We start from the raw sequence: 144179 nt of genomic DNA on the forward strand, positions 1-144179 counted from the left end.
CAGAGATGCTAAAGCATCCATCCATGACTGGCGGCACTGGCTGCCTTGATTAGAATTTACCCATATTGTAATTTAAATACTAAATATTTTAAGTTTCATTTCACGTACTTATTAAAATATCTTCTCATCTTGTTGGGAAGTACTGATGGTCTTGTTGGGGCAGTACTGATGGTGTAATGGTTAGCATTACTGCTTCACAGCACTGAGATCATGGGTTCAATTCCCTCCATGGCCTCAAGTGTGTGGAGTTTGTCAGTGGCGTAACTAGAAATTTTTCTCCCCCAAGCCAAAAAATTCTTCAGCGCCCCCCCCCCCCCCCATTCCCCATAATTGGGAGCAAGAAAGGGATAAATATGCGCGCGCCAAAGGCGCGCGTCGCAAAAAAAAAATGGGCGTGGTTTCGTTGGAATGGGCGTGGTTTCTCATAAAGGGGCGTGGCATTGCAGGAAAAGACTACCTTATACCCCAGTTTTGCAACCTGCACGCCCAGACGTTAGCCACCACAGGAAAGAAAAATAATCCTGATTCATGCCCCTTACATTATTTGTCATTTTTCCTCCTTATAGTAATGCCCAGTATACATTATTCCACATACTGCAATGGCCCTTAGACATTATGCCACACACAATAATGCACATGACACAATATGCACACACCGTAATGCCCCAGACATATTATGCCACACACTGTAATGCCTGTGACACATTATGACAGGAATCGCAATGCCCGTTATACATTATGCTACACACTGCAATGCCCCTGATACATTATAGCACATACAATGCCTGTGACACATTATGACACACACCGCAATGTCCGTGATACATTATGCCACACACTGCAATGCCCGATACATTATAGCACATACAATGCCTGTGACACATTATGCCACACACTGCAATGACCTTGAGACATTATACCACAATGCCCGTGATATAGTATACCATACACCGTAATGCCTGTGACACATACCGCAATGCCCTGCCCGTTATACCCTATGCCACACACCGCAATGCCCGTTATGTATTATGCCACACTGCAATGACCCTGAGACATTATACCACATATCACAATGCCCGCGATATAGTATACCATACACCGTAATGCCTGTGACACATTATGACACACACCGCAATGTCCGTGATACATTATGCCACACACCGTAATGCCCATTACACATTAAGTCCTACAGTAAGGCTTCTAATTACTTTTCAATTACCTGCTCGTTGTCAGGGGTTTCATGCACTGGGTGTCATGCTCGTTGCCAGGGGTTTCATGCTCTTGGTTCCATGCACGGTGCCAGGGGTTTTCATGCTCAGGGTGTCATGCTCGTTGCCAGGGGTTTCATGCACTGGGTGTCATGCTCGTTGCCAGGTGTTTCATGCACTGGGTGTCATGCTCGTTGTCAGGTGTTTCATGCACTGGGTGTCATGCTCGTTGCTAGGAGGTAGTCCTTGTTGCTAGGGCTGTGCTCCCAGTGCCACATATGTCCCCAGTGCCAGATATTCCCCCCCAGTGCCACATATGCCCCCAGTGCCAGATATGCTCCCAGTGCCATATATTCCCCCCCAGTGCCACATATGCCCCCAGTGCCGGATATTCTCCCCCAGTGCCACATATGCCCCCAGTGCCAGATATTCCCCCCCAGTGCCAGATATTCCCCCCCGTGCCATATATGCCCCCAGTGCCATATATTCCCCCCCAGTGCCAGATATGCCCCCAGTGCCAGATATCCCCCCCCAGTGCCATATATGCCCCCAGTGCCAGATATTCCCCCAGTGCCAGATATTCCCCCCCAGTGCCATATATGCCCCCAGTGCCAGATATCCCCCCCCAGTGCCAGATATTCCCCCAGTGCCAGATATTCCCCCCCAGTGCCAGATATCCCCCCCCCCAGTGCCAGATATTTCCCCCCCTGCCATATATGCCCCAGTGCCAGATATCCCCCCCCCCAGTGCCGGATATTCCCCCAGTGCCAGATATTCCCCCCCAGTGCCATATATGCCCCCAGTGCCAGATATCCCCCCCCCAGTGCCAGATATTCCCCCAGTGCCAGATATTCCCCCCCAGTGCTATATATGCCCCCAGTGCCAGATATCCCCCCCCCCCTGTGCCAGATATTCCCCCCCAGTGCTAGATATACCCCAGTGCCAGATAATCCCCCCCCCCCAGTGCCATAAATGCCCCCAGTGCCAGATATCCCCCCCCCAGTGCCAGATATTCCCCCAGTGCCAGATATCCTCCCCCCCAGTGCCATATATGCCCCCAGTGCCAGATTCCCCCCCCCCAGTGCCAGATATTCCCCCCCAGTGCCAGATAATGCCCGCCGCCGCTGCTGCCGCTTGTTGGAGGGACACGGAGGGCACAGCGTCTCCTGTGTCCCTCCTGCATCATCTCCGGCGGCCGCGGGTCTAATAGGGGGAAGTGCCGGTTCGTGAGCCAATTAGAGCTCACGGACGGCACTTCCCCCTATTAGACCCGCGGCCGCCGGAGATGATGCAGGAGGGACACAGGAGACGCACACGCTGTGCCCTCCGTGTCCTCCAACAAGTGGCGGAGGGAAGGAGAAAGCAGACTGACATGCGGACGCTCGTCCGCATGTCAGTCTGCTGTAAATCAGTGGCGCCCCCGCAGCCCCTCGCCCCCAAGCCACCGCGAGGACTGCGGGGTCAGTAGTTACGCCACTGGAGTTTGCATATTCTCCCCGTACTTGCATAGGTTTCCTCCCACAATCCAAAAATATACTGGTAGGTTCATAGGCATTTCTATAATGGGATCAGTGTGTGTAGTACACATGGGCCCCTGGGTCTGGGGGGTATCACACCACACACACTGCACCCATAGAGTATACTTACCCCTCCAGAGACCCGTGGTGGTGACCCTGCAGTCTGGGCACAAATCACTTGGAAAATGGCTATGCGCCCATTTCCGAGTGATTTGACCATGCGCACTGGAGGTATCCCCGGGAACAAGGCGCAGGCGCCATGTTCCCTGAGACCTGCACATGTGTAGTAGGCTCTGGCTAAGCCATAGTATACTAGCTTCTGGAGAGGAGAGGGCCCACAAAGGAGGCTGCGCTCTTAAAACGCCCCTAGGTAGGTGCGTGTAATTGGGACTATAGACTGTAAGCCAGAGGTTTCCAAACTTTTTTGAATCACAGCACTTTAGAGTACCAGATTTCTTTCACAGCACCCCTAGGCCAAAAGGTTCTTATTTAGAAATATTAAGTAAATTGTGTTTAATTAGATTCAATTGTGTGGTGAGGGACAAGATTTCCTTCTGTTTGGCCACATATTTTATGACTGGCAGCCACCAGCGCTGGTTTTGCCTATTATATTGACCATAAATAATTTGGATTGGTCCTGGACCACTAACCCAGGTCACCACTGCAAGTGTTCTGAGGCACCCCTGGGTGCCGCGGCACACAGTTTAAGAACCACTGCTGTTAGCTCTACTGCTGCAGGGACTGATGTGAATGGCCAAAATATTCTCTGTAAAACTCTGCGGATTATGTGTGCTCTGTATAAATAACTGATATATAATTGTGATACTGGAGGCAACACAATTTTGTCAGTGTGTAGCAATAATGTTATGCCAAGGGGCGGGCTGGCCTCTAAATCCGTCTCTGATTTATTAGTTGATTGACAGCCTGGAAAGGTAAACATTGTAACTTACTGTATTTATTTTCACATAATTAGAACTACGGGCCCTCATTCCGAGTTGATCGGTCGCAAGGCGAATTTAGCAGAGTTACACACGCTAAGCCGCCGCCTACTGGGAGTGAATCTTAGCTTCTTAAAATTGCGACCGATGTATTCGCAATATTGCGATTACTAACTACTTAGCAGTTTCAGAGTAGCTCCAGACTTACTCTGCCTGTGCGATCAGTTCAGTGCTTGTCGTTCCTGGTTGACGTCACAAACACACCCAGCGTTCGCCCAGGCACTCCCACCGTTTCTCCGGCCACTCCTGCGTTTTTTCCGGAAACGGTAGCGTTTTCAGCCACACGCCCCTGAAACGCCGTGTTTCCGCCCAGTAACACCCATTTCCTGTCAATCACATTACGATCGCCGGAGCGAAGAAAAAGCCGTGAGTAAAATTACTTTCTTCATAGTAAAGTTACTTGGCGCAGTCGCAGTGCGAACTTTGCGCATGCGTACTAAGCGGATTTTCACTGCGATGCGATGAAAAAGAACGAGCGAACAACTCGGAATGAGGGCCACTATCCGAACCTTCATGAGCACTTATATTACTTACTGTGAAATCGAAGTTAAATCTATGGAGCTCTCCATAGTGCTGGAAAGTGCGATCAATGCAGAGAATAGAAACTGCATTCTACCTATACATGTACAGGGGTAATATAGACGTATATATAATAGTGTTGAAGTTATTTACACTTGATAACTTTCTGTAAATGAATGCTGCTGAATGTAAGTCCTAACGTGACAAGAAGTAAGATGTGGCAGGTGACAAGATAAAATGTTCCTTTATTACCGGTAACAACCAAGATCGACATGTGTGCATCAGAGGCATTAACAAGCACAAGTCAGAGGACCTTGTGTACCAGCCAGGGGAGGAGGAGGAGGGAGGGGGGAGCAGAGCTGCTGATCGGGCACAGTGCAAACGCAGCTCTAGCTGGCAGCTCTTCCCATACATAGCGCTGACTACACGGCGGTCACTGCCACCGGGGCAGCTACCCCTAATGCCACCGCTGAGGGCGCTACCTGTCTGCTAGCTGCGTGCTGTAGGGATGGCTGCTGGAGGTCTCTGAGCACAGACATGGGGAGATCGGGCTGAGAGAGCAGAGTGTGTGACCTGGGCTATGAGGCAGGACTAGGATGATACAACACCAGCTCATCATCACACTACTGTATGCGGGCACTGAGTCTCAGAGGGATGTCACCATGCCAAAGAGATGACACCACTGTGTAAGAAGATATGAAACTTCGGATTATGCTGATAACCTGGATATAAGGTAAGGTGTCAGCAAAGTGACTGTCACCTATGGGACACACGTATTTTCAAAACTTCGCTTACTTTGCGGATAAGGGCAGCTTAAGTGAAGGGTCAGTTGCTATGGTGATCCTAATTAACAAAGCACTTACTGTAACAAGATTGTCCCAGCTCTCCTCTGTGTGCAGGGAATTATGCTTTCGCTTTAATTGTGCCTGGGTCATCAGTCAGTGACCACCAGAGTATTCTGTAGTGAGATCATTGTAGTAGTGATAGGCATAGTATGATGTGCCACCCGGTCTTGTGCAATGGAATAGCATACAGTACATCCTTGATCCTGATGTCCGGCTGTAACTATGTAATAGAATAAAGCTATGCAATAGCCAAATCACCAAACAGCTCCGAAACATTCTGAGAGATCCAAACTGCAAAGCTTCCTCCAGACCAGTGTATACAGTACGTGTGTGCTCAGAATAGATAGGTGGGTTCTTATTTGCATGCAGGCTGCACACACCAGTCTACATTGGGGAGCACTGAGTAGTTCTAGGTGGATGTAAACACAAGAGACTGAAGAGAACAGTCACTCTGCTCCAGGAGGCATAGAATAAAATACACTGTCATTATTCTAGGCTTCCTCTGCTGAGGTTGTGCTTTTCATGTACTGGCCCTCTTTTCTATTCTTATCATCTTGAGCCATAGGTGGATTAGACTAAATTGCTCTCTCCGTTTCTGCAATTGAAATTACTTTTTTCAGCCATGTCAACAAAAGACACTGGCACAGGAGACAATGGTTACACTACTATTAAGCAACATAGTCAGGATGGCATTTCCTTTATAGAGAATCATTCATTGGGATAAAATGGTACATTGCAGTTTTTTTTCCATTGGTTTTGTCAGTATTTATCGCATCAGAGAACAGAGGCAACTAGCTGGTTGCCTGTTTGTCTTGTTAGAAGGAAATGAAGAAAGGGATGGATCAAGGTCCTTAACCCTCAGCTGTTATAGGAAGATATACATAATTCTGTAATAGAGTTTTCAGGATTATTATGGTAAGTGATTTGTCAGTCACACCTGATGAGTCTTCAGTCACTATAATCAATGGTTGGATTGTGTCTACAATACTGATTATTGTCTGGATGATGGATCCTGTGATTTCTTTAAAAAAAGGAAGAAGCATTTGTCCTGTGCTGAGCCATACAGTCATATACTGTAAGCAGTGCATTTACACATTTGTAGATAGAGCTGTAAAAGGCAGAACATGTGAACAGACATTTGTACATGTAACGTGATACTGTAAAAGGCCTGTAGACTCCTCCGTGTGTACATGATTATAAATAAGAGCTGTCATACGCCCAGGGGCGGATTGGGATCGAACACCAGCCTGGGAAATTTATGGAGGTACCCCTAATGGGGGTGGAGTCTGTTGAGGAGGAGGGGCTTGTCAAGAGAGCGGGGTCACTCCTCAGAGGTCCTGATTTTGAGATAGACACAGTTGGGGCATCCTTTGCTTTACGTTATGCTAATGTTTACCTGTGACTTTATGCATATGCTGCTACAATGCCCTTCCCTGATGTACATCTGCATATACAAGGACTGATATGCCCACTTTTAGTATCTACTGACACTGCTGTCATACCATTAATCAACTTCTGATTTTATTGATTTGTCATTTTACAAACCCCTTTTTTTTAACCTTATATGTTTCAAAGTACAGGGAGGGGGAGCACACACTACATACAGCACAGTACAGGGAGGGGGAGCACACACTACCTACAGCACAGTATAGGGAGGGAGCACACACTACATACAGCACAGTACAGGGAGGGGGAGCACACACTACATACAGCACAGTACAGGGAGGGGGAGCACACACTACATACAGCACAGTACAGGGAGGGGGAGCACACACTACATACAGCACAGTACAGGGAGGGGGAGCACACACTACATACAGCACAGTTCAGGGAGGGGGAGCACACACTACATACAGCACAGTTCAGGGAGGGGGAGCACACACTACATACAGCACAGTACAGGGAGGGGGAGCACACACTACATACAGCACAGTTCAGGGAGGGGGAGCACACACTACATACAGCACAGTACAGGGAGGGGGAGCACACACTACCTACAGCACAGTACAGGGAGGGAGCACACACTATATACAGCAGTACTGGGAGGGGGAGCACACACTACATACAGCACAGTACAGGGAGGGAGCACACACTACATACAGCACAGTACAGGGAGGGAGCACACACTACATACAGCACAGTACAGGGAGGGAGCACACACTACATACAGCACAGTACAGGAAGGGGGAGCACACACTACATACAGCACAGTACAGGGAGGAAGCACACACTACATACAGCACAGTACAGGGAGGGGGAGCACACACTACATACAGCACAGTACTGGGAGGGGGAGCACACACTACATACAGCACAGTACAGGGAGGGGGAGCACACACTACATACAGCACAGTACAGGGAGAGGGAGCACACACTACATACAGCACAGTACAGGGAGGGAGCACACACTACATACAGCACAGTACAGGGAGGGAGCACACACTACATACAGCACAGTACAGGGAGGGAGCACACACTACATACAGCACAGTACAGGGAGGGAGCACACACTACATACAGCACAGTACAGGGAGGGAGCACACACTACATACAGCACAGTACAGGGAGGGAGCACACACTACATACAGCACAGTACAGGGAGGGAGCACACACTACATACAGCACAGTACAGGAAGGGGGAGCACACACTACCTACAGTACAGGGAGGGAGCACACACTACATACAGCACAGTACTGGGAGGGGGAGCACACACTACATACAGCACAGTACAGGGAGGGGGAGCACACACTACATACAGCACAGTACAGGGAGGGGGAACACACTACATACAGCACAGTACAGGGAGGGAGGGAGCACACACACTACATACAGCACAGTACAGGAAGGGGGAGCACACACTACATACAGCACAGTACAGGGAGGGGGAGCACACACTACATACAGCACAGTACAGGGAGGGAGCACACACTACATACAGCACAGTACAGGGAGGGGGAACACACTACATAGAGCACAGTACAGGGAGGGAGCACACACTACATACAGCACAGTACAGGGAGGGAGCACACACTACATACAGTACAGGGAGGGAGCACACACTACATACAGCACAGTACAGGAAGGGGGAGCACACACTACATACAGCACAGTACAGGGAGGGGGAGCACACTACCTACAGCACAGTACAGGGAGGGGGAGCACACACTACATACAGCACAGTACAGGGAGGGAGCACACACTACATACAGCACAGTACAGGGAGGGAGCACACACTACATACAGTACAGGGAGGGAGCACACACTACATACAGCACAGTACAGGGAGGGGGAACACACTACATACAGTACAGGGAGGGAGCACACACTACATACAGCACAGTACAGGGAGGGAGCACACACTACATACAGTACAGTACAGGGAGGTGGAACACACTACACACAGCACAGTACAGGGAGGGGGAACACACTACATACAGCACAGTACAGGGAGGGAGCACACACTACATACAGCACAGTACAGTGAGGGAGCACACACTACATACAGCACAGTACAGGGAGGGAGCACACACTACATACAGCACAGTACAGGGAGGGGGAACACACTACACACAGCACAGTACAGGGAGGGGGAACACACTACATACAGCACAGTACAGGGAGGGAGCACACACTACATACAGCACAGTACAGTGAGGGAGCACACACTACATACAGCACAGTACAGGGAGGGAGCACACACTACATACAGTACAGGGAGGGAGCACACACTACATACAGCAGAGTACAGGGAGGGGAGCACACACTACATACAGTACAGGGAGGGAGCACACACTACATACAGCACAGTACAGGGAGGGGGAGCACACACTGCCTACTTCACAGTCCAGGAAGGGGGAGCACACACTGCATACAGCACAGTACAGGGAGGGAGCACACACTACATACAGCACAGTACAGGGAGGGGGAGCACACACTACATACAGCACAGTACAGGGAGGGAGCACACACTACATACAGCAAAGTACAGGGAGGGAGCGCACACTACATACAGCACAGTACAGGGAGGGGGAGCACACACTACATACAGCACAGTACAGGGAGGGGGAGCACACACTACATACAGCACAGTACAGGGAGGGGGAGCACACACTACATACAGCACAGTTCAGGGAGGGGGAGCACACACTACATACAGCACAGTTCAGGGAGGGGGAGCACACACTACATACAGCACAGTACAGGGAGGGGGAGCACACACTACATACAGCACAGTTCAGGGAGGGGGAGCACACACTACATACAGCACAGTACAGGGAGGGGGAGCACACACTACCTACAGCACAGTACAGGGAGGGAGCACACACTACATACAGCACAGTACTGGGAGGGGGAGCACACACTACATACAGCACAGTACAGGGAGGGAGCACACACTACATACAGCACAGTACAGGGAGGGAGCACACACTACATACAGCACAGTACAGGGAGGGAGCACACACTACATACAGCACAGTACAGGAAGGGGGAGCACACACTACATACAGCACAGTACAGGGAGGAAGCACACACTACATACAGCACAGTACAGGGAGGGGGAGCACACACTACATACAGCACAGTACTGGGAGGGGGAGCACACACTACATACAGCACAGTACAGGGAGGGGGAGCACACACTACATACAGCACAGTACAGGGAGGGGGAGCACACACTACATACAGCACAGTACAGGGAGGGGGAGCACACACTACATACAGCACAGTTCAGGGAGGGGGAGCACACTACATACAGCACAGTTCAGGGAGGGGGAGCACACACTACATACAGCACAGTACAGGGAGGGGGAGCACACACTACATACAGCACAGTTCAGGGAGGGGGAGCACACACTACATACAGCACAGTACAGGGAGGGGGAGCACACACTACCTACAGCACAGTACAGGGAGGGAGCACACACTACATACAGCACAGTACTGGGAGGGGGAGCACACACTACATACAGCACAGTACAGGGAGGGAGCACACACTACATACAGCACAGTACAGGGAGGGAGCACACACTACATACAGCACAGTACAGGGAGGGAGCACACACTACATACAGCACAGTACAGGAAGGGGGAGCACACACTACATACAGCACAGTACAGGGAGGAAGCACACACTACATACAGCACAGTACAGGGAGGGGGAGCACACACTACATACAGCACAGTACTGGGAGGGGGAGCACACACTACATACAGCACAGTACAGGGAGGGGGAGCACACACTACATACAGCACAGTACAGGGAGAGGGAGCACACACTACATACAGCACAGTACAGGGAGGGAGCACACACTACATACAGCACAGTACAGGGAGGGAGCACACACTACATACAGCACAGTACAGGGAGGGAGCACACACTACATACAGCACAGTACAGGGAGGGAGCACACACTACATACAGCACAGTACAGGAAGGGGGAGCACACACTACATACAGCACAGTACAGGGAGGGAGCACACACTGCATACAGCACAGTACAGGGAGGGAGCACACACTACATACAGCACAGTACAGGGAGGGAGCACACACTACATACAGCACAGTACAGGGAGGGAGCACACACTACATACAGCACAGTACAGGAAGGGGGAGCACACACTACCTACAGCACAGTACAGGGAGGGAGCACACACTACATACAGCACAGTACTGGGAGGGGGAGCACACACTACATACAGCACAGTACAGGGAGGGGGAGCACACACTACATACAGCACAGTACAGGGAGGGGGAACACACTACATACAGCACAGTACAGGGAGGGAGGGAGCACACACACTACATACAGCACAGTACAGGAAGGGGGAGCACACACTACATACAGCACAGTACAGGGAGGGGGAGCACACACTACATACAGCACAGTACAGGGAGGGAGCACACACTACATACAGCACAGTACAGGGAGGGGGAACACACTACATAGAGCACAGTACAGGGAGGGAGCACACACTACATACAGCACAGTACAGGGAGGGAGCACACACTACATACAGTACAGGGAGGGAGCACACACTACATACAGCACAGTACAGGAAGGGGGAGCACACACTACATACAGCACAGTACAGGGAGGGGGAGCACACACTACCTACAGCACAGTACAGGGAGGGGGAGCACACACTACATACAGCACAGTACAGGGAGGGAGCACACACTACATACAGCACAGTACAGGGAGGGAGCACACACTACATACAGTACAGGGAGGGAGCACACACTACATACAGCACAGTACAGGGAGGGGGAACACACTACATACAGTACAGGGAGGGAGCACACACTACATACAGCACAGTACAGGGAGGGAGCACACACTACATACAGTACAGTACAGGGAGGTGGAACACACTACACACAGCACAGTACAGGGAGGGGGAACACACTACATACAGCACAGTACAGGGATGGAGCACACACTACATACAGCACAGTACAGTGAGGGAGCACACACTACATACAGCACAGTACAGGGAGGGAGCACACACTACATACAGCACAGTACAGGGAGGGGGAACACACTACACACAGCACAGTACAGGGAGGGGGAACACACTACATACAGCACAGTACAGGGAGGGAGCACACACTACATACAGCACAGTACAGTGAGGGAGCACACACTACATACAGCACAGTACAGGGAGGGAGCACACACTACATACAGTACAGGGAGGGAGCACACACTACATACAGCAGAGTACAGGGAGGGGAGCACACACTACATACAGTACAGGGAGGGAGCACACACTACATACAGCACAGTACAGGGAGGGGGAGCACACACTACCTACTTCACAGTCCAGGAAGGGGGAGCACACACTGCATACAGCACAGTACAGGGAGGGAGCACACACTACATACAGCACAGTACAGGGAGGGGGAGCACACACTACATACAGCACAGTACAGGGAGGGAGCACACACTACATACAGCAAAGTACAGGGAGGGAGCGCACACTACATACTGCACAGTACAGGAAGGGGGTGCACACACTACAGTGGCAGATCCGGGGGGGGGGCACTCGGGCCCATGCCCCCCCTGTCATTTGTGCCCCCCCCCCCTGGCGCCGTCTCTCTCATAGTGCTGAGGAGGGGACGCCAAGAGTGGAGTACTGCAGCGGTCTGGAAGCGGGAACGGGGCTCAGTAAGTATGATGGGTTTTTTTCTTCCTTAGTGCAGCGGGGGCATCTACTGGGGGCAAACTATGGGGGTACATTACTACTGGGGGGGCATCAACAAGGGGCATTACTACTGGGGGGGCATTACTACTGGGGGCAAACTACTGGGGGCATTATTACTGGGGGCATCTACTGGGGGCATTAATACTGGGGGTCATCTATTGGGGGCATTATTACTGGGGGCAGCTACTGGGGGACATTTTTGCTGGGGGGCATCTATTGGGGGCAAACTACTGGGGGACATTATTACTGGGTGTATTACAACTGGGGGCATTATTACTGGGAGGCATCTACTGGGGGCATTACTACTGGGGGGTCTTCTATTGGGGGCAAACTCCTATGGGTCATTACTACTGGGGGCAAACTACTGGAGGACATTATTACAGGGAGGCATTATTACTGGGGGGAATCTACTGAGGGCAAACTACTGGGGACATTATTACTGTGGGCCAACTACAAAGGGGCTAACTACTGGGGGCAAACTACAGGAGGGCATTACTACTGGCGGCGTAACTACAGGAGGGCATTACTACTGGGGCGTAACTACAGGGGCATTACTACTTGGGGGCTAAACTACAGGGGGGCCAAACTACTGGGGGATAACTACAGGGGCCAAACTACTGGGGGCATTACTACTGGGGGCTAAACTACATGGGGGGCATAACTACAGGGGCTAAACTACAATGGGGCAAACTACAGGGGGGCATTACTACTGGTGGCTAAACTACAAGCAGGCAAACTACTGGAGGCATTACCACTGGGAGGCTAAACTAAGGGGGGGGGGGTAAACTACTGGGGTCATAACTGCAGGGGCATTACCACTGGGGGCATAACTACTAGGGCGCTAAATGACTGGGGGCATTACTACAGGCAACATTACTACTGCGGGCAATACGGGCATTGCATAAGGGGCACCACCACTATGGGGTCTATATAAGGGGCACTACCAGTACAGTGGACATTGCATAATGAGCGCTACAACTGTGGGCATTGTATAAGAAGCGCCACCTCACATGCACCGAAGTCGCACGCAAATGTACTTGCCCCTTCCATGGTGCCCCCCCCCCCCTATAATTTTCTTCTGGATCCGCCCCTGCTGCACAGTACAGGGAGGAGGAGCACACACTACATACAGCACAGTACAAGGAGGAGCACACACTACATTCAGCACAGTATAGGGAGGGATCACACACCACATACACAGCCCCCCCCAAAAAATAAATAAATAAATAAATATATATATATATATATATATATATAAATTAATTCATTATTTAAAAAAAGAAAAAAAAAATACATAAATACAATTTTTGTGAACACATAAATAAAATAAAAAATACAAAAATACAATAAAATATAATATAAAATGACATTTAAAAAACTCTAAACTACACCACACAGTAGTAAAACATTATTCTCACTACACTGCACAGTAGTACCCCTCATTAACATTACGCTGCCCCATGAGGGAGAGAGTGAGAGTGTTGTTTAATATGTTAAAGTGAAAATATTATAGGTAATATGAGAGGTAATATAGCATAGTTACCTCTTATATCTTTGTTGGGTTCCCAAGCAAATGAGAATAGGGGTCTATGGGCCTAATTCAAGGTTGATTGCAAAACAACATTTTCCTCTAATGGGCAAAACCATGTGCAAAACCATGTGCACTGCAGGTGGGACAGATATACTATGTACAGAGAGCGTTAGATTTGGGTGGGTTATAATGTTTCTGCGCAGGGTAAGTACTGGCTGCTTTATTTTTACACTGTAATTTAGATTTCAGTTTGAACACACCCCACCCAAATCTAACTCTCTCTGCACATGGTTTTGCCCATTAGAGGAAAATGTTGTTTTGCAATCAACCTTGAATTAGGCCTTGTATTTAATAAATTAAATTAAGGCTGCTCTAGCATTTTTCGCTGGTGAAAGCCTTTAACTTCTCACTATTGGAATAAATAAAAGTGCGAAGAAATCAAATTTCTCTGTTGTTTCTTTTCTCTACTAACAGTGCTGTAGCCCCAAAAGGTTTTAATGGGATTGGCTCACCAGCTCTATTTAAAACACATGAGAGAAGCTCTCTAAAACATAACACTACATCAGGCAGGACAGCTGAGCTTAATATTTTTGGTAAGCGAATATAGATTTTAGCTCCCCTTAATGGGATAAATTTTATAAAGGGAAAACGCATTCCGAGGTCGCAAAAAAGGGTTGTAGTCTCAAAAGCAGGGGGCGTGGCCACACAGTACCCCCTGAGGATACAGGGAGATAGTGGGTGACTGGGGATGCAGGGGTGACAGGAAAAAGGAGGAAGATAGGGGGTGACAGGGAGATAATGGAAAGTACACTAGGGCATTACATTGAAACTTTCAGCCATCTACATAAGAGGCAAACTGAGGTTGTGCAAACACATCCCAGCATTCACTGCCGGCTTATGGGCATACTTGCCTACCTTGCTGCCCCCTCCTCCAGGAGGAGGCAGCATTGTAGATGCATTGGGGCATGACCGGCTGCATGATGGGCCGTCCGAGGGAGCATGATGATGGGAAAGTGGGCAGTCCGGGGGGGTGCGTAACATCATGATTGCGTCATTGTGGCTCTGCCCCCCGCTGTACAGCGCCGGGAAACTAGGCACTGTATAGCTGGGGCAGAGCTACGATGACGCGATTCAGTGCGAAACGCGTAATCGGATCCCCTCGGCCGCCCACTTGTTCTCTGCTGTGGTTGGCCGAGGGCCTGACAGGGAAAACGGGAGGCTTGCCCATCCTTCTGGGGGGCCGGGAGGGTAGGCAAGTATGCTTATGGTTGATATGGCAGGCTGGGAGTTATAGATCCATAAGAGCTGGATAGTTGCAGAATTGCTAACTGTGATCTACCTCAAGAGAGCATTGTGACTCCTCTATATATTACAATTATTATAAAATAATAAAATGTCAAACATAAACAGTCTCATCCCTATTATTATTTGCACATATAACTTTCACACACACATTTTTTATATACAGTCCCATATTCTCTAGCTCTCTCTCCAATCCCCTTCCTTCTCTTTCTCTGTCTTACCCCACACTGCACCATCCTGCCACACATTGGGCCTAATTCTGAGTTGATCGCAGCAGGAATTTTGTTAGCAGTTGGGCAAAACCACGTGCACTGCAGGGGAGGCAGATTTAACATGTGCAGAGATAGTTAGATTTGGGTGTGGTGTGTTCAATCTGCAATCTAATTTGCAGTGTAAAAATAAAGCAGCCAGTATTTACCCTGCACAGAAATAAAATAACCCACCCAAATCTAACTCTTTCTGCACATGTTATATCTGCCTCCCCTGCAGTGCACATGGTTTTGCCCAACTGCTAACAAAATTCCTGCTGCGATCAACTTGGAATTACCCCCCTTATCCTGTGGCTGCATCCTGCCACTTGCTGGAGCCTGGTGCTAGCGGTGGAATGGTATCCGGACTCTAGGTCGACAGTGTCTAGGTCAACACACATTAGGTCGACACCTATTGGCCGATACACATTAGGTCGTCACAGGAAATAGGTCGGCAAGACCATTAGGTCGACATGGACAAGGTCGACATGGAAAAAGATCGACATGATTTAAAAAAATTTTTTTTTTTTTTTTCATACTTTACGATCCATGTGGACTACAATTGGGTACGGTAACCTTTGCCGAAACGCTGCGGTAGTGGGGCGAGGCACCTTGCCTGAAGCCGCACGCCATGCGAGGGGGCACAATGCACTAATTGGGGTTCCTGGTCACTTTACGACACCAAAACAAAAAAACAGAAAAAAACGACACCAAAAAAATATAAACTAATGTCGATCTTTCTCCATGTCGACCTAATGGCCATGTTGACACTTTTCATGTGTCGACCTACTCACTGTCGACCAATAGGTGTCGACATAATGTGTGTAGACCTAGACACTGTCGACCGAGTCCCATATCCGGTGGAATATGGCTGCACAGGAAAAGAGCCTGGAGGGGAGAAAACCTGCTGCTACAATCTGTTTCACTGCTCAATGCCACTGCCCGCCGTGGGACAAAAGGTGCCGGGACCAGGAGGCGGCACCAGAGGCCGCCCCCGTATACTCTTCCTGCTTTCTGCTGTACTGCATTGCACTCCTCCTCACCCCCGACTCCTTCGGACAAGAAGCACATGCTCACAGGGCGCATGCCATTTTTCGCAAAGGCGATACCCAGCAGTAGCCTCATTTATCTACTCACCGGGACAGACCTTTACCACTAGTTCTGTCCTGGCACCCAACAAATATAAATATGGAGATAAAAGGAAAGCAAAAAGTAGTGAAGTTTTGATGCCGATATTCGGTTTCCTTTTTAATTCGAGCCTATAATGTAAATATGAAAAAGGAAGAATTACATGGTGTATCGGATGGCACATATACAGTAGGGTGGTCTTCAGGTTGCCGACCGTCGGGATCCCGGCGCACAGTATACCGGCGCCGGAATCCCGACAGCCGGCATACCGACAGTTTTTCTCTCTTGTGGGGGTCTACGAACCCCCTGGAGTGAGAATAAATAGCGTGGCGAGCGCAGCGAGGCCGCAAGAGGCTCATTACGCTCGCTACGCTGTCGGTATGCCGGCGGTCGGGCTTCCGGCGCCGGTATGCTGGTCGCCAGGAGCCCGGCCGCCGGCATACCATACCACACCCATACAGTATACAAGGCTCAAACCATTCTGTGTTCTAGCCTGGAATAAGAATTTTAGTGGCTGTCAGCTATCCTTTGTAATTGTAGTGCTGTCATACATTCAAGCACAAAGGTGTTTTCTGGTATACGTTTTGTTTTTGTATGCCATTGTAGTCACATCCTTAAGAAATCAGAACGGGAGAAAGGGTCATATTTATTAAATATCAGGTTGTAATGCCCAAATAATATAACAACACACACACAGGGACGGGGTCTCAGATAGGGGCATGTCTCTGCAGTGTGTTACAAGTAAAATGATTGCTAATACGATGACTTCTCCTCTCGGAGCCGAAAGTGTTACTGCGCTTGCACAGCCTGGTGACTGCACGTGTACAAGAGAAAGTGCTGGGGAAGTGTCATAAGGATATAGAAAAGGCTTTAATCCATGGAACAAAACTATCTGCGTTGCCTAAAGTATGTGACCACACCCAGTGTCGGACTGGGGCATGTAGGGCCCACCAGGGGAAAGCAGTGGTAGGGGCCCATGATTAGGGGTGTGGCCAGTCTGCAGAGGGGGTGTGGCGTGCCACCTCATTGGTTTGACTAACCATTAGAGAGTGCAACTTCTGGGCAACTTCATAAATATATACAGTAAATTCAGCTGCTGCATGTATGATAATGTACCAGATTAATAATAGATTAATAACAGCAATGCACCATAGTCCAGTATAAGGTAAGATAGGTATAATGTATAATTCAAGTGCACAGTCGGAAATCTGATCCTTAGAGCAGGAGGTGGGGCCCCAGGCAGTAGGGCCCACCGGTGGTTTCCCCTGTACCCCTGTGTGCCAGTCCAAGCCTGACCACACCATTTAAACAGGATCATACAGGCGCTGCATGCACCTAATTACACTCTAAACTGGATTTCATTTAAATTCAGGGAATGTTGCTTCCAAAATATTGTAATTATTTCTCTATCTGGCCAACCATGTCGAAGTTTCCCCTTCTTCTTAATCTGCATCATTTGCCTCCAGGTATCACATACAATGCTTTTTTCATAGGTGTCAGCCTTCTAGCTCATTGGCTTAAAGAGATAGAACCTCACCCAAGTACATATACATATATATATATATATATATATATATATATACACACATACACACTGTATGTAAATGTATAATGTTTTTATGGGTGCGATACTGGATACCGAAACCTGGGATGCTGGTGGTCATAAATAATACCGACACCAGGAGTCCTGGTGCTCAATATCCCAACAGGGGTCGGGTAACTATCCTTACCCTACCCCCCTAAACCTAACCCCCCCATACCTGCAACCTATCCCTAACCATCCCTTCCCAGCAGCCTAACCTTAACACTCTAAGTGATGTTGGGAACCAACGCCGGCATTTTGAGTACCAGCAACCCAACCGTGGGCATCCTGACAGCATCCTATTTATTTAGAAAATAAGATACTCAAAAGGGACTTAAAGTTATGGAAAAAAGAATTTGGCCTAGGACAGGTCCAGGATCAGTGTTCCTGCTGAAAATAACATTGCCTTAAACTCATATGTGTTGTGAAATCTCTCAGTTTGTATAACCTAATGTAAATCATAGGATAATTTGCTAGATTAGGTATTATAAAATGTCTTACTTTTGTACTTGGTATTTACTTTTTAATAAACCTCTTTTCCTTGTAAGTGCTAATATAATGAACACACACCTCTTATGTTGTTTATTAGGCCTCTGGGGTGGGATTACTGGAGAGAAGGTCAGCCTTTGCCATATGCTGTGACCGTTTCTAAGCACCAATTATAGTATCCTGTTAATTCAATCTTAGGTGCACCTTGATTTTCTGTGCAGATGTCTCACACCATTATCTTAATGTATTCTGTATGTTAATTAGGCTAAACAACAAATCAGCTTTTATCTCCTTTTCATTTAAAAATATTTACAATATTATAATTTTACATTTATGAGAGAGGTATTTTCCTAAATAAATTTAATATAGAATATTCATCTACACTTTCATAAAGGGGCCCTCGATGTGCAGGTGGGTCTTTGAAATTATGCCCAGCTAACCATCTGGGTATATGGTGGTGCAGCAGTAATAATGTGGCCACAACCTTGTGATGTGTAGCTGGGGCAAATGAATAGAGCTTAAGGGTGGGCAGCTGGATAATAACCTGTCCCCATAGAATCAATGAAAAAAGCAGGGCAATCAAATGACCTCCAACAAAGAAAAAGTTTTTGGCCCAGCATTAGGTGTTGGTCCTTATCCATTCTCCTTTGGTGCTGGCTAGGGTTAAAATTGGAGTATAGAGAGGCATAAATCACATGTGGCTTGGCAACCAATACTTATCCTAAATAATAAAAGGCGAACGCTGCTCCTCACTTTATGTACGCCGTGGGCCACTAGAGGCCGCCATATGGACAAAATGACTCACAGCTGAAAGTGAAAGTAATACTGCAGTTAGATGTTACAGCCTCCTACCCTGCTGCTGCTAATATTCAGTGGCGCACGCAGGGGGGTTTCCAACCATCTGGAAACCCCCCCTGATGAGCTGAATCTTCTGTTCTTGAGATGGAGACACAGCTGTCTCCAACTCAGTTAAAAACCACGATCGTGACCGCGGAGCCGCTGCACTGCTGCAGCAACAGAGAGCTACCACAGCTCTCTACTATAGACTGTCCGGAGGGCTGAAGGGGGAGCCGCTGGCTGCACATGCTCAACCACAGCAGCTCCCTCCGTCCTCACACTGCCGCCTGTCTGCTGCCAGCACCTGGTGGAACGGTATGCACATACTGTAACTGTGTGTATGTTTGTATTTGTAGTAATTTATGTATGTGAGTATGTGCTTGTGTGTATGTGCTTGTGTGTGTGTGTGTGTGTGTGTGTGTGTGTGTGTGTGTGTGTGTGTGTGTGTGTGGTGCAATGGTTTCCTGGGTGGAGACTGGCATGCCCCCCCTCCGTGCAGTAGAAACCAGGTGGCACTTAGAAGTCTTTGTGCGTAAATGAATGTATTAAAGTACAAAAGGCATAGTGTACCGACGTTTCAATGCCGCGCAGGGCGTTTTTTTTCAAGGTGCTTTACTGTAGGCTTGAAAAAAAAACGCCTTGTGTGGCGATGAAACGTCGGTACACTATGCCTTTTGTACTTAAATACATTAATTTACTCACAGAGATCGCTGAGTGCCACCTGTTTTCTACTGCACGGAGGGGGATCATGCCAGTCTCCAGCCAGGGAACCATTGCACCTATTACATATAAGGAGGGCACCTCGGTATTGAGCAACATCAACAGTGAGTGCCTACTTTTTGTTTATATACATCACATTTTGTATTTTGTGATGTTTAATACACATCTTTTACTACTTGGAAGTCCTGGAGTGCCGCCGATTTCTTTCTACCTATATATATATATATATATATACTGGAACAAAAATGAGCTGGCACTCTTAAGAGACTTCACAAATACGCAGACACAGTTAAGCAGTCACTTAACTGTGTCTGCGTATTTGTGAAGTCTCTTAGAGTGCCAGCTCATTTTTGTTCCAGTACATGAGTTTACATGAGCAGGGCACCAGAGCATTTAGCAGATTAACCCTTGGAGTGCTGGACTTGACATTGACTTTTATATATATATATATATATATATATATATATATACACACACACTATATATATATATACACTATATATATATATATATATGCACGTACATGCACACATACATACACACATACACACACACACATAGAAACCACCCTCACTAAATCCTGCGTTTGCCCCTGATATTAATATTACTGATCTGACAGTTTCACGCTTGCTACATATGGAAAGAGGGGATTGGGGAGAGAGAGTGGGGGTAGAAGCAGATAGGGACTGGGGAAGAAAGAGAGAGGGCAGGAGTATTGGGGCAGTTCGAAACTGGGGAGAGAGAGGGGTTAGGGCCAGATAAAAAGTAGGGGGGAGGGGTTGGGGTAGATGTGGACTGAGGAGAGAGTGGAGTGGTAGGGGCAAATAGGGACAGTGGAGAGACATGCAGATTTTTTTCAATATAGTCACTTCAGTGGTGCCGCTGCCTGCCACTGGAGGGCACCCAATGGTGCTGCGTTCGGGACACGGACACACACACAGACACCCTATGTACACTACACCCTCCATCATGTACTGCCTCTCTATACACTGCACCCCCATCCTCTTCCATATTCTGTATTCTCCACCATATACTGCCCCTATATTTGTTGGGTGCCACTGGGCCCCTCCATCAGATTTTGGGCCCAGGTAATTAGTATCTTCCCCCTCCCCCTTCTTGGACACATGTGGCCACTTACCGGCGGGGAGAGAAGGTGAATCAGTGTGGAAGGAAAAGGTGAGACCCTATGTGGGTTGGACAGTGTGATGACTGGGTGGAGGAGATGTCGGTGCTGGGGCTGCAGATGATGCGGGTAAAGAGGAGACAGATAATTAGCTCAGCTTCTCTATATATACTGCATGCTGGCGGAGAGCCTGGGTCCTGTGCTCGCCCCTCCCATATCCCGCACAGGACATGCACAGACCCTCTGGCCAGCTGCTGGAGGCTGCTATTGTCCTCTACCCCCAGACTGACCAGGAGCTGTGCGGAGACAGGTGAGCTTACATGTGCCAGTACTGGTGTATATAGCGCAGCATCATTATACCCTGTTCATTACAGATATACAACATCTGCAGTATATCATACTTGTCCTCCCCAAAGAAGCCCGTGGAGGACAAGCAGGTGCGCTGTGATGGGGCACGGCTGGAGCTTTCTCGTTATTAGGCCCCACCCATACACAGTAAACTAATGCAATTTGCACTAATTTGAATAGAGGTGGGGCCTAAATGATGCGATTAACATAGAATAACGTCAATAGGTCTCGCCCCTTCTCCCTGACATGGATTCCTGCTATTGTTCTGGCACTAGGAAGAGGGCAGAATGTGGGATGCCCACTCTTCCGGGGGTGCAGGAGACTACCCCAACCATCGGGAATCGCCCACATGATCCGGGAGAGTATATATATATATATATATACTGGATGTAGATATGTGACCGGTGGTCACAATACCGATGCCGGGATCCTGCCCCCTCACAATCCCAAAAGTCGGCATGCCGACTAACAGGGATTATTCACACTCGTGGGTGTCCATAGAGTGGGAATAGAACCTGTGGAGAGTGCAACTCGCCACCAAGCGCGCAAGGGGCTTTGTTGCGCTTGACCACCCAACCTGGCATCTGAAAAGCCAGGATCCCGGCGTCAGTATGGTGACCGTCATGCAATCCCAACCCATATATATATATATATATATATATACATATACATATACAGTGCATCCGGAAAGTATTTACATCGCTTCACTTTTTCCATATTTTGGTATGTTCTACCAATCAGGCCTGTATAGTAGAGTGGCCATTCGGAAGCCACTCTTTAGTAAAAAGCACATGGCAGCCCTCCTGGAGTTTGCCAAAAGGCACCTGAAGGGCTCTCAGATCATGAGAAACAAAATTCTCTGGTCTGATGAGACAAAGATTGAACTCTTTGGCGTGAATGCCAGGTGTCATGTTTGGAGGAAACCAGGCACCGCTCATTACCAGGCTAGTACCATCCCTACAGTGAAGCATGGTGGTGGCAGCATCATGCTGTGGGGATGTTTTTCAGGGGCAGGAACTGGGAGGCTAGTCAGGATAGAGGGAAAGATGAATGCAGCAATGTGCAGAGATATCCTGGATGAAAACCTGCTCCAGACCGCTCTTGAACTCAGACTGGGGCGACGGTTCATATTTCAGCAGACCCTAAGCACACGGCCAAGATATCAAAGGAGTGGCTTCAGGACAACTCTTTGAATATCCTTGAGTGGCCCAGCCAGAGCCCAGACTTGAATCCGATTGAACATCTCTGGAGAGATCTGAAAATGGCTGTGCACCGACGCCTCCTATCCAACCTGATGGAGCTTGAGAGGTGCTGCAAAGAAGAATGGGCAAAACTGTCCAAAGATAGGTGTGCCAAGCTTGTGGCATCCTATTCAAAAAGACTTGAGGCTGTAATTGCTGCCAAAGGTGCATCAACAAAGTATTGAGCAAAGGCTATGAATACCTATGTACATGTGATTTCTTAGCTTATATTTTTAATAAATTAGCAAAAATCTAGAAAAAAAGTTTTTTCACATTGTCATTATGGGGTATAGGGGGTCATTCCGAGTTGATCGCTAGCTGTTTTCGGTTGCTGCGCAGCGATCAGGCACAAAAACAGCACTTCTGCGCATGCGTATGTGGCGCAATGCGCATGCGCGTCGTACTATTACAACGAACGATGTAGTTTCACACAAGGTCTAGCGAAGCTTTTCAGTCGCACTGCTGGCCACAGAGTGATTGACAGGAAGAGGGCGTTTCTGGATGTCAACTGACTGTTTTCAGGGAGTGTTCGAAAAAACGCAGACGTGCCAGGAAAAATGCAGGCGTGGCTGGGCGAACGCAGGGCGTGTTTGTGACGTCAAAACAGGAACTGAATAGGAGAACGAATTGACAGAATAGGAGAGGAGTGGGTTAAACCTCAGCTAGTCTGGGGGCAGGACGGTAAGGCATTATGGGAGTTTTATTGTTAGCCAATAGGAATGAATGTTGGGGGTAGGTGGAATGGGTTCTTAAGCCTGAGAAAGGGGCTGGGTCAGCCTCTTCTGCTTTTGTCGTGGTAAGGGTGAGTGCTCTTCCCCCCTTTTTTGTCTCTTGCTGTGCTGCTTGTAGTAGTAGTTCTCCATCTATATATTGGAGTGCTGCTGCTGTGACTGTGTGCTGCGTACTGCCCCCTCTGTCCCCATTACCTGGGTTTATATTGTGGCCTGCCATGCCCCGTCCCCGCCGCTCCTCTGCCCCCCCTGCCCGCTACCTTGATTCGGCTCCTGCTCGGGAGCCGGCGTCCGATGCCACGGGCCGGAGCGCTCTGCTCTCGGCCGGGACTGAGCCTGCTGGCGCTGCTGCGGGCGCCCGCTCTCGGGCGCGCGCGGCGGCGCGTCCATCCGCTCCTTCGTTGACTAGGCCGCGGCTGCCGGGGGATCCCTCCGATGCGGCGGCGGCTGGCGAGGGACAGGGCGGCGGCCGGCGGCGGTCTGGAGCGGGCAACTGGCGGCGGTCTGGAGCGGGCAACCGGCGGGAGGAGCCCGCTGGAGGGCCCGCTTGTGTGGATTCCCCGCCGGCTGCTGCGGCGCGGGGACGCGCGTCCGCGCGTTCCCGGCGCCCTCCACCGCTGAGAGTCACCGGAGGCTCCCCAGAATATGAGGGGATGGACTCTGTGGATATGGGGCCCTCGGACGGTGGCTCATACGCGGGCCGTCCTGAAGGGCAGGCGCTTCCCTTATCGCGGGCGCGCGCGCGCCCGTGGGGCTGCTGGAATCCCCAGGCGCTCTCCCCGCTCTGGCGGGGGAGGCTCCCGGGGGCCTGTGGTGGTGTCGACACGGGGCCAGAGGGGGGGGGGGTGATGTTTGGAGGCAGAGGTCAGCGGGTTCTCCCAGTGGGCGGGGCCAGTGGTGGCCAGGGCGGCACTTTGGCTCGCGGTGCACCGCAAGAGGGAACGGGGGTTCTTAGGGCGGCTAGTGCCGGTCCCCGGCGGGGCCGGCCAGGGCGGCGCGGTTGGACCCATCCCTGCTTCGGACCCGGGGGCCGGGGGGACCTCTGGAGCTACGGCTGCGGCTCCAGGTCCCTCTGCCGTTTCGACGGCACTGTCGGCCATGACGGCGGCATTCGCGCAGCTTTTGTCGACTTTGTCCCCGGGTGGCGTTTCCTTGGTTCCCGCTTCGGTCTCCCGGGTGTTTCTGACCCCGCCATCGCGCAATTCCTACAGGCGTGTCGCAGTCTGGGCTCCGCCGCTGCGTTGCTGGGTAGCGCTACCCCTTCGCCTGCTTTCATTCCCGCCAGGGGGGCTTCGGCTCCAGGGGCGGTTGTCCCTTCTTTTTCAGGTGCGGATCCGGATAGCGATCAGGACGAGGAGCCGGTCGTAGCCGACGTTTCGCCTTCCGGAAGCGGGCCCGCCGGTGAGTGGGACGCCGATACTGTTGCTATGTCGCTGGGGTCCTCTTCTTCCTCGTGCGGCAGTACGTCGAGTAGATCTTCTTCCTCTTCTTCGTCGTGCCAGTCTGCGGTTAGTAGCACCGCTTAGGCTAGGAAAAGGGCTATCAAGTACGCGCGGCGGGATAAGCGGTCCCGGAAGAGTAGTAGCAGTTCTCGCCGGGAAAGGAGGAGGCGTAATTTGCCGGGCGTGGTTCGCTGCGAGTACACGGCAGTCTTGCGGGGATTGCGGGAGAGTTCCAGGAGGAAGATTAGACGGGGGGAATACGTCGACCTTTTTACGTTGACAGAGGACACCAAGAGGGAAGGTAAGGTAGCGCTCGCGAAGGGCGGTATTGGGGCGGAGGCCTTCCGCTCGTATGACAACTGGTTGGCGGGTTTCTGTGTCTTCACGGCGTGCTACTTGGAGGATCTCCCTGATGAACACATGAACGTCATCAGGTATATGTTACGATTCCTGTACTCCAGACTGGAGAAGATCTTATGGCAGAGATCTGAGTACAGGAATGAAATACAGGTTGTGGGAGCTGGAGAGCCTAGTAACCCCTGGCGCCCTAACTCCGTTGTCTCGCCCGTGTTATCAGAAATCCCCTGCGAGACTATGGTTGCTTGAGCCCATGGCAGCCGCGTTCGAAGGGCGGATTATGTCTGCCCAACCCCGATGCCCCCGCAGGTCTTAATGGGAGACAAGGGGAAGTCCGAGACAGGGTGATAACAAGGGGCCCTCTGACTAAGCAACCAAGCCAGGGGTTACAAGCTAACTAAACTAAATCAAAAGGTATGTGCGGACTAGCCGCCAGGGAAAAGGACAACCAAAGATCCACGGATCCGACACTCCTATCCGGCACCGCTGGACACCAGAGTGGATCTTGTGGAAGCGGAATCCTCCGCAAAGCTCCAGAACTCAAAATAAACACAATAATAAATAGTAGCGGACAAGCCGCAACACACGGCTGCGCCGCGACTCACGAACGCCACCAGATGTTAAAGGTGCTCGATCAGACTCCAGGAACAGATGGTAACTTCCGAGTACAGGATCACTGAGAACAGGAACAAACGAACAGACCGGGACTGGGAACTCTCTCTGCAGCAGAATCAGGCAAACAGGAAGCTATCACCGGCGTCTGTGAGGAGTCCTGGGAGTGCTTTTAACAGAGAGTCTTCCAATCAGCTGTTTGGAGGCTGATTGGATTAAATGCCATGCAGCTGACAAGCTGCATGGCAAGGGAAACAGATGAGTGATAATTACAACATGCCGTGCAGCTGCATGCTACACAGCCAGGAAACCAGTGATGATATAAACTTAGACCCAGCAACGGGGAACACGATCCGACAGTGGCGTCCCCGTTGCTAGGCGCCGGCCGCACTGACGAGCGGACCCTCGGCGCCTAACAGTACCCCCCCCTTGAGGAGGGGTCAAGGAACCCCTAAATCCGGGTTTCTGAGGAAATTCTTGAAAAAATGCCCTTTTGAGCCTTGGGGCATGAAGGTCCTCATCTAGGACCCACGACCTTTCCTCAGGACCATAACCTCTCCAATGCACCAAAAAATAAAGCCGACCCCGGGACAACTTGGAATCGAGAACCTTCTCAACCACGAACTCCTGCTGACCCTGTACATTAACTGGTGATCTCCCCTGAGGTTTTTTACGAGGAAATCTGCTAGATGAAACATATGGTTTGAGCAAAGAGCAATGGAAGGTATTTCCGATCCGTAACGTTTTTGGTAGCTGTAACCGGAAAGCAACTGGATTGACTTTTTTGATAATGAGAAATGGTCCAATAAATCTAGGACCCAATCTGGCTGAGGTTTGTCGAAGTTTGATATTGCGAGTCGACAGCCACACCCTGTCTCCTACTTTAAAAGTGCACGGCCGCCGGAACCTGTCCGAAAAATCTTTTTCCCTGAAAGCTGCTTTTCTGAGAGCTATGTGCACTTTTTTCCAAATAAGTTTAAGATGAGAGGTCAGGGCCAGAGAGGAGACAGAGGAATGTTGGAAAAATGAATTAGCTCTGGGGTGGAAACCAAAAACTGCAAAAAATGGAGACACATTGGTGGAGGAATGACAGGCATTATTATAAGCAAACTCTGCCAATGGAAGAAACTCAGACCAGTCATTTTGGAGTTTGGCCGAGTACAAACGCAAATATTGTTTTAAGGATTGGTTCACTCGCTCAGTCTGTCCATTTGATTGTGGATGATAACCGGAGGTTAATGATAATTTCATTTTTAACGAAGCACAAAAAGACTTCCAAGACTGTGCAATGAATTGTGGACCCCTGTCAGAAACAATATCAGTGGGTAACCCATGGAGTCTGAAAACATGACGGAGGAACAAGACTGCCAATCCCTGGGCAGATGGCAATCGGGGAAGACCAATAAAATGAGCCATCTTACTAAAACGGTCCACTACCACCCATATGACTGTGCATCCAGCTGACAGAGGGAGATCCACCACAAAATCCATGGAGATATGCGACCATGGTCTAAGGGGAACATTCAATGGCATAAGTTGACCAATAGGCAAAGAACGGGGAACTTTATGCTGTGCACAGACCTGACACGAAACAACAAACTCTTTAATGTCTTTAGAAAGACCAGGCCACCACACTGAGCGGGATACCAATTCAAAAGTTTTAGCGACTCCCAGATGCCCTGCAACTTTGCTATCATGAAATTCCTCCAAAACAGTTGCTCTCAAAAACTCAGGAACAAAAAGACGGCCAGCAGGAGTATTTCCCGGAGCTTGATGTTGAAGCAGCTTCAATTGAGAAAAAACATCCTGTGTGAGACCTGCCTGAATGACTGAAGGCGGAAGTATGAGAGTAACCGGACTGTTGTCTTGAACGGGAAGAAAACTGCGTGAGAGGGCATCTGCCTTGGTATTCTTGGAACCAGGTCTGAAAGTGATAATGAATTTGAAACGAGTGAAAAATAAAGCCCAACGAGCCTGTCGGGCATTCAGTCGCTTAGCTGATTCAATGTATTGAAGATTTTTGTGATCCGTCAAAACAGAAATGGTATGGGTCGCTCCTTCAAGCCAATGTCTCCACTCCTCAAAAGCCCATTTAATAGCCAGCAACTCCCGATTACCAACATCGTAGTTGGATTCAGCAGATGAGAATTTCCTGGACATAAAGGCACAAGGATGTAACTCAAGGGAATCTGGATCCTTCTGAGAAAGGATAGCCCCTACACCAACCTCCGAGGCATCTACCTCAACGATGAAAGGCAATTCTGGGTTGGGATGTCTAAGGACAGGGGCTGAGACAAAGGCTTGTTTCAAGGCCTGAAAAGATACTTTAGCTTCACATGACCAATTGGTAGGATCTGCTCCCTTCTTAGTGAGTGCCACAATGGGAGCAACTATGTCAGAGAAAGAGTGAATAAACCTTCTATAGTAGTTGGCAAACCCTAAAAAGCGCTGAATTGCTTTTAAGTTGGTGGGTTGCGCCCAACTCAGGATGGCTTGGAGCTTCTTAGGTTCCATTCGGAATCCCCGAGGGGAAATAATGTACCCTAAAAAGGATACCTCCGTGACGTGAAATTCACACTTCTCCGGTTTGGCATACAAGTGATTTTCACGTAATTTCTTAAGTACCTGACGCACCTGGGTAACATGTTGTTCTATAGAGTCAGAATAAATCAAAATGTCGTCTAAATAGACCACAACGAATCTTCCCAGAAACTCACGGAGCACATCATTAATGAGATCCTGAAAGACTGCCGGAGCGTTAGATAGGCCGAATGGCATGACCAGATACTCATAGTGACCTGATTGAGTACTGAATGCCGTTTTCCACTCATCCCCTGATCTGATTCTAATGAGATTATATGCTCCTCTCAGGTCAATCTTAGAAAAAATAACAGCCGAACGTAGCTGATCAAAGAGGACAGAGATCAGAGGCAGAGGATAAGTATTCTTTACTGAGATTTTATTCAGGGCTCGAAAGTCAATGCAGGGTCTGAGGGAACCATCCTTCTTCTCTACGAAGAAAAAACCTGCACTTAAAGGGGATTTAGATGGCCTGATAAACCCTTTCTCAAGACTTTCTTTCACATACTCATTCATGGCCACAGTTTCAGGACCAGACAATGCATATAACCTTCCTTTAGGCAACGTGGCACCAGGAATTAACTCAATGGTACAATCATAAGGCCTATGGGGAGGCAAAATATCCGCATTGCCCTTGGAAAACACATCCAAAAAATCTTGGTATTCTCCAGGAATATGTGCGGACCTGGCAGCAGCTACTCGGATAGGAAGTGTAATACATTCTTTATCACAGATGGTACTCCATTGTAGGATCTCCCCAGACTGCCAATCTATGATGGGATTATGAAAGGCCAGCCAAGGGTGACCCAGAACCACAGGAACTGCTGGACAATGGGTAAGAAAAAACTCAATCTTTTCAGAATGTAGAGCTCCCACCGAGAGCAAAACAGGAGGTGTACATAGAGAAATAACCCCATTGGATAAGGGACTCCCATCTAAACCATGCATGGTGATACACCTACTTAAGGTTAACTGAGGAATACCTAAGGCCTTGGCCCATGTTAAGTCCATAAAGTTTCCTGCAGCTCCACTGTCCACAAAAGCAGAGACCGAGGAACAGAGGCTGTCATAAGAAACTTTAGCAGGAACCAATAGTGAATTATTTGAGGAGATGAGCTGTAGACCAAAGTGAACCCCCTCACTATTCACTTGGTCAGGAAGTTTCCCGACTTGTTTGGGCAACTACGGGCAAAATGTCCCTTACCTCCGCAGTACAAACACAGACCAGAATTTTGCCTCCTGGTTCTTTCTTCCGGAGACAATTTGGAGAGACCAATCTGCATAGGCTCCTCCATGTCTACCGGAACGGAAGAAACACAGGGAAAAGAAACTACAGATGCCCCTTTCTCAGTCCTCCGCTCTCTGAGCCTACGATCTATTTTAATAGAGAGCTCCATGAGTTTATCAAGGTTCTCAGGAGCGGGATACTGAAGGAGGCTGTCTTTTATAGATTCAGATAAGCCGAGGCGAAACTGACTGCGCAGGGCAGGATCATTCCAGCCACAGTCGTTCGACCAACGGCGAAACTCTGTACAATAATTCTCTGCAGGATTCCTACCCTGTCTTAGAGCACGCAACTGACTTTCTGCGGATGCCTCTCTATCAGGGTCGTCATACAATAGCCCTAAAGATTTCAAAAAGGCGTCTACAGACGATAAGGCCGGATCGTCTGTCTTTAAACCAAAAGCCCAGGTCTGAGGATCCCCCTGAAGCAGAGAAATTATAATTCCAACCCGCTGAGCCTCCGTACCTGAGGAAACTGGTCTTAAACGAAAATACAGTTTACAAGACTCTTTAAAATTAAAAAACTGTTTTCTATCCCCAGAAAAACGGTCAGGCAGATGCATTTTTGGTTCAGGGATGACCCTCGGGGAAGTCCGTAACAGATCTTCCTGTGAGCTTACCCGGAGGGACAGATCCTGAACCATCTGGGTAAGTTCCTGAATCTGACTAACCAAAAACTGGCCAGGATTTGGCCCAACACCGGTGGGATTCATGAGGCCGACAAAATTCTCCCAACTGGATAAGTGAAAAAATTAACTCCTGTTGAAAATTTTTTCTTTTGTCTAGCCGGTGATAATGTTACGATTCCTGTACTCCAGACTGGAGAAGATCTTATGGCAGAGATCTGAGTACAGGAATGAAATACAGGTTGTGGGAGCTGGAGAGCCTAGTAACCCCTGGCGCCCTAACTCCGTTGTCTCGCCCGTGTTATCAGAAATCCCCTGCGAGACTATGGTTGCTTGAGCCCATGGCAGCCGCGTTCGAAGGGCGGATTATGTCTGCCCAACCCCGATGCCCCCGCAGGTCTTAATGGGAGACAAGGGGAAGTCCGAGACAGGGTGATAACAAGGGGCCCTCTGACTAAGCAACCAAGCCAGGGGTTACAAGCTAACTAAACTAAATCAAAAGGTATGTGCGGACTAGCCGCCAGGGAAAAGGACAACCAAAGATCCACGGATCCGACACTCCTATCCGGCACCGCTGGACACCAGAGTGGATCTTGTGGAAGCGGAATCCTCCGCAAAGCTCCAGAACTCAAAATAAACACAATAATAAATAGTAGCGGACAAGCCGCAACACACGGCTGCGCCGCGACTCACGAACGCCACCAGATGTTAAAGGTGCTCGATCAGACTCCAGGAACAGATGGTAACTTCCGAGTACAGGATCACTGAGAACAGGAACAAACGAACAGACCGGGACTGGGAACTCTCTCTGCAGCAGAATCAGGCAAACAGGAAGCTATCACCGGCGTCTGTGAGGAGTCCTGGGAGTGCTTTTAACAGAGAGTCTTCCAATCAGCTGTTTGGAGGCTGATTGGATTAAATGCCATGCAGCTGACAAGCTGCATGGCAAGGGAAACAGATGAGTGATAATTACAACATGCCGTGCAGCTGCATGCTACACAGCCAGGAAACCAGTGATGATATAAACTTAGACCCAGCAACGGGGAACACGATCCGACAGTGGCGTCCCCGTTGCTAGGCGCCGGCCGCACTGACGAGCGGACCCTCGGCGCCTAACAGTATATTCACCTTGTGCATGACATGCAGCGTCAGTCTAAGGACGATTCGTGGCTGCAGTACGACAAGCAGTTCCGTCAGAAGCACGATTGCCTACACGTCATTGACTTCGGATGCAAAGACGTGGAGGTATGGCTTAGGGTCACGCGAGCGCAGGATGGGGCAACGGTGTCGTTTTCGACACCTTTGCTTGCGATGTAACGGATCCACCCTGCTTTCAATTGCTTCCGCGGGGGGAGACCTGGTGCCAGGGCGGCCGCTGGCCCAACCGGAAAAGCAACGGGTGGGCTTGCCGCTAGTTAGGGCGCCGACCCCTGTTCGTTTGGGGGCCATGCTAAAATGGTTAGGATGGTACCCATACACAGACGACGCAAGATTTCTGCGGGAGGGTTTTGCGTCGGGTTTTCGTTTGCCTGTGGTGGGGGATGTTTTAGTTCGGGCCGTCAGGAACCTGTAGTCTGCCCGGGATTTCCCTGACGTGCTTCGAGGTAAAGTGGAACAGGAGGTTCGCCTAGGGAGAATGGCGGGCCCCTTTGCGCTGCCGCCTATCGAGGATTTGATTATCTCGGTTGGTGCCCAAAAAGGCTCCGGGTAAGTTTCGGCTCATTCAGCATTTGTCTTATCCATCCGGGTCCTCGGTGAATGATGCCATTTCGCCGGAATATTGTTCGTGGTGTATCAGTCCTTTGAGGATGCTCTGGGCTTGGTCCGGGAGTGTGGCCCTGGGGCCCTCATAGCTAAGCTGGATGTTGAATCGGCTTTTCGCTTGCACTCTTTGCACCCAGAGTCGTTTCGATTCATGGGTTTCCGCGTCGGGGGGGAATACTTCATTGACAAGTGTCTGCCGATGGGGTGTTCCGTTTCGTGTGCCTTTTTCGAAAAGTTCAGCACCTTTTTGCATTGGTGTGTGGAGTTTTCTTGCGGAGGTAGCGGGATTGCACATTACCTGGATGATTTTTTGTGCATGGGGCCCGCGCATTCTCCTCGCTGTGGTTTCCTGCTGTTCTCGCTGCGTGCATTGCTTAGGCATTTTGGCGTACCGGTGGCCGAGGATAAGACGGAGGGGCCCCTCTCCTGCTTGTCCTTTTTAGGTATCGAGATCGATACGGTCGCGGGGGCGTGCCGGCTGCCTCAGGATAAGGTCGTGCAGCTACGGGAGTCCATTGCGCAGTGCTCGGAACGAAGTAAGGTTACGTTGCGGGAGGGGCAATCCCTCTTAGGTCGGTTGAACTTTGCCTATCGGGTGATCCCCATGGGCAGGGTTTTTTGCCGGAAGTTGGAACGGTCCACGGCCGGGGTGTCCAGGCCGCACCATTTTGTCCGTTTCTCTGCAGAGATTAGGCGGGACCTCGCTATGTGGGTTTCGTTCCTGGCAGATTTCAATGGTGTGCAGATATGGATGGCCCCGCTCGTTGACAGTTTCGAATTGCAGTTGTTTACAGATGCGGCGGGCTCATCGGGGTTCGGTTGTTATCTTGACGGGGCTTGGTGCGCGGCCTCTTGGCCGGAGTCTTGGTCGAGGGAGGGGCTGACCGGTGACCTGTTGTTGCTGGAGCTCTTTCCCATCATGGTGGCCTTGGAGGTTTGGGGGGAGCGACTGCGCGTTCGCAGTATTCTCTTCCGCTGCGATAACTTGGGGGTCGTGCACGCGGTTAACAACCAAAGGGCTAAGGCCCTGCGGGTCCTCCGAGTGTTGTCACGGCTCGTGCTAACCTGTTTGCGCTGCAATATTCTGTTTCGGGCGCAATACGTCCCCGGGGTAGATAATGGGATCGCCGACACATTGTCCAGGGGGCAGTGGGATAGGTTCCGTTTGTTGGCCCCGGAGGCGGATTCGGTAGGTTTGCCCTGCCCTTCTTATGTATGGCAGGTCATCATGGCGGATTGGAAGGGCTAGCAGACCTGTCTTTGGCTCCGTCCACTCTCGCTGGATACCGTCGGGCCTGGAAGGAGTGGGAAGACTTTTCCCGTGACCAAGGGCCTAGAGGTAAGAGGGGTCAGAGCTTGTTTCTAGACTTCGTTTGGCAACTCTTCGTAACGGGGAGATCGAGGGCCGTGGTGTCTTGGTACCTTGCCGGGATATCCTTTTATTCTAAATTGAAGGGTATGCCGGATTTTACGAAGGGTTTCCTACTGGCAAGGGCGATTAGAGGTTGGGCGCGTTCGGCTCCGGTGCCTCCCGATGGCCAACGCCCTATTGATGCGTCCCTGCTTTCTTCCCTCTTAGGGGCGGTGGTGGGGGTGGCGGACTCCCGTTTTGAAACGCTCCTGTTTCAGCTGGCCTTTTCCATGGCGTTCCATGGTGCATTCAGGGTTTCTGAGCTGGTTGCGGCTTCTAAGAAAACCGAGGCCTTTATGCGGCGCGCGGATGTTATTGTGGGTGGGGGGTCCGTGCTGTGCAGGCTGCGCCGCTCCAAAACTGATCAGATGGGTAGAGGTCATTGGCTCACTTTGACACCATCGGGTGGTGGGGACTGTTGTCCGGTGGCATTGGCTGGTCGGTATGCGGAGGTCAGGCCCTCGTCTGAGGGGTCTTGGCTCCTGCATTATGACGGGTCGCCATTGACGAAGTACCAATTTACATGGATGATGCGGCGCTGCCTGTCCAGTTTGGGCCTCTCGCCTAGGGACTTTGGTTCCCATTCCTTTAGAATCGGGGCCGCCACTTCCGCAGCATCTGCAGGGCGCGCTGTGGACGAAATTAAGGCTTTGGGCCACTGGAAGTCGGCGGCTTATAAGCATTACAATCGGCCCGTTGTTGCGTAAGCGAGTTTGTTCTACTAACATGTTGTTTGTGTTACTGCGTTGTGTGTTTCAGTTCAGTGTGTTCGTACTGTATTGTTTGTCTCCCCTGTCCTCCCTACTCGGATGGCTAGTCGCCACTGCTGGCAGTGGGGGTCTGGAGTGCTTCGCGATTTTTTGCCTGAACTGACGAACTGATTTGGCTTAATTTATTCAATTCGGCTAATTGGCATCTAATTACAAGTTCCTCAGCAGGTTTTTACGTTTCACCTCCAGCCGAGTTATTCTGTGTTCCCCCCAAACCCCCCCCCCCCCTCCCAGCTCTAACCTTCCCACCCCCTTTTTGTTATTTTGTTTTTTCCTTTTGTGTCTTTCTGTTGCTTCGATTGGCCTGAAGCTTGTTCAAGAGGAAAGTTATAGTCCTCTATTCAATTTTTTCTTTTTGGCAAATCCTTGTTCTGATAGTTGGTTCCTGTTCTGGGCTGGGTTTGGTTTTATCTCCCATATTCACATTTGTTTATCGTTTTTTTCCCCTTTTAGGTTGGCGGGTGGATGTGTGTGATGTGTGGGTGATTAGCCATTCCTATGTTTATTGGACAGCCAATTTTTTGGCTACGGAAGGGGCTCCTTGCTTTGTGGGTTCGGATGATGTGCGGTGGATAGGTGTGCGTGGTATGCTTTGGCATGACCTGAAAGCGAAGCTTATGGAGCAGGTTCGGCGGTTTGGCATCCCCAAACTGTTGGTGATTCACTTAGGAGGGAACGACCTAGGTAGGAGGAAGGCAGTGAATCTTCGATTGGCCATTATTCAGGATCTGCAAGTGATTTCGGGCGCTTGGCCAGGCTGTAGGCTTATCTGGTCTTGTATGGTGCCGCGGTTGTGTTGGCGTGGAGTGGTGGATTGTCGGGCGATCGATGTAGCTCGCCGGAAGGTGAATGCCGCGGTGGCTAAGTTTGTGGTGGCCCATGGCGGTGCTGTGGTTTGGCATCAGCGGATCAAGTTTCGGTACTTCTCCTTGTTTAGACCGGATGGTGTGCACTTGACAGGACAGGGACTATCTATGTTTTTGGAGGATCTGTTTTCGGTGGTTGGTTCGGTAGGTTAGGGGTATGGTGGCGGTGCGTAGTTTCTGTGGAACAGAACTTCGCTGTTGGCGGGAAAGAACGGCAAGTTAACATTTGTTGTATTAAAGAGTGGATTGGAGGTCGTTTGGTTGTTGATTTTTAGGTGCGCTCTCCTTCGCTGACTGGTTTTACATCTGCTGGACCGCCTTCACGGGTGGCAGCCTCATCACCTTCACGGGTGGGTAGTCAGGATGGAGGTTGAGCGGATATCTATTTGTTTGTTGGAAGGTTTATGTCAGTTCTTTTTTATAAGATAGTTATCTATGGGATAGGGTTGTTTAGCCGTTCTTTCTGGCCACCATACTTAAGTTTAATTATTCACAGTTAATGGTTCACTTAAATAAATAGCTAACAATTTCTGCCAAATTCAAGTCTCCGTGTCTTTATTTATTATAATTAAGTGTTAAGATGTTATAGTTTATGTTACGGACAATCCTCAGACTATATGAGGTTTATTCTGAAGTGATCACAAGTGCTGAGTAGGTCTGAAGCTACTCTGAAACTGCACGAAATTATTTTGTAGCCGCTCTGCGATCCTTTCGTTCACACTTCTGCTGAGCTAAAATAAACTCCCAGTGGGCGGCGGCTTAGCGTTTGCACGGCTGCTAAAAACTGCTAGCGAGCGATCAACTCGGAATTACCACCATTGTGTGTAGAATTTTGAGGGGAAAAAATAAATTTATTCCAGTTTGAAATAAGGCTGTAACATAACAAAATGTGGAAAAAGCACTGTATATATATATATATATATATATGCATATATATATATATATATATATATATATATATAACGCTACACACACATACACTTACACTCACACGTATTCAGCATGACAAAGCCCAAGCTCCCAGCAGCAAGACTTAGAGAAAACTGGCATCTCGTGTGAGTAGCAACCACCTCCCTATAATCCGGCCCTGGTGTCTGTCATTTTGACAGGCTTTTAACTAATAAAAGCATAAAGTATTTACTTACTTACTTGATATGTAAGTTGTAGCTTCTTTTGGCTGCAGATTGCTCTTTTTGATTGATCATGCGCATCTATTTGTGATGTGCATCTTTTTGCCAGGCGAGCTGTACTTATGACTCCCTGTGACAGGGTTCCCAGGACAGGTTGATGCCGCCAACGTACAAAAAGGGGCACCAAAAAAAGAGCAGATCTGTCTTGTTGGAAAGATATGGCATGCAGGGACTCAAATTCTGGCGTCATATAGTGCTGATGACAGTCGTAGACTGCATCTGATCTGAATTAATCAAAGACATACTGAAGAACGCAAGTAAAGTAAAACTGCTGTGAGTATTTATTATTATTACCAGTTATTTATATAGCGCAAACATATTCCGCAGCGCTTTACAGAGAATATTTGCTCATTCATATCAGTCCCTGCCCCAGTGGAGCTTACAATCTAGATTCCCTATCACATGTACACGCACACACATTCACTAGGGTTAATTTTATTGGGATCCAATTAACCTACCAGTATATTTTTGGATTGTGGGAGGAAACCGGAGAACCCGGAGGAAACTGACGCAAGTACTCGGAGAATATGCAAACTCTGCATAGTTAGGGCCATGGTAGGATTTGAACCCATCACCTCAGTGAGGCAGTAATGCTACCCATTACACCATCCGTACTGACCATTACACCATGATCTAAAAGGAAGTTTGCTCCATACATGGTGAGGGAGGCACATTTGCTACCTTTGCAGAGATGGTCTCATGCATACTTGCCTACTCTCCTGGTTACCGTAAATCGAGTGGTGCTCCTGGTCCCCAAAAAGGAAGGGAAGCCTCCTGGGGCTGGCCGCAGTCCCCCGCACATCACTGCAGTGCCCGTGAAAGTGGGCGGTATGGGGAGGCCAATGTCACGATTTGCGGTGAATGACGTCACAGTAGCTCCGCCCCCCATTTTGCATTGCATAGCTGGGAATGTGGCTACATTCGCGTCTCCACCCTCCGGACCTCCCCCTTTCCAGAGCCCCTTTCCTTGTTCAGTCAACCTAGCTGTTCCCTCCTGGAGCGAGCAGCTGAAAAGTCATTAAGCCTGGTCTCGTTGCATTTGTGGGCGACTCAGTACAAGTCGCAAAATGCATTTTGTTTTGTACAGCCGCATTTGACATTTGCATCCAGCTCTGTATAAGGCCCTGATCTCTGACCCCTTCACCCATAAGACAGTGGATCAAGAAAAAAAAATAACAACGAGGGAGTAGTCTCTCTTTTAATTTATTTGTTATGCATTTATTTATTTCCTAGGCTTAAGCCACTTAGAAGAGTGGACAGAATGCTCAAAGTTTTAGTTCCACTGCAACTGGTAAGCCACATGTGACTTAAGCCTGTTCATTTTCAACAACTATGGGAGATAGTGTGAACCCTAGATAGCTCAGTGCCACCACTGGAATTCTTAATTCCATCTCCTATTCAGCACCAGTGGAGAACATAGATACAGGGCCCACAGCAGGGGCCTAAGTTCATACTAGGATCCCATCTGTGTGACAGTTGTTGGTGCCCCTCCCCCTTCCGCTTGCATTTACTGCCAACACACCATCCCAGCAGCATCCAGTCACACACTCTCTCCAGGGGCACAGAGAAGTAAGGAGTACTAATTATCTGGCCCGGGTCATCTACTAACGGGGTTATGGTGCCTCTGTGCTGCTGCCTGTGCTTCCTGTACAGCTGTTATGAGGAGGGAACGTTAGGATGGGGGCAGTGTGCACTCACAGGAAGTCTTTCCTCATAGGTACCAGCTGCTGTAGGTTAGGCCCTCCCACCTGCAGATCATAGTCACGCTCCATATTCACTCCCACCACCCCAGCAGCAGCCAGACATGGAGAGGGAGGACTACAGCACGTGACCCCTGGGCTACCTGCTTATTCCTGCTCTGTGCCGCGTAAAGCAGAAACTGGAGCAATGGAGAAGGTCAGTCACCATTCAGGACTCGCCCAGTGGCGACTGCCTTCCATTGTCTCCTGTATTAGGTGCCACTGTTAAATAAAATAAAATGTGTGTCATTGTTCAGGCACTGTACTCAAAAAATAATGTTAGGTAGATGGCACCATTACATATAGCCCTGTGAGTAATGGTTGCACCTACTGAACGTTATAATATAAATCAGTTGATAGAAGAGCAGGAGCAGCAACCTAGTACTAATGCTGTGGTTGCTGCCCATCATGATAGCACTTCAACATCCACTAAAGGTAGTCCAGGTGACACAAAGTTTAAGAAAGGGCACCTAAAATCTAAAAATTTCAAAATGTTTAAAAGTAAGAGGTACAGATGTGTCCTCTTATGTATGGATCGCAGCAAGGACAGGGTGGCAATCAAAAGCTCCCACTATGCCATACACTTGAATGGAAGCTGGCATGCACACACACCCGCCTCCCATTCACTTCTACAGGACCCGGCAGCAATGCGAATGAGCGCAGCATGCCGCGCTACATTCACATCGCTTCCCACTACAGCGCGCTGCTAAAGCAGCAAGGCTGTAGCAGCACACATCTGTACATGAAATGGTGAGCTTCTGCAGCAGACACATGTTTGTGAAGGTATAAAACGGGTAGAGGGGCACTGATTAGATAATTTGCTAAGAAAATAGCTTGCCTCAAAGAGCTAACAGAGTTTAAAAAGGGGATCATCGTAAACTGGTCAGAGGTATGAGTGTGAAAAACATTGCAGATGTTAGAAAGGTTCCTAAATCCACTGTGTCTTTTGTTATTAATGCATGGTAGAAGGTCCTTGCAGGAATGCACCTCGTCCTGAAAGACCCCCAAAACTGCAATCCAGGGACCGGAGAGTGCTAACCATGGAGCTGCGAAAGAACAGGGTTCGTCCCATGCATACCATTGCACAAGAGTTTCAACAAGAACACTTCGTAGGGAGGCCCATGCACTTGGATACTATAGGCAAGCAGATGCTCATAAACCTCTAATCACAAAGAAGTAAGCAGCTCAGTGCTTACGATGGTGTAAAGAGAGCAAAAACTAGATAATGGAACCATGGTGGTGAGTGTTATGGAGTGACGAATCACGATTTACACTTTTCAGATCAGATGGATGTGTTTGGGCTTGGCGATTGCCCAGAGAATGTCTGATGCCAGAGTGTACAGTACCTACAATAAAGCATAGAGCTGGTGGTGTTATGCTGTGTAGCTGTTTCAACTGGTTTGGCATAGGTCCACTAGTTGTAATGTGTGTTCTCAATAACTCTGTGCTCTTTACATTGTGGCAGTTCTAGGGAAACAACGGGATGTTTTATCAGGACGACAATGCCACCTGTCATATTCCAGGGTGACCCTGGACTGGTGTACAGTAAATTCAGTAACCTGGATGGACTGGTCAGCTCAGAGCCCAGATCTTAACCACATTGAGAACCTCTGGGACGAATTGGAGTGATGGGTGCATTCTAGGCCGACTCAACGTTTTTCAGTTTCACAGTTGGTCACTGTACTGAAGACGGAATGGCAAAACATAATGCCTGTTGTTGTCCAAGGACTTTTGGACAATTTGCCAAGAAGGGTGTCTGCAGTAATCCCTACACGAAGTGGGCCTACAAAGTACTGACGTCAATTATATCTCGTAGATTTGTTTGCTGTCAGTGTCCAATCACTTTTTTCTACACAGTGTAGATGTGTCAGCTTTGAAACAGACAAATCAGTCCTCCCCAAAAAAATGCAAGGCTGAAGAACAAACTGTGTGTTCACAAATCCCTGAGGAAAGTCTAGGGGCGTCCATATTAGCTATGTGTGATTCTGACATTTTGTACACTGTACTTTTAGAGACGCCTCCTTTGTCCATTGGTGCATTCTCTGCAAATGTGGGTAAGAGCAGTACAAGTAACGACAGTGACATAATAGAAATTGAGGATGCTAGTGTGGAAGTGCAACAGGATGAGGGGGATATTTGTGTAATATCAGATGTTAATGTAGAGTATGTTGATGATGAGGATATTGATTAAGTCAGCCACCAGTGGCAGCAGTTCTTGCTTGTGATAAAAAGAAAGACATTGTCATGCCATAAAAAAATCCACCTATTGGGTGTGGAATTATTTATACCCAAATCCTGACAACATTTATGAAGGCATCTGTACCATTTATGAGGGCAAAGTTAGTAGAGGTAGAGACGTTAACTATATAGGCACCTACTCCCTGTTATGTAATTTGCAGCGAGTTCATGCAACTTATTTAACAAAAAATTATAATACTTTGCAAAATAATAAGAAGCCGTTCAGTATCGGCAAATGCTGTCTTCACTTCCTGCACCTTCATCATCAACATCCTCATTATTGCGTGGAGAAAGTTCTTCCCAAAACAATTTTGTGGGGGGCCAAATAAACCAAACACTTCAGCGACAAGGACTGACAATTTTGTGGCTGAAGTGCTTGGTATGTTAAACTGTGCATGTCCTTTTTAATATATAACATAAGGCTGGGTGGGACGGCCCAAGGACAATTCCATCTTGCACCACTTTTCTTTTTATAATGGGCTGTATTTTTGGGGTGCATTGGGGACAGTCTTTTTTACATAGACATTTTTATTAGTTATTGCTCTAATACATTACTAATTTGCGACACATTTTTAACAAGAAAAGAATGCAATAATAATAAGATAGCCAAGGATTCCTAACAAGGGTTGAAATGAAAGAGAAGCCAAGAAAATGAATAGTTGCAATCAATCATCTTGAATTTTCTTACTCATTTAAATTAATTAATACAACGTTAATAGCCAAGGACTCCTGAAAAGGTTTGCAATGAAAGAGAAGCCACAGATGCAAACTCCAAATCAGCCTATCCTTATCTTAAGTTTTCGGACTCAAAAATCATCTTAATTAATTAACTAATCAATCAATCCTCATAAATTTTCTTAATCAATCAATCAATCAATCAATCCTTTACCTGTCTCCTACTACATACATACTCCATCTCAATTTCCCTCTGATATCTATATATAAATAGTGTAAGGACAATTGTTATGAGAGATTTATTTCAGTTGCCTGAGCAGGACATATCATATACCAAATTAAAGCTCTTGGTCCGTAGATGTGCAGAATTATATTGGCATTGTAATTGGTTGCTTTGTTTTGGAGTTATGTGGCTAAATGTCCGCCAGCCAATTACAATGCATTACCATTAAGCTCTTTAAAAATGTGACAGTTATCCAAATTCTGCCTGTGCACCTGCTGGGTGACCTGGAACATGTGACCCACTGGGTGGTCTGGAAACTATGACAGTCATATGCAGCCACCCAATAAGCAGGGATACTACAGTTTATTTGCCTGTAACTGGGCACATCATCCAGTAGTTCTTGATTAACGAAAACATTCTTGGTTTCTATGGGGTCACATTAAATTGCCATCCTGTCTGCCACTGCTGTGTGGCAATGTTTCATTGATGTGCTATAGTCTTTTAAACGGGATGTAGTTAAAATGCCACCGGACAGGATCCCAGTGTCAAAATACAGATGCCTGGAATCCCAAACATTTGTTTAGCGGTATGCGCTCACGTCCTGCTGCGGGGGGTGGGAGTTAGGTTTAGGCATTAAAAGGTTATGGTTTGGGTGCAGGAATGAATGGGAATGGTTTGTTACCGTGGAGGGGGTTAGGTACTTAAAAGAGAGGAGGTTAGGGTTAGGCACCAAGCGGGGAGGATTAGGTTTAGGCAGCGGGAACGGGAAGGGAGGGTTAGGGTTAGGCACCACCGGGGAGGGTTAAGGCCCGTACACACTGGTCGATGTATCGGCCGTTCTCTTGAACGGCCGATACATCGCGGGACCGTCGGCCAGTGTGTACGGGCGATACGTCTGTGAACTCCGTCGTTCACAGACGTATCGCGTCGGCCGCGCAGCACAGCCGACAGCCAATATATCTAACGATATATTGGCCCGTCGCTGTGTGTGTATGGGGGCGGTCGTCCGACCGCCCGTACACATGCTGCGTCGGCCGGCGGTGATTGACAGGTGAACTGGGCGGGCGCGAGCGCCCGCCCGCCCAGTCCATGACGTCAGTCTCCCGACGGATCGGCCAGTGTGTATGCACAGCACACTGCCCGATCCGTACATTGATATATCTGCAGATCAATTGATCTGCAGATATATCTAATAGTGTGTACCCACCTTTAGAGTTAGGCACCCACAAGGGAGGGTAGAGTAGGGGGCAGGGGAGAGTAGGGTAGTTGCTGGGGGGGGGGGCGTCGGGATTCTGCTGAATGGGATGCCGCTGTCGGTATTCTGACCGCCAACATTCCTTCCATCGGTATATTACACTGGATCCTTTTAAACTGCTGTGTGTTTGTTTCACTGCTCTGTTGCTTAGTTTAGCCAGCCAGCCTTTGGCCGATATTGGTGAAACATTGTGAACTATGAGGTCGTTAAAATTAACTGGAAATGACTGGAAATTACTATTATTGGGGTTAATAGTACTGTATGAACAAAGTACATAATTTTAGCTGTTTCTATCGATTAAACATAAAACACAAAAATTATGCTACTACCCATCTCCTCAACTACTTGCCACTGATGCCTGAATGAGTTGTACTTGGAGTCACACCCGTAGTCTAGGTAGCAAGAAACACCAACTTATTATCTCTGCTGCTGCACAAAAAGCCATCCCCCAGAACTGAATTCATCCCACACTGGTTGGTTTGGAACCAGAATTTTGTTGGAGGATGAACTTGTGGTTTGATAATGTCGATATTATCTTAAACCATAAAGCTATACCTCTAAATGCACTTTTACCTTGGAGCCGCTGCGGCCGCTAGACTTAATACACACGCTACGCACTTTGTACGCTATTTGCGCACAGAGTCCCGTACGTTGTACGGACTTAGCGTACACACGCCGCGCTGGGGGTACAAAGTACGCACAGCGCGCGCACACACTCTTGATAAACTTTAAACCTTGTTAGAAATGCAATGCAATGATGTTATACTTTAAACCTTACGCAGCGCTGACGGTATAAAGTACCCGCAGTGCGTACACCTTATCAATACACTCTTAAACCTTATACAGTTAAATACGCTTTAAACCCTAGCCGGGAAATGAGGACACAACACCGATATGTAGTTAACCGCTGGGTTCTAACACCACAGTGGATTATTTGAAAGGGGATAACAATACAAATTATACACTACAAGGCTAACAAGATAAATCTACAACAGAATAATGGCTACAGTCAATGTACATACGTGAGAATATTCGCTTGCGCAACCTGGACCAGTCCTCCGCTCATCAGGTAGATAGTGTTCAGAATCTTCTGACCGGCCAGGCAGCATTAGGCTTTTTATACACAACTTCCATAAACAATACAATGGTTACTGTAATCCCTTTGTTCATTGGACATAGAGATGCATCTTTACATTACAGGAGAGGTCATAGGTTGATTTGAAAAGGTGGGCGATGTCTTTCCCAACTGCTCTTGTGGGTGGTCTCCTCTGGATTCCCGCCGCATACATAATATACAGTAAATACAGTTTATATCTATATTCTACTTCTGCACATAACTATACGCAGGAACATGCAATCTTTCTCTAACCAACACCGGAATGTTACCCTTAAAATACCCTACAGCTGGATACTAGACATCACCCTATAACCTTAGTCTGTCCCTTCCTATCATGCAAAGGTGAATCCCTTAGTCCTGGAATCATTTAAACTGTTGATACTTGCTGATGTGGTGCAGGGGAGCTATGTGTACAATGTGCACTATTTGGGTTAAATATGTAATGTTCTGATAACCCTCTATGCGCCCACAAACTCCGCCGTAAATACCCATACCACGCGCAGGATCTCGGGAGCGATCATACGCAAATTGCGGATATGTGCACGCACGGCGGAACAAGTGCACGCGCAGCGGGCATGCGTGTGTGGTTAGTACATGATGTATGCATTACAATATTTTTCGACTTTGACAGTCCACCCTTTGGCAGTCAACAATAACTGCCACTATCTAAACATTTAACAGAAAAATATACAATACAATATCTACAGATGATTGGATGGTAGGAGGAGAGGTGTAGGTGGGAAATGTATGACCTAGTGGGATAGTAAAAGCATGTATGTATGAATTCATGTCTGAGGGGCATGTATCATCGTGCCGTATGTGTTCTAGATAAGCTTCGAGGTATTGCGAAGTATACATTAAATCCTTCTTATCCCGTATTAAGGGTCTGTAAGTGGGCCAACAAACACTACCAAGCTCTTTTCGGCTTCTTGTTCCAACAAATGGGGTGCACATTTAGTTGATGATACATGGAGGGGGAACATATGTGAGTGCTAATATATGTGGATATCACCTGTCGACTATGTGTGTCACTAACTGAAGGTTGTAGAGTTGAAGATAAGACACATATCTAAAATACATTCACATAACATTTGCGTAATCATTCTTGGGTGTTGATCGAAGTCTTTTCCGGATGGGTGTATTTTTGCTGAGGGGGAAACAAAGGAAAAACGGGTGAAAGAAACGGGTCGTGGAATTCATTTGCAATCCTTATCACAACATTGTCTCTATGGATGGGTCGTAAATTAAATCTGCTGCTGTAACAATGCCCCCGCACCTTAGACTCATCAATTTTGTGCCGTGCTTGCGCCGCGTTAGAATTCGAACACACCTAAATATCAAGCCAATATTAATGACGACTCCCAGGATACAAAGGAGAAACTTTCCTACACTCATAATAACATTTTGTGCCCATTCTCCTAAACCTGAGAACCAATTGCGTGGGTTCAACCATGAGACCCAGCCGGTCAGTTCATTACTCACAGCAGTCAGGGTAAGGTTGTGTCTCCTTCGGAACTCCCACTTCAACTGCAAGATATCGTCCATCTTTTGATCGATGATCTCGGTTGGGTCATCAGTGCTGTTTGTAATATACGTGCAGCACTTCACACCATATTGAGTTGCCAAAGTGACACAGTACCCACCCGTCACGGCTGTGATATAATTGAGGACCATCCTGTGCTGGATCAGTTCCGTTTTGTAAGCTTGCATCTCCCTACCCGTATACCTGACGGTGTCGTCATACATCTCAGTGATATTATCTATCAAGTTCGCTAGCACATGGATGTACCTATAATTTATAATTCCTCTGGCAGTACGGGTGATGTCTAATGCGAGAAGGAATTGAATCCCGGTGGATTCGTGGATCAAATCAGAGGCTACGTGCTCTGTCCTATCTATGAGGTGTCTCTTAACGATGTGTTCATAATGAGTATGAGTATAAGGAGCCTGAGCACTGCGGTGAACGTCTTTCATCTTATCATGGGTTATGGTCATGACCTCTGGCAACACTCTTCCAATGTAACACAATCCCTCTGAGTTTGGGGCAAGCCACTTATACGCCTTCCTCCCACATATGAAATAGGCATCATCGGGGAGAACATATGGGACAGAATATGACATTACCATATTACAAACTTTCCAAGTGAAAAACCCTATCCCTAGTTCTCTCATCTGTTCAGTACAAGTCTCAGGCTGTATGATATGCGCACAGTACCCTGGTGATACTTCTCCAACCCGCATGGTCTTGCTTCCTAGAGTATACCTATACCGAAAATACCTTCCACTGTTGGCTATTTGGCGTATAAGTTCAGAGTCTACGGGTATCCTATCAGCTCTGTGCAAAAATGCCATGGTCTGGTTATTCCATGTCACCTCCCAATTTCCCGGCTTTCGGAAATTGGAAATGTTGAAACACACTAATGATCTATCTACATGATACTGGTGGAGCTTCAAACTAGCGGGCCTAGAAATATTAAATTTCTTGTCCACCGGTCTCCCACCCCGTAATTCGAGTACCTCATCTATTGCTAAAGGGTATGGTACTAATCTTGACTTGCTCTGACCTTGAGGTACTTGTGAGCACACCCAGCATTCTGTCTGGTTTAAGACCTTACCCACTAGTGAGTGGTAATCACTCAATGGATGACGGTCCATGTTGATATTAAGGCTGGACTGACATCTCTTGATGCACCCATCCTCAACTATGTTCTCACAATTCCTACAAATGCAATTTTCCTCAGCCAATAACCCTTCACATTACCTCCTAGTTTCCTGACTACCAGATCGTTTTCTGATACTCGCCTTTGCTCGATTGATGTGTTGCTCTTGGAATTCTACAAATCCGTCCTTGCCATCAGAACCCATTCCAGATCCTTTCATGACCTCTCTGGTACTCTCACTGAAACAGACTGTTCTGGTCAACAACAAGGTTAACAGGAAAACCCGGAACGCAGTCTCTTGGGGTAAGTCCATCTTGTTAAGGGGAGAGAAAGGGAACAAGAAGGGGGAGGAAAGGAGGGTAATGGGAGATGGAGAAAATAAAAAAAAAGGAAAAAGAAAACTGGTGCGACAACCGCCTCTGGTCTTGTTGTTCTCCGCGCTCAGGTGCCGTGACAACAGTCCTGCCTCTCAGCCTTCCCGGAACAGACACTCCAGTGATACGATGTTCTCTACACTCTGCTCTTTCTCACGGGTTCTCTCTGGGTCAGTGACCTTCTTACAGTGGGACGAGTGGACCCAAGTCTCTCTTTCGGCAACCTTTAATGCTGTCGTGCTGGTTAGTAAGACTTGGTACGGTCCTTCCCACCTGTCAATGAGGCAACCTGAGCGTAGAAAATTTCGAATCATTACATAATCCCCAGGTTCAATGTCATGACAATTACTGTTCGGTAGGTCAGGAATCACCAGCTTTAGATTTCTGTTTTGATTCCTCGGCTGCTGGCTCATCTTAACCAAATATTTTACAGTCACTTCGTTATTGCATTTCAAATCATCCTGGGGGTCAATCATTACATGGGGTTGTCGACCAAAAAGAATCTCAAAGGGTGATAGGTTAAGTGGGGACCTGGGAGTGGTTCTGATGCTGTACAATACAAGCGGCAAAGCTTCTGGCCACAACAATCCAGTTTCAGCCATCACTTTGCTCAGCTTGTTCTTAATAGTGCTGTTTACTCTCTCCACCTTCGCACTCGTCTGTGGGCGGTACGGAGTATGCAGCTTGCTATTGATTCCCATCAGTTTGCACATAACCTGAAAGACTTCACCTGTAAAATGGGTACCCGTATCGCTTTTAATTATTCTAGGGATACCATATCTACACACAAATTCCTGCACAATTTTCTTTGCAGTGAACGTAGCAGTATTTGTGGCAGCAGGGATCGCTTCTACCCAATTGGAAAACATCAATACAGACTAACACATATTTTAAATTTCTGCAGGGTGGTAACTGTATGAAATCAATCTGTATTACCTGGAAAGGGCCGTCTGTCGGTGGGATATGGGATGGTTCTGTTGGTATTGACTTTCCAATATTCTTCCTCAAGCAAATAAGACATGTCATTGCTCTCTTACCCGCATGAGAAGAGAATCCTGGCGCACACCAGTAGGCTCTCACCAACTTACACATACCCTCTTTACCCAGATGAGTCAGACCGTGTGCCACCTCAGCTAAGCTTGGAAGATATGCTCTGGGGGCTACTGGCTTACCCTGTCCATCTGTCCAGAGTCCTGAGGACTCCTGGCCATACCCCTTTTACCTCCAGACTGCCTTTTCCTGTGGAGAACACAAATTTTGCATTTCACTTAATTTTTGTGTGTTGACGGCGTTGAATATCATCAGTGATGTGATATCTGTTTGTATGGGGGTGCTGGCTGCTGATTTAGCAGCTTCGTCTGCCCGGCTGTTACCAAGTGACACTGGGTCTTGACTGTAAGTGTGGGCTTTGCACTTGATAACAGCCACTCTGTCTGGTTCTTGTATCGCTGTTAGAAGCCTTTTTATGTGGGATGCATGCGCTACAGGTATGCCAGCTGCCGTCATGAAATTTCTGAGGCGCCATAGGGCCCCGAAATCATGCACTACTCCAAAGGCATACCTAGAATCTGTATATATATTGGCTGACTTACCCTTGGCCAATTCACATGCTCTGGTTAGAGCGACCAGCTCAGCAACTTGTGCTGAGTGCGGTAGGCCCAGGGGCTCAGCTTCTATGATACCTCTGTCATCTACGACTGCGTATCCAGTACACAGGTCTCCCGAGTCCGTCTGTCTGTGGCAACTACCGTCAGTGTAAAACGTAAAATCTACGCCTTCCAGTGGGTTGTCACTAATGTCGGGTCTTGCAGTGAAAGTTTGGTTCAGATATTCCATACAATCATGTGTGTCAGTGTCTATACTAAATCCTCCTTCACCATCATTCTCATCCTCCACCCTTTGTGCATGTCCAAGCACACCTGGCAGATAAGTTGCAGGATTTAGTGCGCTGCATCTCTTTATGGTGATGTTTACAGGGGCCATTAGTGCTAATTCCCACCTTGTAAACCGTGCAGATGAGACATGTCTGGTTTGGGCAGAGTTCAGTAAGGCTGACACTGCATGAGGTGTATGGATGGTCAGGTTGTGTCCTAACACTACGTCTTCGCTTTTACTCACTAGCAAAGCTATCGCTGCAACACTTCGCAAGCATGTGGGGAGAGACCGCGCTACGGTGTCCAACTGTGCACTGTAGTAAGCTACCGGCCTGCTGGCATCACCATGTCTCTGGGTTAGGACACCTGCCGCGCACCCAGCACTTTCCGTACCGTACAACTCAAAGGGTTTCCCATAATCTGGCATGCCTAATGCAGGTGCCTGTGATAGGCACTGTTTAAGTCTCTCAAATGCCAGTTTGGACTCATCTGTGTGAGAGATCCGATCTGGTTTGTTCGAGGAGACCATTTCTTGCAAAGGTAGAGCCAGTATGGAGAACCCTGGGATCCAGTTTCGGCAGTACCCACATATTCCAAGAAAAGTGCGGATTTGTTGCTGGGTTTGTGGCAGAGTCATGTCGCGAATCGCCTGTATTCTATCAGCGGTGAGGTGTCGAAGTCCTTTTGTCAAGCAATGTCCCAAATATTTTACCTTGGTCTGGCACAACTGCAACTTGTCCTTTGAAACCTTGTGTCCCATATTAGAAAGGTGAAACAGAAGCTGTTTCGTGTCTTTCAAGGACGATTCGAGTGAATCAGAACACAGCAGTAAGTCATCTACATACTGTATTAATACTGATCCACTCTCAGGTTGAAAGGATTGTAAACAGTCATGCAAAGCCTGGGAGAAAATACTTGGGCTGTCAATGAAACCTTGGGGTAGACGAGTCCAGGTGTACTATACTCCCCTGTATGTGAATGCAAACAAGTATTGGCTGTCAGGGTGCAGAGGGATGGAAAAGAAAGCAGAACAGAGGTCAATGACAGTGAAAAATTTTGCAGTCGGGGGAATTTGCATGAGAATGACAGCTGGATTTGGCACTACGGGGAATTGGCTCTCAACTATCTTGTTTATCCCCCTTAGATCCTGCACTAGCCTGTAACCCCTCCCTCCACTCTTTTTCACAGGGAAGATGGGACTATTGGCAGTGCTGGACGTCCTAACTAGGATGCCCTGTTGTAGCAAGCGCTCTATGACTGGGTACACTCCTAATTCCACCTCTGGCTTCAGAGGATACTGTGGGATTTTTTGAGCTATCCTACCATCTTTTATTTGCACCACTACGGGAGCTACATTCGCCATCAATCCAGTGTCTTGTCCATCTTTGGTCCAGAGGGATTCCGGTATCTGGGAGATCATTTCCTCTACCTTGGATGGACACTTGTCTATAACAGCAGAGTGTGACATTAACCTTTGTGGGGTTTCTAACATATCCTGCACTTCCTGAACGTGATTCTCGGGTATATCCAAGAAGACACCCTCAGGAGTACAATATATGACACGCCTCATTTTACACAATTAATCTCTCCCAAGTAGATTAGTCGGAGCCGATGCAGCCAGCAAAAAGGAATGCTTGGTCTGCAAAGGCCCTATCGTAATCTCTGCTGGTCTACTTAAAGGGTAGTGTTGCACTATTCCTGTTACTCCCATTGCTGAAATTGTTTTACCCGTGGTTTTCATACCTACCGTTGAATTTAACACTGACCTGGCCGCCCCTGTATCTACAAGAAAAGGTAGTGATCTACCAGCTACATCAACTGTGACCTCAGGTTCACTACCTAGGCTAGCAATCAACTTCACTGGCTGCAGACTACAGGTGTGGCCTAACCCCTAGTGTATATTGTGACCCTCCCGCAGCGCGCTGGCAGCTACAATATGTGAGGGGGGTAGCTGAGAATTTTCAGAGGTCTGCCAGTCCCTCCTAGGTGGGTACCTCCTTTTTTCCCCTGCATGCGGCTCATAACTCCTCCTATGCGATCCCTGATCCCTATTATGTGTGTTATAATGTGATTCATATCCTGGTCTAGGGGGTCGATATACCTTATGTGTGCCTTTATAATTACAGTTCCGTGCAAAATGTCCTTCCCTCTGGCAGTTATAACATACTACTACATGCGACTTACCATCAGGGGTCTGGGGTTTTGGCTGATGTGGTTTGGTTGTAAGGGCACTTATACTTACTGTCATCAGCTTATCCCCCTGTGACTCCCTGTGCTTAATGATGTTCCGATCGTGCTCGATAGCGGACTCTCTTAATGCAGCCACCGAGATACCTCTCCAGTTAGGTAGAGAGGTTTGTACCCTGGTTCTTAGTGTGTCTTTTAACCCGTCCATTAATACTGACACAGCTACCTCCCTGTGATGTACATTTTCCTTAATGTCCTCGACCCCAGTGTATCTAGCCATTTTCTGCAGTGCTCGATGGAAATATTCAGATGCCGTTTCACCTTCTTTTTGTCTTATGGAAAAGATTTTATTCCATTTGACAACAGTAGGGAAATATACTCCTAATTGCAGATTGATCTGTCGTACATTCTCCTGAGTGTATTCATCAGTGAGAGGTACTTCTACGTCTAATTTACAATCAGTAATGAATTTCGCGGGGTCAATATTGGAGGGTAAACATGCCCGTAGCACTGTTCGCCAATCTTTGTTTGTGGGTTCGGTGGCATTACCTAATTCTTTAATAAACCTCTGACATGCGGCTAGATCCTTTCTGGGATCGGGAAATTCAGACATAATTGTCCTCAATTCTGTCCGGGACCAAGGACAATGCATAGCAATGTTCCTGATGGGAGTGATTCCCTGAGCGTCAGTCTTCCCATTGGGGACTGCGATCACCCTGACAGGATTTAGTTAAATTACATCGTTTTGAGTTGACTCTACAATCTGAGGTGCTATTGTCTCTGCATAATGTACGGTACCGTACTTACCTGTGGACACGACCTCACCTGTCCCTCCGCTAGGGGCCTTTACTACTGCTCTTACTGGTTGGGCCATGCCCACCTGGGTGTCTTGTATGGTGGCTGCTAGAGAGAGTGCCGATATTGTGCTGGGCTCATCTTCTTGCTCGCAGTCCTGAGGGAAGTTTAAAATGGGATACAACTTGCACGGGTTAGCATTAGTACATTTATCAACTTTACTCTTATCATATACCAGTATGCCATTGTCTGTAGCCACTTTCTCCCCTATAATATAAGGTGGTGGTGGTGCGGTTGCCATCAGTTTCCTGCTAGGTTTGGAACCGGCTGCGTGAGCTAGTTCCCTCTGCATATCGCCCCCTTGCTGCCATAAATTTAAACAGTTTGTGTGTCTGACCCTTTGTTTTCGGGATTTTATCAGACATATCCTAATCCTTAAATTCTGCAATACCTCTGGTTCAAAACTGCCTACCTTAGGGAATGGTTCCCTATCTTCCGCAGTCATACGTTCCCATTCATTGCATAAAACCTCTGTGTGTGATCCATACGTCTCACACATTATGTACCTCTCCGACCCCCTGGGCCGCGGAATGTCAACCTGAACCCTGGTTGACCGTGCCTTACTTGAGCAACTGGCCCCCATATTTTGCAGGTATTGCCTTCTCAGCTAATTCCCACAAAAAAACAAAATACTCAATATAAGGCAACGGTGAAAGTTCAACGAGTGCTTTCACCCACTCACCGCCCACGTTGGCCAATACTACCAAACACTGTCGTCAGCGAAGTTAGTACCCAACCTAGGGCCCCTATGTAACCTCTATTCACTGGAAGTATATGGGAGTGACTTACCCTTTCCAGTAAATATTGGTTGTTGGAGATTTCCTGAGTGACCAGCGAAACTCCCTTAAAATAATTTTTTTTTTACACAAATCACGCTTGCGTATGCTACACCCAGCGCTAATGATCCCGCGATTTTACGCAAAGCTCGTAAAAAGGGTATCACCTTGCGCTAAGTATTGCACTCACGAACGCGCGGTCCTATCGCACAGCGTATAGGTAACTGTTACTTATCCACCGTACGACCAATGGAATCGATTTTTCAGGCTGCGAAACCTCCGCCGGAGCGTATCAAAACGGGCCTATATGGGTTCTTCGCTAACCCCCTGGGCTGCAGTATCTAAACAAAAACCTCACTGACCTTTGGTCTGCGGTACTCTAAACCTTCGCTGACCTTTGGTCTGCGATATCTACTACCTTGCTCCTTTGTACTTTAATCTATATTAACGTGAGCAAGCTACTCTCACGCCACCAAGTCTCCACTCACCTGGTGTGGTCTTCTACGGGATCCCGAATTCCCTGCGTCCACAAAACCTTTATTATGTTTGCACACTCACGTTCGTTCACTCAAATACACTTTGGTTTTTTCTGTACAGAAAATTTACTTTCATTCAGATAAACAGCCTTAGTACCAGAGGTGATACAGTAAAAAAGGTTTTATTTAAACTAAATCTTGGACACTGAGCAATTTGTGCTATTCTCGCGTGGCTACCGTCCTGCGCCTAAACTAAACAATGCTATTGTGTAATTTGTACTTAGCGGCCGTACCTTTACGCACATTGCGTAAACACGCGACCGTGCGTATGTCTTCACTTTGCGTACGCAGTCCCGTACTTTGTCCGAGACACATGTACAAAGACGTCCGCAATAGTACAAATCCCACACTTCTATAAATGTAAGCGATATTACCTATAATCGTTTACTTAACACAACACAGTATCTTTCTGTATAAACCTGTTTAACTAGTCCAGACTGTATCTGTGTTTTACGTTTATTTCCTTAATATCTAGTCTATGTTTTGACTAAATAGCAACAAATTTCTCAGCACAGGTCAAAATGAATCTAATAATCACTACTTATGGCAACAATGCAAGCAGGTATACAAAGTACAAAGTACAGGTGTATGCGTGTGTTGTGTGCGCATTTGGCGCCAAACAGAAATTCACAGACTTTTTAAATAGCTTTGCGTATTTACCTTACGGATCCCACCAGCATCCCTACAAACCATGCAGAGCAGACGCTTATCTTATCAGCAATTGAGATAGGGTTTACCAGTGTATTCTACGGCCAGGAAAAGGCTTACGTGGGATACCTGTCCGTCCTTTGCTGATAGATAAAGTCTGCTATCACCTGCAAGGTTGTGGGTATGAGGAAAAACCGGACGATGCCCCCAATTGATAATGTCGATATTATCTTAAACCATAAAGCTATACCTCTAAATGCACTTTTACCTTGGAGCCGCTGCGGCCGCTAGACTTAATACACGCGCTACGCACTTTGTACGCTATTTGCACACAGAGTCCCGTACGTTGTACGGACTTAGCGTACACACGCCGCGCTGAGGGTACAAAGTACGCACAGCGCGCGCACACACTCTTGATAAACTTTAAACCTTGTAAGAAATGCAATGCAATGATGTTATACTTTAAACCTTACGCAGCGCTGACGGTATAAAGTACCCGCAGTGCGTACACCTTATCAATACACTCTTAAACCTTATACAGTTAAATACGCTTTAAACCCTAGCCGGGAAATGAGGACACAACACCGATATGTAGTTAACCGCTGGGTTCTAACACCACAGTGGATTATTTGAAAGGGGATAACAATACAAATTATACACTACAAGGCTAACAAGATAAATCTACAACAGAATAATGGCTACAGTCAATGTACATATGTGAGAATATTCGCTTGCGCAACCTGGACCAGTCCTCCGCTCATCAGGTAGATAGTGTTCAGAATCTTCTGACCGGCCAGGCAGCATTAGGCTTTTTATACACAACTTCCATAAACAATACAATGGTTACTGTAATCCCTTTGTTCATTGGACACAGAGATGCATCTTTACATTACAGGAGAGGTCATAGGTTGATTTGAAAAGGTGGGCGATGTCTTTCCCAACTGCTCTTGTGGGTGGTCTCCTCTGGATTCCCGCCGCATACATAATATACAGTAAATACAGTTTATATCTATATTCTACTTCTGCACATAACTATACGCAGGAACATGCAATCTTTCTCTAACCAACACCGGAATGTTACCCTTAAAATACCCTACAGCTGGATACTAGACATCACCCTATAACCTTAGTCTGTCCCTTCCTATCATGCAAAGGCGAATCCCTTAGTCCTGGAATCATTTAAACTGTTGATACTTGCTGATGTAATGCAGGGGAGCTTATGTGTACAATGTGCACTATTTGGGTTAAATATGTAATGTTCTGATAACCCTCTATGCGCCCACAAACTCCGCCGTAAATACCCATACCACGCGCAGGATCTCGGGAGCGATCATACGCAAATTGCGGATATGTGCACGCACGGCGGAACAAGTGCACGCGCAGCGGGCATGCGTGTGTGGTTAGTACATGATGTTTGCATTACAATATTTTTCGACTTTGACAGGTCGTTTTGGTATGTTTGGGTTTGAGGCTGCCCCCTTGGAGGACTAAGTTACTCCCCCTCCCCTCTCTCCATTTTGTTTTCTGTTTTGATAATACTATTTGCTGATGATTGTTATTAGCTTTTTCATATGTACTAAGGAAACTTTTTTCTTTTTCTGATACTAAAATAATTTCTTGTAAGCCTATACTGTTGAAGAGTAGAGTTTTTACACTATCCCAAGTGCTGGCTGTGAATATATGTGTTTATTCTTTATATTTATCGTACTTGTGCGGACATTCTGTTCCATCCTGATTGTCTATTTCTTTTGCAATTGATTTACTCTGTAAATCTGGATATGTTAAATTAAAACATGTTTAAAAAAGAAAAAAAATACAGATCCAAAACCAAAAGACGTTAGGGTGGTTTTGCAAAACCAAAACACAAGGATGAGTTTTGCAAAATCAAAACACAGGAGTTGGCGCACACCTCTAGATTATATACTCCTAACAGGGTCAGCATGTGAGTACAAATGTGAAAACACATTTTTACAAAGGGATGCGGCCAGTAGGATCCCGACGGACAATCCTGACAGATCCCGGTTGGGGATGGCACCAGGGACGTGCGGTGAGCTAAAAGGCTAAGGAGGCCCTAGCTAGCACCAGAGCCAGATTTACACACAAAATATGAGCCAAAGTGTACAACTGGGTATTATACACAGGTGCAGCAGTATAAACTTCTGGAAATTTGGTGAGTTTTGATGAGAGATGTGCGGAAAAGATAAGCAGGTGACATAGACTTTTTACTCTAGAGTTTTGGCTATAAAAATTATTAGAAAAATGCAAAGAAGACATTTCAAACATATTCTTTGTATTTTTCATATACTTTATACCAAAGGTTCTCAAACTCTGTCCTCGGGAGCCCACACAGTGCATGTTTTGCAGGTAACCCAGCAGGTGCACAGGTGTATTAATTACTCACTGACACATTTTAAAAGGTCTAATTATTTAGAAGCTAATTATTTCACTTGCGATTCTGTGAGGAGACCTGCAAAACATGCACTGTGTGGGCCCCCGAGGACCGAGTTTGAGAACCTCTGCTTTATACAGTCAAAACTCTGGTACAAACAAACGTAAGTATGACAGGAAAGGCTCTGCCTCATCTGCCTCACCCCACCGCCCGTCACTGGATGGCACTAGGGGGAGAGTTAAGGTTAGGCTGCTGGGACGGGGTGATTAGGGCTAGGCTGCAGGAATGGACGGTTAGGGTAAGGCTGTGGAAGGGGATGGTAAGATTTAGGCTGCAGCAACGGACGGTTAGGATTAGGAGTAGGAATAGGTACTTACCGGGATCTGTCTGGATTTTGACATCCTGACCATCGGGATTCTAAATTCCGGGATTTTGTATCCAACCCATTACAAATGCCTGCCTCCTGCACTTATAGCAACATTGTGATTCAATTAAGCAAAAACGTGGAGATTAAGTGTTTTCTGCTTCTTTTAGTCTGTCTTTAATATACAAAGGTGAATACCCTGGTCATTTACTATTTCTATTTCTAAGTAACAAAAAACAATATGGCAGTGTTCCGTGCGCAACAGCCGCTAGTAATGCTTAAACTCCTGTGAGGTTTCTTCCAACCCCTCACCACAAGTGCACAGAATATACGAAAAAATGGAGAATATAACTTAACCAGCGCTTGTGTTTAGGCGTCCAAAATCTGGCGTATTTCTTATCTATTCGTCCTCATAGTAAATCATATGGAAGAAAAAAGATGTATATAGCATAACACCTTTTATTATCACACAACAATAAAACAAATAAATGGCAGCACAAATCCTGGAGTATTAACAGGTGCAGTGGGTAATTACCAGATGTTCCAGAACTGTGGTTAAACAGTTCTAAATAGGCATAGAGATATAACTGCAGGGATTCCGGATTTCCCCCAGTAGTCGGTCAGATGATATTGTAACCGTGTCTCCACTCCACTGCAAACCCGTGGTCACCTCCCTGGATCTCACCAACGCGTTTCCACCCCGGGCTGGGGTCTTTTTCAAGGTGCAAAATGTGCAATGTAGCTCTCTTTACAACTCCTGATATTTAACTAAACAGGGCACCAATCATAGTCCAACAGGTCCAGCTGGACCCTATACATTAATCACCTAAAGTTCCGTGGTGCTCTGCTGGACCTGTGCGTCACTTCCCCCGTTGCCCTGGTTACCCGTCCCTCGATACAATCCCTGCGTCCGGCCGCGTCTCTGTTACCATAGCAACCCGTTGCTCCTAATCCGGAAATACGTCTTGTAGCGGTGTACATCATCCCGCTCTCATACAACGGCCAAACAGCGTCCCGGTTGTCATGGTGATGAAAGTCTCTATACCCGTCAGTATAGTTTCATGCCGGACATTGATTGGTCTATAAAATTAAGACATCCTCTTATAATATACACAAGTTCAATGTATATTCAAGTCATACAGTACAGTTAATACATTAAATACTATAATAATCCAGACCACCAGTATATAAAGGTATATATGTAAAAAATAAAAGATAAAAATATATAAAAATATATAGACAAACCCCGAATCTAAAACCTGAAAAATCTGTCTATAAAAACCACTTAACCTCAAAGTCCTGGTTTAGACCCCCCGGTTTTAAAGTGCCTAGATCGTAGATGGCTTTCATTTCGGCCTTGGCCAACTGGGACGCAACATCTTTTCGTCTCCAGTGCCCTTTAACATGTTTAAAACCACAAAATTGTTTGATGCCGGAGGTATTACTCTGATGTTGTAATCTGAAATGCTCAGATAAAGCATGGGTCGTGAGTCCATTTCTAATGTTTCTCAAATGTTCACTAACACGGACTTTAAGGGGTCTAGAGGTCCGACCAATGTACCATAGACCACACTTACACTCAATGGCATAAATAACATTGGAAGTGTTACAGGTAACAAAATCTCCTATTTTGCACTCATGGCCATTGATGAATATTTCAGTCATCTTACTGTTTGTATTTGGTATCCCACGACATCCCAAACACAAACCGCACCGAAAAAATCCCTTTGATTTTATCGTGCACATTGCCTTCTTCAGAGGCTGAGCACTTTTTACAAGACTGTTTTTTAAATTAGGCGCCTTTTTAAAAATACACTTTGGTTTAGGCGGGATCTCTCCTCCAATAATGGGGTCCTTTTTTAGTATCCCCCAATGTTTCCTTAGTGATTTCTCTATATTCCTATACTGACTAGTAAAGGATGTGACAAATGCCCAGTCGTACTTCGTTCCCCCCTTCTCCTTTTCTCTTGGTACAAGTAATTGATCCCTATCAATGAGGGCTACCTTACTTTTCACATTATCAATCTTCTCTTTCGGGTAACCAGATGCTGCAAATCTGGCTGCCATATCCTCTGCTTGTGTTTCATATGTCTGTAACTCTGTGCAGTTGCGCTTTAAACGTCGGAACTGGCCTTCTGGAATTGAGCCCAGCCAGTCCGGATGATGGCAACTCGTTGCTCCTATGTACATACCGGAATCCGTAGGTTTCTTAAAATTCATGGTTTGTATTTTCCCGTTCTCTATAAACACAGTGATATCTAGGAAATTAATCCTAGTCCCACTTTTCTCAAATGTGAAAAAGATATTTAAAATGTTAGTATTAAGATATGCAAAAAAATTGATCTAAAAGCTCCTCTCCCCCTCTCCAAATAAAAAAGACATCGTCTATATATCTTTTCCAGGTCACCAGGTTCGCCCCAAAGGGACAGTGGTTCCAGATGTTATCCTCCTCCCACTGCCCCATAAACAGGTTGGCATAACTTGGGGCGAACCTGGTGCCCATAGCTGGTGCCCATAGCTGGTGCCCATAGCTGGGTCTTTATGGACCTTGGGTAAAATATATTTTACCCAAGGTCCATAAAGACCCAGTGAGACCTCCGGGCCGCCCTATTGTATCAGGAATAGGTTCAATTACCTCTAACCTCTCAGAGTTTATGGATTTTTATCTACAACCCTTGGTTTTTAAAAATAGATCACATTTGAAGGATACGAAAGATTTTTTAAATGTGATTGCAGGAACACAATGGGAAGAGGGACTTCTGTTAGTTACGGCTGACATGAGGTCCCTCTACACAATTATAGAACACCAAGCAGGTATTAAATCCCTGATAACAGCTCTAGGAAAAAGTGAACTGGATAAAGGATTACAGGATTTTATTCGGAAGGGTGGTTTATTCATTTTAGAGAATAATTATTTCTTTTTTAATAACTTGTTTTATCTGCAAGACATCGGGACAGCTATGGGCACCAGGTTCGCCCCAAGTTATGCCAACCTGTTTATGGGGCAGTGGGAGGAGGAGAACATCTGGAACCACTGTCCCTTTGGGGCGAACCTGGTGACCTGGAAAAGATATATAGACGATGTCTTTTTTATTTGGAGAGGGGGAGAGGAGCTTTTAGATCAATTTTTTGCATATCTTAATACTAACATTTTAAATATCTTTTTCACATTTGAGAAAAGTGGGACTAGGATTAATTTCCTAGATATCACTGTGTTTATAGAGAACGGGAAAATACAAACCATGAATTTTAAGAAACCTACGGATTCCGGTATGTACATAGGAGCAACGAGTTGCCATCATCCGGACTGGCTGGGCTCAATTCCAGAAGGCCAGTTCCGATGTTTAAAGCGCAACTGCACAGAGTTACAGACATATGAAACACAAGCAGAGGATATGGCAGCCAGATTTGCAGCATCTGGTTACCCGAAAGAGAAGATTGATAATGTGAAAAGTAAGGTAGCCCTCATTGATAGGGATCAATTACTTGTACCAAGAGAAAAGGAGAAGGGGGGAACGAAGTACGACTGGGCATTTGTCACATCCTTTACTAGTCAGTATAGGAATATAGAGAAATCACTAAGGAAACATTGGGGGATACTAAAAAAGGACCCCATTATTGGAGGAGAGATCCCGCCTAAACCAAAGTGTATTTTTAAAAAGGCGCCTAATTTAAAAACCAGTCTTGTAAAAAGTGCTCAGCCTCTGAAGAAGGCAATGTGCACGATAAAATCAAAGGGATTTTTTCGGTGCGGTTTGTGTTTGGGATGTCGTGGGATACCAAATACAAACAGTAAGATGACTGAAATATTCATCAATGGCCATGAGTGCAAAATAGGAGATTTTGTTACCTGTAACACTTCCAATGTTATTTATGCCATTGAGTGTAAGTGTGGTCTATGGTACATTGGTCGGACCTCTAGACCCCTTAAAGTCCGTGTTAGTGAACATTTGAGAAACATTAGAAATGGACTCACGACCCATGCTTTATCTGAGCATTTCAGATTACAACATCAGAGTAATACCTCCGGCATCAAACAATTTTGTGGTTTTAAACATGTTAAAGGGCACTGGAGACGAAAAGATGTTGCGTCCCAGTTGGCCAAGGCCGAAATGAAAGCCATCTACGATCTAGGCACTTTAAAACCGGGGGGTCTAAACCAGGACTTTGAGGTTAAGTGGTTTTTATAGACAGATTTTTCAGGTTTTAGATTCGGGGTTTGTCTATATATTTTTATATATTTTTATCTTTTATTTTTTACATATATACCTTTATATACTGGTGGTCTGGATTATTATAGTATTTAATGTATTAACTGTACTGTATGACTTGAATATACATTGAACTTGTGTATATTATAAGAGGATGTCTTAATTTTATAGACCAATCAATGTCCGGCATGAAACTATACTGACGGGTATAGAGACTTTCATCACCATGACAACCGGGACGCTGTTTGGCCGTTGTATGAGAGCGGGATGACGTACACCGCTACAAGACGTATTTCCGGATTAGGAGCAACGGGTTGCTATGGTAACAGAGACGCGGCCGGACGCAGGGATTGTATCGAGGGACGGGTAACCAGGGCAACGGGGGAAGTGACGCACAGGTCCAGCAGAGGACCACGGAACTTTAGGTGATTAATGTATAGGGTCCAGCTGGACCTGTTGGACTATGATTGGTGCCCTGTTTAGTTAAATATCAGGAGTTGTAAAGAGAGCTACATTGCACATTTTGCACCTTGAAAAAGACCCCAGCCCGGGGTGGAAACGCGTTGGTGAGATCCAGGGAGGTGACCACGGGTTTGCAGTGGAGTGGAGACACGGTTACAATATCATCTGACCGACTACTGGGGGAAATCCGGAATCCCTGCAGTTATATCTCTATGCCTATTTAGAACTGTTTAACCACAGTTCTGGAACATCTGGTAATTACCCACTGCACCTGTTAATACTCCAGGATTTGTGCTGCCATTTATTTGTTTTATTGTTGTGTGATAATAAAAGGTGTTATGCTATATACATCTTTTTTCTTCCATATGATTTACTATGAGGACGAATAGATAAGGAATACGCCAGATTTTGGACGCCTAAACACAAGCGCTGGTTAAGTTATATTCTCCATTTTTTCGTATATTCTATTTCTAAGTAGGTCATTAATGTACAGCACTGTATTGTTTAACACCTACATATGCAGTTCTAATGATAAATATACAATATTTGTTTATGTATGTTTGTATAGCCATTTCCTGCACTGTGGAGACTATTTGCCTGTGATTCAAGATGGCTACTGTAGTGAACACACAGACTTCGTACCCAGTGTTGCACAGACTGTCAGTCAGAACTATTGATGAAGATATAGAAAGAATTGAAAGAACTGAAAATGGAGCCAGCAGGTATGGTCATGTCATATTTTATGTAACATACACAATGTAGATTTGGGGTGTCTGGAATACATCATCTAAACCAGTAATATACTTTATAATATGAGTAAAAGCTATTGCCATTTCCACTTTATGCACATACACTTACTCCTATTTTTGGGTAGGGTAATATACTTATGTACTTTTCCAGGTCTTCTCATACCATACATACTTGCCTACTCTCCCCAAATTCTGGGAGACTCCCAAATCTCTGGTAGCTCTCCTGAAAGCCTGGAAAAGTGGGCAAGTCTCCTGAAGGCTCGTTATTGCTGCCCGCTGCTTCCCACTTCCCATGTAAATGGGCAGTCTGGGCAGCTTGATGACTTGATTCATGCAAAATTGCATCATCGTAGCACCGCTTCACAAAGCCAGGAGTTGCAAATGTATATAGCAGGGTGCAGAGGCACGATGATGTGATCTTTTGTGCTCTATGGGGAATCTCTATTGTACATACATATGTACAATACATAGACTGTAAATTTGTATGTGAAAGACCGAATTGGAATCCCCTGACTCCTTCTTAGTGAGCGGTAATAATGTTGTGTTTGCCTCTGTATATTTTTTATTATTATTATTATTATTATTATTATTATACATTGTGACATAGTGTTTAGCTTCATTTGTTGTAGCATTGCTTGTTATATGTATAAAAAAATCTACAACTGTACTTAACATTTAGAGGGGAAGTATCTTGCCTGGCCGAATTCGCACGATACCCGACGCACTTTATAGCGAACAGGGGTGTAAAACAGCCTGGTAAAGAGTACAAATAGGCCTGACATTGCCAGCATTTAAAAACCGTGGCAACGTCAATTTGCCGCCCTTAGCCGGCAACTGAATTTCCCTCATAATTTATGGTAACATTATGGGGGAGATGTACTAAGCCTGAAAAGTAATACATTTCACAGTGATAAACTGCCAGCCAATCAGCTCCTAACTACCATGTCACTGGCTGTGTTTGAAAAATGACAGTTAGGAGCCGATTGGCTGGTACTTTATCACCGTGATATTTATCACTTTTCAAGGCTTAGTACATCTGGCCCCATGTATTCCATAAATGGGCTATTGAATCAAGGGTACCCTTGTCTATATATTGCTCAGGGCCCAATATAATTATAATATACCATTATGAATAGAAAAGGCAGCACTCACTAGATAAGTGGTACTCAACTCCACGCAACATGTCATGTTTTCAGAATTTCTTTCTGTGGAAGCAGGTGGGATAATTACTGACCCAGCAAATACATGAACTTAAGTACGCCTAATTAAAAATATCTACAAAATATGAGCTGTAAGGGGGTACTGAGGACTGCTGTTGAGAACCCCTGGTCTATATAAATATTTTCCTTTAGAGAGCAACTTCAATGAACCCCTGGAAACTAGTTCACTGGAGTCAGACACTTTCCCAACATTTCAGCCCTAACCATGGATTTTTCTCATTATTCACAAATTCTCCCAGCATAGTGGAAAAAAGTTATAAAATTAGCTAACTTACATTGATATATATGCGTTGATACATGCCACTATATACATCTGCCCCATGGTCCTATAAAAGGTTTGTACGCTTTAGTACAACACTGCACCAACAGACATACTTTTCTTTTGGTGCTTCCCCCAGCTAAATGTGCCTCAGTTATATGAAGTGGCACTTGCTCCATGATCTATGCTTGCTCTCACCTTCCCTCTTTTACGGCTCTCTAAACATAAGAGGGGTATTCAATTAGCTGCAGGGTTTTGCCATGAAGGCTCAATCCAATCAGCAGGGATTGGCCTGCACGTGAATCCTTGAAATCAGAAAATCAGACTAAACCTCGCAGTTAAAGTCTGCACACAAAAAAACCCGGCAAAATCGGGTTCACGTCCTGGAAAAAAAACACATTAATTTTGCAGTTGAAGCAGAATCAGTGGGTTTTCGCACCTGAATACCGATTTTTAGGTGTAGGAAAATCCTATTTAATTGAATTGCATTTCCCAGCACCAAAGCTATATTTACTGCCAATTCTCCTGCAAGTGGAATTTGCATCTGAAACTGCATTTGGATGTATGCATTTTTTTTTGTGAATGTGAATGCCCCCTTGTTGTCCAGGAGTGATTGCTTAATTTATGCAGTCCAAGACATTTGAGCACTACACCTCCTGTATCTTGCACTGCAGTAACTGACAGTGACTGATATCACTCTGTGCTTCCTGATCAAAATCAGGTTGCAGGCCAGACTGTGAGGTGAGGATAGGGGTGTAGTACGGCTGACCGACGGGGAGGGGCGAGTGTGCTCCCACGAGTGGAAATAGTCCCTGTTGGTCGGCGTGCCGACCATCGGGATAGTGAGGGGTCGGGATGCTGGAGGAGGTCATGTTACTGTCGATCTCCTGACCACCGGTCACATGAATACCACTTGAGGATAGTCCTGCCTGAGAAGACATTACTACTTATCGTTATGGGAGAAGTGGCCCTGATCTCACCTCATTGCTTGGTGATGTCAGTGGTTCCTGCTGAACTGAAACATTAAAATATTGTCAAATTTAACAAAAGGTTAGGTAATTAGCACAATAATATTGATTAACTGTATAAAACTTTTCTGTTTAATTCAGAGGATAGAATGTAGCTTCAGCGTGTCGTATGTGAAAGGGGATATGTTCGGCATGCCAGCGGTTGTGATGCTGGCAGTTGAATTCCCGGCGCCAGAATCCCAACATGCGGCCAAAATGCCGGCGGCAGAACTCCGACATGAGTCGAAATGCCGACGCCGGAATCCCGACCACTGGCATTCTGAATGTAAGTATATAGGTAATTTTAGGTGTCGGCTGCGGGGTGGGGTTTAGGTTTAGGTGCCACAGAGGAGGTTTAGAGTTAGGCTGTGGGGAAAGGGAGGGTTAGACTTTGGGGAGGGGGTGTTTAGGTTTTGGCACCCCGGGGAGTGTTAGGGTTATCCTGCTTGGGAGGGAGGGTTAGATTTAGGCTGCGAGGATGGGGAGTTAGGTTAGGCACCACCGGGGAGGGTTAGGGTTAGGCTGCAGGAGGGGAGTCTTAGGGTTATGCTGCTAGGGGGGAGGGTTAGGGGGGTTGGTGGGGAAGGTAAGTATACTTACCTCATCTCTATCGGGATGCCGCTGTCAGTCATATGACCGCCAGTAAAGTACTACATGAAAGTGACAAAAGTATATTTTCTTACCCCAAATATTCTATTCTATTTTCAAACTCCAAATACTGTATAGTGACGCAGAAGATATCACAATGTGGTATATAGGGCAAATACAGCTGTATAACACTGTGCTATATGTTGTCACTATAAATATCATAAGAATTTCAATTCTGGCCACAACCTAGTTCCAACCCCACACAAGCGATATGTACTGAGCAATATTTATTGATTATATTAATATTATAATAATATAATATTAATATTATTAATATAATTAATATGAATAATAATATTGTTATAATAGCATCTAGGCTAGAATGGCAGTTTGGGGACTGCCAGGCACTGTGCATCAGGTGACAAAATATCTGCAGTTATTAACATAACACTGATAAGGTGTGATTGCAAATCATTTTATACAGACTCCCACATACCAGCATATGACCCATAATCAAACTGAGGTACCCCTACCATGTTCAGCAGAAGCTGTGAGAGAAGAAACTTCTGCTGGCTTATATAGCGGTGTTATAGTTAGCATTACTGCCTCACAACAGAGTCCTTGGGGTCAATTCTAACAGCCCTAACTGTGTGGAGTTTGTATATTCTCCCCGTACATGCGTGTATTTCCTCCGGGTACTCCAGGTTCCTCCCACACTCCAAAAATATACTGGTAGGTAAATTGGCTCCCAAAAGAAAAATTAACTCTAGTGTGTATTAGAGATGAGCGGGTTCGGTTTCTCTGAATCCGAACCCGCACGAACTTCATGTTTTTTTTCACGGGTCCGAGCGACTCGGATCTTCCCGCCTTGCTCGGTTAACCCGAGCGCGCCCGAACGTCATCATGACGCTGTCGGATTCTCGCGAGGCTCGGATTCTATCGCGAGACTCGGATTCTATATAAGGAGCCGCGCGTCGCCGCCATTTTCACACGTGCATTGAGATTGATAGGGAGAGGACGTGGCTGGCGTCCTCTCCATTTAGATTAGAAGAGAGAGAGATTGACCTGATTTACTGGAGATTAGGAGTACTGTAGAACTGTGTAGAGACTGAGTGCAGAGTTTACTAGTGACTGACCACAGTGACCACCAGACAGTGCAGTTTTATTTAATATATCCGTTCTCTGCCTGAAAAAAACGATACACAGTGACTCAGTCACACACATACCATATCTGTGTGCACTGCTCAGCCCAGTGTGCTGCATCATCTATGTATATATCTGACTGTGCTCAGCTCACACATCTTATAATTGTGGGGGAGACTGGGGAGCACTGCAGTGCCAGTTATAGGTTATAGCAGGAGCCAGGAGTACATATTATTATTAAAATTAAACAGTGCACACTTTTGCTGCAGGAGTGCCACTGCCAGTGTGACTGACCAGTGACCTGACCACACTGACCACCAGTATAGTTAGTAGTATAGTATACTATATTGTGATTGCCTGAAAAAGTTAAACACTCGTCGTGTGACTTCACTTGTGTGGTGTTTTTTTTTTTATTCTATAAAAAACTCATTCTGCTGACAGACAGTGTCCAGCAGGTCCGTCATTATATAATATATACCTGTCCGGCTGCAGTAGTGATATATATATATTTTTTATATCATTATTTATCATCCAGTCGCAGCAGACACAGTACGGTAGTTCACGGCTGTAGCTACCTCTGTGTCGGCACTCGGCAGTCCGTCCATAATTGTATACCACCTACCCGTGGTTTTTTTTTCTTTCTTCTTTATACATACATACTACTACTACATCTCTTTATCAACCAGTCTATATTAGCAGCAGACACAGTACAGTACGGTAGTCCACGGCTGTAGCTACCTCTGTGTCGGCACTGGGCAGTCCGTCCATAATTGTATACCACCTACCCGTGGTTTTTTTTTTCTTTCTTCTTTATACATACATACTACTACTACTACATCTCTTTATCAACCAGTCTATATTAGCAGCAGACACAGTACAGTACGGTAGTCCACGGCTGTAGCTACCTCTGTGTCGGCACTGGGCAGTCCGTCCATAATTGTATACCACCTACCCGTGGTTTTTTTTTCTTTCTTCTTTATACATACATACTACTACTACATCTCTTTATCAACCAGTCTATATTAGCAGCAGACACAGTACAGTACGGTAGTCCACGGCTGTAGCTACCTCTGTGTCGGCACTCGGCAGTCCGTCCATAATTGTATACCACCTACCCGTGGTTTTTTTTTTCTTTCTTCTTTATACATACATACTACTACTACTACATCTCTTTATCAACCAGTCTATATTAGCAGCAGACACAGTACAGTACGGTAGTCCACGGCTGTAGCTACCTCTGTGTCGGCACTGGGCAGTCCGTCCATAATTGTATACCACCTACCCGTGGTTTTTTTTTCTTTCTTCTTTATACATACATACTACTACTACATCTCTTTATCAACCAGTCTATATTAGCAGCAGACACAGTACAGTATGGTAGTCCACGGCTGTAGCTACCTCTGTGTCGGCACTGGGCAGTCCGTCCATAATTGTATACCACCTACCCGTGTTTTTTTTTTCTTTCTTCTTTATACATACATACTACTACTACTACATCTCTTTATCAACCAGTCTATATTAGCAGCAGACACAGTACAGTACGGTAGTCCACGGCTGTAGCTACCTCTGTGTCGGCACTGGGCAGTCCGTCCATAATTGTATACCACCTACCCGTGGTTTTTTCTTCTTTCTTCTTTATACATACATACTACTACTACTACATCTCTTTATCAACCAGTCTATATTAGCAGCAGACACAGTACAGTACGGTAGTCCACGGCTGTAGCTACCTCTGTGTCGGCACTGGGCAGTCCGTCCATAATTGTATACCACCTACCCGTGGTTTTTTTTCCTTTCTTCTTTATACATACATACTACTACTACTACATCTCTTTATCAACCAGTCTATATTAGCAGCAGACACAGTACAGTACGGTAGTCCACGGCTGTAGCTACCTCTGTGTCGGCACTGGGCAGTCCGTCCATAATTGTATACCACCTACCCGTGGTTTTTTTTTCTTTCTTCTTTATACATACATACTACTACTACTACATCTCTTTATCAACCAGTCTATATTAGCAGCAGACACAGTACAGTACGGTAGTCCACGGCTGTACCTACCTCTGTGTCGGCACTGGGCAGTCCGTCCATAATTGTATACCACCTCCCCGTGGTTTTTTTTTCTTTCTTCTTTATACATACATACTACTACTACATCTCTTTATCAACCAGTCTATATTAGCAGCAGACACAGTACAGTACGGTAGTCCACGGCTGTAGCTACCTCTGTGTCGGCACTCAGCAGTCCATCCATAATTGTATACTAGTATCCATCCATCTCCATTGTTTACCTGAGGTGCCTTTTAGTTGTGCCTATTAAAATATGGAGAACAAAAATGTTGAGGTTCCAAAATTAGGGAAAGATCAAGATCCACTTCCACCTCGTGCTGAAGCTGCTGCCACTAGTCATGGCCGAGACGATGAAATGCCAGCAACGTTGTCTGCCAAGGCCGATGCCCAATGTCATAGTACAGAGCATGTCAAATCCAAAACACCAAATATCAGTAAAAAAAGGACTCCAAAACCTAAAATAAAATTGTCGGAGGAGAAGCGTAAACTTGCCAATATGCCATTTACCACACGGAGTGGCAAGGAACGGCTGAGGCCCTGGCCTATGTTCATGGCTAGTGGTTCAGCTTCACATGAGGATGGAGGCACTCAGCCTCTCGCTAGAAAAATGAAAAGACTCAAGCTGGCAAAAGCAGTAGCACCGCAAAGAACTGTGCGTTCTTCGAAATCCCAAATCCACAAGGAGAGTCCAATTGTGTCGGTTGCGATGCCTGACCTTCCCAACACTGGACGTGAAGAGCATGCGCCTTCCACCATTTGCACGCCCCCTGCAAGTGCTGGAAGGAGCACCCGCAGTCCAGTTCCTGATAGTCAGATTGAAGATGTCAGTGTTGAAGTACACCAGGATGAGGAGGATATGGGTGTTGCTGGCGCTGGGGAGGAAATTGACCAGGAGGATTCTGATGGTGAGGTGGTTTGTTTAAGTCAGGCACCCGGGGAGACACCTGTTGTCCGTGGGAGGAATAGGGCCGTTGACATGCCTGGTGAAAATACCAAAAAAATCAGCTCTTCGGTGTGGAAGTATTTCACCAGAAATGCGGACAACAGGTGTCAAGCCGTGTGTTCCCTTTGTCAAGCTGTAATAAGTAGGGGTAAGGACGTTAACCACCTCGGAACATCCTCCCTTATACGTCACCTGCAGCGCATTCATAATAAGTCAGTGACAAGTTCAAAAACTTGGGCCGACAGCGGAAGCAGTCCACTGACCAGTAAATCCCTTCCTCTTGTAACCAAGCTCACGCAAACCACCCCACCAACTCCCTCAGTGTCAATTTCCTCCTTCCCCAGGAATGCCAATAGTCCTGCAGGCCATGTCACTGGCAATTCTGACGAGTCCTCTCCTGCCTGGGATTCCTCCGATGCATCCTTGCGTGTAACGCCTACTGCTGCTGGCGCTGCTGTTGTTGCTGCTGGGAGTCGATGGTCATCCCAGAGGGGAAGTCGTAAGCCCACTTGTACTACTTCCAGTAAGCAATTGACTGTCCAACAGTCCTTTGCGAGGAAGATGAAATATCACAGCAGTCATCCTGTTGCAAAGCGGATAACTGAGTCCTTGACAACTATGTTGGTGTTAGACGTGCGTCCGGTATCCGCCGTTAGTTCACAGGGAACTAGACAATTTATTGAGGCAGTGTGCCCCCGTTACCAAATACCATCTAGGTTCCACTTCTGTAGGCAGGCGATACCGAGAATGTACACGGACGTCAGAAAAAGACTCACCAGTGTCCTAAAAAATGCAGTTGTACCCAATGTCCACTTAACCACGGACATGTGGACAAGTGGAGCAGGGCAGGGTCAGGACTATATGACTGTGACAGCCCACTGGGTAGATGTATGGACTCCCGCTGCAAGAACAGCAGCGGCGGCACCAGTAGCAGCATCTCGCAAACGCCAACTCTTTCCTAGGCAGGCTACGCTTTGTATCACCGCTTTCCAGAATACGCACACAGCTGAAAACCTCTTACGGCAACTGAGGAAGATCATCGCAGAATGGCTTACCCCAATTGGACTCTCCTGTGGATTTGTGGCATCGGACAACGCCAGCAATATTGTGTGTGCATTAAATATGGGCAAATTCCAGCACGTCCCATGTTTTGCACATACCTTGAATTTGGTGGTGCAGAATTTTTAAAAAAACGACAGGGGCGTGCAAGAGATGCTGTCGGTGGCCAGAAGAATTGCGGGACACTTTCGGCGTACAGGCACCACGTACAGAAGACTGGAGCACCACCAAAAACTACTGAACCTGCCCTGCCATCATCTGAAGCAAGAAGTGGTAACGAGGTGGAATTCAACCCTCTATATGCTTCAGAGGTTGGAGGAGCAGCAAAAGGCCATTCAAGCCTATACAATTGAGCACGATATAGGAGGTGGAATGCACCTGTCTCAAGTGCAGTGGAGAATGATTTCAACGTTGTGCAAGGTTCTGATGCCCTTTGAACTTGCCACACGTGAAGTCAGTTCAGACACTGCCAGCCTGAGTCAGGTCATTCCCCTCATCAGGCTTTTGCAGAAGAAGCTGGAGACATTGAAGGAGGAGCTAACACGGAGCGATTCCGCTAGGCATGTGGGACTTGTGGATGGAGCCCTTAATTCGCTTAACAAGGATTCACGGGTGGTCAATCTGTTGAAATCAGAGCACTACATTTTGGCCACCGTGCTCGATCCTAGATTTAAAACCTACCTTGGATCTCTCTTTCCGGCAGACACAAGTCTGCTGGGGTTGAAAGACCTGCTGGTGAGAAAATTGTCAAGTCAAGCGGAACGCGACCTGTCAACATCTCCTCCTTCACATTCTCCCGCAACTGGGGGTGCGAGGAAAAGGCTCAGAATTCCGAGCCCACCCGCTGGCGGTGATGCAGGGCAGTCTGGAGCGACTGCTGATGCTGACATCTGGTCCGGACTGAAGGACCTGACAACGATTACGGACATGTCGTCTACTGTCACTGCATATGATTCTCTCAACATTGAAAGAATGGTGGAGGATTATATGAGTGACCGCATCCAAGTAGGCACGTCACACAGTCCGTACTTATACTGGCAGGAAAAAGAGGCAATTTGGAGGCCCTTGCACAAACTGGCTTTATTCTACCTAAGTTGCCCTCCCACAAGTGTGTACTCCGAAAGAGTGTTTAGTGCCGCCGCTCACCTTGTCAGCAATCGGCGTACGAGGTTACATCCAGAAAATGTGGAGAAGATGATGTTCATTAAAATGAATTATAATCAATTCCTCCGCGGAGACATTGACCAGCAGCAATTGCCTCCACAAAGTACACAGGGAGCTGAGATGGTGGATTCCAGTGGGGACGAATTGATAATCTGTGAGGAGGGGGATGTACACGGTGATATATCGGAGGATGATGATGAGGTGGACATCTTGCCTCTGTAGAGCCAGTTTGTGCAAGGAGAGATTAATTGCTTCTTTTTTGGGGGGGGTCCAAACCAACCCGTCATATCAGTCACAGTCGTGTGGCAGACCCTGTCACTGAAATGATGGGTTGGTTAAAGTGTGCATGTCCTGTTTTGTTTATACAACATAAGGGTGGGTGGGAGGGCCCAAGGACAATTCCATCTTGCACCTCTTTTTTCTTTTATTTTTCTTTGCGTCATGTGCTGTTTGGGGAGGGTTTTTTGGAAGGGACATCCTGCGTGACACTGCAGTGCCACTCCTAAATGGGCCCGGTGTTTGTGTCGGCCACTAGGGTCGCTTATCTTACTCACACAGTCAGCTACCTCATTGCGCCTCTTTTTTTCTTTGCGTCATGTGCTGTTTGGGGAGGGTTTTTTGGAAGGGACATCCTGCGTGACACTGCAGTGCCACTCCTAAATGGGCCCGGTGTTTGTGTCGGCCACTAGGGTCGCTAATCTTACTCACACAGCTACCTCATTGCGCCTCTTTTTTTCTTTGCGTCATGTGCTGTTTGGGGAGGGTTTTTTGGAAGGGACATCCTGCGTGACACTGCAGTGCCACTCCTAAATGGGCCCGGTGTTTGTGTCGGCCACTAGGGTCGCTTATCTTACTCACACAGTCAGCTACCTCATTGCGCCTCTTTTTTTCTTTGCGTCATGTGCTGTTTGGGGAGTGTTTTTTGGAAGGGCCATCCTGCGTGACACTAGATGGGCCCGGTGTTTGTGTCGGCCACTAGGGTCGCTAATCTTACTCACACAGCTACCTCATTGCGCCTCTTTTTTTCTTTGCGTCATGTGCTGTTTGGGGAGGGTTTTTTGGAAGGGACATCCTGCGTGACACTGCAGTGCCACTCCTAAATGGGCCCGGTGTTTGTGTCGGCCACTAGGGTCGCTAATCTTACTCACACAGCTACCTCATTGCGCCTCTTTTTTTCTTTGCGTCATGTGCTGTTTGGGGAGGGTTTTTTGGAAGGGACATCCTGCGTGACACTGCAGTGCCACTCCTAGATGGGCCAGGTGTTTGTGTCGGCCACTAGGGTCGCTTAGCTTAGTCATCCAGCGACCTCGGTGCAAATTTTAGGACTAAAAATAATATTGTGAGGTTTGAGGTATTCAGAATAGACTGAAAATGAGTGGAAATTATGGTTTTTGAGGTTAATAATAATATGGGATCAAAATGACCCCCAAATTCTATGATTTAAGCTGTTTTTTAGGGTTTTTTGAAAAAAACACCCGAATCCAAAACACACCCGAATCCGACAAAAAAAATTCGGTGAGGTTTTGCCAAAACGCGGTCGAACCCAAAACACGGCCGCGGAACCGAACCCAAAACCAAAACACAAAACCCGAAAAATTTCAGGCGCTCATCTCTAGTGTGTATGTTTATGTACATGTGGTAAGTAATATAGACTGTAAGCTCCACTGGGGCAGGGACTGATGTGAATGGCTGATTAATCTCTGTAAAGCGCTGTAGAATATGTGTGTGCTATATAAATAACTGGTACTACATAACTAAATATACATACACACATACATACATACATACATACATACATACATACATACATACATATAGCATAAGCACAGTCAGTACGTTACATGCCTGGATAAAGGTAAAACGCTTTCTCCACAGCATATTAGATAAGGTCTACACCATAAGCTTGCTGAATGCTGGAGACAAAGTGTTTCTGATTTCATTAAAGCTGGCAATGTGTGAAAACTCATTTATTTTCTAATCAGACAAAGAGAGGATGCTAGTAATCACTGCACTGTAAGCTAATAGGGTCTAACCGTATTCCCTGCTTATTCCTATAAACTGTCACCTGGCACCCAGCCCCTGGCTGTTTCCTTCTACATAACACTGCCACCTACAGCCCCTTCCATATTACACTGTTTAGTCACAGAAACAAGCACTTTTATGTATATTTCCAGTAATGAAATAGTGACAAGGTTGTTGTAAAAGTCAGATTGTACAAATATCAAGTAACTGAAGGATGTCAGATAAACATGGGCCCTCATTCCGAGTTGATCGGTCGCAAGGCGAATTTAGCAGAGTTACACACGCTAAGCCGCCGCCTACTGGGAGTGAATCTTAGCTTCTTAAAATTGCGAACGATGTATTCGCAATATTGCGATTACAAACTACTTAGCAGTTTCAGAGTAGCTTCAGACTTACTCTGCCTGTGCGATCAGTTCAGTGCTTGTCGTTCCTGGTTGACGTCACAAACACACCCAGCGTTCGCCCAGGCACTCCCACCGTTTCTCCGGCCACTCCTGCGTTTTTTCCGGAAACGGTAGCGTTTTCATCCACACGCCCCTAAAACGCCGTGTTTCCGCCCAGTAACACCCATTTCCTGTCAATCACATTACGATCGCCGGAGCGATGAAAAAGCCGTGAGTAAAATTACTTTCTACATAGCAAAGTTACTTGGCGCAGTCGCAGTGCGAACATTGCGCATGCGTACTAAGCGGATTTTCATTGCGATGCGATGAAAAATACCGAGCGAACAACTCGGAATGAGGGCCATGGTTCTGAGTTTAGACAATGGAAATAATCAGGGCTTCAGTTCTGCCCCTTCAGAGCACAGAGACTAAAATACATTAAAGGCTATTTAGTAGCATCTCATTGAGGTGCAAATCTGCAGTAAGTCAGACATTAGATACAGTATGTCACCTGCCTAGGATGTGGCGGTTAGTGGCAGCAATAATGCAGCATTGTAGTCTGTGCACTTAGTTGCAGTGCTGCACAAACCATATACGGCAAACACCAGACATTTTACAGCTCTACTAATCATACATATGACACATTTTGATCACCTGTATAATTTGGTGCAGTCTGGCATAAAGTCTCACATATGGAAGAACATGCCCTTGACAGTTAAACTGGTTTGTTTGGTCATGGTGACATTATAAACCAAAATACAGTAATATTGTGTATAAGATGAAAAAAGGTGCACCCCTCAGCTGAAAGCGATAGTTAGCCATTTGTCTTTATTATTGTAGTTGAAAATGCTTATTTTGATGAAGATGTTTTCTAAGAACTTATGATTAGCTCACATCCTTCTGTGGGACAGGCCCTCTGGCTAGGCATGCCCTGCTACTGCCAGATGCCCAAATGTCATTATAATAAATGTTGCAATGAGACTGGAACTTTCCTGCCCCTTCTAAGTGATCTCTTAACCCCCTCACAACAAAAGCAGACATTTTAGGAACCTGTATACAAGGCAGGCATTGTAGGGACCTGTACAGAAGGCGCCATTTTAGGGACCCATACAAATACAAAGAGCATTCCAAAGATCATTATACTATAAAAAGGACATTATTTTTACTGCCATACAATATAAAGTTTCCTAGTGACCCCCATAAAATACTGAGCTCATCATAGTGTAGTGATCAATAGACAATCCAGAGAACATCCGATCCTAGCGCCCAACATACTAATGTATACAGAGAGTATCAATGACCAATATACAATACAAAGAGAATACCAGTTACCAACAAACAATACAGAGGGCATCCTAGTGATAAATATACAATACAGAAGGCACTATAGTGGCTGCCATACAATACAGAGAGCATCCTAGACACCCCCATAAAATACTGAAGGCATCATATTGACCAGCTAGGTCCTTGGAGCATTATAGTCTTCACCATATAATACTGAGATCATCCAGTAACTAAGATGTTGTTGTATTTGTTCATATAGTGAGCAGAGTCTCACTCATTTAAATGTCTGTGGTTGTCAGCAACTCAGATCTCAGTAAACATACTGATCAGGGTGTTGAGGAAAGATGTGATCCTTCCCTTTAAACATACATGAGTGCCAGGCCATGCAGATTCCAAAATCCTTATTGGCTTGTCTCAACTTCATTTACTTGAGGCCTAATTGCATAGTGGTTACAGCAGAGGCTCATTTAGTGCTTAGTGGTGGCTGTTGCTTTAGTAAGCCTGGTATTGGAGTGAGCCAGCTTACTTCTGTATGATTCCTCATCCTGAGCTGTTTTTGTACTGCTGTAGACTACATTTTCTAGAAACCCATTTCTGTAATTTATCTTGAGATATTACTTATTTTAATAGTTTCATTCAATTTTGCTACACTATATCTCCCTTTTACTCTATTATGCTCCTTATCTGTGTCTTGTATTGAGTAATTAATTTTACCCTTGAAAAATATGATGTGAGAGTTATAGTTTTGTGACGAGTTGCCATTTGCACAAATTTGCTGTGATTTGCTTTAACTTTTGTTATTGCAGAGCCCATTCACTGTGTGAGGACACATCATCAGAGCTTCAGCATGTTATTGCTTTAGATCCAAGAGGCCTTACTGAATCCCGCAGGAGCTCTTTCACAGGAAGGGGAGGACTGGCCAGGTAATACTGTAGCTATGGAAGAGACCACAACTGCTTCCAGTGTCTCACTAGTGTTGATTACATTGTTTAAATACACTTTTTAAATCATAACACAAGAAAATTGGTATCTAGTCTATAGGTCGACATGCATTAGGTCGACGTGATCAAAGTTGAACATGTAAAAAATAGACAGTACAAATAGGTCGACAGGTTCAAAAGGTTGATATGACAATGGTTGACACATACTGTATATGGGGCGGGACTTGGGCGCGGACCTCGTATACTATGGCCGTTACATAGATGATTTATTTTTTATTTTTGATGGAGATATTGATCTTTTGTCTAACTTCACTTCTCTTTTGAACAATAATGATTTTAATTTGTCCTTCACTTGCACCATAGATAGGTGCTCCATCTCCTTCCTCGATATCTCCCTCACTATAGTAGACGGAGCGATTTCAACCAAAACATTCAGAAAAGAAGTAGATAAATATAATTTCCTGCCTTTTGACAGCTCTCATCATAAGCCCTGGATCAGGAACATCCCCTATGGTCAGCTACGACGCATTAGGCGTAACTGTAGTGAATATCATCAGTATACAACTCAAGCTGACGAATTATCTCAATCTCTGTGCAAAAAAGGTTATCCTACAGAGTTGATTCAAGAAGCCCGCACACGTGTGAACCATATTGATAGAGATGAGCTTCTACACTATAAAAAGGATATCCCTAAATTCAAACAGGATCTACCTCATTTTGTTTCTCAATTTAATAACTCATCACTAAAAATTAAAAACATTATTTCTAGCAATTTCTCAATTCTGTTAACTGACCCAATCCTAAAGACAGAAATTGGTGAAAAACCATCAATCATTTTCAAACGGTCTGCTAGTTTGCAACAACAACTTGCCCCCAGCTTTTTTGTAGATAAAAGAGCTGTAGGTCAATCAAATACTGCCCCCAACGCTTCATCCTGGTTAACTAAAGTCAAAGGGTGTTTTAAATGCTGTTCTAGTCACTGTATAACTTGTGACTATATACAGAATAAAACTAAAACCTTTTATTCAACAGATAATATACCATTTAATATCAATTCTTATGTTAATTGTAACAGCATCTATGTTATATACATATTAAAATGCAGTTGCCAATTTATATATGTGGGACGCACAACCCGCAAACTGAAAATTAGGTTCCTGGAGCACAGACGGAATATTCTTAGAGGACATCCCTTCCACAGTGTTTCCAGACATTTTGCTGAATTTCATCAAAGAAATCCGCAAGACATCCACCTCATAGGGATAGAAGCAATTTCCTCCACCCCAAGAGGAGGTGACAGATACAAGAAACTCTGCCAACGTGAAAACTTCTGGATCCATAAACTAAGATCTCTTATCCCAAATGGTCTCAATGAAACCATTGAGTTTGATCCCTAGTTACTAGTTATACCTTAATTACCTGGGGGGTCTATTGTTCCCTATTCTATCGGTTCTCTCTCTTTTTTCTTCTCCCTAGGCCATATTTTTATTTATATTTTTTTAATTCTTTATTTTTTATTTTTCTGTTTAATTTATTAATTTATTAATTAGAAATTCATTATTAATTTGATAATTAATTACAGGGGAATTTGGATTAATAATCCAATTCCACTCCCCCCTCCCTCCCCCCTTTTTTTTCCATAATTCTCCGATTATATATATTTTTTTCTCTATCTGTTTTATCTGTAGATGAACTACTGGTAAAGACTGATATATAGATATAAACCATTAATGAAAAGATCTATTTTCTGTATAATCAGGATATTAATCCCAATCTAACTGTCTCTTTTGTAGTCATCAGTTGCCCCATGATAACTTCTATACAGGTTATAGACCTTCTACCGTATTAACACCAGTAAACTATCCTGGTGATATGCTGATTTGCTAATCAGTATTTGCAGCCGACTCTAGTCTGCAAACTGAATGTATCTATTTTCATGCCATATAATATATGTTTTGTTACATTTATTGTTTAGTTTGTTTATACAAAAAAATGACTATTTGTTTATGGATTGAAATAAACCTTCTTGATATGTACCTGTGAATAATTATAGATTCTACGATCTGGAGAGCTGACTTCTTAATTATCACTCGTTTATCTTATATTAATTGCACCTGGTTTTAATTCATGTCCATCATAAAAGTCTGGACAAACCAAGGAGGGGACATTCCTTTGAAAAAGTCACGTAATCGTGACGAAACGCGTTAGGCTCCTCCCACCATCCCTCTGACTGCTGGCCCATTCAACTCTGGCACCGCAATCATCCACCACGGACGGCTCCGATTAGCGCTTCTCACTGAGCGGCTTCCATCTGCTGCCAGCGGCGGCTGCCGAGTACGGACATCCAAGTTCCAGTGTGCTTATCTACCTCCTTACACCTGGCTATTCCGGAAAATACTCCGCTGCACGGCAAGTACTATTTACTCTGTTAACCAACATATAACGGCAAGGGAACTGTTACTCCTAACTGCACGCAAGTGGGCACTTTAAAGGATTTCTACCAGCTCACGGGAGATCCCTGGAATTATAGCCGTTTAAAGCAGAGCTATTTCCCAGCCTACGGTAATTAGCCCTCATTAGGGCAGTCTATCTGAATTATTCATACACCAAAAGGGCTTCACTGGACCATTCCGGGGACGCCCGGTATAAATAGCCCATAAGAGATATTTTAATCAGTTACTGCTGGGACTGCATCATATCTCGGAGTACATGTTGCCTCTGTACTTCTAGAGAATTTATCACCTTATGAAATTTATGATTCTTTTTCAGTGAGAAGCCATATGCTTGTTCTATTTATAATTTTCGCTACAATAACCTTTTTCAATTATTCACTAATTGTATCAACGCTGCCATTTGTTGTCTGATATTTTGGGCCAACACAGAGAATACTAATGTAATTATTATTTTATAATAATGTGTTAATTTTATTGATATATATTTTTAAATAAATAATCTTTTATATTATTCTTGTGTTTGTCAGCTCTCCATTTAATCCTTTCTTTTACAACATTACGAGCGCAGCTAATCCTTTTCTCCTTGCTCTCAGTTATCAATAAGCATATACACAATGCTTTTTTGGCAGCGCTCGTGATGTTGCTTTAGAAACTATCTTATTAGGCGCTTATAGCAGATTTTTTGTGTAGCTTTACATACTGTATATGGTCAATGTTATTTTGTATTTTTTTCACATTTTTCATACTTTACTAGTCACATGGACTGCGATTGGGAATAGTTACCTGTTCCTAGTGCAGCCGTGATTGATCATGACACCTTGCCCAAAGCTTTGCAATTGAAGCGAGCCATACGTAGGGACGTGGTACACTATTGGAGCTTTTTTTTGTGGCACAAAGTGACAAAACACACAAAAAAACAAAAGAAAATTGTCGACCTTTGTTGTTCCAAACGTTTCCATGTCAACCTTTTCAACTGTCTACCTATTCCATGACAACCTTTTGACCAAGTCGACCATTTTGGGTTGACTATTAACTGTAGACCTTTTTAGTGTAGATCTAATGACCCACACCTAGAAAATCATAGTTCTTTCTGTTTATACCTAAAAATGTGACTAATTTAATGTGAATCTATATATAAAAGATTCAGGGGTCTATTTACTAAGCCTTGAACGGTGATAAAGTGGACAGAGATAAAGTACCACCCAATCAGCTCCTAACTACCATGTCACAGGCTGGGTTTGAAAAATGACAGTTAGGAGCTGGTTGGCTGGTACTTTATCTCCATCTAAGGCTTAGTAAATAGACCCTTAAATTATTGTCAAATATTGCTGTGCATTTAAAAGCAGATTGTTTATGTGTTATACGTAGCCTGTGTATATAATATTGCAGTAAATGTATACTGAATGTGTCCATAGTTTAATAAGAGATGATTGGACCTGGGACTGGATTTAGAGCTAGTTTATGTATATTTACCCGATGGTTTATGTATATTTGTGTACTGCACAAGTGCCAATCTCTGCCCTAAAGCCGCAGCATAATTGACTTGCTGCAGAGACTGCATTGGGGACTATTTTACAAAATGATAGGCGTGCCACCCCTAATTTGTAGGCGTGCCAGGCCTGAAATCTGTGTCTTCTGATGCAGATTTCCTGGCCCTGCAGTTCTGGAGTACACGGCCACCCTGAATAATATGAAGGGTGCTCAAATAGCTGATGTTCATGTAAGTAATCCAATGGCTTTGGACGCAGCAGCGGATCACAGAAGCTGGCAGGTGGCATTTATTAACAAGATGCCTCCTGCAGCATTAGCATATTGTCGCATTGCGAATTGCGTCCATCTCAGAGTCACCCCATGGACTGAATTTCCCACTCACCTCCGATCTACAGATGTGCCTCAATACTCAATGCAGCAGGAAATCTCTGCTAACGTCGGGTGTCTTTTTTGCTGAAAATGTGTCTGATTGTTATGTGACTAGGACGCACAAGCAGTTTATACTGATTAAAATGATATGCTGCATGCCTATAGTCTGTGTGTGCCTGTGGCTGTATCTGCATATGAAATGCTTTGTTACGGTGATTTCCAGGAAAACACTGACATAGCATTTCCTATGCAGCTATAGCTGCAGTCACATACAGAATAGCATGCCGCATATCATCTTTTTTTATCAGCAGTGTCTGCTTGTGTGCCCTAGTCACACAGCAATGCGACTTAGATGCATTTACATGGAAAAAGTTACACATAAGGGGCCTAGGGCCTAATTCAGACCTTATTGCAGCAGCAAAATTTTTCTCTAATGGGCAAATCCATGTGCACTGCAGGTGGAGCCGATGTAACATGTGCAGAGAGAGTTAGATTTGAGTGGGGTGTGTCCAAACTGAAATCTAAATTGCAGTGTAAATATACCACACCACCTACCTGATGCAGGTAGTAATGCAGGGATCTAATAAGCAGGAATTATACAGTGGCAGACTGGAGCATACAGGTTTGCTGGGCATTGTAGTGCATCTGTTGCAGAATGCACCATAGGGCTGTAAGTGCATATGAGGGCACTAGGATGCTTGGACAGCATAGGCAGACAGTCCTGGTGCAGGGCCGTCTTAACAGCAGTGTAGACCCCTGGGAAAAGTAATGCACTGAGGCCCATACCCATCCTCCAGTGGTGGGGTGGGGGGTGCTATCAGCAGCATCTTTGATATCCCTCGGGCAGTAAGGGGTGTTATTTTCCATTCAGCATGTAGGACCTGGAGCAGTAATTTCTGCTACTTACTCCTTTACTGCACAGATGGTTGGAGATGGGTGTGAGAACACAAATTCATTAGAAGGGCCATTGGGCTGAATGAAGGGGCCCCAGTACATGACTTCCAGTGTAGTAGGGGGTGTTTAATACACAGAGTAGGGGTGGATAGTGGAGTACACTTAACACTCATCATTTTCCAGTGGGAGGGCGGCTTGCTTAACTGCAGATATCTCAAGTTCTGGGAAATAGATTTATTAGCTTTCAATGGGATAGCAAACACTAGAGAGTCCCACCTTTCAGGAGGTACTGGGGACTTTGGTATCAGAGTTCAGGAGCCAGATCAATCCACCGCCAAAAATATAAAACTGCATACCAAGCATCTGGAGCTGGAGCAGGGACCAGCTGCTGCTGATATCTCTGGTACTGGGCATAGTAGACAAGCTGCCAGTGTTCACCGAAAGGGGAGAGTCCCAGCTTTTGGAGTGTACCCTCAGAAAAACTCTAAGTCAGACACATCCTGAGATATCTGGCTGGGAAGAGTAATTGACAGGCTCGGATGGGGAAAACTTCTTTGAAGTTGGTTACCTCCGGTTTCCCAGGGTCGATTTTAAAAGTTCTGGTACCCCTGGAAAAAGGGGACCCTCAGCTATAAGCCTTAGCCCTTTATACTCCTGTGGCCCTTGGGCAAGTGCCCATTGAGCCCATCTGAAAAGAGGGCCCCGTCCTGGCTGTAGCAGGACACATAGAGACCTGGGTATATCTGTGGCTAATGGACGCCAGAGAAGAGAAAGCCTGCAGTATGGCTGCGCATGTTTGTGGGCGGACCTGCTGTGATATCTGCGGAGGACCGTACTGCCTGCCAGCTCTGTACTATGCAGTGGAGACAGTGCAGAGTGCTGCTCTCCTAACAGCACTCTTGCACCGCCCATTCGCACACCTATGTTGCCATATCATCTGCAAAGAGACTCATTCTTTCAGCTCATATATCAGTTGACCAATACAATGAGCATTTACTCTGCTACCTCTGACGCACAGTGGTGTGGCTAGAAACGCTCTTGTTGCTACCATTTTACTAAAACACTACTGTGCCTATGTAACCTGAAAGCCATCAGTTCCAAATGTATTTCCAGGATTGTAATTTTATTAACATTTTTAAATTGAATCTACTCTGATTTATAATGTTTGTATGATTTGTTGATAACACAATTCATTGGTGCTATAATAAGATCATTTTTTCATGTTAAACATGAATGATCTGGAAATTAATATAATTTAGTTTATATTTACTGTTTTGCTAATTCCTAGTATTATCTTCAACTTGAGGAAATGAAATAGGATAAGAGAGGAGTAACTGAACTAGAAGGGAAGAGGAAAAAAAATATTTGTTTGTAACACAGTTCATTTAATTTATTTGGTCTATAGAAGTAACTACATAGGCTGTCTGACAATGTTCAATGGCGAATTCCCAACACAGGGCGGTATCCAATTAGAGGCAATCCATTTTCGATGGATCAAAACAGCTGGATATCACTGTTATTGACCGATGGTCATTATCAATTAGAGGCTGTTTTGATCTGCCGATAACTGACCCGTGGTCGTTTGATAACACATGGGATCCAAGATAAGCTCCCGATCAGATGTACTGACATCAGGGGGAGGAGCATGCCGCATCGGGGCTAATAGGATAGCCCCTGGCGGTCATTGACTGCGGGTAATTAGATACCCCCCATACTGTATATTTAGTAACAACAACTGAAAAATGTGCTTTCACTGAATACAAACAAACTGCAGTAAGCGCTAATCAGATGTTCTCAGTCAGGGAATGTAACAATGTATAACATTCACCTCAGAAAGAATTGTTTTACCATCAATCTGGGGTGGATCCGGATGATAACAGGTTGACAGTCAATAGTTCGACCCTATAAGGTCGAAAGGTACAAAAGGTCGACAGGTTCAAATGGTCAACATGACAATAATCGACACACATGTGTTGTTGGGTGTTTTTTTTTTTTTGGGGGGGGGGGGGTTCAATCTTTTTTCAACTTCTTCATCATGTACCATGCATGTGGACTACATTTGGGAATAGTAACCTGTGCCAAGTGCAGCAAGGCGATGTGAGCCATCCAATGGGATGTGGTACGCAAACTGAGGCCACATATGGTGTAACATACAAAATGACAGCCTAAAAAATAAAAAAAATGTGTTGAACTTTTTTTTGTGTCAGCCATTTCCATGTTGAACTTTTGTAGCTGTTGACATTCTGTACAGTCTACCTTTTACATGTTGGCCTATTGACCCTGTCAACCTGTTGCTCGTTGACAATATGGGGTTGACCTGTTGACCTACTTATGATTGACCCAATGATCCACACCCTATCTGGGGAAACAGCAGTGTCCTCAATCCAGGCTAGGAGTTAGGTCCTGCTCCAACAGAATACCATACAGCTCCAGAATTCCTCCTTCAGTTTCCCACAAAAAGGCATATTATCCAGCAATGTCTCAAGTACAGTTCTCCCAAATGCACATTTAATAACTTGTTTATTATGGAGGTTGGTAATACTCCATAATACTCCATTACACAAGCCTGCAGCCACTGTAGTTCTGAGCAGTGTACATTAGTCATTCTTATATGAAAATGTCATACTTTATGTATTTTTCCTGTCAGTGAATGTCTTACTTACTTACTACTAGAAAGAGTTGATCTATTAGTGAAAAGCTATATAAATACCTGTTTTTAGGTTGTCAAGATTTCTCCTAACGCTGCGGAACTGGGCAATGAGACACCTGACCCGGGAAGATCAGCGCCCAGACTCCTTTCTGGAGCGTTTCAGAGGGCCAGAGATGAAAGAGGTGTCTAGTAGGAACAGCAACACACATTCTGTTGTAGAAAACCAAGACAGACTCCAGAGAGCAAATAGGTACGTTCAAAGTAACTAGTATAACATGTACATACCTTCCAACTGTACCTTTTTAGCAGGTACAGTACCTTTTTTTAATGATCTGTATCGATTTTTGGCTCTCCAAAACTTCCATTGCAAGTATAGGAAAAGGGATGTGACCACGCCCCTTTACCCGTGACCACGCCCCCTTTTCAACTTTGTACCGATTTTTATGTGTAAAATGTTGGAGGGTATGTTAGTATGCTTTGAAATAAATATTTAATTTACACTGTTGGCATGTGACCACATAAAATGATTCAGTCACTTGTGTTCACATTTATTATCCCAATATTTTAGCAAAATACTTTGATGTGAGTGAGGGTCTCTGTTGTGCAATTATCACTGAGGCAATAGGGAATGCTAAACATGTTGACATTTAAAACTGTTATGAGACCCATACACAGCTAGTCTGTTCTGCTTCACTCAGTTTATTGTCAGATTCCTGGCTATTTATATTTAGCATACCTCCCAACTGTCCCGATTTTCGCGGGACAGTCCCATTTTTTTGGGACTGTCCCACCCGCGGGCAGCAGTGTCCCACGGTGCGGGGGGGGACAGATGGGATGCTCCTGCACTCGCTACAGAGCAGGGTGAATAGAAGCTGTGGGCATGCGCACATAGCGTCTATTCACGGAGACAGAGGTACTGGGGGCATGCCAGCAGCTCACTAAGCGCTGGCCATGCCCCCATAGTAACGAGAACCGGGGCCGTAGCTCGCGATCGCGACATTGCCACGAGACCACGCCCCCTTTAAACAAAGCCACACCCATTTTATGTCACCACGCCCCTTAGCGCATAGCGTCCCACTTGCTGATCCTTGAAATTTGGGAGTTATGTATTTAGTGACAAGGGCGTAGCTACCATAGGTGCAGGGAGAGCAGCTGCTATGGGGCTCAGAGCTGAGAGGGGCCCACCTTCCATGTCACCGTTGCATGTGTTATATACAAAGGTGTAGTTACCATAGGTGCAGGGAGAGCAGCTGCTATGGGGCCCAGAGCTGAGAGGGGCTCATCTTTCCTGTCACCGTTGCATGTGTTATATACAAAGGTGTAGTTACCATAGGTGCAGGGAGAGCAGCTGCTATGGGGCTCAGAGCTGAGAGGGGCCCACCTTCCATGTCACCGTTGCATGTGTTATATACAAAGGTGTAGTTACCATAGGTGCAGGGAGAGCAGCTGCTATGGGGCCCAGAGCTGAGAGGGGCTCATCTTTCCTGTCACCGTTGCATGTGTTATATACAAAGGTGTAGTTACCATAGGTGCAGGGAGAGCAGCTGCTATGGGGCTCAGAGCTGAGAGGGGCCCACCTTCCATGTCACCGTTGCATGTGTTATATACAAAGGTGTAGTTACCATAGGTGCAGGGAGAGCAGCTGCTATGGGGCCCAGAGCTGAGAGGGGCTCATCTTTCCTGTCACCGTTGCATGTGTTATATACAAAGGTGTAGTTACCATAGGTGTAGGGAGAGCAGCTGCTTTGGGGTCCAGAGCTGAGAGGGGCCACCTTCCCTGTCACAGTTACATGTGTTATATTCATTTTCCACCATTGTGTAGTACATAAAGGCCCTTACAAACTTTTGCCTTGGGGTCTGCAATATACAGTATCTAGTTATGCCCCTGGGCCTGCTTTTTGCAATATGGTATAAAGTGAATGAGAGTGCATTATAATGTTACATAATGTGAACTGGTACACTGTAATGTAGCATAATATGAACCGGGGTACTGTAATGTGGCATTATATGATCTGTGGCACTGTAATACTGTATGGCATAAAATGAACTGGTGCACTGTAATGTGGCATAAGATAAAGTGGAGGCAATATTAGTGGAAGTCTTTTAGGGGGTCATTCTGACCTGAACGCTCGCTGCATTTCTTTGCAGCGCAGCGTTCAAGTCAGAACTGCGCATGCACCATTGCCGCAGTGCACCTGCGCATTGCTGACAGCCGACGGCTGTTGTTGCCTAGCGATCGCCTCTGCCTGATTGACAGGCAGAGGCAGTCGCTGGGCGGGAGGGGGTGGCATGACGGCGTTTGGCCGCCGTTTTGTGGGCGCGGTCCGGCCAACGCAGGTGTGGCCGGATCGTGCAGGTGGCGGGCCGCAGCAGCTGCGTGACGTCACACGCATGCCGCTGTGAGCCAGGCAGCGATGAGTAGCTCCCGGCCAGCACGCAAAAGCTGCACTGGCCGGGAGCTACTCCTGAAGTACAAAATCATTGCCGCTGTGCGATGCTTTTGTACTTCAGCGACAGGGCAGGGACTGATAAGCGGGGCAGACTAGCCCTGTGCTGGGCGTCCCCCCGCATGTCTGTGTTCCTGATCGTAGTGTTTTATGATGTTTGTTGCTACACTAAGTTTACCTTGTTGAAATCTGATGCTAATGGTAAGTCTAATATTCTGTTTATGCAGAACTCGCCTGAAAAAGATAGACCTTTATACATAATGGAGCTTGGGTATATCTATACATATAATAAACCTGTAAGGTTTGTTTCTGTATATAGGAATTTTTATTTTTATTTTTTTAGAAATATACTTCTAGGGACTGTTTATGCATACCTCCCAACTGTCCCGATTTTCGCGGGACAGTCCCGTTTTTTGGGGACTGTCCCGCTGTCCCACCCGCGGGCCGCAGTGTCCCGAGATGGGGGGGGGGCAGTTGGGAGGCTCTGTGTCTCGCTGCCCTGCTTAGCAGAGCAGCAGTGAATAGACGCTGTGCGCATGCGCACAGCGTCTATTCACTTGAGTCAAAGGGAGAGGGGGCATGCCAGCGGCTCACAGGGCGCTGGGCATGCTCCCTCAGTGACGAAAACGGGGGCATGGCTCGCGATCGTGGGTCCTCCCGCGAAACCACGCCCCTTTTCTTAGGCCACGCCCCTTTTCCGGGAGCACGCGCTCGCCGCGCGTGTGTCCCTGTTTAGAAAACCAAGAAGTTGGGAGGTATGGTTTATGTATTATGGAGAAAAAAAAATCAGAATATTTGTCTGTTTGTCCCGGCAGCATTACGCAAAAACTACTGCATGAATGGATCACGTTTTCACTTTTGTATAACTTAGTGACCTAGAAAAAGAGGCAGGGTTGGACTGGCCTAGAGGGGTACAGGGGAAACCCCCGATGGCCCCACTGCCTGTGGGCCCACCTCCTATCAGAAACAGGTTACAGACTGTGCACTTGAATTATACATTATGCATATGTTACCTTATACTGCACAGGAATTTGGTGCATTCTCTACAGTAGATTGCAGTAATTAATCTGGTACATTATCATGCATGTACTAGCAGTATTTACCATATATATTTATCAAGGGTCCCAGACCGTGTACTCTCTAATGGTTAGGCAAACATCTGTGGTGGCTGACCACACCCCTAAACATGGGCCCCTACCACTGCATTTCCCCAGTGGGCCCTTCATGCCCCTGTCCGACACTGAAAAGTATACAGAACACTTGTTTTATCCTTTTTTTTTGTATTCAACCTATGATAACTTGTCCCTTCCCTCTCACCGCTTCACCTCTCCTACTGTAAAGAGACGTTAGTGTCAGCTCTACATAAGTATGAAGACCTATGCCTATACATGTGCAATACAAATTGGCCTATTTATCAGCCCCTTTGAGGATATACAGTATGTCTGCCAATGAACAGGATGCCGCACACATGAATATTGAAAACCTTTGTGGAATGTGGCTTCTAGCACAGAACCTTCATGCATATGTATAAAATATATAAGAAACTAGAACATTGTAACATTGAATATCCAATCTTTATGTATATATTGTTTATTCTGACAACCCCTTAATATGTAGATGGGATATAGTAATGTATTCCATGACAGGATGCGTTTACTATCCCGGCAGTCAGAGACCCGTGCCTGATCACATCCCCAAGGTAAGGTGAGCATCGGGGTACGGGTTAGGGTTAGGGCTGGGGGTGGGGTTAGGCACTAGGGAGGGGGTTAGCCCTAACCGCAACCCCCCAGGATTAGCCCTAGCCACCACCCCACGAGGATTAGTGTTAGGGTTGAGGACGGGATGGGGGGGGGGGGGTCAGAAATACCTACACCCTCCGATTTTGAGATCTTCAATGTTGGACCGCTGGCAGAGCCGGCCCTAACCAATATGATGCCCTAGGCAAGATTTTGGCTGGTGCCCCCTAGCACCACTGCTGGTTCTGCCTCTGACCTTGCACCTCTTTCCCAGCACCATCACCCCTCATCCATAGCAGTCCTTATTTTGGTGTTTGTACCCCCCATATTTTAAATAGGAACAGTTTGGCGCACAGCCCAAAAAGGGGTGTGTTTTTGCTGGCAAGGGGCATGGCCACACAATAGTAACCCTAATTCCAAATACGCCACACAGTACTGCACTTTATTCACATTTGATCATGCAATAGTTTCCATAATTCATATTACATCACACAGTAGTATCACTTTACCTTATAAACGTTACTCCTCACAGTAAAGCCCCTTATTCACATTACATCACACTGAATTGCTCCTTATTCACATTACACTACACCCTATTGCTCTTTATTCACATTAGACGACACAGTAGTGCCCTTTCTATACGCAACACCACATAGAAGAGCACCTTAAACACATAATTCCACACAGTAATGCCCCTAACACATATGAGACACATTATTAATGTCCTTCTAAACATAATGTGCTTACACATTATGACAACCTTTATTAATGCCCTTTTACACATAATGTCCCTTACACATATGCCGCACATTATTAATGCCCTAATACACACAATGACACACATAGTGCCCCCTACACATTTGCTGCACATTGTTAGTGCCCCTATACACATAATGACACATACAGTAGTACCCTGTTACACATACTGTATGCCACACATTATTAATGCCCTTATACACATAATGACACACATAGTGCCCCTTATACATATGTTGCACATTATTAATGCATTTTTACATGACACACATAATGCTCCTTACACATATTCCGAACACTACTGCACAACCAACCCACTCACATGCACACAGCACTCACACTGCCGCTAACACTGTGACCTCTGCCTCTGCTTGGATACAGATGTGTCCTCATAAATCTTGCCTCAGTGCTAACGTCGGGCAAATTTTTTAATGAAAATGCATCTTATTTGCATTGCTACATGGCTAGGATGCACAAGCAGCTTCTGCTGATTAAAATGATATACAGCATGCCTTTATACTGTGTGAGACTGTGGCTGTATCTGCATATGAAATGCTACACACAGAATATAGGCATGCCGCATATCATTTTAATCAGCAGAAGCTGCTGATGCCCCTGGGCATATCAAATGCCCTAGGCAATTGCCTAGTTTGCCTATAGCTATGGCCGGCTCTGACCGCTGGCATTCCGACAACCGGGATCTAGTGTGTATTCCTAGATGACAGTCCATGTGTGATGAAGACATGTTGCTATTGTGTGACACATAAGGGCATCATAGAGGTTAGTGAGCAGAATAAGAAGGAATGAAAAAAAAAAAAAAAAGGGTAAAATAAGTCCAAATTCCAGTATGTGTACGGTAGTGAATATTTGAAGATACATTATAAACAGCATTTGAAATCTATACCAAATGAAATCAGGAGATGGAAAACTGAGATAAACAGGGAAAAGAGCTCATGTATTAAATGTTTTTATGACTCTTAGCAGGACTTTAAATGCAGTGCGCACGGGCGTACTTGTATCTCACCTTCACTGTGGTACAATGTATCATCTACTGCTTCCTTCTTCATGTATATCAATGTCCCCTGTTTTATTTGACTCCTAACTGCCCTTCTTGCTTGTTCCCTACTTGTTATACTTGTAGGCAATGATAAATTAGCAAGTGTATAGACAAACAAATAGGCTGCATTGCACCATTGTAAGAATTTTCAGCTTTCTAGTTTGTGGAAAGAAACAAAAATCTGAAGAGGCGCACTCTACATAAGTGTAACCTCACATTTCCCTCTAAAGCACTGCTCACTATATCATCTAGTCTTGAGAGTGAGGAGACCAGATTTCCATTCGTTCCGAGCTGGTGCTAAAGTCAGTTATTCTTGCTAGTGGATATATACAGTAGGAGTACCATTCTGCACAGTACGGAGTGCCCCTAACAATGAGCTCTCTCCAGTTTGTTTCATGCCAATGAACTCACTCTGTATAATTAAATGTAGTGTTTACACTACTCCACAGAACTAGGCACAGTGGTGTGTACTTAGAAATTAGCTTCACCACTATGCCCAATTTCTCAATCTACAACTGCACTTAAGCAAACATGTTTTCCGGTACTTATCCTACATTAGTCTATGACTCTACCCTTTCTTTTCCCTGTCCTGCCTCCCTAGGCCCAAGCAAGTGTCTGATTCATGCAGTCTGCACAGGTTCTCCTTTCTGCCTGTACCTATCAGTTTAGAATATAATGGGCTATTGTAGAGATGAATGCTTGTCAGTTTGCTCATACCGCCCAACATTTGTGACAGGGGAGTCAGGATGCACCTCTAGTGAGTGTACGGAAAGAGAATGGGCCTTGCTTCAGGCCCCCATTACGCATCACATTGAGGGTGTGACCACCTGTTTCTCATCAGGATGAGGGTGCAGTGACTGAATTCTAATGCACTGCACATCATGGATTACAAACCAATTCTGTCTCAGGAGTATTGCAAGAAGAGCTTAGGGTCTGATACAGAGGTAGTTGCAATGCGAATGGGCCTAATTCAGACCTGATCGCTGGGCAGCGATTTTTTTGCAGCCCTGCGATTGGATAGTCGCCGCCTACTGGGTGAGTGTATTTTAGCAGTGCAAGTGTGCAAACGCATGTGTAGCAGAGCTGTACAAACAGATTTTGTGCAGTCTCTGCGCAGCCCAGAAATTACTTAGCCGCTGCGATCACTTTAGCCTGTCCGGGACCAGAATTGACGTCAGAGACCCTTCCTTCCAACGCTTTGACACGCCTGCGTTTTTCCAGACACTACCTGAAAAACGGTCAGTTGCCACCCACAAACGCCCTCTTCCTGTCAGTCACCTTGCAATCAGCCGTGCAATCGCTTTTTTAGCACCATCCCGTCGCTATGCACCGATCCCCGTTGCTGCGGTCCATCGCGCCTGCACATTGTGGTGCATGCGCAGTTCAGACCTGATCGCAGGCTGTGAGAAAACGCAGCCTAGCGATCAGGTCTGAATTAGCCCCTATGTTTTTTGGCTTGCACACAGTCCCACTGCACATGTGCAACGATTGACAAGCAACAGCGTATTGTGGGCCAGATGTACTAAGCCTCAAGTGATAAAGTGGAGAGTGATAAACTACCAGCCAATCAGCTCCTTACTGTCCTTTTTCAAACTTAGCTTGTGACATGGCAGTTAGGAGCTGATTGGCTGGTACTTTATCACTTTTCCAGACTTAGTACATCACCCCCTCTAGAGTGAGGATTTATTCACAAAGTGAGTGACAGGTAGTGAGTATTTATTGGAGGTAATGGGCGGTGGCACATTGCCAGCATTTCCTGGGAGTGTCCCTGCCAGCCACTGAAATTTTTTTTGCAGTTGTACTGGCCCCGAACTCTTAGTTCCATACCATAAGTTTGCTCAGAAGTTCGATGGCGCAAGCGATGTAGCTGATGTTGGTTGCATCTTTGATACATAAGAGGCGACTCAGAGATGAAGCATCTTTTCACAGATCTATAACAGTTGGCATTTGCCACCACCGCTGAATCAGGCCCTTTGTTTTTTTCTTGTTGAGCTTTGGGTTACTTTGGGACATCCATGAAGAGAAACGGCAGCAGACTGACAGTTGGAGTCACTGCAGAGGTTTCCATATAAGTGAAAGTGGCTTTATGTTGAGGAGGTCAGCCAATATCAGTATTGGCAGGTCACTTAAGTCTTTATTTTTTTCTTTTCACATTTACATTTTTTTTTGTCATGGTTTATTAACAAAAGATAAAAACCTTATACGAACTTATTTTATTAAATAAACATGCAGTAACAGACCTTTAAATACCATTATCAAAAATAAGAGGCGAATCAGCTGTAAGGCTTTACATCAAAATATACACTGGCTTGATACCATGCTCCACTATGCGAATAGTACGGTAAATTAAGTGGCTGGTGGTCTCACCCTCCTCATTCTCAAGCACGTTGCCATCCTGCCGTAAGCTTCAAGGGCCATGTTGCCAATCAGTTTGGCCAGGCATTGAATTCCCATTGTACGATGGTAAAGCAGGATGAAAGCCATCCTCCTGTATATCTGACCAAGCTTTATCCCCGGGGTATATTGCAGGCTAATATCAGCAGATCATTTTTACATTTACAAATTAAGCATAAAAATGAGGGCACTTGCAAGAGAATAAATATCTTTTGAGAGTCCTTCAACCTTTTAGACTCCATTCATAATTTACAGGTTAGATTTTATTGCTCCTGTAGAGCTCCTCCTCCAACTATTTGTAGTGTAAGATCTAGTAACGTGGAGAAAGGGCCATAAGGAGGGGTGTACGACTGGTGTCGCCGCTGTCCCAATGGTACATTTCTCTGGCTTCTGGGGTGCCTGGAACAACACTCTGGGATGTGCTCTGCAGTATATTATCCTTAAGAAGCGCCCATCACCCATTTAACCGGTGCTTCTGACCCAGCACGGTGCTCCTGACAAAGCGCAGACAAGTATCAGGGAGTCACAGACACGACCACAAGAAAGAGTTACAGATTTCATAACAGAACCTCCTCAAAGTGCTGGGGGCCCACGTTAATCTTATATATGTTATGGTGCAGGCAGGGATACTATAAGTTTGTGGTACACTGTAACTTATATGAGGTGCTTTCTTTCATGTCTTATGGGTTCTATGTACCTAGTGGAGATAAGGGGGCACCAAAACTGGCATTGCTTGGTGCTTGGTACTCACTTCTCAGGCATTTGAGATAAGAAATTGGTTTTGATCTGGTGCTTCCCCTGGGCTTTATCGAGTCTCCATTCAACCTCATAGTTGCAACCACCTACAGACAGCTGCAATCACCTGCACACAGCTGCAACTACCTGCAGACAAGGGCGTAAGATTGTCCAATGCTTTTCTAATAACTATTATACAGTAGGTGAGTGCGATAAGAAAAAGAAGTTTAATTTGAACACTGTATGAGGGCGAAGTATCAAGCAGTGTAAAGAGTGGAGAAGTTGCCCATAGGAGCCAATCCGCATCTACAGATGTAGGCATGCTCATCTTTGCTGCGATGCGGCATGCTGCAACATAACGTGCTGCATAGCGCGCTGAGTTGTAGCTATTCGCAGCCTTCGATTGCTCCATTAATTAGGAATTAATGGAGCAATCACTGGCTGCGAATAGTTGTACTAGTAGCAGCCTGGCATGCCATGCAGCAAGCCGTGTTGTAGCATGTCGCATCGCAGCAAAGTTAAGCATGGCTACATTGGTACCTAATAGAGATTTAGAATGTACTTGATAAATGCTACCTCATAGCGGATTGGTTGCTATGGACAACTTCTCCACTGGCCCACTTCTCCACTCTTTCCATTGCTTGATACATAAGCCCCCAGTTTTTGCTTCATCATTTCTCAGCACGCACATGGAAAGAATTAATACTTAAAAAGGATTCAGTAGGATTTCAATATCCCGACACAAGCATCCCACTCGCCAGAATGCCGGCAGCGAGGCGAGCGCAAAGAGTCCCCTTGAGCGCTCTTTGGCTTGCTGCAATCACCACAGGATCAATTCCCACTCTGTGGGTATCGTGGACACCCACAAGTGGGAATAGTCCTGTTGCTCCAGGGGTTCCAGCTGGCGGCAGTCGGCTGTCAGGATTCCGGCATCGGTATCCTGACCGGCGGGATCTTGACATCTGGCAAATTAAATAAATCCCTTTAAGAACTCTACTTGTAAGTCTCTAAAAACAATAAATTCCAAAGGCCTGGAATAAGCACCAGATCAAAACAAATTCATTTTATTCATGAGGTGCTGGTTCCTGATGAATTGATAGGTTACAGTGATATTAATATCAGATCATCGCCACTCTCTGTTGTGTCGGCCGACCATGTTATTTTACCCTTAAACTGAGTGGCCAGCAAGGCTTTATTCAACAGAGTGTCTGGATTTCTAACTGAATATATAGGATAAAGATTGCTATTTGTTCATTTGTCTATGTTTATTCATCTCATCACAGTCACTGGGTTCTTGCCAATTTCAATGTCAACAACAGCAACAACACGGATGAGTAAGTTCATGTCTGTTACCATTGTAGAACAGAATTCCTCAGTATCCCTGTGTGCTAGTAGCGATAAATATTCATTCCGTCCATATATGTTGTATTATCCCACTGGTATTGCTTATATAGGCAATAGAATATAGTGTCTGGCCTACCTATAGCAAACCTTATTATAATTTTCTCACTTATTGCTGTAGTTATTTAGTTTAGAAGAACTGTGGCCATTGTCTAGCCATGATGGTGTCTGTGTCCTGCACAAGTGTAGTACGGCCTTGGAAAACATGGACTGTTTGGGGTCCTGAGGACCGAGTTTGAAAACCACCAGGCTAGATGGATAAAATGTCTTTCTGCCATGAATTGTTATATTGCTGTTTCTATCACAAATCTCCCACACACTGCATGTAAGCAAGAAGTAGACACTATCTTATTTGTAGCCACATTATATGCTTTTCTGATAAGGATACATCTTATTGTTGCATTACAAATTATTTCAAGATACATATTTCTAACTTTAATCCACCATTAAACTGGCAATATCAGTGTTTTCTAAGACACACAGAGAACCCAGGTAATTGAAGTTCACAATCTCAATGGTATCTGGATGGAATGGTCACATATTCCTGTAGCTGAATATTGGTAGCTCTAGTTCTTGTTTTACTATTATCTGCTGCTGAGAGGCCTCTTTCTACTCTCTAATCTACTGCATTAAACAGTACAAAGAAGGAACAGAACGCCACCAATGAGAACAAAGAGCAAAAACAAGCAGACAAAAAAGAGGCAAAAAATGATGATAAAAAAGAAAATGAGTAAGTACTAAAAGCATTGCTAGTCTAGACTCCATACAATAGCTGTATCGACATTTTGATAAAGCTAATGTTTCAAAATGCACATCAAGTCACTGGGGTCAGTGCTCATATCTGTCATAACCCCCGATTTCAGTAGTCCTTGCAGTTAGTGGGCTTTTCCTGCACACAAGCTAATACAGTGTGACTGTGTGCAGAGCTTGCTTCTCAGTGGTGCCACTGCACTAGAGGCTTAATCATCCATTTGCTGGATGTGTGCCAGCTCACTTTACTCATAGTTGTTAATAATTATTAATATAGGATCAGTGGTTTGATAGAATAGTGTAACGCAGCATCAGTCAATGGAAAGTTGAGTATATACTCAAGCACATTAGCAAACTGAGAATTACACTCTGACTTCACAAAGTAACGCCAAATTTTACAATTGTTTCATTAATGTAAAACATTCAGTATATTTGTACAGTATATTTTCATTTATTTTACTGATGCACATTGGTTCACACTTGAGTGGAATCAGTGGATCTATGATACAACCAGCTCTAATATAAGTACCTGTCCCCAGTGTTTGAGACTGTAATTTAGCTGTTTCTGTATCAACACAGCATTTGGTGATTATAATCATATTTAGGGAGTAAATAGCTGCTTTACGGCCAGTAGAGATAATAGCTAGAATTATTATTAAACTTAAAGATCATGTTTAAGTGTATCTTATTAACCATATATTGATATCCCCAGTGTTTATTAGCCACCTAGGACATTGATACCTAGTGGTATAATTTATGGCTTACTGAATTTTCATCACTATTACTAAAGACAGTGTTATTAAATATCAAAGATCTTATTAAATTTATAACACAATGGTATACTCCAGGGCTTAGAAACCTACTGCACCCCAGCTGCTGTGGTACTACGACTGCATGCTTTGACACAGTTTTGCTGTTAGGGCATCCTAAAACTGTGTCAGGGCATTCTGGGATATATAGCTACACGGCAGCTGGAGGGCCACAGGATACCTGCACCTGGTATACTCAATACCGCATGATTCCTAATATACAGTGTGCAATTATATAGTACAGCAGAGATATTCTATTTTGTGCCTTAATTGCAATCAAGCGATAATTTAACAATATAACTGATCAGGATAGCTGAAATTGTGTTTTTAATATGTTTTTTTTATGTTGTCTTGTATCTTTGTTTATAATTTAATTCACATTTTGTATATTTTTCTGGGTCGTTTGTTTGGGAGACATCATTTAAGTCTTTATCTTTGTATTGTATAGCTAATAAATTGATATTTTAAACACACACAACCCATTATCTTTGGACCAAGCATGCCTGTCTTTGTTTGGAGTCATTTAATCTCTCCAGTTTTGAATTTGATTATATCAATATTCCATGAGCACCTTCTGGATCTACAGCATAGTACTTCCACTTCAATGAGATAAGTTATCTGTACAATCTGGAATAAAAGGTCTTTACTCCTATACAAACATAGCGATTCATAGTGCGGCTATGCAACCTTCACTATGCAATATTTCTGCATCCCAAAAGTCACAGAAACAACCGAGGTATTTGAAGATGATGATCCCATTCTGAATGCTATCTGAATGGAATGGTCACATATTCATGCAGCTGAATATAGGTAGCTCTAGTTCTTGTTGTTTTGCTGTTATCTGCTGCTGAAAGGCCTCTTTCCACTCTCCCATCTACTGCATTAAACAGTACAAAGAAGGAACAGAACGCTGCCAATGAGAACAAAGAGCAAAAACAAGCAGACAAAAAAGATGCAAAAAATGATGATGATAAAAAAGAAAATGAGTAAGTACTAAAAGCTTTGCTAGTCTAGACTCCACATTGTATCGTCAGACAGTGAAAGATGACTTGTATTTCAGAAATGGCATTTGTAGGTATTATATATGCATGTATTATTTACCAAATTGTTTCTTATATCAAAGTATATTTACAACATCCATAGAAAAGATTGTATGTATGTAACCAGAGGAAACATTGGAAGAACCACATTTCATAACTACAATATAAATGTATGTATTAATTTGCATTTTATATAAACATATTTAAATTAAAAAGGAAAGCCTTATACAGATGGTCAAGTGATAACCCAAGTGTCTCCAAGTACTGGTGGGAGGAACAACAGCAGGCGAGTATAAATGGGTGCCAGTTTATTGGGGATCGGAGGACTGCAGTGTTGTAGACTCTTTGGGTACCACTGGAAGAATTCTGATGAACCTGAAAAGGAGATTGCCCCCAAAGGTCTCAGAAGGAGATGCACTATAGCTGAGCCCAAAGAGATCTTACTGCAGTAGCTGTAGGACAATATTGGCTTGGAGACAGTGCTAACCCCACAGCAGATGTCCTGAAAATGACTTTGGGTGTCAGTTTTGAATAAGGGGGAAATGTATCAAATCTTCTAAAGAGGACAAGTGGAGAAGTTGCCATAGCAACCAATTAACTTGTAGCTATCATTTTTCTAGCACATTCTATAAAATGATAGCGAGAAGCTGGTTGGTTGCTATGGACAGCTTCTCCACATTTTCTACATCTCCCCCAACATCTCCTAGCCCAAACTAATGTAGCTCATACATCAGTTGGGCGTATCCCAGATTCCCTGATCTGATTTGCCAATTGCAGGTCTCCCCTGATCGGCAATGTCGAGCGATCAGCAAACTCAAGTTATAAATCCCTGACTCACTAATTGCAATAATTTTAGGGTCGGGAATTTGAGAAATCGAGATTATTCAACATGTTGGATTTTCTAAACTGATTTTTATTGGAAGGTAACAGGATCAGCCTGCATTGACAAAAGGGACTGGGGGCAGGTTTACATCTCTAGCAAGATGTGTGAAAATGGGAGGCAGTCAACTGACTGCCTGTTGGGATCCCGGCGGTCAGGATACTGATACCGGAATCCTGACACCAGCTGAAATACTAGCAGTCAGAGTCCTGACCGACGGCTGGTTACCCCTCTTGGGTGAAGGCCCGAAGTGTGGTGAGCGCAGCAAGCCGGCGAGGGGACACACTGCACTGGCTGCCGGGAACCCGGCTGTCGGGCTCCCGGTGTCGGTCTCCTGACCACCGGGATCCCATCCGCATCCCGTGAAAACTGTATAAAAGACTGGAAAACCTCTATGTGTTTAAAATAACTGCTATGTACCGTATTTGTGAAATACATATATTAGTGGCACAGAAACCAGGATTTTTAGAAAAAGTACCCACATTTTTTGATATTTCGCAGCGCCCATATAGACTGTGATCTTTCCAAAGTATGTGGAAGATAGTAGTGTACCTTATGTAAGCAAGTGAGAAGACCAAGGTCATTCCACAGACTTTCAGTTCAAATGCAAAAGTCATAAAAAAAACTAACTAGCAAAAATAACTAGGTGACACAAATCCACTAAGTACAAGTCTCTCTACATTCTAAGGGGCATATTTATTATCAGGTTTTAGGACCAATAATCCAAATCTCTTACTGCAGCTTAATCACTCTGATTAAATAGCACCCAAATGAATTTAAAAACATATCGCATTCTGGAGCTTGATAAATTATACAATTAAGCAGCCAATGCAAAAACTCTTGGGGCTGCTTTTGCGGTTAAAAAATAGGGCACATAGATCTGTGTGGTAGTTAATATGTGCGGGTACCGCTTTACGGGTGTTTTCAGGGATATCCCGCAAATATTTGTTGATAATTAGGCCCCTTAAATCTATGAAGCAAAAGTAGGGCAGAAATTAAAAAAATCCATAAACTGAACAATAAGGGGTGATGCTGAGGATGTTGTACATTAGTCTATTGTGCGGAAGGAAATTGTATCCTGCTGCACTGAGCATGCTCCTTACCCAAGCACTACCAATAATGGATGATTCAAAGTCATATACATCGCCATTGCAACTCCATTTACAGTTGAACTACTTTAGTGGTTAATAAAAAGGCACTGGAACGTACCATAAGTTTAGTGAGGGCATGTAGATGGAATTGCTGTCTATGCTGAGTTGTGCATCTGCAGATCCATCTGATTTCACACTGAATACTTTCACCAGATATAAGGTATGGTTACTGACAATGATGACCAGTGGTGCCAAGAGCAGAGGGGGAAACTAATTACCTACGCCCATGCCAGCTGTGCATGGAAAGAATGCTCTCCTCCTTGGCATGCAATGGTGCTGTGCACAGTTGTTTTCTTTAGAACTGCTGTTGCCACACCCCCATCCCCTGGGCCCACCATTGCCCCCTCTTGGCCCTGATGATCATGTTGTACAAGATGGGGCGGTCCATGCATGTAGTACAATTGCGACTAACTTGCATGCATCTAAGCATGACATTTATTGCTAGGATAAAACCCCAGTTATGTTGTTTATAAATGCTAGATAATTATAAATATAGACAGTGGAGCCAGCTCAGTGGGTGCTTAAGTCCCCCAAGTATTTGTGCAGCCACTAACTATGTCTATGCCGCACATTTTTTGGATCACGTTCCAGTGCCTTTTTGTGACTCCCTGCCTGCGAAGGAGAATCATCATTTCCACCATTACCTTGGTAAAAATCCTAGGAGCTGTGGACAGACCAAACGGCAACGTCTGAAATTGGTAATGACAATCCTGAGTAGCAAACCTCAGGTAAGACTGATGCGGAGGATATATGGGGATGTGCAAGTAGGCATCCTTTATGTTGACCGACACCATGAAATCCCCTTCCTCGAGACTGGAGATCACTGCTCGGAGAGATTCCATCTTGAATTTGAATTTTCTTAGGCAAAGATTGAGTTTAGGTTCAGAATTGGTCTGACCGAGCCGTCCGGCTTCGGAACCACAAACAGGCTTGAATAAAAGCCTTCTCCCTGTTGTGCCAGGGGAACCCTGACAATGATTTGATTCAGACACAACTTTTGTATTGCATCGCATACTACCTTCCTGTTCGGAAGAGTAGCTGGTAAGGCTGATTTGAAAAAACGTCGAGGGGGGACGTCTTGAAACTCCAGTTTGTACCCCTGGGACACTATTTCTAAAATCCATGGGTCTAGGGCCGAACGAGCCCAGAATTGACTGAAGAGCTTGAGATGTGCCCCCACCGGTGCGGACTACCGCAGAGGAGCCCCAGCGTCATGTGGTAGATTTGGCAGAAGCCGGGGAGGACTTCTGCTCCTGAGAACCTGCCACGGCCTGAGATCTTTTACCTTTTCCTCTTCCTCTATTAGCAAGGAAGGAATAACCTCTGCCTTTTTTGTATTTATTTGGCCGAAAGGACTGCATCTGCAAGTGGTGAGCTTTCTTTTGTTGTGGAAGAACATAAGGCAAAAATGACGACCTACCCGCGGTAGCTGTAGATACCAACTCAGCGAGACCTTCACCAAACAATACACCACCTTTAAACGGTAGAGACTCCATAGCTTTCTTGGAGTCAGCATCAGCATTCCATTGATGAATCCACAATGCTCTCCTAGCTGAGACTGCCATGGCATTGGCCCTTGATCCCAAGAGGCCAATATCTCTCGCCGCCTCCTTTAGGTAGGCTGCAGCATCCCTGATATAACCCAGCGTTAAAGGGATGGTATCCCTATCCAGGGTATCTATATCAGATGACAAGTTATCTGCCCACTTTTCGATAGCACTACTCACCCACGCAGATTCAATAGCTGGTCTGAGTAGTATACCTGTGGTGATGTAAATGGATTTTAGCGTATTTTCCTGCCTACGATCCGTAAGGGCTGCCGTGTCAGGAGACGGTAAAGCCACCTTTTTAGACAACCGTGATAGCGCCTTGTCCACAATGGGAGGTGTCTCCCACTTTTCTCTATCCCCAGAGGGGAACGGATACGTCTTTTGAATCCTTTTAGGAATCAGAATTTTCCCACATTTTTTTCAAAAAGGGCATTCAGTTCATGAGAGGGAGGAAACGTTACCTCAGGTTTCTTTCCTTTATACATAAACCCTAGTATCAGGAACAGTAGGGTCCTCAGTGATATGTAATACGTCTTTTATTGCCACAATCATGTTCTGAATGCTCTTTGCCAACTTTGGGTCTAATCTGGAATCACTATAGTCGACACTGGAGTCAGTGTCCGTGTCGGTATCTGTGTCTGCTAACTGAGCAAACAAACGTTTATGTGACCCCGAGGGGGTCTGGACCTGTGATAACACATCCTCCACAGATTTTTTTCCATACCTGGTTCTGAGACTCAGATTTATCTAATCTCTTATTAATAAGAGCCACATTAGCATTCAAAACATTCAACACATTTACCCAGTCAGGAGTCGGCGGTGCCGACAGGGTCACTCCCACAGCCGTTTCTGCCCCTAACACAGTCTCCTCCTGGGAAGAGCACTCCGCCTCATGCATGCCGACACACCTGTACCGACACCCACAGACACACTGGGCCAAAAGGGGGACAGGCCCACAGTAAATCCTGTCAGAGAAACACAGGGAGTTTGCCAGCTCTCAACCCAGTGCCTGACCCGGTTCTGAAACCATAATATATAATGCCTCAGACCCTGTAGTGCTTTTATAATAACTTATTTAAGCAACAAATTTGCTGTGCCCCCCCCCCCCCCGTTTTGCACCCTGTTACTTGTTATAGCAGCGGTGAGGAAGGACCAGCGTCTCTGCAGCTCTGGAGAGAAAATGGCGCTGATGAGAGCTGTGAGGGCTAAGCTCCGCCCCCTTCATGGCGCACTCCAGCCAACTATTTTTTTAAACTAATAATGCTGGCGGGGGTAAGAATTTTAGCGTCAAGGTACTCCAATTTTACTTTGCCAGCTTGAAAAGAGGATTTTTATGCTGCCCAGGGCACCCCCCCCCCCCACACACACACACACTCCCTGCACCCTGTAGTGCTGCTGTGTGTGTGGGAGCATGGCGCGCAGCGCAATCGCTGTGTGGTACCTCAGAAGCCGTCAATGAAGTCTTCTATCTTCTTCTACTCACCTGTCTTCTGACTTCTGGCTCTGCAAGGGGGGTGACGGCGGGCTCTGGGAGTGAACCCCTAGGCCAGGCATGTCCAAACTGCAGCCCTCCAGCTGTTGTGAAACTACATATCCCAGCATGCCCTGACACAGTTTTGCTGGCAGAGAATGCTAAAGCTGTGTCAGGGCATGCTGGGATGTGTAGTTTCTCAAGAGCGGGAGGGCCGCAGTTTGGACATGCCTGCCCTAGGCGTACCTAGTGTTCCAAACCCTCAGGAGCTAATGGTGTCCTGTAGCCAAGAAGCAGAGCCTTTAAACTCACTAGAAGTAGGTCTGACTTCTCTCCCCTAAGTGCCACGATGCAGGGAGACTGTTGCCAGCAGTGCTCCCTGAACATAAAAAACCTAACATAAAGTATTTTCCGAGAAACTCAGCTCCTCAGTGTGCTTCCAGTCTGCCTGGGCACAGATTCTAAACTGGAGTCTGGAGGAGGGGCATGGAGGGAGGAGCCAGTTCACACCCATTCAAAGTCTTAAAGTGCCCATGTCTCCTGCGGATCCCGTCTATACCCCATGGTTCTTATGGTGTCCCCAGCATCCTCTAGGACGTATGAGAAATTATCTGCTAATTAATAAGACCAATCGGACCCCCACTTCCAGCCAAAGATTGGAAGCGCACTCCCGCCCCCCTACCAGAGACTACAGCTCTACCAGAATTGCCTCAACCCAGTTGCAGTGGAGTCCAGCAGCGGGGGGGGCTTCTATCTTCTTTCCCCCCAGTACCGTAAGGAACAGGTTACCAGAGACACCAGCTGCGGAAAGATCTAAGCAGCATACAGACTTTGAGGCCCATTTATTAACGAGCTTTAGCTATTTAAAACTCATTGCGCATGATAAATGGTGCTAAAGCCAATCAGCTCCTAAAGGTCATGTGTTTGAATAATGACAGTTGGGAGCTGATTGGCTGGAGAACAATTTATAATACACAATGAGTTTTAAATAGCTAAAACTCATTGCTAAAAGGGCCCCCGTAAGCTGCCACATTGAGTATAAATAGGGAGATGGCGAGTGGGGGGAGGGGGAGCAGGCACAGGACTACCAGGTCATTGGCTATTATTGCAGTATGGTCAACTAGTATCCTTTAGGTTTTTTTACACCTTCATTGAATATATAAATGCATTATTGAGACTAGCAGGATTTATGAACACTGGGATGCCGTTATCTAATGTTTTTTGTTTTTTTTTTAAAGCTGTATGGGAATTGAACTAATATTGATACCAAATGCTATACTGGACACTTTCATGAAAAGCCCTGGAGCAAATGTCTTGGGATTATTAATAAATATGTTATTAACCATCTTTTCTATATTAAACCTTTATTGCCTGAAGTTGAGTATATGAATTGTCTGTTTTAACTGTGTTTTACTATTGATGTAATGTTTTTTTAATAATTTCTGATTAAATAATTTTCTGTATTATATATCTGATGCACTATTGCGCTTTTATGATATGTTATTTTTGCTTTTTGGTAGGCTGGCCATACTATCCCTTTAAACTGGGACGCTCAAGAATTACAAAGGTTCTGTGGCTGATTAAAACCAGGTGACATGCAGGCTTGAAGTCAGCCAGCCAAAGAACCTGTGTCCCAGTTTAAAGGGCTAGTATGGTCAGCCTATTTTGGGGTAAATCAGAATTACTCATTAAGAGTAGTGATGAGCGGGTTTGGTTCCTCGGAATCCGAACCCCCCCGAACTTCAGCCTTTTTTACATGGATCCGAGGCAGACTCGGATCTTCCCGCCTTGCTCGGCTAACCCGAGCGCGCCCCGAACGTCATCATCCCGCTGTCGGATTCTCGCGAGGCTCGGATTCTATCGCGAGACTCGGATTCTATATAAGGAGCCGCGCGTCGCCGCCATTTTCCATTTTCACACGTGCATTGAGATTCATAGGGAGAGGACGTGGCTGGCGTCCTCTCCATTTAGATTAGAAGAGAGAGAGTGAGAGTGAGACACTTGATTTACTGGAGCTTAGGAGTACTCAGAGAGTGCACAGTTTACTAGTGACTGACAAGTGACCACCAGTGCAGTTTTATTATATTATTATTTAATATAATCCGTTCTCTGCCTGAAAAAAAACGATACACAGTGACACAGTAACAGTATACCATATCTGTGCTCAGCCTCAGTGTGCTGCATCATCTATGTATATCTGACTGTGCTGAGTGCTCAGTGCTCACACAGCTTAATTGTGGGGGAGACTGGGGAGCAGTAGCAGGAGTACATATTATTTAACAGTGCACACTTTTGCTGCCAGAGTGCCACTGCCAGTGTGACTGACCAGTGACCACTGTCTGACCACCAGTATATTGTGATTGTCTGCCTGAAAAAGTTAAACACTCGTCGTGTGGTGTTTTTATTCTATAAACGCATTCTGCTGACAGTGTCCAGCAGGTCCGTCATTAATTATATAATATATACCTGTCCGGCTGCAGTAGTGATATATATATATATATTTTTTATATCATTATCATCCAGTCTATATTAGCAGCAGACGCAGTACGGTAGTCCACGGCTGTAGCTACCTTTGTGTCGGCAGTCGCTCGTCCATCCATAATTGTATACCACCTACCTGTGGTGTTTTTTTTTTTCTATCTTCTTGATACTAGTAGCTTACTTTAGGAGTCTGCAGTGCTGACAGTGTCCAGCAGGTCCGTCATTATAATATATACCTGTCCGGCTGCAGTAGTGATATATATATATTTTTTATATCATTATCATCCAGTCTATATTAGCAGCAGACGCAGTACGGTAGTCCACGGCTGTAGCTACCTCTGTGTCGGCAGTCGCTCGTCCATCCATAATTGTATACCACCTACCTGTGGTGTTTTTTTTTTTTTCTATCTTCTTGATACTACTAGTAGCTTACTTTAGGAGTCTGCAGTGCTGCTGACAGTGTCCAGCAGGTCCGTCATTATATAATATATACCTGTCCGGCTGCAGTAGTGATATATATATATTTTTTATATCATTATCATCCAGTCTATATTAGCAGCAGACGCAGTACGGTAGTCCACGGCTGTAGCTACCTCTGTGTCGGCAGTCGCTCGTCCATCCATAATTGTATACCACCTACCTGTTGTGTTTTTTTTTTCTATCTTCTTGATACTAGTAGCTTACTTTAGGAGTCTGCAGTGCTGACAGTGTCCAGCAGGTCCGTCATTATATAATATATACCTGTCCGGCTGCAGTAGTGATATATATATATTTTTTATATCATTATCATCCAGTCTATATTAGCAGCAGACGCAGTACGGTAGTCCACGGCTGTAGCTACCTCTGTGTCGGCAGTCGCTCGTCCATCCATAAGTATACTAGTATCCATCCATCTCCATTGTTTACCTGAGGTGCCTTTTAGTTGTGCCTATTAAAATATGGAGAACAAAAATGTTGAGGTTCCAAAAATAGGGAAAGATCAAGATCGACTTCCACCTCGTGCTGAAGCTGCTGCCACTAGTCATGGCCGAGACGATGAAATGCCAGCAACGTCGTCTGCCAAGGCCGATGCCCAATGTCATAGTACAGAGCATGTAAAATCCAAAACACCAAATATCAGTAAAAAAAGGACTCAAAAATCTAAAATAAAATTGTCGGAGGAGAAGCGTAAACTTGCCAATATGCCATTTACCACACGGAGTGGCAAGGAACGGCTGAGGCCCTGGCCTATGTTCATGGCTAGTGGTTCAGCTTCACATGAGGATGGAAGCACTCAGCCTCTTGCTAGAAAAATGAAAAGACTCAAGCTGGCAAAAGCACAGCAAAGAACTGTGCGTTCTTCGAAATCACAAATCCACAAGGAGAGTCCAATTGTGTCGTTTGCGATGCCTGACCTTCCCAACACTGGACGTGAAGAGCATGCGCCTTCCACCATTTGCACGCCCCCTGCAAGTGCTGGAAGGAGCACCCGCAGTCCAGTTCCTGATAGTCAGATTGAAGATGTCAGTGTTGAAGTACACCAGGATGAGGAGGATATGGGTGTTGCTGGCGCTGGGGAGGAAATTGACCAGGAGGATTCTGATGGTGAGGTGGTTTGTTTAAGTCGGGCACCTGGGGAGACACCTGTTGTCCGTGGGAGGAATAGGGCCATTGACATGCCTGGTGAAAATACCAAAAAAATCAGCTCTTCGGTGTGGAAGTATTTCAACAGAAATGCGGACAACATTTGTCAAGCCGTGTGTTGCCTTTGTCAAGCTGTAATAAGTAGGGGTAAGGACGTTAACCACCTCGGAACAGCCTCCCTTATACGTCACCTGCAGCGCATTCATCATAAGTCAGTGACAAGTTCAAAAACTTTGGGCGACAGCGGAAGCAGTCCACTGACCAGTAAATCCCTTCATCTTGTAACCAAGCTCACGCAAACCACCCCACCAACTCCCTCAGTGTCAATTTCCTCCTTCCCCAGGAATGCCAATAGTCCTGCAGGCCATGTCACTGGCAATTCTGACGAGTCCTCTCCTGCCTGGGATTCCTCCGATGCATCCTTGCGTGTAACGCCTACTGCTGCTGGCGCTGCTGTTGTTGCTGCTGGGAGTCGATGGTCATCCCAGAGGGGAAGTCGTACTCGTAAGACCACTTTTACTACTTCCACCAAGCAATTGACTGTCCAACAGTCCTTTGCGAGGAAGATGAAATATCACAGCAGTCATCCTGCTGCAAAGCGGATAACTGAGGCCTTGGCATCCTGGGCGGTGAGAAACGTGGTTCCGGTATCCATCATTACTGCAGAGCCAACTAGAGACTTGTTGGAGGTACTGTGTCCCCGGTACCAAATACCATCTAGGTTCCATTTCTTTAGGCAGGCGATACCGAAAATGTACACAGACCTCAGAAAAAGACTCACCAGTGTCCTAAAAAATGCAGTTGTACCCAATGTCCACTTAACCACGGACATGTGGACAAGTGGAGCAGGGCAGGCTCAGGACTATATGACTGTGACAGCCCACTGGGTAGATGTATGGACTCCCGCCGCAAGAACAGCAGCGGCGGCACCAGTAGCAGCATCTCGCAAACGCCAACTCTTTCCTAGGCAGGCTACGCTTTGTATCACCGCTTTCCAGAATACGCACACAGCTAAAAACCTCTTACGGCAACTGAGGAAGATCATCTCAGAATGGCTTACCCCAATTGGACTCTCCTGTGGATTTGTGGCATCGGACAACGCCAGCAATATTGTGTGTGCATTAAATCTGGGCAAATTCCAGCACGTCCCATGTTTTGCACATACCTTGAATTTGGTGGTGCAGAATTATTTAAAAAACGAGAGGGGCGTGCAAGAGATGCTGTCGGTGGCCAGAAGAATTGCGGGACACTTTCGGCGTACAGGCACCACGTACAGAAGACTGGAGCACCACCAAAAACGCCTGAACCTGCCCTGCCATCATCTGAAGCAAGAAGTGGTAACGAGGTGGAATTCAACCCTCTATATGCTTCAGAGGTTGGAGGAGCAGCAAAAGGCCATTCAAGCCTATACAACTGAGCACGATATAGGAGGTGGAATGCACCTGTCTCAAGCGCAGTGGAGAATGATTTCAACGTTGTGCAAGGTTCTGCAACCTTTTGAACTTGCCACACGTGAAGTCAGTTCAGACACTGCCAGCCTGAGTCAGGTCATTCCCCTCATCAGGCTTTTGCAGAAGAAGCTGGAGACATTGAAGGAGGAGCTAACACAGAGCGATTCCGCTAGGCATGTGGGACTTGTGGATGGAGCCCTTAATTCGCTTAACAAGGATTCACGGGTGGTCAATCTGTTGAAATCAGAGCACTACATTTTGGCCACCGTGCTCGATCCTAGATTTAAAACCTACCTTGGATCTCTCTTTCCGGCAGACACAAGTCTGCTGGGGTTCAAAGAACTGCTGGTGACAAAATTGTCAAGTCAAGCGGAACGCGACCTGTCAACATCTCCTCCTTCACATTCTCCCGCAACTGGGGGTGCGAGGAAAAGGCTTAGAATTCCGCGCCCACCCGCTGGCGGTGATGCAGGGCAGTCTGGAGCGACTGCTGATGCTGACATCTGGTCCGGACTGAAGGACCTGACAACGATTACGGACATGTCGTCTACTGTCACTGCATATGATTCTCTCCCCATTGAAAGAATGGTGGAGGATTATATGAGTGACTGCATCCAAGTAGGCACGTCAGACAGTCCGTACTTATACTGGCAGGAAAAAGAGGCAATTTGGAGGCCCTTGCACAAACTGGCTTTATTCTACCTAAGTTGCCCTCCCACAAGTGTGTACTCCGAAAGAGTGTTTAGTGCCGCCGCTCACCTTGTCAGCAATCGGCGTACGAGGTTACATCCAGAAAATGTGGAGAAGATGATGTTCATTAAAATGAATTATAATCAATTCCTCCGTGGAGACATTCACCAGCAGCAATTGCCTCCACAAAGTACACAGGGAGCTGAGATGGTGGATTCCAGTGGGGACGAATTGATAATCTGTGAGGAGGGGGATGTACACGGTGATATATCGGAGGATGATGATGAGGTGGACATCTTGCCTCTGTAGAGCCAGTTTGTGCAAGGAGAGATTAATTGCTTCTTTTTTGGTGGGGGTCCAAACCAACCCGTCATTTCAGTCACAGTCGTGTGGCAGACCCTGTCACTGAAATGATGGGTTGGTTAAAGTGTGCATGTCCTGTTTATACAACATAAGGGTGGGTGGGAGGGCACAAGGACAATTCCATCTTGCACCTCTTTTTTCTTTCATTTTTCTTTGCGTCATGTGCTGTTTGGGGGGTGTTTTTTGGAAGGGCCATCCTGCGTGACACTGCAGTGCCACTCCTAGATGGGCCAGTTGTTTGTGTCGGCCACTAGGGTCGCTTAGCTTAGTCACACAGCTACCTCATTGCGCCTCTTTTTTTTCTTCTTTGCGTCATGTGCTGTTTGGGGACTAGTTTTTTGAAGGGCCATCCTGCGTGACACTGCAGTGCCACTCCTAGATGGGCCAGGTGTTTGTGTCGGCCACTTGGGTCGCTTATCTTAGTCACACAGCTACCTCATTGCGCCTCTTTTTTTTCTTCTTTGCGTCATGTTCTGTTTGGGGAGTGTTTTTTGGAAGGGCCATCCTGCGTGACACTGCAGTGCCACTCCTAGATGGGCCAGGTGTTTGTGTCGGCCACTTGGGTCGCTTATCTTACTCACACAGCTACCTCATTGCGCCTCTTTTTTTCTTTGCGTCATGTGCTGTTTGGGGAGTGTTTTTTGGAAGGGCCATCCTGCGTGACACTGCAGTGCCACTCCTAGATAGGCCAGGTGTTTGTGTCGGCCACTTGGGTCGCTTATCTTACTCACACAGCTACCTCATTGCGCCTCTTTTTTTCTTTGCGTCATGTGCTGTTTGGGGAGTGTTTTTTGGAAGGGCCATCCTGCGTGACACTGCAGTGCCACTCCTAGATGGGCCAGGTGTTTGTGTCGGCCACTGGGGTCGCTTATCTTACTCACACAGCTACCTCATTGTGCCTCTTTTTTTTCTTCTTTGCGTCATGTGCTGTTTGGGGAGTGTTTTTTGGAAGGGCCATCCTGCGTGACACTGCAGTGCCACTCCTAGATGGGCCAGGTGTTTGTGTCGGCCACTTGGGTCGCTTATCTTACTCACACAGCTACCTAATTGCGCCTCTTTTTTTCTTTGCGTCATGTGCTGTTTGGGGAGTGTTTTTTGGAAGGGCCATCCTGCGTGACACTGCAGTGCCACTCCTAGATGGGCCAGGTGTTTGTGTCGGCCACTTGGGTCGCTTATCTTACTCACACAGCTACCTCATTGCGCCTCTTTTTTTCTTTGCGTCATGTGCTGTTTGGGGAGTGTTTTTTGGAAGGGCCATCCTGCGTGACACTGCAGTGCCACTCCTATATGGGCCAGGTGTTTGTGTCGGCCACTTGGGTCGCTTATCTTACTCACACAGCTACCTCATTGCGCCTCTTTTTTTCTTTGCGTCATGTGCTGTTTGGGGAGTGTTTTTTGGAAGGGCCATCCTGCGTGACACTGCAGTGCCACTCCTAGATGGGCCAGGTGTTTGTGTCGGCCACTTGGGTCGCTGAGCTTAGTCATCCAGCGACCTCGGTGCAAATTTTAGGACTAAAAATAATATTGTGAGGTGTGAGGTGTTCAGAATAGACTGAAAATGAGTGGAAATAATGGTTATTGAGGTTAATAATACTTTGGGATCAAAATGACCCCCAAATTCTATGATTTAAGCTGTTTTTTAGGGTTTTTTGGAAAAAAAAACCGAATCCAAAACACACCCGAATCCGACAAAAAAAATTCGGTGAGGTTTTGTCAAAACGCGGTCGAACCCAAAACACGGCCGCGGAACCGAACCCAAAACCAAAACACAAAACCCGAAAAATTTCCGGTGCTCATCACTAATTAAGAGTAATTCTTGCACATAAAGTAGAGGAGATAATTAAGGACTGATTGTTGAATAATTGAGCTAGTTAATTTTTCTTGCACCTGAATATACTTATCTGAACTCATTAACTGGATGATTACCAGACAGAAGTTAAGTGGGGTACTCACGGAGCGATCGCTGCTTAAAATCTAAGCAATCTGACTAGATTGCTTAGATTTTAAGCAGGATCGCTCCGTGTGTAGACCCCACAGCGATAGCGATGTGCAGCCCCGCGCATCGCTTTCGCTGCTGCTAGATTGGCCTGCCGTGCAGGCCAATCTTGCAGATCGCTCATTTCACCAGCTGGGTGAAATGAGCGCCCCCGTCTCCCCCCGCACGCTCAGCACACATCGCGCTGTCCTGAGCGGGGGGAGAGATGCGTGCTGAGCGGTTCGCTCAGCACACATCTCTCCCACATCGGCCAGTGAGTACTGGCCTTTAGGAACCTGGGGCATACACTGTATACCTCCCATTAATAATGTCACCGGTGCTTTTGTCACAAGATTCCTTTTGATCTTAATACGTTCCATTAACGTTTTAAGCTCCAAAGGGTCGGTAGTACTATTTTCACTTGACAAAACTAGAATAGAGCTTATTGATATAAAGTTTAAAAAAACTTCTATCATAGTTATATTATGCCTTTTCTTATGGGGTTGAAAAGGCAATAACATGTAATGTGGCCTTGCCTCTTTTACAGGCCACGCTATATAGGCTATTTCCCAGTGGTTGGAGTAATCAAAATAACTCCACACTTAAAATAAGGAGCTTAATAACACTTCATTTGTCTGATATGTAAAGGTTAGGTGGGGGTTAACAGTTTATTGACTTCAGCAACAAGGGACAACGTCATAAGTTAATATATTGCATACGCATCTTCCACATTTCAGTAATCATAATATATTACTTTTTTCATTTACAGAAAGAAGAGAGAAATATTTGTCGTTGATCCAGCCAGCAACTTTTACTACAGATGGTTATCGATTATCTCGATACCTGTGCTCTATAACTGGTGCTTTCTGGTGTGCAGGTGAAGACATGTCATCACTATAGTATATACAGTGTCTATATGTGTATATAAGTAAGTACTGGACTAATATATATGATTCTCTTTTTTGAAGAGCTTGCTTTAATGAGCTGCATAAAAAGAATATCATCCTGTGGTTTGTCCTGGACTACAGTGCCGATCTTCTATACGTCATTGACACAATAGTGAGATTCAGAACAGGTGAGTCACATATGTGCTATTTATAATGGACCTCATTTCCTAATCTACAAATTGTTTTAGTTTTATGCTGTGCCCATAAACATTAGTACCATTAGACCTCCTCTTGCCACAATTAAGGTTTCCCATAGGCATCAGAGATGCTAAAAGGAGAATGTACTTTCCTGTGGGCCACCCTTGCAGTAATGTCCCTTATCCTACTGTACGCTGGCACCTGCTGGATTAATCATATTGAAGCAATTAACCCCTCTAAAAATGTAGTCTCTCCATCCTCTCATTTCAATAATCTCTCTCTACAAGACAAGTTCTTTGCTGCTGTGTAAATTTGGTACATCTGTGCACCTACGCCCCATTTATATAGAAATGTAATTGCTCTGCCTAACTTCTTCCATCAGTGCAAACTTCTGCTCCTCTGCAAATACCGAAAACTTGTTCTGCAAACCAGTACACTGTGATATAACTCTAGGTGCACAAGTGCAGATCAATGATGTCACCAAAGAGGTTTTTGCTTTATACCGTGGCCATTTTGTGCTTCATGAATAAGGCCCGGTGATGTGCACTGTTTATTGCTGTCATTTTGAATGATGCTCCATCCTTCTGAACTGATGGGTGATTGTCCTTCTGGGTAGATGACTGGAGAGAAGGTTGGAGAGGGTCAATGGAGCATCTCATAGGTGGAAATTAGACAGCTTCAAGATAGGGCTTGCCACCTTTAGGTATTATTAATGATGGGACCCCTAGAATAGGACCCCACTGCCCCACAAAAGAAGGCCTCAGTGCAGTAGTTAAAAAAGAGAAATCTATTCTCTGGGCATGACTCTAGGATCCATCAACTAGGTTGTCTAGCAGTTGCTCCAGCCCTGATGTGTTTTCTTCAGATTTCTTTGCCATGCTGTATGATAATGGTGAATGCGTGTAATTAAACAATGTGTCACAGACATGTATATTTAGAATATAAAACATGGCTTCTTAACAAAAACTTTTAGTAATATTTGCATTTTTTCCAGGTTTTCTGGAGCAAGGCTTGCTTGTGAGAGATGCCAAGAAGTTAAAAAACTATTACACAAAGACTTTGCAGTTTAAGTTTGATATGTTGTCCCTATTGCCAACTGACTTAGTCTACTTAAAAATAGGACCTCATTTCCCAGAGCTACGATTTAATCGTCTGTTTAGGTTTGCAAGGATGTTTGAGTTTTTTGACCGCACTGAAACAAGAACCAATTATCCAAATATTTTCCGTATTGGGAACCTTGTTCTTTATATTCTTATTATCATACATTGGAATGCTTGCATTTACTTTGCAATATCTAAGGCCATTGGGTTTGGATCTGACACATGGGTTTATCCCAATATAACTCATCCAGAATATGGACGTCTAGCACGAAAATACATTTATTGTCTTTATTGGTCTACCCTCACCCTTACCACCATTGGGGAGACACCACCCCCAGTTAAGGATATAGAATACCTCTTTGTGGTGTTTGATTTCCTAATTGGCGTTCTTATATTTGCAACCATTGTTGGTAACGTGGGGTCTATGATTTCAAATATGAACGCATCTAGGGCAGAGTTTCAATCCAAAATCGACTCTATAAAGCAATATATGCAATTCCGTAATGTGTCTAAAGATCTGGAAGCCAGGGTGATAAAGTGGTTTGACTATCTCTGGACAAACAAGAAAACAATTGATGAAAAGGAGGTCATGAAAAACCTACCTGACAAGCTCAAAGCTGAAATTGCAATTAATGTTCATTTGGATACCTTAAAAAAGGTTAGGATCTTTCAGGACTGTGAAGCAGGTTTACTAGTGGAATTAGTCCTCAAGCTAAGGCCTCAAGTTTTCAGTCCTGGTGATTATATTTGTCGAAAAGGTGACATTGGACGTGAAATGTATATCATTAAAGAAGGTAAACTTGCTGTAGTAGCAGATGATGGTGTGACTCAGTTTGTGGTGCTCAGTGATGGAAGTTATTTTGGAGAAATCAGTATATTAAACATTAAAGGGAGCAAAACAGGAAACAGAAGGACAGCTAACATTCGAAGTATAGGATATTCTGACTTGTTCTGTTTATCTAAGGATGACTTAATGGAGGCTCTGACAGAGTACCCAGATGCTAAAACAGTGCTAGAAGAAAAAGGACGACAAATCCTTATGAAAGATGGTCTCATTGATGAAGAGGCAGCAAAGGCAGGGTCAGACGCAAAGGACATAAATGAAAAAGTCGAGAAGATGGAGACTGCTTTCGACAGTTTACAGACCAGGTTTGCCAGATTACTAGCTGACTATAACTCTACTCAATTAAAACTTAAACAAAGGATTACTAAAGTTGAGAAAAGAATAAAGAATTATAGCGTGGAGTACGTGTCCGAAGGACCGGACAGCGGAGGAGAAACAGACAATGCTAAGCCCAAAGACAATGATAAATAAACAATTGCATACCGAGATTTTTTGATACTTCAAATTCAATTGAAGACTACATTTTATACATTCTTTCTATTGGACTGCATAGGATCTCTTATTCTGGCAGCTTCAGCAAATTCTGAGCTTATACGAGGGCAAAACTTTTTTTTATATATTTAAACTTTTTCAATAATATATTTTTGTACTCAAGAGCTTTTAGAGATCGTTAGACAATAAAATGGCACAAACAATTTCTCAATACTTTTCAGATGTTATTTGGTGCAAGATAGAGTAGTTGCAGAATCATATCTTCTAGATTTTTATTTAAAAAAGTTTATTAATTGATAATTGCTCTTGGTACATTCATGTTATTGGAATTCAAAATAACATTTCTGACATACTGATTTTGCCCTTACACTGTACTGACACGTTATAGACTCACATATGATACCCAAGTTCAATAATTGTACAAGACATTTGAATTATGCGGCAGAGATGGATATTATAGCATGTGTGTGTCTCTTTGTATCAGGGCCATAGGGAGGAGTGTGTGAGTGGTGCCATCACCCAGGTCACAGGGATCTAGTGGAACGCCACCCATGGCTGCCCCACCCATGGCTCCTGCACCACCTTGACTTACAGGATGCCTGGAACACCTTGACTTACAAGATGCTGCTAGGATCACTGATGCAGACCTGCTCAGAGCATCCTATGGACACTTGGGGTATACTGTACTCCCAGCTGCTGATAGCCCCATGTTGTCTGTGTGACATCCTGCTCTGTCACTGCTTTGTACCTGCAACATTTCTAATGAATATAGAGTTCTATGCAGGGGTGTATTAACAGAGGAGAGGGCTCATGTGTAGTCCGGGCCACCTCCTCCTCTCTAGTCGGCGGCGCAAGTGCGTAGACTGTGCATGCACGCCTCCAGGAACATGGCACCCAAGACATGTTACCAGTCATTTTTCTACTGTTCATGCACACATTGCCAGGAAAATGGCTGCTGCGCCATTTTCTCATTGATTTGTGCAGCTCTACTGCTGCTGACATGGGACTCTGGAGAGAAAAGGTTTCAACATGGGTGCAGGGTGTTGAAGTGTGTGCCCCCCTGAATCCATGGCCACACCCTGCTACCCAATAAATAAATAAATATATATATATATATATATATATATACACCACTATTTCTAAGGTGGTTTTTCAAACGTTATACTGTACAATCCAGCTGGAATTTAAAACTGGAATTACAGTGAGGATGGCAAGTTACATTATCTATTTCGTGCGTTTATGTTACAAGAATATACCTGATTGCAAGTGAGGCTTGTTTAAACATTTCTATTCATTAATGACACACTAATATGAAAATATTAAAGGGCTTTATTACCCACATTGTCATTTACACAAGTTGTACTTTCAGACCTCACTGTTAAAATGCCTCTTCACTCCAGAATCTTTAATATATTTTAGAAATCAGTAAGCTCTTAGTCTTCATTTGTATCATGTTTATGTGGACCAGTTTGTATTCTCATTAAAACAATTTAGAAAACCGAAGACTTATTGTTCTATTAAGTTATTTTTTAATAAATGCTGCTTATAAATAAATGTGATTTTTTTTCTTACTTTGTTTTAACTAGATCTGAAATCTACATAGCGGGATTCATTAAGTGTTGGACATAGATCTTTTGTTTGTGTAAAATCCATGTTTCCGTACTGCGCATACATATAAATGTACACGCATATGTCTGTATCCAGAGTTTGACACATATTACACGGAAGGCCCCTTACGCTTGGAGAAACCAGTAAGGACCTGCTCTCGTACCTGCAACAAGTGGCAGATTCAGGGTGGAGGGGGAGGGGTGCAGCACCAAGGCACGTGACCCCGCCGTTTAAGAGAATTTTTTAATTATTATTATTATTGCTTAAACACGAGGGGGCCAGCACCATCCCCCAGTAACGCAGAGCAGTAGTCGACAGTCAGAGCTGGCAACTGCCGTCTGAGGGCAGATGTATTTAGCCTGGAGAAGTGATAAAGAACTGACAAGTGGAAGGTGATAATGCACCAGCCAATCAGCTCCTGTCATTTTTCAAACCCGTAATGATTGGCTGGTGTGTTCTCACCTTCCACTTATCACTGCTTTTTCACTTCTCCAGGCTTAATTCATCTGCCCCTGAGTGCAGTCTGGCCGGAGGGGGGAGGAGGGGCCGCGATCCCCTCTCCTCTCCCAATTACTCCAACCCCAGCTTCCACATTGGTCCTTGCCACCAGAGCTGGGGACCTGACATCACAAACTCGTGACCTTCCCCGGCGTTAAACCCTAGGAGTAGCGTAGGTGCCATCCACATACCGCAGTTCTGTTCCAGGTAAAGTAACTACACTGTCACCCTCTACTTAACTCACCCCTCCATCACCGTCTCCTTGTCACTCACTCCCTAATGTCACCCTCTCCCTGCTACTCACTGCTGTCACCCACTGCCTGGTGTCACCCTCTCCCTGTCACTCTCTGCTGTCCCCCTCTGCATGGTGGCATCCCCTCCGTCACTTGCTGCTTTCACCCTCTCCCCCTCTGCCTGGTGTTACCCTTATCTGTCACTCACTGCTGTCACCCTCTCCCTGTCACTCACTGCTGTCACCCTCTCCTTAATGTCACCCTCTCCCTGTCACCCACTGCCTGGTGTCACTCTCTCCCAGTCGCTCACTACTGTCACCCTCTCCCCCTTTTTCTAAAGTCACTCTCTCCCTGTCACTGACTGCTGTCACCCTCTCCCTAATGTCACCCTGTTCCTGTCACCCACTGCCTGGTGTCACCCTCTTCCTGTCACTTACTGCAGTCACCCTCTGCCTGTCACCCTCTATCCCTGTGACCCATTGCCTGGTGTCAACCTCTCTCCCTCTGCCTTGTGTCACTCTCTCCCTGTCACTGCTGTCAGCCTCTGCCTGTCACCCTCTATCCCTGTCACCCATTGCCTGGTGTCACCCTCTCCCTGTCACTCACTACTGTCACCCACTGCACAGTGTCACCCTATCTCTGTCACTCACTGCTGTCACCCTCTTTCCCTATGCCACATGTCACTCTCTCCCTGACACTCACTGCTGCCACCTTCTCCATGTCACTCACTGCTGTCACCCTCTCCGTTATATCACCCTCTTCCTGTCATCCACTTCCTGGTGTCACTACCCTCCCTGTCACTCACTGTATGGTGTCACCCATTCCCTGTCAAACGCTGCTGTCACCCTCGCCCCCTCTGCCTGGTGTCACTCTCTCCCTGTCATTCCCTGCTGTCACCATATACCTAACATCACCCTCTCCCTGTCACTCACTGCTGTGACTATCTCCCTGGCATCCACTGCCTGTCACCCACCGCTGTCACTTTCTTTGTGTCACCCTCTCCCTGTCACTCACTGCTGTCACCCTCTCCCCCACTGCCTGGTGTCACTTTCTCCCTGTCACTCACTGCTGTCACCCTCTACTTAACTCACCCTCTCCCTTACATCACCGTCTCCTTGTCACTCACTCCCTAATGTCACCCTCTCCCTGCCACTCACTGCTGTCACCCACTGCCTGATGTCACCCTCTCCCTGTCACTCTCTGCTGTCCCCCTCTACATGGTGGCACCCCCTCCGTCACTCGCTGCTTTCACCCTCTCCCGCTCTACCTGGTGTTACCCTTATCTGTCACTCACTGCTGTCATCCTCTCCCTAATGTCACCCTCTCCCTGTCACTCACTGCTGTCACCCTCTCCCTGTCATTCACTGCTGTCACCCTCTGCTTATTGTCACCCTCTCCCTGTCACCCGCTGCCTGGTGTCACTCTCTCCCAGTCACTCACTGCTGTCACCCTCTCCCCCTTTTTCTAGAGTCACTCTCTCCCTGTCACTGACTGCTGTCACCCTCTCCCTAATGTCACCCTGTTCCTGTCACCCACTGCCTGGTGTCACCCTCTATCCCTGTCACCCATTGCCTGGTTTCACCCTCTCTCCCTCTTCCTTGTGTCACTCTCTCCCTGTCACTGCTGTCAGCCTCTGCCTGTCACCCTCTATCCCTGTCACCCATTGCCTGGTGTCACCCTCTCCCTGTCACTCACTACTGTCACCCACTGCACAGTGTCACCCTGTCTCTGTCACTCACTGCTGTCACCCTCTTCCCCTATGCCACATGTCACTCTCTCCCTGTCACTCACTGCTGTCACCCTCTACATAAAGTCATCCTCTCCCTGACACTCACTGCTGCCACCTTCTCCATGTCACTCACTGCTGTCACCCTCTCCCTAATATCACCCTCTTCCTGTCATCCACTTCCTGGTGTCACTACCCTCCCTGTCACTCACTGTATGGTGTCACCCATTCCCTGTCAAACGCTGCTGTCACCCTCGCCCCCTCTGCCTGGTGTCACTCTCTCCCTGCATACCTCCCAACTTTGATACTTTGTGGAGCGGGACACTCCCGAAAAGGGGTGTGGCCTACTAAAGGGGCGTGGCTTCGCGGAGGACCCGCGGTCACGAGCCACGCCCCCCGTTTTGGTCACTGAGGGGGCATGCCCAGCGCTCTGTGAGCCGCTGGCACGCCCCCTCTCCCTCTGACTCCACTGAATAGACGCTGTGCGCGTGCGCACAGCGTCTATTCACCGCTGCTCTGCTAAGCAGAGCAGCTATTGACAGAGCCTCCCAACTGACCTCCCCACCGCGGGACACTGTGGCCCGCGGGTGGGACAGCGGGACAGTCCCCAAAAAACTGGACTGTCCCGCGAAAATCGGGACAGTTGGGAGGTATGTCCCTGTCATTCCCTGCTGTCATCCTATACCTAACATCACCCTCTCCCTGTCACTCACTGCTGTGACTATCTCCCTGTCATCCACTGCCTGTCACCCACCGCTGTCACTCTCTTCTTTGTGTCACCCACTCCCTAACATCACCCTCTCCCTGTCACTCACTGCTGTCACCCTCTCCCTGAAGTCACCTCCCTGATGTCACACTCTCCCTGTCAGCCATTGCTGTTACCCTCTCCCTGTCACCCATTACTTCATCCTGACACCCTCTCCCTGGCGTCACCTACTGCCTCGCCCTGTCACCCACTGCCTATGACCCTCTCCATGGTGTCTCCCTCCCTGTCACTCAATGCCTCTCCCTGTCACCGCCTTCTACCTCTTCCTGGTGTCACCCACTGCCTCTCCCTGGCACCACCCACTCCCTGTCACCCACACCCTCTCTTTGTCACCTTGTTCCTGTCACTCTCTCCCTACTACCTACTGCCTCTCCCCTGCATCAATATCTCCCCATCAGGCTCTTTCTCTCATGTCACTCACTGCCTTTCGAAGACATCACCCTCTCCCTGTCATATGGATATAGCATTCCTTTTGAAGCCATGCCCTCATTTGAAAACCACGGCCATTTCTACGGGAGCGCAACTCCTCCTCTTCCCTGTCATTTTGTTCTGGATTCTGTCTGCAACAAAGGTAGACCTAGTAGCAGATGCATATACGTACACCTACCAGGGCACCCGCGTGTGTAGTCGGCTGGTGCAAAGATGTGACAATATGCGTCGCTGAATTATTTTATAAACATTTATATAGTGCACACATATTCCACAGCACTTTACAGAGAAAATTTCCATCATTCATATCAGTACCTGCTCAGTGGAGCTTACAATCTTTGGCCCTCATTCCGAATTGATCGCTCGCTAGCTGCTTTTAGCAGCAGTGCAAACGCTAGGCTGCCGCCCTCTGGGAGTGTATCTTAGCTTAGCAGAAGTGCGAACGAAAGGTTAGCAGAACTGCTCGGAAAAATTTTCATTCAGTTTCTGAGCAGCTCCAAACCTACTCCTACCTTGCGATCATTTCAGTCAGTTTAGTTCCTGCTTTGACGTCACAAACACGCCCTGCGTTTGGCCAGCCACTCCCCCGTTTCCCCAGGCACGCCTGCGTTTTTACCTGACACGCCTGCGTTTTTTAGCACACTCCTGAAGAACGGTCAGTTACCACCCAGAAACACCCACTTCCTGTCAATCACTCACCAATCAACAGAGCGACAGAAAAGCGTCGCTCGCCCTTGTGTAAAACGGCATAGATTTGTGTGAAAGTACTTCGCGCGTGTTTACTGCAGCCCGTATGCATGCGCAGAAATGATGATTTTTCACCTGATCGATGTGCTGCGAACAACGGCAGCTAGCGATCAACTCGGAATGAGGGCCTATGGCCCTCATTCCGAGTCGTTCGCTCGGTATTTTTCATCGCATCGCAATGAAAATCCGCTTAGTACGCATGCGCAATATTCGCACTGCGACTGCGCCAAGTAATTTAACAATGAAGATAGTATTTTTACTCACGGCTTTTTCATCGCTCCGGCGATCGTAATGTGATTGACAGGAAATGGGTGTTACTGGGCGGAAACACGGCGTTTTATGGGCGTGTGGATGAAAACGCTACCGTTTCCGGAAAAAACGCAGGAGTGGCTGGAGAAACGGGGGAGTGTCTGAGCGAACGCTGGGTGTGTTTGTGACGTCAAACCAGGAACGACAAGCACTGAACTGATCGCACAGGCAGAGTAAGGTTGAAGTTACTCAGAAACTGCAAAGTAGTTTGTAATCGCAATATTGCGAATACATCGGTCGCAATTTTAAGAAGCTAAGATACACTCCCAGTAGGCGTAGGCTTAGCGTGTGTAACTCTGCTAAATTCGCCTTGCGACCGATCAACTCGGAATGAGGGCCCATATTCCTTATTACATGGATACACATATGCTTCAGAGTTAGTTTTTTGTCAGAAGCCAGTTAACCTACTTGGGCGTTTTCTGGAGTGTGAGAGGAAGCCGGAGCTCCCGGTGGAAACCCACATATATGCAGAGAATGGAGATCATATAAACTCAACACAGATGACCAGAAAATGAACTTGTGACTTTAGTTCTGTGAAGCAGTAATGCTAACCACTACACCATCCATGCTGCTCACTTGTTAGTGGCTTGTGTTGGTTGATTTTATGTCAACAGCTCCCATTGACATCAGAGTGGCTATAATATTATATGAAGGTGAACCATCTATACTTATTATTTGGTATTTCCATTTGGACTGTGTCAAGAAAGAAGTTTCCCTATTTATTTTATAAGAGAATAACATCAAATGTTTGTATTTAATTATACTTATATGCCAAATGTGATTTTACATATATTCTCGCTTGTGCATTTTACACCTTACATTATTATATTCCCTACAAATAGGTCAATGTGGCGTTCGCCCTTACTGCAGTGGTTCCTAAACAGGGTGCCACAGGGCAATTGCTGGGGTGCCATGGGATGGCAGTCCAGGACCAAATCAAATAATTTGTAGTCATTTTATAGCTAGTGGCTGTGGACTATAAAGTATGTGGAGAAATAGAAGCACAACCCTGTCTACCACCACTTAACTGAACGTAAGGATGACAGATAAGCACAGTTTACTTCATTTAATATTTTTCTCAAGAAGAAACTTTTGGCCTAGGGGTGCTGTGCAAAAAATTCTGATACTCTAGGGCACAGTGATTCCAGAACATTTGGGTACCACTGCTGTTAATCCACAGCTCTACACTATTGTGGGGTATAAGTATACCTATTGTTACTCCTGATATAAACCTGGTACAATACTGTGGTACATATGCTACTAATGTACAGCTACACTAAAAATATTGACATATATGCTCTTTTTCATGCCTGCATCTTTCTGTTCTATGCTTGAGGTGCAAATGTGTCCAATCAGGGACGGTTTTAGAGAGGAGAGGGCCCGTGTGCCGGATCTGATCAGGCCCTCTCCTCCCTGTCAGTGCAGTAGATTCTAGCTTTGTGGCAGAGTCTACAGCGCATGTGCAGGTCTCTGGGAACATGGTGCCCGCATCTTGTTCCCAGGGACATCTGTACTGCGCATGTGAGAATACTGGTGATTTTTGTCCACAGCACCAGCCGCCATGGGACTTTGGGAGGGGTAAGTATATTTATATGGGTGCCGGGTGTGCAGTGTGAGTCACTGTGCACCCAGTGGCCAGTGTGCACCGCACACCTTGCACACATTATAGATGTGCCAAAGTGTCCAACTACAAATGATCCCCAGTATTTACATCACGTTAAACAGTCCTAGATAAGGCTTGCTATGTGCTATATATTAATGTGAATGACTACAGTAGGTTTGCTCTTTTACCTCAGTCATTACCGGACAATCTTCTTTCTATATATAAACTGCTTTTACTTCTGAATGTAAACATTTTTGCTATGTTTTTTTTTTGTTTCTAATATTTTTAAACTACTGATCCCATCCATGCCCCACAGAACAGTGATAAACAGAATGGAAGTTGCTCAGATCAATTTATAGACCCATCACAGGTGAATGTAAGGGAGGGGTTAATCTAGGCTAGAAAATATAGCAAACAATTCCCCCAGCACACTGCACAATAGGCCAACATGAAGAGTCTTACATTTCTACCTGATAATAGCAATGCAGAGATATCAGTTGCATACATTTGCAAATACATGGAAGGCCATCAGGCAAGACATCTCTGTTCTGGTGGTTCCTATGGTATATGATAATAGCACCCAGAAACTCCCTCTGACAGATATATTTTTTTTCTTCTTCACAATGGTGGTGAGAGCAGACACTATGTTATTAGGTCCCACCCCCTTTTGGCAAAATGCTGTGATTCATGAGTCACTTGAGAGGGGGCAGGGCCAATATGAAGCAAGAATCACATCATTTTGCCCCCACACCAGTGGTGAAAGTATGGTGGTACAGGCTGGTATGGTGTACCATTAATAAATTAGTATCTGGTACGCCATACCGTCCAACCACCTTACTGCCGCTGTGCCACCATTTTTAGGAGATCTGCACCACCGGATCGCATGACGTCATGCTCCCAGACTGGAAGAGGACCTGCTGGTGGTGACCCTGCCTGGTGGTGGGGCACACATCAACAAAGCAGAAAGCAGGCTGCTGGAGGTAAGGCTGTGCTGGAGTTGAAAACATGGAGACACAGAGGGGGGAGGCTAATGATTGATGGACACAGAGGGGGGAGGTTGATGATGGACACAGAGGGGGGAGGATGATGATGGACACAGAGGGAGGAGGCTGATGATGGAGGTGCGAGGCTGATGATGGCCATGATGGGGAGGATGATGATGGACACAGAGGGGGAGGATGATGGACACAGAGGGGGAGTCTGAAGATGGACACAGAGGGGGGAGGATGATGTACATAGAGGGGGGGCTTAAGGTTGATGGACACAGAGAGGGGAAGATGATGATGGACACAGGGGTGGCTGATGAAGGACACAGGGGGGAGGATGATGATGGACACAGATGGGGAGGATGATGATGGACACGGGGGAGGCTGATGAGGGACACAGAGGGGGAGGCTGATGATGGACACAGACGGGAGGCTGATGGTGGACACAGAGTGGGGAGGATGATGATGGACACAGAGGGGAGGATGATGATGGACACAGAGAGGGAGGCTAATGATTGGTGGACACAGAGGGCGGAGGATGATGATGGACACAGAGAGGGAGGCTAATGATTGGTGGACACAGAGGGCGGAGGATGATGATGGACACAGAGGGGGAGAAGGATGGATACAGAGGGGGAGTCTGAAGATGGACACAGAGGGGGGAGGTTGATGTACATAGAGGGGGGCTTAAGGTTGATGGACACAGAGGGGGAGGATGATGATGGACACAAGGGAGGCTGATGATGGACACAGGGGGGAGGATGATGGTGGACACAGAGGGGGAGGATGATGATGGACACAGAGGGGGAGGCTGATGATGGGCACAGAGGGGGAGGCTGATGGTGGACACAGAGTGGGGAGGATGATGATGGACACAGAGGGGAGGATGATGATGGACACAGAGAGGGAGGCTAATGATTGGTGGACACAGAGGTGGGAGGATGATGATGGACACAGGGGGAGGATGATGATGGACACAGAGAGGGAGGCTAATGATTGGTGGACACAGAGGGGGGAGGATGATGATGGACACAGAGGGAGGAGGCTGATGATGGACACAGAGGTGCGAGGCTGATGATGGCCATGATGGGGAGGATGATGATGGACACAGAGGGGGAGGATGATGGACACAGAGGGGGAGTCTGAAGATGGACACAGAGGGGGGAAGGATGATGTACATAGAGGGTGGCTTAAGGTTGATGGACACAGAGGGGGGAGGATGATTATGGACACAGGGGAGGCTGATAATGGACACAGGGGGGAGGATGATGATGGACATAGAGGGGGAGGATGATGATGGACACGGGGAGGCTGATGAGGGACACAGAGGGGAGGCTGATGATGGGCACAGAGGGGGAGGCTGATGGTGGACACAGAGGGGGGAGGATGATGATGGACACAGAGAGGGAGGCTAATGATTGGTGGACACAGAGGGGGGAGGATAATGATGGACACAGGGGGTGGATGATGATGGACACAGAGAGGGAGGCTAATGATTGGTGGACACAGAGGGGGGAGGATGATGATGGACACAGAGGGAGGAGGCTGAAGATGGACACAGAGGTGCGAGGCTGATGATGGCCATGATGGGGAGGATGATGATGGACACAGAGGGGGAGGATGATGGACACAGAGGGGGAGTCTGAAGATGGACACAGAGGGGGAGTCTGAAGATGGACACAGAGGGGGGAGGATGATGTACATAGAGGGGGGGGCTTAAGGTTGATGGACACAGAGGGGGGAGGATGATTTTGGACACAGGGGAGGCTGATGATGGACACAGGGAGGATGATGATGGACACAGAGGGGGAGGATGATGATGGACACTGGGAAGGATGATGATGGACACAGAGGGGAGGATGATGATGGACACAGAGAGGGAGGCTAATGATTGGTGGACACAGAGGGGGGGGAGGATGATGATGGACACAGAGGGGGGAGGATGATGATGGACACAGGGGAGGCTGATGATGGACACGGGGTAGCATGAGATGGACACAGAGGGGGGAGGATGATGATGGACACAGGGGAGGCTGATGAGGGACACAGAGGGGGAGGCTGATGGGCACAGAGGGGGAGGATGATGATGGACACAGAGGGGGCAGGATGATGATGGACACGGGGGAGGCTGGTGAGGGACACAGAGGGGGAGGATGATGATGGGCACAGAGGGGGAGGCTGATGATGGGCACAGACTGGGGAGCATGATGATGGACACAGAGGGGGGAGGATGATGATTGACACAGGGAGGCTGATTAGGGACACAGAGGGGGAGGCTGATGATGGGCACAGAGGGAGAGGCTGATGGACACAAAAGGGAGGCTGATGATGGACACAAAAGGGAGGCTGATGATGGACACAGAGAGGAACACAGAGAAACACAGAGTGAGGGGAAAGGCAATCTGAAAGACGGAGTGAAAGGGGGGGCAGTTTGTGAGACAAAGAATTAAAGGGGGCAGGCTGAGAGACACGGATTTAAAGGGGTCAGGCTGAAAGTAGCAGGGGGATGACATGTTGCTGAGAGAGGCAGTCTGGAGATGACGGTGTGACTGAGAGATGCAGGGGGAAGATGGCAGTGTGGCTGTGAGATGCACGGGGAAGGGGTTGACACAGGGGGCAGGAGTCTGGTTGAACCTCTGTTGTATGACAATGACTTTGGTTACATTCCTACACAAACAGGCCAAGACCATGTGATTTCCTACATGAATAGTGATTACCGACTGAAGACGCTGTGTGACAAGGGAGGATACATTTCTTCAGAGGATCACCATTGTGAGAAACAACCATATAGGTAAGGTGCATTTGGATTGGAAAGGAATGTTCCCAGAGTGACGAGAAATGGGTGGTGTTTCATCGTGACATGCCCCCTTCACAGCTGTGAAGTGAATTCTGAGGTACTGCTAAGGGAATTTATTGGCTTTTGTGTGAGCCTTTTTTGGTTCCCGTTCTCAATTAAAGTGTGAGTCAATTTCGATATACTAAAAAGGATATTGTCACAGCAACCTATTTTGCTCATTTTGTTTTATTGGTGAAGCTCATTTGATATCTCACCTTTGTGAATATTGTATATACCTACGGTATTATCTGGATGGGACATTGAAATTTACAATTATTGATGTTTGATCACAACCCCTGATGAAGTCCTATATGGACGAAACGCGTTGGGTTTCTGCGTGTTTGTGAAACAGATCATACATCTGCATTTACTGGTGGAAGAATTGATACCCTACCCAAGTGTGGATATCATTGAACAATAATACACCAGACGATTGTAATTCTATGTACGATTGTTTAATTGATGTATAAGATTTCAAATATGAACTCCTATCCAATTATTTCACTGATGCTTTTATGTAATATTACAGTTTTTACTGTTAAAATTTTATGAATAAATATTTTTATTTGTGATAATAGTGGTGGTTTAGCTCCCATGAGAAATCTTTTCTTTTTTATCTCTATACAATGTAAACAACAGTGGGGTGCTCCTAGTGGTAATCTCTCTTAATGAGTAGACCCACAATATTTATATAGAGTCCAACAGTGTGGAGGCGCACTCATCCAGTCAGAATGTCTTCAGCAGCTTCAGTTTCATAATAGCTTTATTTCTGTCGAAATCGGGCTTAGTGTTGTCGACGTTTCGATCCTATATTCAGGATCTTTATCAAGACAAGCTATTCTATTATATGGAAGCTTGCCTTGATAAAGATCCTGAATGTAGGATCAAAACGTCGACAACACTAAGCCCGATTTCGACAGAAATAAAGCTATTATGAAACTGAAGCTGCTAAAGACATTCTGATTGGATGAGTGCGCCTCTACACTGTTGGACTCTATATATACATACATATATATATATATATATATATACACGCTGGGTGGACCGGCACTCTGCCCCTCATGCAATCACCATACCCTGGTGCCCTCTGGAAAACATGTTGTAGGCGTCCAAAATCAAACAGCAGCGGCACTCATGGGATTCGTAAATAAATGAAAGTGTATTTCACATCAAGTCCAAAACCAACGTTTCGGGGCTTGCACGCCCCTTTGTCAAGGTGAGTAACATACATACATTACACAAGTGATTACCTTATATGCTGTGAAGAAGCCCGCCAGTGTATCCCGCTCGGATCAGCGTCACGGACTTCCGCTCCGACGCTGGTCCCTCTCCTATGACGTCACCCTCCCTGCGCCGTCCGGTTGTCTAGGCAACCACTACGCTGGCTGGCCCCGACATCCTAGTGCAGTTCCTACGATCCTCCCCACTTCCTTAACGCACACCATAGTAGTGTCTATACCAACAGAGACCCTCCACCTCATGGAAAAGAATGTATTTTAGGTGACAGCAGGCTATACTACAGTAAAATATAACAGATTGGTGAGCTGATCAGTGATCAAGGAGGGCTGGGGTAGAGCCAGGACCCAGTTAAATGCCGCCCTCCTGAATTCTAATGTAAGGCACACTTCTAAACAACCAGTCCTATGTTGCAGTAAAAAAGCCCCTATTGGAGCACTGAATAAGTGTACATAAAAGCCATTGAATCCCTGTCGTGGTACATTATTCCAATCTAAAAAAACACGGACAAATATAAACTCCACACCTTACTCAATACTGATGTGTATAGGTGCATATTACTTCGGAAAATTTAATAATGCTGACTCATTATGTCAGCATATCCAATAATTTATAAAAAGATTTATAAACGATATCTATTGTGGGAAGCTGTGACCCTATCAAAACACTAACTCAATAAAAACTGAAGGATAAAAGTACAATAAAGATGAAAAAATAAAAAAGTGAATCCCCGCCCCCTAATATCTGCATAAAGTGCTGCTACATGCTGGTATTTTGCTGCCCTCCCCTGATGTGGAGGCTGTCGCCAATGCTTCTGGACTCTAATGGCAAGCAATATAATGGTTATCCAACCACCTATAGCAATCTAACTAAACTCCTGACTGTATGGAAAATCCCAATACAAAAAAGGCTCTAACTTACCCACACTTGGGATCCTGTATATGTAAAAAACTTATGTTCCTGGCCCTGTGTCCACCTCCCCCCTCACTGAACCCTCCACCACCGTCAACCTCTCAGGACTCAGTATACTCCACGATTATCATCACAGTGCTCTGCCCTTTTGTTACTGCCCTTCATAAATCAGGCTAACCAATAGTCCAATGTGTGGCTATAAAAACACATTCCATGAGAATTTTTCATTCAATCCTCGAGGGTTAACGGTGTCCAGCTCATAGATCCACCTTGTTTCCAACTGTAGGAGCCTGCGGTCTCTGTCTCCCCCTCTGATGCTCTTGGGTACATGATCTATAATTTGATGTCTCAGATCATTCAGCGTATGTCCTGCCACTGCAAAATGCCTGGCTACCGGTTGTTCTGCTTGCTTCCCTAATAGGGCTTGTTTAATAGACAATCTATGTAGGGCCATTCTTTCCCTCATCGTGCGAATAGATTTGCCCACATAGTGGAGTCCACAGGGGCAAGAAATAAGATACACTATGTGCGTCAATGTACAAGTCAACACATGACGAATTTGATAAATTTTATCTTTGTGTGGATTTTTAAAGGTTGACCCAATGATCATGCTAGTGCATGTAGTGCACTTAAGGCATCTATAACAGCCCGGTTGTTTACTAAGAAAATAGGATGATGCTTTACCTCTTGTAGCCTGAAACCCTGTAATATCTGTGTGTACTATAGTATCTTTGATATTACGGCCTCTAGAGAAACACATCATGGGACGTTTGTCCCTGAACCCCTGAACTGTACTATCTGTTGCTACAATGGGCCACAAAGCCCTTGTTGCCCTTTGGATCACTGGGCTGGCAATATTAAATTTATTGACAAATGGGATAATTTGTTTATTATCCTTCATGGATGGTTTCAGCAGGGTCTCTCTCGGAATCGCCATAACTTCTGCCTTTTGTAGTTTCAATTTTCTTGGATCGTATCCTCTGGCCATAAATTTGGAAACCATATTGTCCAGTTCTTGATTCAAATTGGAACGATCACTTGTGATTCTAGAGGCCCTGATCATCTGTGATCGAGGGAGTCCTTCTTTTAAAGGCTTGGGATGATGGCTATTGGCCCGAAGGAGTACATTCTTATCCGTGGGTTTGGAATAAAGGCTCGTACTGAGCCTGCCCCCTACCAGAGATACCTGAACATCTAAGTAATTGAGAGAGGTCTCACTGACTTGGTAGGTATATTTAATGGGCGATGGTCTAGCATTTGTTGTTTGCATCAACTGTATAAATGCCTCCTTACCTCCTGTCCACAACACAAATAAATCGTCTATATATCTCGTGAACAATGCTATATGCTGTGCAACAGACCTGTCACTAAAGAAAACTGCCTCCTCCTCCTGGAACATATACACATTCGCGAACGATGGGGAGACGTTACTCCCCATCGCACACCCTGTCTTCTGGCGGAAAAAATTGCCATTGAACAAGAAGAAATTTTTTTTCAATGTCATGGAAAGTAATTCCATCAAAACATCCAGATCCACTGCATCCATTTTTTCTTTCACTAGGAAACTTCTCATTGCTTGCAATCCGTCCTCGTGCGGTATGCTTGTGTAAAGAGTGACTATTAACGTCTATTACACAGATCATTGTATTGGCCGGTAAATCTACTAGTGGACTGAGACGTTCCAAGAAGCTAGTCGTGTCTTTAATGAAACGATCTTGCTTCACTATCAGTGGTTGGAGAATTTCATCCAAAAACATGGAAACAGGCTGGAAGATGGATTCCCTAGCCGAGATTATGGGCCTCCCCGGCGGCGAGGTGGCGTTTTTATGAATCTTGGGGACCATAAAAAAGATGGGGACTAGTGGGTGTTCCTGTTTCAACGCTTCACTGAGTTTCTTGGTCAATTTTCCTTCTTTACAAGCTTGGTCCAAGATAAGGAACAGATCTCTTTGATATTCTTTAGAAGGATCTTGTGTTAACATTTCATAGGTATCCCCATTCCCTAACTGAGAGTCTATTTCCTTAACATAGTCTGTCAGGTTAACCACCACCAGTCCACCCCCTTTATCCGCTAGGCGGAAGATGACATCTCGGTAGGATCCCAGCTGTTTCAATGCCACCTTTTCAGACCTAGACAAGTTCTGTTGCACTGTCGGTGTGGCAGACATATACTTCATTAATGACATATCCAAAAGTCTAGTAAAAGACTGGATTGATGGATTGGTTGAGGGGGGATCAAATGTAGATTTATGGCGCTTATTCACAAAATGCTGATGAGGTACAGGCGTCTGCATTTCAATGCTGTCTGAGTTGGAAGTGTGGAAATATTCTTGCAGTCTCAACTTGCGGGGAAAACGGTGAAGTTCAATTTGCCAGTTGAACGGGTTAAACGGGTAGTCGGCACAAAAGAAAGTCCTTTTTCCAAGTCCGCCATCTCTGTTGGTGAAAAGGACCTATCTGAGAGATTAAATACTACGGATTCTTGTTTTTTGGACGACTTCTTGATCCTCGAGCACTGCCCGCCCCTGCGGGTGGGCGCCCTCTTCGTCCTTTTTCTTTGGCTGTTTCCTGTGGTGTCCCTAAAGGGACATCGGTCACGGAAGGAAGATCATCTGAGTCTTGGAGTACACTCTCGCTGTCACTATTTGAAGTGGCAGTCTGATTGCGCTGTGTCTCCCTCCTTTTCCTCCAGCTGTGTTTGCTTCTGGCATTGTAGGGCCTGTTACCATTACTCTCACCACCCATCAGCCATCTATACACTTTATTGGAGTCATAGTCCTCCTTGACAGTCTGGAATTTGCCCCGCTTAAACTTGATTAAATCTTTCCTATAGTTCTCACATTGCTTCTGTAATTTCACAACCCACTCTTGGCTGGACTCGGCATGCAGCAGATTCTTATTCTCGTTTTCCAGCTTAGAGATGTTGGTTCTGGTGAGGTTGAGCTCCCTCCCTGCCTCCTCTATTACTAGGAGGATCAGATCGAGGCTGCACTTATTCAAAATGCTGATCCATTTCTTGCAGAATTCCGGGTTGTAGCGGCCTATAGTGGGAACGTTTCTGACCCTGAAACCTCTGGGTACCATCTTTTCCCTATGATATTCTGACAAGTAGATACCATGCAACAAAAATTCACACTCCCTCCTTTTTAATTTGAGCAGACGGTGATATATGTTTTCAATCCCCCCTGCTTTTTCCACAAAATCCAGCTTCTCCTTAAAATACAGGCGCTCCGCATCATCGTCAGTATAACTGAATGAATCACCCAGAGAGGACTGCATTCCCCTGCAACCTGGGACCTCATCATTGTGTACCGTAGGGAGTATTGTATCCATGATAAAAGTGTCTCTGTGCTTTAAAGTGTTAATGTGCACAATGTGCTAAACAGCCAGAAGTTTTAAAGTGTCCTGTGCCAAAGAAAGTGCTGTGTTTATAAAAACTGGTGAACTCCTCCTTGATAAAGGGTAATGTCTCTTTGTAAACAATCCTTCAATGTCGGGGGTGCCTTGTCCCGGGCTGGGAATCGAGTCGCTCTCACCTGACAGGACCCAAAAGGATATACATTCTGGGTGGACCGGCACTCTGCCCCTCATGCAATCACCATACCCTGGTGCCCTCTGGAAAACATGTTGTAGGCGTCCAAAATCAAACAGCAGCGGCACTCATGGGATTCGTAAATAAAATTTAGAGATGAGCGCCGGAAATTTTTCGGGTTTTGTGTTTTGGTTTTGGGTTCGGTTCCGCGGCCGTGTTTTGGGTTCGACCGCGTTTTGGCAAAACCTCACCGAATTTTTTTTGTCGGATTCGGGTGTGTTTTGGATTCGGGTGTTTTTTTCCAAAAAACCTAAAAAACAGCTTAAATCATAGAATTTGGCGGTCATTTTGATCCCAAAGTATTATTAACCTCAAAAACCATAATTTCCACTCATTTTCAGTCTATTCTGAATACCTCACACCTCACAATATTATTTTTAGTCCTAAAATTTGCACCGAGGTCGCTGTGTGAGTAAGATAAGCGACCCTAGTGGCCGACACAAACACCGGGCCCATCTAGGAGTGGCACTGCAGTGTCACGCAGGATGGCCCTTCCAAAAAACCCTCCCCAAACAGCACATGACGCAAAGAAAAAAAGAGGCGCAATGAGGTAGCTGTGTGAGTAAGATTAGCGACCCTAGTGGCCGACACAAACACCGGGCCCATCTAGGAGTGGCACTGCAGTGTCACGCAGGATGTCCCTTCCAAAAAACCCTCCCCAAACAGCACATGACGCAAAGAAAAAAAGAGGCGCAATGAGGTAGCTGTGTGAGTAAGATAAGCGACCCTAGTGGCCGACACAAACACCGGGCCCATCTAGGAGTGGCACTGCAGTGTCACGCAGGATGTCCCTTCCAAAAAACCCTCCCCAAACAGCACATGACGCAAAGAAAAAAAGAGGCGCAATGAGGTAGCTGTGTGAGTAAGATAAGCGACCCTAGTGGCCGACACAAACACCGGGCCCATCTAGGAGTGGCACTGCAGTGTCACGCAGGATGTCCCTTTCAAAAAACCCTCCCCCAAACAGCACATGACGCAAAGAAAAAGAAAAGAAAAAAGAGGTGCAAGATGGAATTGTCCTTGGGCCCTCCCACCCACCCTTATGTTGTATAAACAAAACAGGACATGCACACTTTAACCAACCCATCATTTCAGTGACAGGGTCTGCCACACGACTGTGACTGATATGACGGGTTGGTTTGGACCCCCCCCAAAAAAGAAGCAATTAATCTCTCCTTGCACAAACTGGCTCTACAGAGGCAAGATGTCCACCTCATCATCACCCTCCGATATATCACCGTGTACATCCCCCTCCTCACAGATTATCAATTCGTCCCCACTGGAATCCACCATCTCAGCTCCCTGTGTACTTTGTGGAGGCAATTGCTGCTGGTCAATGTCTCCGCGGAGGAATTGATTATAATTCATTTTAATGAACATCATCTTCTCCACATTTTCTGGATGTAACCTCGTACGCCGATTGCTGACAAGGTGAGCGGCGGCACTAAACACTCTTTCGGAGTACACACTTGTGGGAGGGCAACTTAGGTAGAATAAAGCCAGTTTGTGCAAGGGCCTCCAAATTGCCTCTTTTTCCTGCCAGTATAAGTACGGACTGTGTGACGTGCCTACTTGGATGCGGTCACTCATATAATCCTCCACCATTCTATCAATGTTGAGAGAATCATATGCAGTGACAGTAGACGACATGTCCGTAATCGTTGTCAGGTCCTTCAGTCCGGACCAGATGTCAGCATCAGCAGTCGCTCCAGACTGCCCTGCATCACCGCCAGCGGGTGGGCTCGGAATTCTGAGCCTTTTCCTCGCACCCCCAGTTGCGGGAGAATGTGAAGGAGGAGATGTTGACAGGTCGCGTTCCGCTTGACTTGACAATTTTGTCACCAGCAGGTCTTTCAACCCCAGCAGACTTGTGTCTGCCGGAAAGAGAGATCCAAGGTAGGCTTTAAATCTAGGATCGAGCACGGTGGCCAAAATGTAGTGCTCTGATTTCAACAGATTGACCACCCGTGAATCCTTGTTAAGCGAATTAAGGGCTCCATCCACAAGTCCCACATGCCTAGCGGAATCGCTCCGTGTTAGCTCCTCCTTCAATGTCTCCAGCTTCTTCTGCAAAAGCCTGATGAGGGGAATGACCTGACTCAGGCTGGCAGTGTCTGAACTGACTTCACGTGTGGCAAGTTCAAAGGGCATCAGAACCTTGCACAACGTTGAAATCATTCTCCACTGCGCTTGAGACAGGTGCATTCCACCTACTATATCGTGCTCAATTGTATAGGCTTGAATGGCCTTTTGCTGCTCCTCCAACCTCTGAAGCATATAGAGGGTTGAATTCCACCTCGTTACCACTTCTTGCTTCAGATGATGGCAGGGCAGGTTCAGTAGTTTTTGGTGGTGCTCCAGGTCTTCTGTACGTGGTGCTGTACGCCGAAAGTGTCCCGCAATTCTTCTGGCCACCGACAGCATCTCTTGCATGCCCCTGTCGTTTTTTAAAAAATTCTGCACCACCAAATTCAAGGTATGTGCAAAACATGGGACGTGCTGGAATTTGCCCATATTTAATGCACACACAATATTGCTGGCGTTGTCCGATGCCACAAATCCACAGGAGAGTCCAATTGGGGTAAGCCATTCCGCGATGATCTTCCTCAGTTGCCGTAAGAGGTTTTCAGCTGTGTGCGTATTCTGGAAACCGGTGATACAAAGCGTAGCCTGCCTAGGAAAGAGTTGGCGTTTGCGAGATGCTGCTACTGGTGCCGCTGCTGCTGTTCTTGCGGCGGGAGTCCATACATCTACCCAGTGGGCTGTCACAGTCATATAGTCCTGACCCTGCCCTGCTCCACTTGTCCACATGTCCGTGGTTAAGTGGACATTGGGTACAACTGCATTTTTTAGGACACTGGTGAGTCTTTTTCTGACGTCCGTGTACATTCTCGGTATCGCCTGCCTAGAGAAGTGGAACCTAGATGGTATTTGGTAACGGGGGCACACTGCCTCAATAAATTGTCTAGTTCCCTGTGAACTAACGGCGGATACCGGACGCACGTCTAACACCAACATAGTTGTCAAGGCCTCAGTTATCCGCTTTGCAGCAGGATGACTGCTGTGATATTTCATCTTCCTCGCAAAGGACTGTTGAACAGTCAATTGCTTACTGGAAGTAGTACAAGTGGGCTTACGACTTCCCCTCTGGGATGACCATCGACTCCCAGCAGCAACAACAGCAGCGCCAGCAGCAGTAGGCGTTACACGCAAGGATACATCGGAGGAATCCCAGGCAGGAGAGGACTCGTCAGAATTGCCAGTGACATTGCCTGCAGGACTATTGGCATTCCTGGGGAAGGAGGAAATTGACACTGAGGGAGTTGGTGGGGTGGTTTGCGTGAGCTTGGTTACAAGAGGAAGGGATTTACTGGTCAGTGGACTGCTTCCGCTGTCACCCAAAGTTTTTGAACTTGTCACTGACTTATTATGAATGCGCTGCAGGTGACGTATAAGGGAGGATGTTCCGAGGTGTTAACGTCCTTACCCCTACTTATTACAGCTTGACAAAGGGAACACACGGCTTGACACCTGTTGTCCGCATTTCTGGTGAAATACTTCCACACCGAAGAGCTGATTTTTTTTGGTATTTTCACCAGGCATGTCAACGGCCATATTCCTACCACGGACAACAGGTGTCTCCCGGGTGCCTGACTTAAACAAACCACCTCACCATCAGAATCCTCCTGGTCAATTTCCTCCCCAGCGCCAGCAACACCCATATCCTCCTCATCCTGGTGTACTTCAACACTGACATCTTCAATCTGACTATCAGGAACTGGACTGCGGGTGCTCCTTCCATCACTTGCAGGGGGCGTGCAAATGGTGGAAGGCGCATGCTCTTCACGTCCAGTGTTGGGAAGGTCAGGCATCGCAACCGACACAATTGGAGTCGGACTCTCCTTGTGGATTTGGGATTTCGAAGAACGCACAGTTCTTTGCGGTGCTACTGCTTTTGCCAGCTTTAGTCTTTTCATTTTCTAGCGAGAGGCTGAGTGCTTCCATCCTCATGTGAAGCTGAACCACTAGCCATGAACATAGGCCAGGGCCTCAGCCGTTCCTTGCCACTCCGTGTGGTAAATGGCATATTGGCAAGTTTACGCTTCTCCTCCGACAATTTTATTTTAGGTTTTGGAGTCCTTTTTTTACTGATATTTGGTGTTTTGGATTTGACATGCTCTGTACTATGACATTGGGCATCGGCCTTGGCAGACGACGTTGCTGGCATTTCATCGTCTCGGCCATGACTAGTGGCAGCAGCTTCAGCACGAGGTGGAAGTGGATCTTGATCTTTCCCTAATTTTGGAACCTCAACATTTTTGTTCTCCATATTTTAATAGGCACAACTAAAAGGCACCTCAGGTAAACAATGGAGATGGATGGATTGGATACTAGTATACAATTATGGACGGGCTGCCGAGTGCCGACACAGAGGTAGCCACAGCCGTGAACTACCGCACTGTACTGTGTCTGCTGCTAATATATAGACTGGTTGATAAAGAGATAGTATACTCGTAACTAGTATGTATGTATAAAGAAAGAAAAAAAAACCACGGTTAGGTGGTATATACAATTATGGACGGGCTGCCGAGTGCCGACACAGAGGTAGCCACAGCCGTGAACTACCGCACTGTACTGTGTCTGCTGCTAATATAGACTGGTTGATAAAGAGATAGTATACTCGTAACTAGTATGTATGTATAAAGAAAGAAAAAAAAAACCCACGGTTAGGTGGTATATACAATTATGGACGGGCTGCCGAGTGCCGACACAGAGGTAGCCACAGCCGTAACTACCGCACTGTACTGTGTCTGCTGCTAATATAGACTGGTTGATAAAGAGATAGTATACTCGTAACTAGTATGACTATAAAGAAAGAAAAAAAACCACGGTTAGGTGGTATATACAATTATGGAGGGGCTGCAGAGTGCCGACACAGAGGTAGCCACAGCCGTGAACTACCGCACTGTACTGTGTCTGCTGCTAATATATAGACTGGTTGATAAAGAGATAGTATACTCGTATCTAGTATGTATGTATGTATAAAGAAAGAAAAAAAAACCACGGTTAGGTGGTATATACAATTATGGACGGGCTGCCGAGTGCCGACACAGAGGTAGCCACAGCCGTGAGCTACCGCACTGTACTGTGTCTGCTGCTAATATAGACTGGTTGATAAAGAGATAGTATACTCGTAACTAGTATGTATGTATAAAGAAAGAAAAAAAAACCACGGTTAGGTGGTATATACAATTATGGACGGGCTGCCGAGTGCCGACACAGAGGTAGCCACAGCCGTGAACTACCGCACTGTACTGTGTCTGCTGCTAATATAGACTGGTTGATAAAGAGATAGTATACTCGTAACTAGTATGACTATAAAGAAAGAAAAAAAAACCACGGTTAGGTGGTATATACAATTATGGACGGGCTGCCGAGTGCCGACACAGAGGTAGCCACAGCCGTGAACTACCGCACTGTACTGTGTCTGCTGCTAATATATAGACTGGTTGATAAAGAGATAGTATACTCGTAACTAGTATGTATGTATAAAGAAAGAAAAAAAAAACCACGGTTAGGTGGTATATACAATTATGGACGGGCTGCCGAGTGCCGACACAGAGGTAGCCACAGCCGTGAACTACCGCACTGTACTGTGTCTGCTGCTAATATAGACTGGTTGATAAAGAGATAGTATACTCGTAACTAGTATGTATGTATAAAGAAAGAAAAAAAAACCACGGTTAGGTGGTATATACAATTATGGACGGGCTGCCGAGTGCCGACACAGAGGTAGCCACAGCCGTGAACTACCGCACTGTACTGTGTCTGCTGCTAATATAGACTGGTTGATAAAGAGATAGTATACTCGTAACTAGTATGACTATAAAGAAAGAAAAAAAAACCACGGTTAGGTGGTATATACAATTATGGACGGGCTGCCGAGTGCCGACACAGAGGTAGCCACAGCCGTGAACTACCGCACTGTACTGTGTCTGCTGCTAATATAGACTGGTTGATAAAGAGATAGTATACTACTAATATTATATATACTGGTGGTCAGGTCACTGGTCACTAGTCACACTGGCAGTGGCACTCCTGCAGCAAAAGTGTGCACTGTTTAATTTTAATATAATATTATGTACTCCTGGCTCCTGCTATAACCTATAACTGGCACTGCAGTGCTCCCCGGTCTCCCCCACAATTATAAGCTGTGTGAGCTGAGCACAGTCAGATATATATATACATTGATGCAGCACACTGGGCTGAGCAGTGCACACAGATATGGTATGTGACTGAGTCACTGTGTGTATCGTTTTTTTCAGGCAGAGAACGGATATATTAAATAAAACAAACAACTGCACTGTCTGGTGGTCACTGTGGTCGTCAGTCACTAAACTCTGCACTCTCTTCTACAGTATCACAGCCTCAGGTCAATCTCTCTCTCTCTCTCTCAACCCTAATCTAAATGGAGAGGACGCCAGCCACGTCCTCTCCCTATCAATCTCAATGCACGTGTGAAAATGGCGGCGACGCGCGGCTCCTTATATAGAATCCGAGTCTCGCGAGAATCCGACAGCGTCATGATGACGTTCGGGCGCGCTCGGGTTAACCGAGCAAGGCGGGAGGATCCGAGTCTGCTCGGACCCGTGAAAAAAACATGAAGTTCGTGCGGGTTCGGATTCAGAGAAACCGAACCCGCTCATCTCTAAAATAAATGAAAGTGTATTTCACATCAAGTCCAAAACCAACGTTTCGGGGCTCGCACGCCCCTTTGTCAAGGTGAGTAACATACATACATTACACAAGTGATTACCTTATATGCTGTGAAGAAGCCCGCCAGTGTATCCCGCTCGGATCAGAGTCACGGACTTCCGCTCCGACGCTGGTCCCTCTCCTATGACGTCACCCTCCCTGCGCCATCCGGTTGTCTCGGTAACCACGACGCTGGCTGGCCCCGACATCCTAGTGCAGTTCCTACGATCCTCCCCACTTCCTTAACGCACACCATAGTAGTGTCTATACCAACAGAGACCCTCCACCTTGACGCACATAGTGTATCTTATTTCTTGCCCCTGTGGACTCCACTATGTGGGCAAATCTATTCGCACGATGAGGGAAAGAATGTCCCTACATAGATCGTCTATTAAACAAGCCCTATTAGGGAAGCAAGCAGAACAACCGGTAGCCAGGCATTTTGCAGTGGCAGGACATACGCTGAATGATCTGAGACATCAAATTATAGATCATGTACCCAAGAGCATCAGAGGGGGAGACAGAGACCGCAGGCTCCTACAGTTGGAAACAAGGTGGATCTATGAGCTGGACACCGTTAACCCTCGAGGATTGAATGAAAAATTCTCATGGAATGTGTTTTTATAGCCACACATTGGACTATTGGTTAGCCTGATTTATGAAGGGCAGTAACAAAAGGGCAGAGCACTGTGATGATAATCGTGGAGTATACTGAGTCCTGAGAGGTTGACGGTGGTGGAGGGTTCAGTGAGGGGGGAGGTGGACACAGGGCCAGGAACATAAGTTTTTTACATATACAGGATCCCAAGTGTGGGTAAGTTAGAGCCTTTTTTGTATTGGGATTTTCCATACAGTCAGGAGTTTAGTTAGATTGCTATAGGTGGTTGGATAACCATTATATTGCTTGCCATTAGAGTCCAGAAGCATTGGCGACAGCCTCCACATCAGGGGAGGGCAGCAAAATACCAGCATGTAGCAGCACTTTATGCAGATATTAGGGGGCGGGGATTCACTTTTTTATTTTTTCATCTTTATTGTACTTTTATCCTTCAGTTTTTATTGAGTTAGTGTTTTGATAGGGTCACAGCTTCCCACAATAGATATTGTTTATAAATCTTTTTATAAATTATTGTATATGCTGACATATTGAGTCAGCAATATTAAATTTTCCAAAGTAATATGCACCTATACACATCAGTATTGAGTAAGGTGTGGAGTTTACATTTGTCCGTGTTATTTTAGATTGGAATAATGCACCACGACAGGGATTCAATGGCTTTTATGTACACTTATTCAGTGCTCCAATAGGGGCTTTTTTACTGCAACATAGGACTGGTTGTTTAGAAGTGTGCCTTACATTAGAATTCAGGAGGGCGGCATTTAACTGGGTCCTGGCTCTACCCCAGCCCTCCTTGATCACTGATCAGCTCACCAATCTGTTATATTTTACTGTAGTATAGCCTGCTGTCACCTAAAATACATTATTTTCCATGAGGTGGAGGGTCTCTGCTGGTATAGACACTACTATGGTGTGCGTTAAGGAAGTGGGGAGGATCGCAGGAACTGCACTAGGATGTCGGGGCCAGCCAGCGTTGTGGTTGCCGAGACAACCGGACGGCGCAGGGAGGGTGACGTCATAGGAGAGGGACCAGCGCCGGAGCGGAAGTCCGTGACGCTGATCCGAGCGGGATACACTGGCGGGCTTCTTCACAGCATATAAGGTAATCACTTGTGTAATGTATGTATGTTACTCACCTTGACAAAGGGGCGTGCAAGCCCCGAAACGTTGGTTTTGGACTTGATGTGAAATACACTTTCATTTATTTACGAATCCCATGAGTGCCGCTGCTGTTTGATTTTGGACGCCTACAACATGTTTTGCAGAGGGCACCAGGGTATGGTGATTGCATGAGGGGCAGAGTGCCGGTCCACCCAGAATGTATATCATTTTGGGTCCTGTCAGGTGAGAGCGACTCGATTCCCAGCCCGGGACAAGGCACCCCCGACATTGAAGGATTGTTTACAAAGAGACATTACCCTTTATCAAGGAGGAGTTCACCAGTTTTTATAAACACAGCACTTTCTTTGGCACAGGACACTTTAAAACTTCTAGCTGTTTAGCACATTGTGCACATTAACACTTTAAAGCACAGAGACACTTTTATCATGGATACAATACTCCCTACGGTACACAATGATGAGGTCCCAGGTTGCAGGGGAATGCAGTCCTCTCTGGGTGATTCATTCAGTTATACTGACGATGATGCGGAGCGCCTGTATTTTAAGGAGAAGCTGGATTTTGTGGAAAAAGCAGGGGGGATTGAAGACATATATCACCGTCTGCTCAAATTAAAAAAGAGGGAGTGTGATTTTTTGTTGCATGGTATCTCCATGTCGGAATATCATAGGGAAAAGATGGTACCCAGAGGTTTCAGGGACAGAAACGTTCCCACTATAGGCCGCTACAACCCGGAATTCTGCAAGAAATGGATCGGCATTTTGAATAAGTGCAGCCTCGATCTGATCTTCCTAGTAATAGAGGAGACAGGGAGGGAGCTCAACCTCACCAGAACCAACATCTCTAAGCTGGAAAACGAGAATAAGAATCTGCTGCATGCCGAGTCCAGCCAAGAGTGGGTTGTGAAATTACAGAAGCAATGTGAGAACTATAGGAAAGATTTAATCAAGTTTAAGCGGGGCAAATTCCAGACTGTCAAGGAGGACTATGACTCCAATAGAGTGTATAGATGGCTGATGGGTGGTGAGAGTAATGGTAACAGGCCCTACAATGCCAGAAGCAAACACAGCTGGAGGAAAAGGAGGGAGACACAGCGCAATCAGACTGCCACTTCAAATAGTGACAGCGAGAGTGTACTCCAAGACTCAGATGATCTTCCTTCCGTGACCGATGTCCCTTTAGGGACACCACAGGAAACAGCCAAAGAAAAAGGACGAAGAGGGCGCCCACCCGCAGGGGCGGGCAGTGCTCGAGGATCAAGAGGTCGTCCAAAAAACAAGAATCCGTAGTATTTAATCTCTCAGATAGGTCCTTTTCACCAACAGAGATGGCGGTCTTGGAAAAAGGACTTTCTTTTGTGCCGACTACCCCGTTTAACCCGTTCAACTGGCAAATTGAACTTCACCGTTTTTCCCGCAAGTTGAGACTGCAAGAATATTTCCACACTTCCAACTCAGACAGCATTGAAATGCAGACGCCTGTACCTCATCAGCATTTTGTGAATAAGCGCCATAAATCTACATTTTATCCCCCCTCAACCAATCCATCAATCCAGTCTTTTACTAGACTTTTGGATGTCAGTGGTGAAGTATATGTCTGCCACACCGACAGTGCAACAGAACTTGTCTAGGTCTGAAAAGGTGGCATTGAAACAGCTGGGAACCTACCGAGATGTCATCTTCCGCCTAGCGGATAAAGGGGGTGGACTGGTGGTGGTTAACCTGACAGACTATGTTAAGGAAATAGACTCTCAGTTAGGGAATGGGGATACCTATGAAATGTTAACACAAGATCCTTCTAAAGAATATCAAAGAGATCTGTTCCTTATCTTGGACCAAGCTTGTAAAGAAGGAAAATTGAGACACCCACTAGTCCCCATCTTTTTTACGGTCCCCAAGATTCATAAAAACGCCACCTCGCCGTCGGGGTGGCCCATAATCTCGGCTAGGGAATCCATCTTCCAGCCTGTTTCCATGTTTTTGGATGAAATTCTCCAACCACTGATAGTGAAACAAGATCGTTTCATTAAAGACACGACTAGCTTCTTGGAACGTCTCAGTCCACTAGTAGATTTACCGGCCAATACATTGATCTGTGTAATAGACGTTAATAGTCACTCTTTACACAAGCATACCGCACGAGGACGGATTGCAAGCAATAAGAAGTTTCCTAGTGAAAGAAAAAATGGATGCAGTGGATCTGGATGTTTTCATGGAATTATACTTTCCATGACATTGGAAAAAAAAATTTCTTCTTGTTCAATGGTAATTTTTTCCGCCAGAAGACAGGGTATGCGATGGGGAGTAATGTCTCCCCATCGTTCACGAATGTGTATATGTTCCAGGAGGAGGAGGCAGTTTTCTTTAGTGACAGGTCTGTTGCACAGCATATAGCGTTGTTCACGAGATATATAGACGATTTATTTGTGTTGTGGACAGGAGGTAAGGAGGCATTTATACAGTTGATGCAAACATCAAATGCTAGACCATCGCCCATTAAATATACCTACCAAGTCAGTGAGACCTCTCTCAATTACTTAGATGTTCAGGTATCTCTGGTAGGGGGCAGGCTCAGTACGAGCCTTTATTCCAAACCCACGGATAAGAATGTACTCCTTCGGGCCAATAGCCATCATCCCAAGCCTTTGAAAGAAGGACTCCCTCGATCACAGATGATCAGGGCCTCTAGAATCACAAGTGATCGTTCCAATTTGAATCAAGAACTGGACAATATGGTTTCCAAATTTATGGCCAGAGGATACGATCCAAGAAAATTGAAACTACAAAAGGCAGAAGTTATGGCGATTCCGAGAGAGACCCTGCTGAAACCATCCATGAAGGATAATAAACAAATTATCCCATTTGTCAATAAATTTAATATTGCCAGCCCAGTGATCCAAAGGGCAACAAGGGCTTTGTGGCCCATTGTAGCAACAGATAGTACAGTCCAGGGGTTTAGGGACAAACGTCCCATGATGTGTTTCTCTAGAGGCCGTAATATCAAAGATACTATAGTACACATAGATATTACAGGGTTTCAGGCTACAAGAGGTAAAGCATCATCCTATTTTCTTAGTAAACAACCGGGCTGTTATAGATGCCTTAAATGCACTACATGCACTAGCATGATCATTGGGTCAACCTTTAAAAATCCACACAAAGATAAAATTTATCAAATTCGTCATGTGTTGACTTGTACATTGACGCACATAGTGTATCTTATTTCTTGCCCCTGTGGACTCTACTATGTGGGCAAATCTATTCGCACGATGAGGGAAAGAATGTCCCTACATAGATTGTCTATTAAACAAGCCCTATTAGGGAAGCAAGCAGAACAACCGGTAGCCAGGCATTTTGCAGTGGCAGGACATACGCTGAATGATCTTAGACATCAAATTATAGATCATGTACCCAAGAGCATCAGAGGGGGAGACAGAGACCGCAGGCTCCTACAGTTGGAAACAAGGTGGATCTATGAGCTGGACACCGTTAACCCTCGAGGATTGAATGAAAAATTCTCATGGAATGTGTTTTTATAGCCACACATTGGACTATTGGTTAGCCTGATTTATGAAGGGCAGTAACAATAGGGCAGAGCACTGTGATGATAATCGTGGAGTATACTGAGTCCTGAGAGGTTGACGGTGGTGGAGGGTTCAGTGAGGGGGGAGGTGGACACAGGGCCAGGAACATAAGTTTTTTACATATACAGGATCCCAAGTGTGGGTAAGTTAGAGCCTTTTTTGTATTGGGATTTTCCATACAGTCAGGAGTTTAGTTAGATTGCTATAGGTGGTTGGATAACCATTATATTGCTTGCCATTAGAGTCCAGAAGCATTGGCGACAGCCTCCACATCAGGGGAGGGCAGCAAAATACCAGCATGTAGCAGCACTTTATGCAGATATTAGGGGGCGGGGATTCACTTTTTTATTTTTTCATCTTTATTGTACTTTTATCCTTCAGTTTTTATTGAGTTAGTGTTTTGATAGGGTCACAGCTTCCCACAATAGATATCGTTTATAAATCTTTTTATAAATTATTGGATATGCTGACATAATGAGTCAGCATTATTAAATTTTCCGAAGTAATATGCACCTATACACATCAGTATTGAGTAAGGTGTGGAGTTTATATTTGTCCGTGTTTTTTTAGATTGGAATAATGTACCACGAC

The 144179-nt window shown here is 45.9% G+C and overlaps 1 protein-coding gene across 2 annotated transcripts; it reads left to right on the forward strand.

Moving 5' to 3' along the window:
• Nucleotides 1-4617: 4617 nt before the first annotated feature.
• Nucleotides 4618-115526, forward strand: CNGA3 (cyclic nucleotide gated channel subunit alpha 3). Of its 2 annotated transcripts, XM_063953328.1 has the most exons (7): nt 4618-4975; nt 61628-61781; nt 75758-75874; nt 83820-83999; nt 111279-111386; nt 111478-111584; nt 112589-115526. In XM_063953328.1, the coding sequence occupies exons 2-7, from the start codon at nt 61669-61671 to the stop codon at nt 114007-114009; spliced, it is 2046 nt and encodes a 681-aa protein (XP_063809398.1). In that variant the 5' UTR covers nt 4618-4975; nt 61628-61668; the 3' UTR covers nt 114010-115526. The 2 variants fall into 2 exon arrangements, with proteins under 2 accessions (XP_063809398.1, XP_063809399.1); XM_063953329.1 differs by lacking the exons at nt 4618-4975; nt 61628-61781 and adding an exon at nt 75441-75547.
• The last annotated feature ends 28653 nt before the right edge of the window (nt 115527-144179 follow it).

This window comes from Pseudophryne corroboree, chromosome 2 (assembly GCF_028390025.1).
Source record: "Pseudophryne corroboree isolate aPseCor3 chromosome 2, aPseCor3.hap2, whole genome shotgun sequence".
Lineage (NCBI taxonomy): Eukaryota > Metazoa > Chordata > Amphibia > Anura > Myobatrachidae > Pseudophryne > Pseudophryne corroboree.

What these genes read in the sequence shown, in the direction of transcription:
- CNGA3 (XM_063953328.1), top strand. Translation starts at nt 61,669, where the DNA reads ATGGCTACTGTAGTGAACACACAGACTTCGTACCCAGTGTTGCACAGA. An exon ending in AGACTCCAGAGAGCAAATAG is followed by an intron (nt 84,000 to 111,278) that starts GTACGTTCAAAG and finishes TTTCATTTACAG; the next exon opens with AAAGAAGAGAGAAATATTTG. An exon ending in TGGTGCTTTCTGGTGTGCAG is followed by an intron (nt 111,387 to 111,477) that starts GTGAAGACATGT and finishes TCTTTTTTGAAG; the next exon opens with AGCTTGCTTTAATGAGCTGC.